General features: G+C 56.6%; 13 protein-coding genes across 22 annotated transcripts in view; 5 read left to right on the forward strand and 8 right to left on the reverse strand.

Moving 5' to 3' along the window:
• Positions 1 to 1,527, reverse strand: part of RAB3D (RAB3D, member RAS oncogene family) — a 7,364-nt gene extending 5,837 nt beyond the window's left edge. Inside the window, exons 1-3 of the mRNA XM_049788561.1 lie at positions 1,300 to 1,527; positions 430 to 548; positions 231 to 355 (exon numbers count right to left, since the gene is read on the reverse strand). Of these exons, the coding sequence (XP_049644518.1) occupies positions 231 to 355; positions 430 to 548; positions 1,300 to 1,527 (472 nt within the window). The remainder of the gene's footprint in view (positions 1 to 230; positions 356 to 429; positions 549 to 1,299) is intronic.
• A 4,048-nt stretch (positions 1,528 to 5,575) lies between these two features.
• TMEM205 (transmembrane protein 205) lies at positions 5,576 to 9,467 on the reverse strand. Its single transcript, XM_049788558.1, has 4 exons — positions 9,403 to 9,467; positions 8,894 to 9,002; positions 8,614 to 8,777; positions 5,576 to 5,997 (listed from the first exon to the last, which is right to left on the reverse strand). Exons 2-4 carry the CDS (start codon positions 8,991 to 8,993, stop codon positions 5,692 to 5,694), a joined length of 570 nt encoding a protein of 189 aa, XP_049644515.1. The 5' UTR covers positions 8,994 to 9,002; positions 9,403 to 9,467; the 3' UTR covers positions 5,576 to 5,691.
• Positions 9,468 to 9,737: 270 nt separating this feature from the next.
• Positions 9,738 to 17,284, forward strand: CCDC159 (coiled-coil domain containing 159). Its single transcript, XM_049788548.1, has 11 exons — positions 9,738 to 9,811; positions 12,673 to 13,105; positions 13,556 to 13,589; positions 14,155 to 14,243; positions 14,329 to 14,410; positions 14,732 to 14,924; positions 15,180 to 15,247; positions 15,710 to 15,786; positions 16,093 to 16,211; positions 16,512 to 16,594; positions 16,988 to 17,284. Exons 1-11 carry the CDS (start codon positions 9,801 to 9,803, stop codon positions 17,176 to 17,178), a joined length of 1,380 nt encoding a protein of 459 aa, XP_049644505.1. The 5' UTR covers positions 9,738 to 9,800; the 3' UTR covers positions 17,179 to 17,284.
• A 971-nt stretch (positions 17,285 to 18,255) lies between these two features.
• Positions 18,256 to 27,700, forward strand: PLPPR2 (phospholipid phosphatase related 2). 3 transcript variants are annotated; one of them, XM_049788549.1, is made up of 10 exons: positions 18,256 to 18,401; positions 19,641 to 19,828; positions 21,143 to 21,276; positions 22,563 to 22,751; positions 22,934 to 23,069; positions 24,183 to 24,454; positions 25,467 to 25,643; positions 26,447 to 26,569; positions 26,815 to 26,866; positions 26,980 to 27,700. In XM_049788549.1, the coding sequence occupies exons 3-10, from the start codon at positions 21,211 to 21,213 to the stop codon at positions 27,321 to 27,323; spliced, it is 1,359 nt and encodes a 452-aa protein (XP_049644506.1). In that variant the 5' UTR covers positions 18,256 to 18,401; positions 19,641 to 19,828; positions 21,143 to 21,210; the 3' UTR covers positions 27,324 to 27,700. The 3 variants fall into 3 exon arrangements, with proteins under 3 accessions (XP_049644506.1, XP_049644507.1, XP_049644508.1); XM_049788550.1 differs by having other exon boundaries at positions 21,156 to 21,276; XM_049788551.1 differs by having other exon boundaries at positions 26,447 to 26,553; positions 26,980 to 27,134.
• Positions 27,701 to 33,209: 5,509 nt separating this feature from the next.
• SWSAP1 (SWIM-type zinc finger 7 associated protein 1) lies at positions 33,210 to 35,083 on the forward strand. Its single transcript, XM_049788556.1, has 2 exons — positions 33,210 to 33,458; positions 34,414 to 35,083. Exons 1-2 carry the CDS (start codon positions 33,210 to 33,212, stop codon positions 34,996 to 34,998), a joined length of 834 nt encoding a protein of 277 aa, XP_049644513.1. The 3' UTR covers positions 34,999 to 35,083.
• Positions 35,084 to 36,402: 1,319 nt separating this feature from the next.
• On the reverse strand, positions 36,403 to 41,226 carry EPOR (erythropoietin receptor). The gene is made up of 8 exons (XM_049788555.1): positions 41,074 to 41,226; positions 40,228 to 40,363; positions 39,632 to 39,810; positions 39,373 to 39,530; positions 37,849 to 38,002; positions 37,680 to 37,767; positions 37,489 to 37,576; positions 36,403 to 37,146 (listed from the first exon to the last, which is right to left on the reverse strand). Exons 1-8 carry the CDS (start codon positions 41,189 to 41,191, stop codon positions 36,538 to 36,540), a joined length of 1,530 nt encoding a protein of 509 aa, XP_049644512.1. The 5' UTR covers positions 41,192 to 41,226; the 3' UTR covers positions 36,403 to 36,537.
• Positions 41,227 to 45,519: 4,293 nt separating this feature from the next.
• On the reverse strand, positions 45,520 to 62,086 carry RGL3 (ral guanine nucleotide dissociation stimulator like 3). Its single transcript, XM_049788544.1, has 19 exons — positions 62,035 to 62,086; positions 61,537 to 61,650; positions 60,829 to 61,052; positions 60,654 to 60,707; positions 60,284 to 60,501; positions 56,437 to 56,591; positions 56,120 to 56,335; positions 54,253 to 54,356; positions 54,065 to 54,149; positions 51,004 to 51,060; positions 50,827 to 50,913; positions 50,636 to 50,668; positions 50,443 to 50,564; positions 49,478 to 49,573; positions 49,326 to 49,394; positions 49,139 to 49,235; positions 47,475 to 47,615; positions 47,268 to 47,382; positions 45,520 to 45,978 (listed from the first exon to the last, which is right to left on the reverse strand). The coding sequence occupies exons 1-19, from the start codon at positions 62,065 to 62,067 to the stop codon at positions 45,875 to 45,877; spliced, it is 2,124 nt and encodes a 707-aa protein (XP_049644501.1). The 5' UTR covers positions 62,068 to 62,086; the 3' UTR covers positions 45,520 to 45,874.
• Positions 62,087 to 62,103: 17 nt separating this feature from the next.
• Positions 62,104 to 71,131, reverse strand: ODAD3 (outer dynein arm docking complex subunit 3). The gene is made up of 15 exons (XM_049788350.1): positions 71,055 to 71,131; positions 70,838 to 70,965; positions 70,486 to 70,749; positions 69,487 to 69,608; positions 69,326 to 69,403; positions 67,315 to 67,485; positions 67,106 to 67,207; positions 66,887 to 67,012; positions 66,627 to 66,749; positions 65,849 to 66,001; positions 64,718 to 64,878; positions 64,471 to 64,627; positions 63,928 to 64,083; positions 63,079 to 63,166; positions 62,104 to 62,940 (listed from the first exon to the last, which is right to left on the reverse strand). Exons 1-15 carry the CDS (start codon positions 71,129 to 71,131, stop codon positions 62,822 to 62,824), a joined length of 2,025 nt encoding a protein of 674 aa, XP_049644307.1. The 3' UTR covers positions 62,104 to 62,821.
• A 226-nt stretch (positions 71,132 to 71,357) lies between these two features.
• PRKCSH (protein kinase C substrate 80K-H) lies at positions 71,358 to 78,379 on the forward strand. Of its 3 annotated transcripts, none has more exons than XM_049788545.1 (18): positions 71,358 to 71,429; positions 71,683 to 71,840; positions 72,002 to 72,118; positions 72,270 to 72,365; positions 72,469 to 72,526; positions 72,961 to 73,078; positions 74,593 to 74,722; positions 75,078 to 75,162; positions 75,593 to 75,671; positions 75,945 to 76,031; positions 76,210 to 76,380; positions 76,549 to 76,639; positions 76,952 to 77,021; positions 77,258 to 77,347; positions 77,512 to 77,586; positions 77,664 to 77,763; positions 77,851 to 78,008; positions 78,104 to 78,379. In XM_049788545.1, the coding sequence occupies exons 2-17, from the start codon at positions 71,765 to 71,767 to the stop codon at positions 77,992 to 77,994; spliced, it is 1,587 nt and encodes a 528-aa protein (XP_049644502.1). In that variant the 5' UTR covers positions 71,358 to 71,429; positions 71,683 to 71,764; the 3' UTR covers positions 77,995 to 78,008; positions 78,104 to 78,379. The 3 variants fall into 3 exon arrangements, with proteins under 3 accessions (XP_049644502.1, XP_049644503.1, XP_049644504.1); XM_049788546.1 differs by having other exon boundaries at positions 71,359 to 71,402; XM_049788547.1 differs by lacking the exon at positions 71,358 to 71,429 and adding an exon at positions 71,459 to 71,524.
• Positions 78,380 to 80,313: 1,934 nt separating this feature from the next.
• On the reverse strand, positions 80,314 to 97,826 carry ELAVL3 (ELAV like RNA binding protein 3). 4 transcript variants are annotated; one of them, XR_007503109.1, is made up of 8 exons: positions 97,683 to 97,826; positions 88,834 to 89,053; positions 88,281 to 88,384; positions 85,666 to 85,819; positions 85,023 to 85,248; positions 83,440 to 83,478; positions 81,845 to 82,351; positions 80,314 to 80,430 (listed from the first exon to the last, which is right to left on the reverse strand). XR_007503109.1 is itself a non-coding variant. In XM_049788554.1 (7 exons), exons 1-7 carry the CDS (start codon positions 97,689 to 97,691, stop codon positions 82,000 to 82,002), a joined length of 1,083 nt encoding a protein of 360 aa, XP_049644511.1. In that variant the 5' UTR covers positions 97,692 to 97,826; the 3' UTR covers positions 81,260 to 81,999. The 4 variants fall into 4 exon arrangements, 3 of the variants coding, with proteins under 3 accessions (XP_049644511.1, XP_049644509.1, XP_049644510.1); XM_049788554.1 differs by lacking the exon at positions 80,314 to 80,430 and having other exon boundaries at positions 81,260 to 82,330; XM_049788552.1 differs by lacking the exon at positions 80,314 to 80,430 and having other exon boundaries at positions 81,260 to 82,351.
• A 3,222-nt stretch (positions 97,827 to 101,048) lies between these two features.
• On the reverse strand, positions 101,049 to 110,058 carry ZNF653 (zinc finger protein 653). 2 transcript variants are annotated; one of them, XM_049788564.1, is made up of 9 exons: positions 109,766 to 110,058; positions 107,666 to 107,709; positions 106,291 to 106,506; positions 103,741 to 104,364; positions 103,493 to 103,652; positions 103,290 to 103,401; positions 102,597 to 102,711; positions 101,697 to 101,796; positions 101,049 to 101,245 (listed from the first exon to the last, which is right to left on the reverse strand). In XM_049788564.1, exons 1-9 carry the CDS (start codon positions 110,056 to 110,058, stop codon positions 101,068 to 101,070), a joined length of 1,842 nt encoding a protein of 613 aa, XP_049644521.1. In that variant the 3' UTR covers positions 101,049 to 101,067. The 2 variants fall into 2 exon arrangements, with proteins under 2 accessions (XP_049644521.1, XP_049644520.1); XM_049788563.1 differs by having other exon boundaries at positions 101,697 to 101,817.
• A 741-nt stretch (positions 110,059 to 110,799) lies between these two features.
• ECSIT (ECSIT signaling integrator) lies at positions 110,800 to 118,636 on the reverse strand. 2 transcript variants are annotated; one of them, XM_049789489.1, is made up of 8 exons: positions 118,573 to 118,636; positions 116,447 to 116,559; positions 114,039 to 114,459; positions 112,972 to 113,195; positions 112,280 to 112,346; positions 112,026 to 112,174; positions 111,828 to 111,933; positions 110,800 to 111,156 (listed from the first exon to the last, which is right to left on the reverse strand). In XM_049789489.1, exons 2-8 carry the CDS (start codon positions 116,540 to 116,542, stop codon positions 110,906 to 110,908), a joined length of 1,314 nt encoding a protein of 437 aa, XP_049645446.1. In that variant the 5' UTR covers positions 116,543 to 116,559; positions 118,573 to 118,636; the 3' UTR covers positions 110,800 to 110,905. The 2 variants fall into 2 exon arrangements, with proteins under 2 accessions (XP_049645446.1, XP_049645447.1); XM_049789490.1 differs by lacking the exon at positions 118,573 to 118,636 and adding an exon at positions 118,442 to 118,475.
• A 6,671-nt stretch (positions 118,637 to 125,307) lies between these two features.
• On the forward strand, positions 125,308 to 132,048 carry CNN1 (calponin 1). Its single transcript, XM_049788351.1, has 7 exons — positions 125,308 to 125,411; positions 127,350 to 127,471; positions 130,309 to 130,375; positions 130,462 to 130,599; positions 130,704 to 130,814; positions 131,549 to 131,695; positions 131,803 to 132,048. Exons 1-7 carry the CDS (start codon positions 125,349 to 125,351, stop codon positions 132,046 to 132,048), a joined length of 894 nt encoding a protein of 297 aa, XP_049644308.1. The 5' UTR covers positions 125,308 to 125,348.
• Positions 132,049 to 132,295: the final 247 nt, after the last annotated feature.

The raw sequence follows: 132,295 nt of genomic DNA on the forward strand, positions 1-132,295 counted from the left end.
CCTCTTGCATTTGCTTGTCTGGTAAGTTACTCCCAGCTCTGTGCTCAGGGATCATTCCTGGCAGTGCTTGGGGAATGCTGGGGTGTTTTATGTGGGACGGAGCCTCCTGTGTGCACAGTCCCCTGGGTTCTGTCTGGACTGCACAAGAGTGTCATCTTTCTCCAGACAGCTCCTCAGTGAGGGTAGCCCTGAGGGTGGGGACAAGGCTCAGGTTGGGCCCTGGCGCTCACCCAAGTCATCCGCAAGCCTCTGTCCATCCTCGGCTGCCACCATGCGCTCGTCCTCCAGGTCACACTTGTTCCCCACCAGGAGCACCTGCGCATTGTCCCACGAGTAGGTCTTGATCTGGGTGGCCCTGGGGAAGTGGAGGGCTGTGAGGTCAAGGGTCAAGGATGAAGGGGAAGAGGTCAGAGATCAGGGGGCACTCACCAGTCCTGCACGGCCGTGAAGGAGTCCTGGTTGGCCACGTCATACATGAGGAGGAAGCCCATGGCGCCCCGGTAGTAGGCCGTGGTGATGGTCCGATAGCGCTCCTGGCCTGCCGTGTCCTGGAGCAGAGCAGCTCAAGGTTAGGCTGGGGGTCACCGCCCCACCCTCACCTGCACCCCACAGAGCACAGCGGCTTTCCAAGGGGGGAGAAAGGCCTGTGTGCAACCCCCAGTCTAAGGGAGGAGAAGACACGGGCTAGCCAGCACAGCCTCCAATCCAATGGGGGAGGCCTGGGTTGTCTGCATGGAGGGTCTGCATGGGCTGCCTGATGGAGATGGCATGAGTTTTCACAGCTCTAGTCTGATAGAGGAGGCATGAGTCTGTCTATCCAACCTCTAGTCTGATGTAGGAGACATGGGCCTGCCTGCACACCCTCTACCTTTAGTCAGATGGCAGAGATTGGATATGTCTCCACAGCCTCCAATCTGATGGCGAAAGGGATAAACCTGTTCTCGCAGCTGCTAGTCAGATGGAGGAGACAATGAACTACTCTCATACTCAGTCTGATGGAGGAGACCCAGCCCTGCCAACACAGCCTCGAGACTGTGGCTTTGAAGACCTGGGATCCCCTCAAAGCTTAGGTCCAGAAGAGAAGTTAAGGACCCCTCCGCTTTAAGGAGATCTTAGGCTCAGGGGCCCTCACTGCCTTATGAGCCACTTTGGTCTTCTGATCTAAATGGACCAGCTGGGACCCCTGGGTACTGAGAACCAGGGTGTGGGCCTGAAATGCTGCAGGTGGGCCCCAGGGATCCCCGGAGAGTCCCCCAAAGCATCTTGATGCCCCCTGGGCCTCGTGCCCACCCCACACACCCAGATCTGCAGCTTGATCCTCTTCTCGTTTCGGTAGATGGTCTTGACCTTGAAGTCGATGCCCACAGTGCTGACGAAGGCGGGCGTGAAGGAGTCGTCGGCGTAGCGGAACAGGAAGGAGGTCTTGCCCACCGAGCTGTTGCCGATGATGAGGATTTTGAACATGTAGTCGAAGTTCTGGTCCGCAGCATCGCGGGGCCCGGAGGGGGGCTCAGCCGCTGACGCCATCAGATGGGGCTCAGGGGGCCGCTCCTGGAGGGGTGAGGAGGGAGATGTGAAATCTTCCACCAGGCAGCTTGCAGGGGACGGGATTTACTCTCCACACCCTCCAATCAGAGCCCGGAGATCAAATCCTAAACTCAGAGACTTGGGTTCAAATTCTAGCTCCCAAGCCGGCCATGACCTCACTCTGCCTGCCTGGGTGGTGTTTTTTTTGGTTTTTTTTTTTTTTTCCTGGAAAATGGGAATTGTGCTCAGAAAATGGGGGTCTGGGTTGCAAGGTGGGAGCCAACTGGACAGGTGGCAGAGGACACAGACTTGGTGACAGGCATAATGCGGGGACTTTGCCCTGAAGCTGGCATGCCCAGGTGTGGGTTGCATTGAGGGGGGCCCGGCCAGCCCCCCTTTCCCTTGTTGCCCTGCTGATGCTGCTGGCAGGTATCTATCTGGGCACTGTTCCCACCCCTGACCCCAAGCCTCTCCTCTCCTTCCTCATCCCACTGTTGGGGAGACTGGGCTGGCTCCAAGAGTTCCAGGCAAGATAGAAAGCCCGTTTCTCGGTGCCACAGGGTTCGGCCACCTTCTGTTTGCCCAAGGGGCCGGGTCATCTCCGTCCACGCAGAGCTGACTCAGCACAGGCCGAACCTCAACTCACAATGGCGGGGATGGTGGGAAGGGTCCCCTGGTCCCTAAAGCACCTGTCAAAGCAGCCCTGGATAAAACCATTCTGGCCTGGACCCCCCCCCCAATCAATCTGTCTCTCTGTCTCTCCATCCATCCAGACTGAGGGGTGCAGCCGGCTCCCGGGTGGGGGGGAGCCCTATGTCTCTCGTTACCACCCTGGCCTCAGTTTCCCCAGCTTTGCAAAGGAGGCCCTGCGTCCGGGAGGGCCTGGGAGAAGCCAGGGCAGGCTGGCAGATGGGATTTCTCAACAGCCTGTGGGGCTTTTTTTTTTTTAATTCATCTTCGGGGAGGCCCCCCTCTTTTTCCTGCCCAGCCAGCCCCAGGGCCCCACCCCGTGTTCCGGGAGAACAAGTTTGAAGAGGGGAAGAGAGGAGGCAGGCTGCACCTCCGACTCATCCAGGGACCTGCCAGCTGCTCCCGGGCTCCCTCGAACCATCTGCCCAGCCCCCTGGGACCCCAGCCCAGCTTTGGGGGGGTTGTGGAGGGCTCAGCCGTGCCCGCCTCCCCTCCCTGGCTTGGGGGCGCCCCAGCTGGCGCTGCGGGGAGAGGAGGCGCGGGGTGCTCAAGGCGCCATATGGTCCCCCCAAGTCCCCAGCTGGACTCCCCGCCCCAGAGGCGCAGCTGGCAGGGTGGGGGGCGAGGGAAGAGGCGTCCCCGCCGCCGCTCTCCCGGGCTGGGATCTGGGTCTCCCCGCGACCCCGCACTGGGGAGCCCCCCAAGTTCAGACCTGCGGGCGGCCAAGAGGCGGGGTGCGGCGCGCTGCTTCCGACGGGGTCCCCCGACGTGGTGGGGGGGCTGCCCGGGGCTGCCGCGACTCCCAACTCGCTGCGGTTCGGGTTCGACCCAGGCTCCGGCCCAGGCGACCCCGACACCGACCCGACCCGACCCCGCAGCCGCCCGCGCACCCGCAGCCACCCGGATCCCGCGCGGCTCCGCCCAGGGCGCGAGGGCGTGGTCGATTTGTGGGCGTGGCCATTGTCGGTGGGCGTGCCACCAAATGGGTGTGGTCTTTCTTGTGGGCGTGGCCTGATAAGGGGCGGGGCTGAGGCTGGCATTCACCAAGCACCATCCCACCCCGGCCACAACTTTATTTTCATTTTTTAAATTATTTTTATTACCTTTATTATTTTTATTTATTTGTTTTTATTATTTTTTTTAAACTTTTTATATTTATATCTTTATTTAAACACCTTGATTACAAATATGATTGTAGGGGCCAGAAAGATAGTACAGTGGTGTTTGCCTTGCAAGCAGCCAACCCAGGACCTAAGGTGGTTGGTTCAAATCCCGGCGTCCCTCTATGGTCCCCCGTGCCTACCAGGAGCTATTTCTGAGCAGATAGTCAGGAGTAATCCCTGAGCACCGCCGGGTGTGGCCCAAAAATACAAAACAGGGGCCGGAGAGATAGCATGGAGGTAAGGCATTTGCCTTTCATGCAGAAGGTCATCGGTTCAAATCCCGGCGTCCCATATGGTCCCCCGTGCCTGCCAGGAGCAATTTCTGAGCATGAAGCCAGGAGTAACCCCTGAGCACTGCCGGGTGTGACCCAAAAACCACAAAAAAAAAAAAAAAATACAAAACAAAAAAAAAAGCCAAAAAGGCCACACACAAAAAATATGATTGTAGTTGGGTTTCAGTCATGTAAAGAACACCTCCCTTCACCAGTGCAACATTCCCATCACCAATGCCCCAAATCTCCCTCCTCTTTACCCCACCCCCGCCTGTACTCTAGACACCTGTACGCAAGACTCCAAATGTTTGGGTCAGGGTAGTACTCCTGGCTCTGCACTCAGAAATTATTTACTCCTGGCGGTGGTCGGGAAACTCTCTGGGGTTTCGGAGATGGAACTCTTGTTGGCCTGGTGCAAAGCAAGCACTATGATCTCTCCAGCTTTTCTTTTTTTTTTTTTTTTTTTTAGATTTTTGGGCCACACCCGGTAATGCTCAGGGGTTACTCCTGGCTATGTGCTCAGAAGTTGCTCCTGGCTTGGGGGACCATATGGGACACCGGGGGATCGAACCGCGGTCCGTCCAAGGCTAGCACAGGCAAGGCAGGCACCTTACCTTTAGCGCCACCGCCCGGCCCCCTCTCCAGCTTTTCTTTCTTTTTTTTTTCTTTTTGGGCTACATCCGGTGATGCTCAGGGGTTACTCCTGGCTATGCGCTCAGAAATCGATCCTGGCTTCGGGGACCATATGGGACACAGGGGGATCGAATCATGATCCATCCTAGGTTAGGGCGTGCAAGGCAAATGCCCTACTGTCACCGCTCTGACCGCTATTCTGGTAATTTTTTATTTTTAATTTATTTTTTTTTTTTTTTGGTTTTTGGGCCACACCCGGTAATGCTCAGGGGTTACTCCTGGCTATGTGCTCAGAAGTTGCTCCTGGCTTGGGGGACCATATGGGACACCGGGGGATCAGACCAAGGCTAGCGCAGGCAAGGCAGGCACCTTACCTTTAGCGCCACCGCCCGGCCCCTATTTTTAATTTTTTATACACGTGGGCACTGCATCTGCAGCTGCATATTCCAGTGGGCAGTTTCAAACCCCATCCCAGCCCTCTCTGATTTGCAACCCAGTTCCCCAGTGCAGCAAGAAACTAATAACAAATCGCCCAACTCATGACTAGGAAAACCTCAATCCGAATTGCTTACAAATTCTTGGCTTACGATGAGCTTTTCCTTCCCCTTAAAGGGAGATGCATCCCTGGCAATGTTCAAAGCTCCTTGGAGACCCAATTTAGGGCTTTACTAGACCCACCTGAGTCACATCTCTGCCCCCTTTCTCCCACCCCCTTTTAGGGATCAGAATATTGAGGTTTGGCAAAAGCCAGAGTTTAAAGTTCTACCAAGGCCCTGCAGGAGCCTACTAGAGTGGAGGATTTGGGGCCAAGAGGTGATTTGGAAGACTGGGAGGGGGCTTGATCGAAAGTACAACAGAGAGGGCACTTGCCTTGTGTTCAGCATACCTGGGTTCAATCCCTGGCACCCCACATGATCCTCCGAGTCTGCCAGGAGTGATCTCTGAGTGCCAGGAATAAACCCTGAGCACTGCCAAATGCACCCCCAGCAAAAAAAAAAAAATATGCTAGGGAGTGAACCCCAAGACGACACAGCAAGGCCACCACCGCCCACCTCCCTCACACTCTGCTCCACACACACACACACACAAAATCCCTTGCTTCTCAGCTGGAGAAAAGCAACACAGTTTCCCAAGTGTGTAGATTTATTACAGTTTTTATTTTGTTTTTGGGCCACATACAGCAGTACTCAGGAGTTATTCCTGGCTCAGTACTCAGGAGTTATTCCTGGCTCTGCACTCAGGAATTACTCCTGGCAGTGCTCAGGGCACTTGTTGGGAGGCTGGAGATCCAACTTGGGTTGGTTGTACTCGTGTAAGGCAAATGCCCTCCCAGCTGTGCTGTCGCTCCAGCTCCAAGTGTGTCGACTTATGGGGAGCTCCAGAGAGGCCTGGAAGGCCATTGGGGGCTACAGGGTCTGGAGGCCCAGGGCGAGGCCAGCTAGACAGAGCCCGTTGGCCAGCAGACAGCCCAGGTTACACAGGGACGACAGGCCGTGGTAGCGGAAGAAGGTCTTTCGCAGGGCGCTGTACTTGGGATCCTGGGCCTGCAGCTGGCGGTAGGGGTCGGGCCCTTGGCGGCTGCCGGGCACCTCCTGGCCCAGACCCCGCTCCTTCTCCACCCTATGCAGCGCCCACATGGCGGCCGAGGTGCGGGGCTCCAGCCATAGGTCGTTGGCAGCAGCCAGCATGAAGCTCAGGAGCAGCAGGAAGAGCTGGAAGGGTTGGGGTACATGGGGTGCGGTGAGCCTCACCTCCTGGGCTGCGCCCCCACTGCCTCTGGGGCCTCCTGCGAGGCTCAGGGCCCAGAGTAGGATGGGAGCAGCATTTTGCTTAGTATCCCTGAGAACCCGGGCGAGGGGTTCCAACAAGCAGCCCTCAAGAAAGGCTCCATCATCCGCATTGGCCCTCCCCCCAAAAAAGTTGAGCTTCGTGTCTTTTGATATTTGAAACACCTGGTTGTGCTAAGACCTGCATCCTGGCATACAGGTCCTTCTCGCTTCTCTCCTCTCTCTTCTCTTCTCTTCTCTCTCCTCTCTCTCTCTCCTCTCTCTCTCCTCTCTCTCTCTCTCTCCTCTCTCTCTCTCCTCTCTCTCCTCTCTCTCTGTCTCTGTCTCTGTCTCTGTCTCTGTCTCTCTCTCTCTCTCTCTCTCTCTCTCTCTCTCCCTCCCTCCCCCCCGCACCAAACTGGGACAGGGCAACAGAACAGCACTCTTATCCTTCTCCCCCCAACTCCCCAAAATGTGTTCTATTGTCCTAGAATAGAAACTGGTCCCACAGGAGGTGAATTAAAATATTGAGGGGCTGGGCTGAAGAAATAGGACAGTGAGGAGGCATTTGCCTTGCACATGGCTGACTTTGGGTTCAATCCCTGGCGTCCCATAGGGTCCCCTGAGCAACACCAGAGTGATCCCTGAGTGCAAAGCCAGGGTTGGCCTCTGAGCACTGCGGTGTAGCCCCCAAAGCCAAATAAATAAATAAATAAATAAATTTTGGGTGCTGGAGATATAGTAAAGGGGTTAATGAATTTGCCTTGCATGCAGCCAATCCTGGTTTGAAACCCCAAACTTCATATAGTCCCTCTAAGAACCCCTGAGCTTTGGGGGAAATATAGTCCCTGAGAATCACTAGGAGTGGACTAAATAATTTTTGGGGGGGGATTGGGTTACACCTGGCATAGCTTGGGGGTTCCTCCTGGCTCTGTGCTCAGAAATCTACCCCAGGCAGGCTCGGGGGACCATATGGGATGCTGGGAATAGAAATCGAGTCCGTTCCAGGTTGGGTGCATACAAGGCAAACTCCCTGCCATTGTGCTATCTCTGCAGCCTTGAGATTAAATAAATTAAATTTAATTAATTAAAAGAAAAGGCTGACCAAAGGTCAGAGAGATAATAAAAGTGGAGGTGTTTTCCTTGCATGTAGCTAACCCGGGTTCTATCCCCAGCACCTCAAATGGTTCTGCCACCACCCTGGCCCCATGGCCCTACCAGAAGTGACCCTGAGCACAGAACCAGGAGTAAGCCCTGAGCACTGCTGGGTATGACCATTAGAAAAACAAAAACAGGGGCCGGGAAGGTGGCGCTAGAGGTAAGGTGTCTGCCTTACAAGTGCTAGCGTAGGACGGACCGCGGTTCGATCCCCCGGTGTCCCATATGGTCTCCCCAAGCCAGGGGCGATTTCTGAGCTCATAGCCAGGAGTAACCCCTGAACGTCAAACGGGTGTGGCCCAAAAACCAAAAAAAAAAAAAAGAAAAACGAAAACAGGGCCCAGAGAGATAACACAGCGGCGTTTGCCTTGCAAGCAGCCGATCCAGGACCAAAGGTGGTTGGTTCAAATCCCGGTGTCCCATATGGTGCCCGTGCCTGCCAGGAGCTATTTCTGAGCAGACAGCCAGGAGTAACCCCTGAGCACCGCCGGGTGTGGCCCAAAAACCAAAAAAAAAAAAAAAAAAAAGAAAAGAAAACAAAAACAAAAAGCCAGAAGGTTCACCAAGGCCAAGGAGCTGTTGGCTGAAAGGACTAAACTTTAAAGAACCAGGTTCCACCACATGGTCCCCCAAGAATTGTGACACACAAACACTGCAAGATCCAGGTGCCTCCACTGTGCATGACCCTGGCCCCAAACACCAAAATAAAGTCTGCTAAATTTCTCAACTATAATCCTGGGGGGGGTCTCTGTGGGATTATGGGAGTCCCTTTGGCTGGGGGGTGAGGCCCACCCCGCTCCTCAGCAGCTGTTCCTAGTGCATCTCCCAATGGTGTATGGGGGACCCAGTAGTAGTGAGGATCCAACCAGAATTTCTGCTTGCAAAACTGGCGCTGGCTACCTCTTCTGGGGGGTAAGGATTATCCTTGCAACACCTCCCTCTCCCCGGCTCACCTCTGAGCAACATAATCGGGATGGGGGCAGGGCAGCACTCAGAGAAATCAGAGATTCGGGGATGGTTTCTGGCCCGGTGGCAGAGGCAGGAGCCCAAATTCCCAGTCAAGCTGGTTTTTAAACAATGAGACAGGGTGAGGGCCCTGGGCCCAGCTGAGTCACTGTAACCTGGCAGCCAGCCCGGCCAGGAGGGGCAGGAGCTGCAGATAGCGGAAGACCCGAAGTGGGGGGCTGGCCAGGGCTGCTGGGAATGGTTGCACAGGCTGTGCACTGCTCAAGCACTGTGGAGGGGAAGGAGAGAGGTTGGTGGGAAGCGCGCTTCGGATCATTCGGGGATCAAAGGGTACCTCATCCTTAGAGCTTTGTTTGAGGCAATTCTCAAGGAAGAGGTGTTCTAGTGGGGAGGGGAGGAAGGCGGCCCTCAGGGGTGGTGGATTTCCAGGCCTCCTACCTGGCTGGTTTCCCAGAAGGTGAGCTGGGCCCAGGAGTACTGGGAAACCAAGATGCAGAGGTTGGCGAAGGCACAGCCCACGGATACATGGAAATAGGCTGGGAAGAGCTTGCTCTGCACCAGGCCGAAAGTATGCCTGGGGAGGCCTCGGAAAAGCAGGAATCCTGTGGGGGTGCAGGCAGGCGACGATCACACATGAGTCGGGACAATCTGCAGCCCCCCACTTTCTTGTCTCCACCCTGGGGCTGCCGTGCTTGCAGTGCAGGCCGATGCTCCCTACCTGAAGCGAAGGTCACCCACATCTGCATGCCCCAGACCCCCGACAAGACCAGCAGGTGGACCACCCTGGCCAGGCCGCCCAGGGCTCCACCTTCCTCCATGCTGCAGGCCTGGGGAGGAGGCGTCGGTCGCTCAGAACTTGGCCCAGCGGCCTTGAGCCTCTGGCCAGGATCAGGGTCCAGCCAAAGGGATCTGGGAGGGATCCAGGGAAACACAGGGCAGAAACAGACTCGGGGAGCCCCTGCGACTCTCTCCACCCCGCTCCTCCAAATGCAAGTTCGCCTCTATTCAGGTCTCTGCACCCCAATCTCCGGGACCCCCAAATGACAGCCCAAGCCGCTCAAGCTTGCATGCAAGGCCAAACGGCCCCCTTCCCCTCTAAAACACAATCTCTGATTTCACTGAGTCCCCGAGTTCGTATCCCACCATGGGGAACCCCGATCTCAACCCTCAGCACCCCGGAAGCACTGGGTCTGAATTTCGGGGGACCCAAGCGGGCAGGTTCTATACCTCAACTCCCGCGTTCCCGCGGGTCGCCCGGGAACCGTTTGAGCCTCCGCCTAGCCTAGGGCTAAGAACTCTTCCCGCCTCCCACTGTGCCCAGAGCCAATCGAATCGTAGGATTGCCCCTCCGAGCCCGCCCTCTAAGAAAGGAACCAATAGTATCGCAGAAACGGGCCTAAAGTCCCGCCTCCCCGTCAGGCTGTGACCCAATCACGCCGCGAATATTGTGAAAGGCGGAAGAGAGGAGACGCCAATAAGGCTTTGGGCTTCGACAGGGGGCGTGGCCTAGATGCAAGTTACACCCCTCTCTGTGACTTTTCCTAGGTTAGGGCTACGGTGTCCCCGCGGGGTCATATTTTAGCGTCACAGCTGGGGGCCGGCTTCGCGGTTCCTCATGGCAAAACATGAACAGGTGGTATGTGAGAGGTGAGTGAGAAAAGGGGTCTGGGATCCCGAGAACCCCAGGATTCAGGGCCAGCCCAGGAGGTGGAGTCCAGGTGGAGAGCCCTGCCCACTTCCCCAATCTTGATAACCAGGAGAAATTGCTGATGTGGAAAAGGGAAGGGGGGGGGGAGCCGGAGAGATAGCACAGCGGTGTTTGCCTTGCAAGCAGCCAGGACCTAAGGTGGTTGGTTCGAATCCCGGTGTCCCATATGGTCCCCCGTGCCTGCCAGGAGCTATTTCTGAGCAGACAGCCGGGTGTGGCCCAAAAACTAAAAAACAAAAAAACAAACAAAAAACAAAAATAGAAGGGCCCGGAGAGATAGCATAGCGGCGTTTGCCTTGCAAGCAGCTGATCCAGGACCAAAGGTGGTTGGTTCGAATCCCGGTGTCCAATATGGTCCCCCGTGCCTGCCAGGAGCTATTTCTGAGCAGACAGCCTGAGCACCGCCGGGTGTGGCCCAAAAAAAAAAAAATAGAAAAGGGAAAGGGGAGGCCACTGGGAGGGGTAGCTCTATGGGGGGGGGGCGGTTCTGTTTGAAGTAGGTGGTAGGACTCTCTCTTCCTAGGCCCCTAGGCCTTCCGAGTCCTAAAATCCAAGGCTTTGCCACTGATTGTGTTTGAAGGGTGCAGAAATTCTGTGACTTTTCCAGCCTCACTGTAAGGAAAAGGCAGAGCTGGGATTTGAACCCGGTTTGCTCGGTTTAATCATCCATGCAAAAGCTCCCTGCAGACACAGGTTCTTACTAGGATAGGGGTGTGAAGCCCCAGGGAATGCTCAGAGGGATGCACTTTCTCCAAATGCTCAAAAAACATGAACTTACAAAAAAAATATTAAGGGATCCGAGTACAGTGGGTAGGACTCTTGCCTTGCATGAGGCTGATCAGGATTCAATCCCTGGCATTGCATACCGACCCCCAGGAGTGATTCTTTTTTTTTTTGTTTGTTTTTTGTTTTTTTTTTTGTTTTGTTTTGTTTTGTTTTTTTGGTTTTTGGGCCACACCTGTTTGATGCTCAGGGGTTACTCCTGGCTATGCGCTCAGAAATCGCCCCTGGCTTGGGGGGACCATATGGGATGCCGGGGGATCGAACCGAGGTCCGTCCTACGCTAGCGCTTGCAAGGCAGACACCTTACCTCTAGCGCCACCTTCCCGGCCCCCAGGAGTGATTCTTGAGCACAGAACCAGGGGTAACCCCTAAGTACCGCCAGGTGTGCCCCTCTGAAAAAAAAAAAAGGATGATGGGCCAGAGAGGTAGTACAATGGGTAGAGCACTTGCTTACAAGCAGACCTGAAGGTTTGATCTCCATCATCCTGTAAGATCCCTCATAAGGTACCTGCCTGGTACTCAATAAGCCCTGTGTACCACCGAGTGTGGCCCCCAGACAAAAACAGACAACCAACAAAAGATTAAGGGGCTGGTGATGTGTCTCAAGTTGTAGACTCTACAGTAGAGCATCTACCTTGCATGGGAAAAGTCCTTGATTCAATCCCAGGCACTGCCACATCCCACAACAAAATAATTTTCTGAAGGCAAAGGGCTGAAGGAATACTCCAGATGTAAGCAAGGCACTTACCATGTATGCAACTGACCTTGTTCTAATTATCTCATATGATATATGGTCCCCTGAGCACTGAGTGAGCCCTGAGCAGAGCCAGGAGTAATCACCATTAAGAAGAAATTCTGGGGGGCTGGAGAGATAGCATGGAGGTAAGGCGTTTGCCTTTCATGCAGGAGGTTTGAACCCCAGCGACCCATATGGTCCCCCGTGCCTGCCAGGAGCAATTTCTGAGCATGGAGCCAGGAGTAACCCCTGAACACTGCCGGGTGTGACCCAAAACCACACACACACACACACACACACACACACACACACACACACACACAGAAGAAGAAGAAGAAGAAATTCTGGTAGGGTTTTTGTGGTTTGATTTTTATTTTGGGGGGCGGTTTACAGCGCTCAGGGGTTTCTCCTGGCTCTAAGCTCAGAAATCACTCCTGGCAAGCTCCGGGGACCATATGGGATGCCGGAATTCGAACCACTGACCTTCTGCATGCAAGGCAAACACCTTATCTTCATGCTATCTCTCTAGCCCCTGATTTTGATTTTGGTTTTGAGCTACACCAGTTTGTACTCAGGGTTTTTTTTTTCTGGCACTGCTCTCAGAAATCATTCCTTGGGGTCTAGAGATAGCATGGAGGTGGGGGCATTTGCCTTGCATGCAGAAGGAAGGTGGTTCAAATCCCAGAATCCCATATGGTCCCCCAAGCCTGCCAGGAGTGACTTCTGAGTCAGGAGTAAGCCCTGAGTGCTGCGGGTGTGATCCCCTCAAAACAACAGCAACAACAGAAATCATTCCTGACAGGCACCAAGTGGCTGAGGGGGACCATATGTGATGCTTAAGGTTGAATCAGGGGGACCTGAGCAGTGGTGCAAGTGGTAAGGCATCTGCCTTGCCTGCACTAGCCCAGACAGTGGTTTGATTTTCTGGCATCCCATGTGGTCCCCAAGCCAAGAGTAATTTCTGAGCACATAGCCAGGAGTAACCCCTGAGTGTCACCAGGTGTGGCCCAAAACTCCCCTCCCAAAAAAAAAATTGAACCAGGGTCAACCGCATGCAAGGTTAGCACCCTCCCCACTCTACCATCACTCCTCTGGATAGGGTTTTGAGGAATGCATATGAGTCTTCCAGATTTCTGACAACACTAGACAGAAGGCTAAGTTGGGGCAGAAGAGAAGGGACTGAAGCTTGAGGATGGGTCAAGAGAGAGAGTCTGGGGGTACAGGGAACCCAGTCCCTGAGTAGCTGGCTCCCTGTCCTCCAACCCCATAGTGACTCTCTGCTGGCTGGCCTGCCCCAGGACCCCGACTTCTGTGTCCCTCCTCTGCTCTCCAGTTCCTCCCGTTCCAACGCAAGTTTCTCAGTCAACGGAAAGTCTCAGCAGAGCTGGGGTAGTTCCCTGAGAGGTCACTCCGGATCTGGGGAGCCTGTCGGGGTGGGAGAGGTCCCAGGGGGCTCACAGGAGGCCCCCACCTCTCTGGACACACCCTTGGACAAGATCTTGGATTCTGTCATTGACTGGTCCAAGAGACTAGAAACTGGGGAGCTTCCCGCGGCTGCTCAGAACACAGTGCTCAGCTTAGACTGGCGGCCATCGTGGGGTTCCAGGCATCAGGCGAGTGGGACTCCCCCTCTCTTCTTGCCGGAAGCCCAGGAAGATCTGAACAAGGCAGACGTTTTAAAGAAGGCTCACAGCATCAATAAGGTTTCCCCCCCATGACGCCCCCCAGGAAATTCCCTTCCCACTACACCCCCATCATGGCTAGGGGCTCAGGGTGTTGGGGATCGGGAGCTTCTTTTGGGGGATAAATGCTCAGACTCCTGATCTGTACATGCCGTGATCATTCTTGTGGGGTGCTCAGGTCACCTTCTGCAGTGCCTGGGAAGGAATTGGGGTGAGCTGCCTTAACTCCTGTGCTGTTTCTTTAGTCCCAAAGGGGGGGTCCCTAAATAATCCTCACACTGCGGGTCCCCACACCCCAATGCTCAGGGGGCCGCACTAAGCAGGCCTTAAACTTCAGGTGTGCCACGAAAGACACACAGGCGACTGGGGTGTCTGAATTTGGGCTGGGAAACCTGCATTCTGACATTGTTGGGGTGAGTGGGGAGGCTTCTCCCAACAAACTGCCAATGCGGACTTGTCCTTCTTGTCTAGAAGCCCACAGATGCTAATTCTTCCAAGGCCAAAGGTGAGAGATTGCCCTCTAACAAAACCATGTGTCAGCATGCCTGTTGAAGGGTGTTTGTGGGGGGGCCTGGGTTCCATCCCCATGGCCAAACACACACCACTGAACACCCTGGAAGCAACCCCTGAGTACAATACCAGGATCAGATCCTAAATACCTCTGGGTGTGGCCTTAACCCCCAAAATAAACATCCCCCAAGGAGCCAAGTAATAGAACAGTGGAGAGAGAATTTGCCTTGCGTGCGGCCAACCTGGGTTCGATCCAAACAATATGGTCCCTCAAGCCTGCCAGGAGTGATTCCTAAGCACAGAGCCAGGAGAAATCCTGAGTGCCGCCAGTGTGGCCCCCAAAACAAACAAGCATTAAAAAAAAAAAAAAGAAACAGCCTTCTCACATCCTTCCCTGCCCCAGCTTCAGCGGATTCACCCTCTATCCTCATCCCTGCCCTTGATCTAAGTTTCCCTCAGCTCAGCCCACACTCCAGGGATCCCCTTTGCAACCCCTAGCCTCAGTGGACCTCTCTGGCCCTGCCCCACCTTCTGCCTCTTACCCTATCCCCTGCTCACAGCTAAGTGCTCCACAAAAATTCCTGACGCCCAGAAGCTCCTACGGTGTGAACTAGAGTCCCTCAAGTGCCAGCTTCAAGCTCAGACCAAGGTGAGCAGACTGGGGTCCCAGCCCTACCCCCGGTGAGGCCCCCCACCTCCACCCCTTCACCCCCAGGCCTTCCCTCTTCTCCCAGGCGTTCGAGTTCCTCAATCACTCGGTCACGCTGCTGGAGAAGGAGAGTTGCCTGCAGCAGATCAAAATCCAGCAACTGGAAGGTGAGGGTCAGGGGACAAGGGTCAAGGGTCAAGAGTCAGAAGTCAATGGTCAGCCCAGGCCCTTGGGTCAGCCAAGCAGAGGTGGCAAGATGGGGCCAGAGCAGTGGCGCAAGTGGTAGGGTGTTTGCCTTGCACGCGCTGACCTAGGACAGACCACGGATCAATCCCCTGATGTCCCATATGGTCCCCCAAGCCAAGAGTGATTTCTGAGAGCATAGCCAGGAGTAACCCCTGAGCATCAATGGTTGTGGCCCAAAAACCAAAAAAAAAAAAAAATGGATGAGTGTGGGGGTGTTGACCCATGCCCATCCATCTCTGCAGAAGTTCTGAGTCCACCGGACCACCCCGAGAAGGACAGCAGCAAGTGGGGGTCTGGGCAGGGCCCCCGGGAGCTGTGTGAGATCCTGGCTCAAGGGCTGCTGGGTCTGGAGAAAGCACTGCAGGCCAGTGAAGAGGGGCAGAGGGAACGCACCGGGCGCTGCCTGCAACTGCTGGCCCAGGAGATTCGGGACAGGTGTGGGGGGATACCCCACTCAGACACCTGAAGAGGGACCTGGGTAGTAAGGTCTGGGGAGCATGGACTGGAAGGCTTGGGAGACCACAGGAGGGGTGGGGAAGGTTTGGGTAAAAGGGAAGGGCGTGGGGATGAGGAGGAAGTGGGTGGAGTGGGTTAAGAAGGAGACAGTGTTATTTTGGGGGGTGCAGAAGGGAGAGGGAAGTCAGGGCCCAGCCTGGGTTCCAGTCACATTGCACACACCCCCCCCCCCAGTAAGAAGTTCCTGTGGGAAGAACTGGAGCTGGTTCGAGAGGAAGTGACCTTCATCTATCACAAACTGCGTGAGCAGAGCCCCTCCCCATAACACAGCTGGGTGATCCGGGTTCGATTCCCCACTGTTCCATAAGGTCTACCTGTCCCCATCTGGGAGTGACTGCTGAGTGCAGAGCTAGGAGTAAGCCCTGAGCACCACTGCGTGTGACCCAATCCCCCCCGCCCCCAAAACCCACCCGCACATTATTAAAGGAGCCGGAGTGACAGCCCAGCGTGGCATAGACCACTTGCCTTGTAAAAGCATCTGATCTGGGTTCGGTCCCTGCTACCCCATAGGGTCCCCCGAGTCCAGAAGGAGGGATCCCTGAGCTCAGTCTGGAGCAAGCTCTGAGCCCCACCAGGTGTGGCCCCAAAAGCAAAATAAAAAAACCATAACAGAAGCTCTGCAAGTACTCAGAGGAGCTTAAGGTCAGGAGAGGGGGGTTGGATTGGATGTATTGAGTGGGGGGCTGAGTCCCCTCCCCGTACAGAGGCCCAGGAGGAAGAGATCGCTGAGAGCATGGTCAACATCCGGAAGATGCAGCAGACCCAGATGAAATGTCGCCAGGTGAGACGAGGGAGGGCTGGAGGGGGGGGGGACGCTGGGCAGGGACTGGGTGTGTGGTGAATGTTGAGAGGCAATGGGGGAGACCTTACCAGACCTGAGTCAGAAGGTTGGGGAGGGGTGTCTCATCAGATCTGATATCCGCGGGCAAACTGCTCCATGCAACCTCAGTGGGCTCATCCATGTAATGAATGAGTACAAGCACACATCCCACCTTCAGGCAGATTGTGAGCACTTTACCCTGACATGATCATGACGAGGGCCAGTCTGATCTCTCCCCCAAACTCCCCCTTATCCCCTGCACCCCAGGTCCTCAGCAGGATGAAGTATCAGGGGTGTGATATGTCCAACTGGCCCGAGGAGTCGAAGGCAGCGGGAGGCACCAGATCCTGGAGGAAGGAGCTCCAGAAGGAGCTGGGTGACATATGGTGATGCCCGGCCCCCTCTGACCTCTAACTTAATCTACCTATGACTTATGACCTCTAACACCTGACCTCTGACCTAGTGCCAAACCCAAGATCAAGCAGTGAGGGTCAGGGATGAAGCCTCTGGTCTTGCACGCAGTTGACTCTGGCTTCTTATTTCCCAGGCACCCACAATCCCACATCAGCCACAACATGCTCTTTGCAGAACTCACTTACTGCCTATCCCCCTCATCTCTGCACTCCACCCCAGCCCTGAGCACCCCAGAGCCTCCCAAGTCCCCCCAGAGTCTCCTCTCTCCACAGGTCCGCAGTGCACCTGCTGCAGAACTCTATTGACCATGCCTCTCTGCCCGTTGGGGGCTGGCCCAGAGCCGTGGGGCTCAGGGGTGAGCAGCCTCAGGGTGTGGGGGGCACTCACAACTTCTACAGAAGTGTTCTGGGGATACCAAGAAGTGGCGTGGAGGGTTGGGAGAAGCCTCAGGGACCTTGCTTCAACATTCATGGGAGGACTAGAATGGGGACTTGGCACCCCCAGAGGTCCAGGGTTCAACCCTTCCATGTACCCCGGGTGGAGAACGTGAGCCCAGAGCCAGGAACACTCCAAGCATCACTCCCAAATCCAGCAAAAAGAGCCATGGGGTGACATGTTAAGGCCACAGGAGTCAACTTTGGTGTCACACTGGCTAAACTTAGGGACATAGGGCTCAAAGCCAGAGGCCTCTCCTGGGTGAGAATCAGGGTTGGCACATGAGGGGGCAACCAGCGTTTCTCCCCTGCAGGAACCAAGGGGAACCTCTGCCAGAGCCCTCCGCCCCACTCCTGGGACTCCGACTCCGACTCGAACCCTTTCCAGCCGCCATTCAGCAACAACTACACTTTCTCACTGGGTGTGGATTCTCCCTTGACCCCCTCGTCCCTCCTGGAGCCCCATGTTGTGGACTGCTCTAGATCCCAGCCACCTGCGCCCTGAAGGCTGGGCCTGGGGTCCCCTGCTTTCAAGATGAGTCCTACCTTCTGAGCAGCTGGAGTGGCCCCCAAGACCTCCTTAGCGAGAAAATAAAGTAAATGAGACCCTTGCTCCTGTGGGTTTCTTTTTTTTTCTTTTTCTTTCTTTTTTTTTTTTTGGGCCACACCCGGCGGTGCTCAGGGGTTACTCCTGGCTGTCTGCTCAGAAATAGCTCCTGGCAGGCACGGGGGACCATATGGGACACCGGGATTCGAACCAACCACCTTTGGTCCTGGATCGGGTGCTTGCAAGGCAAACACTGCTGTGCTATCTCTCCGGGCCCAGCTCCTGTGGGTTCTTGCCCTCCCTCCAACCCCATGCCAGGATTCAGCCCTGATCCCCACAAATGGTTCCTGGGTGATGAGACCCCTGGGCTTGTGAAATTTAATAGTTTAAGGCTAGAGTGATAGGACAGTGGGGGCGGGTGGGCACTTGCCTTGCAAGCAACTAACCGGTTCAATCTGCACCCCAACCGCAGCCAGGAGGGATCCCTGAGCATTGCCAGATGTGTCCCCCCAAAAAATAGAAAGGAAAGAATTTAGAAGTTGATAAGCGTAAGGGCGGGCCTGGAAAGAGCCAGGTAAGATCGGTTCCATACTGGACACCAGCCAGTTTTCTGAGAAGGATTTGACCTGCTTTCTTTCCCTGTCACCCCAAAGGGATAGCTGTTTATTATGTTTGCTTTATTGGGTTTTGGGGGGCCACACCTAGCGGCACTCAGGGATTTCTCTTGACTCAGTGCTCAGAAATCGCTCCTGGCAGGCTCGGGGGGACCATATGGGATGCCGGGAATCGAACCCGGGTCCGTCCCGGTGATCCGCGTGCAAGGCAAACACCCTACTGCTGTCCTCTGAACGCCCGGCTTTCTCCCCCATAAGCATCTCCCAACCTTCCCTTGAGAAGCGATTTGAATACGCCCCGCCCCTGAGCCCTAGGCCCCGCCCCAGAGTGCTGTCATTCGCCACCGCGGGTCCCGCCCTCACGGATCATGCAAATGAACGCTCTTGGCCCCGCCCCTTCTCCCCTCCGCCGAGTCTGCGCGCCACGGCCCGGCCGGGTCCAGCGCGGCTGCTCCATCACCGCCGCGTCCATCCATCCATCCATCCATCCGTCCGTCCGTCCGTCCGTCCCTCCATCCCGCGCGTCAAGGGCGGATCGGGGACTTAGGCAGCGGCTGTCTCCACCCGGTGAGAGAGAGAGAGAGAAAGACTGGGCACCCCGGGGAGCTCCCGGGGAGCTCCCTCCCTCCCACTCCTCTCCTGATTCCCAGGACCCCTTGATCTGTCTGTCGGTCTGTGTCTGTCCGTCTGTCCGTCTGTCCCGCAGGGCATCGGTCCCTGGGAGTCCAAGCAGCCGAGAATGGGGTTGCCGTGGGGGGATGGGAAGCCAGCCCGGTTGGCCCTGGGGAGGGGGGCTAGGGAGGGGGGGGACCCCTGCTTGGAGAAGGTGGTGAGTGTGTGTGATTGTCATTGTGTGTTCCTGTGTGGTTGTGTAACTGTCATTGTGTGGCCGGCCGACTGTCATGGTGACTGGCTGATCGGCTTCAGGGCTGTGCATATATGTATATGTGTGTATGTGTGTGGCTGTCTCCCAGGCCTGTCATTGTGTGGCCGCCTCTCAGGGAGTCTGTGTGTGCATGTTGTGTGTGTGTGTGTGTGTTTGTGTGTGTGTGCTCCATGATGGGGTGGGGGAGAGGTTCGGCTCTGCACTCCCGTGTGGCCTGAGATCCGAACCCATCCACTCTCCCTGCTCTGCAAAACGCTCTTGGGTCTGGCTTGGGTCAGGGTGGCAGGGGACACTGCCTGGATGTGATCGAGCTGTCATCGAGCGCCTTGGGGTTAAGAGGGGGTGTGGGGGCCGGGCGGTGGCGCTGGAGGTAAGGTGCCTGCGCTAGCCTAGGACGGATCACGGTTCGATCCCCCGGCGTCCCATATGGTCCCCCAAGAAGCCAGGAGCAACTTCTGAGCGCATAGCCAGGAGTAACCCCTGAGCATCACAGGGTGTGGCCCAAAAACCAAAAAAAAAAAAAAAAAAAAAAAAAAAAAAAAAAAAAGAGGGGGTGTGACACGCCATGACCTGTCCTGAGGTCTCCCTCCAACCCCCCCAGGGTGCGTGTCGGGACGTGGGGGCCCTTGACAGCGGGTTTGTGCGCGCTGGGGATTGTTTGGTCTGTGTGGGTGGAAAACTGCGCTGCGTGGGGGGGCACCTGTCTGAGCCCGCCTGTCTCTGTCACCCACGAGCTTGGCACCCAGCAGGTCCTGGCAGCTGCCAGGCTGGTGGGATGGACAGTGACTTGGGTGTAGGGGGGTGATGGGTGGGTGGGGGCTCTGATCGTGGGGTGCACTTTGTGGGTGGGGTGTGAGGGCGAAGGAGAGGCGGGCTATGCTCACTGAGCATCAGGGACATAGGGTGACCCTCCCTACCAGGTCACAGCGCAGAGCCATCTGGATGGGGCACCCAGCCCAGAGTGCCTGCCCTCATCTCTGCGGGCCTCAGTTTCCACATCTGTGCCATGGGCGGGACCTCCCCTGCCGTGCTGGTGTGGGCCAGCAGGTGTAACCGTGAGGCTGTGAGTTTGGTGACTGTCCACAGGAGGCCATAGGGCCTGTCCCAGGTGAGGTGGGGGGGGATGAGCCCTGGCTGGCACATGGGCCCCCCAGATTCTGGGGGGGCATATGGCAGAGAGGAGGGGCAACTGGAGGGCCCAGTGGGGGAGGAGGAGGTGGGAGAGGAGAAGAGAGGCAGCTGGGAAGGGGAGGGCCTGGTCTCAGCCTGTGGGCTGAGAAGAGATGGGGAGGGTCTGGCTGGAGCTGGGGCCCCCAAAGAAAACATGGAGTTTTTGCAATTGGTTGGAAGTGAGGAAAGAAAATTGGATTAAAATAAATAATGGGGGTCAGATCAACGTATAGCAGGGAGGTTACTGGTCTTGCATGTGGCCGATTTCGGTTTGATCCCCAGCATCCCTTAGGGTCTCCTATGCTTCTGAATGCAGAGCCAGGGGTAATCCCAGAGCACTGCCGGGTGTGGCCCCAAAACAAACAACTAACTGGGGTGAAGGCCATTCTAAGTGGGGGAAGGGTCTTTCTAATAGCAAAGCAAAGGGGTCTTCTTGGGAAGGGGGAGAGGGCACCCCTAAAAGATGTGGCAACAGGCTCTCCTACACAGTGCTCTAGAATGTAGTTTCATAGTAAAAGGGTGCTTCTTGCATGCAGGTAGCAGGCATTCCACACAACCCTGGGCATAAACCAGCAAAAAGTAAACCCCAAATTGCTCCAAAGCAGTGGTCCTCAAACTATGGCCTGCGGGCCACATATTGTATTTGTATCTGTTTTGTTTCTTCATTGCAAAATAAGATATATGCAGTGTGCGTAAGAATTCGTTCATGGGCCCAGAGAGATAGCACAGCGGCGTTTGCCTTGCAAGCAGCCGATCCAGGACCAAAGGTGGTTGGTTCAAATCCCGGTGTCCCATATGGTCCCCCGTGCCCGCCAGGAGCTATTTCTGAGCAGACAGCCAGGAGAAACCTCTGAGCACCGCCGGGTGTGGCCCAAAAACCAAAAAAAAAAAAAAAAAAAAAAAAAAAAGAATTCGTTCATAAGTTTTGTTTTTACTATAGTCAGACCCTCCAATGGTCTGAGGGACAGTGAACTGGCCCCCTGTTTAAAAAGTTTGAGAACCCCTGCTCCAAAGGCTAAAACACATGCTTTGCAAGCGGGGGGCTCTGGTCTGATGCCCAGGACCTCGTGATCGCCTAGCATCCCACCGTGACCTCCAGAGAAATTAAAAAATGTATGTCTAGGCTAGCTGGAGTGGATCTTAAATTCACAGGCTGGGTTGAGGCAAGGGTGGAACCAGGGGGTCGGTGAGGGGCGGAGCCTTGGTCACGGGGGCGTGGTCATTGCTTGGTGGGCGTGGCCTTTACTGACAGCCCCTTCCTCAAGGACACGCCCTGGCGGAACCCCCTCGCTCCCCATCCCGGCAGGCCTGGCCTTCAGCATGGCAGGAGGGAGACCTCAGCTGAAAAGGAGTTTCTCCATCATCCCTTGCTTCGTCTTCGTGGAGGTGAGGAGTCCCTGCAGCCAATACCCCCATTTCTCGTCCCCAGACCCCTAGCAGGAAGGGGTCCAGGACCTTAGCAGGAAGGGGTCCAGGCCCCCATCCTTCTCCCTGCTGTCTCTTGGTTAAGAGCTTGCACTGGGGAGGGGCCCTGTCTGAAACCACCCCCCCAATCTCCAGGCCTCTCCGTGGACTCTGAGTCTTTCACAGACTTCTTCTGCCTCAGTTGTGCCATCTTACAAACAGAATTACAGCCACTGCCCACCAGTAGAGTTTAGGAAGGGCAAAGGCAGAGGTTTCCTAGGACAGCCACTGTGGGGTCACCGATGTTTGGGGATGTCTCTTGGCAGTGTCCCCGCTGCACTGCACCTTTTCCTGTCCATTTGTCCCCACACCACTGTATTCTTTGAAGCTCCCAGCCTGGCCCTCCTTTCCTTCTTCTTCCTGACCCTGTCTCTCCTTAGACAGTTTTGCTGTCAATCCCCTTCTTGTTCTCTCCCTCTCTCTTTCTCTCTCTCATCTTTTATCTTTTCTCTTTCTGTTCCCATCATCTTTTCTCATTTTTGATCATTTTAATGGGTGCTCCAAAACAGTGCTCCGGAGGCTCCAAGAGCCCCTCTAGGCTAGCCTGAGATTCAGTGCATCTAGCCTGATATTCAGTGCAAAGACCCAGGGCCTGAGCAATAGCACAGCGAATAGGGCATTTGCCTGGCATGTGGATTTGATCCCCAGCAACCCATATGATCCCTTGCGTACCACCAAGACGAATTTCTCAGCGCAGAGCCAGGAGTAACCCCTGAGCACTGCTGGGTGTGGCCCAAACACCAAAAATAAAATAAAATAATAAAATAAAATAAACAAGCAATGCGAGGACCAATGACATCATAAATTCTGGTATGCCCAGGGCCACACCAAGGAAGCTCAGTGGAACACAGGGTAGCAGAGTTTGAACTGGAGCTTCTGTTTCTTTTGTTTGTTTGTTTTTGGGTTTTTTTTGTTTTGTTTTTGTTTTTGGGCCACACCCAGCGGTGCTCAGGGGTTACTCCTGGCTGTCTGCTCAGAAATAGCTCCTGGCAGGCACGGGGCACCATATGGGACACCGGGATTCGAACCAACCACCTTTGGTCCTGGATCGGCTGCTTGCAAGGCAAACGCCGCTGTGCCATCTCTCCGGGCCCTGAACTGGAGCTTCAGGAAGGCTGGAGCTAGAGCCTCTCCACGTCTCTCTGTCCCCTGAGTGCTGACCCCGTCTCTTCTCTCTCCCATCACCCCTTGCCGCTGTGTGGACCCAGTCGGTGCTGCTTGGCGTGGTGGTTCTGCTCGCTTACCGCCTGGAGTTCACAGACACCTTCCCGGTGCATGCCCAAGGCTTCTTCTGCTACGACAGCACCTATGCTAAGCCCTACCCAGGACCCGAAGCTACCAGCCGGGCACCCCCTGCACTCATCTATGCCCTGGTCACCGCGGGACCCACCATCACTGTGAGATTTGTTGGGGGATACCTGAGGGAGGAGAGTGGATATAGCTCTGACTTCAGGAAGGCTGAAGGCCTTCCTGGAGGAAGGGGTGTCATGGGAATGGGGGGAAAAGATGGGGTCCCTGAAGAGAGCAGAGTGTAGGGCCTGAAAAGACCCCAAACCTGAAACCAGGGTGTTGCCCACAGATCCTGCTGGCGGAGCTGGCCCGTGCCTTTTTCCCTGCGCCCCCCTCAGCTGTGCCTGTTGTCAGAGAGAGTACCATTGTGTCAGGGGCCTGCTGTCGCTTCAGCCCCCCACTGCGGAGATTAGTTCGGTTCCTGGGTGAGTCCCCCAGCAACGGGGTCGGTGATGTGAGGACCACTGCCAAGGGTCAACCTGAGTCTGTATTCTGGGGGGCAGCGGGCTAAAAGGTCCCCTAGGGGCCAGAGAGCAAGCACAGGTTAAACTTCACATACGGCCCACTCCAGTTCTGTTCCAGGCACTCCATGGTCCCCTGAGCATGGCTGAGATATACCACCAGGCAGAGAGCCAGGACTAGCCCCAGAACACACCAGGTGGACCCCCCCCAAACACCCCTAGAAGTGTCATAAAGTAGCCAAACGGTCAAAGGAATGTGCCCAGCCTATCTGTTGGGTAAAGCTGTGACATGACTTAAAAAAAAAATTTTTTTTTTTGGCTTTTGGGCCACCCCTGTCAGTGCTCAGGGGGTTATTCCTGGATCTGTGCTCAAAAATTACTCCTGACAGGTTCAAAGAACCCTAAGATATGCTGGGAATCAAACCCAATTAGTTGAGCGCAAGGCAAGCACCCTCCCCGCTGTACTATCGCTCCAGCCCCCTGACTTTACTTCATATTTTTTTTTGTTTGTTTTTTTGGGGGGGAACACCTGTTTGATGCTCAGGGGTTACTCCTGGCTAAGCTCTCAGGAATTGCCCCTGGCTTGGGGGGGCCATATGGGACGACGGGGGATGGAACCGCGGTCCTTCTTTGGCTAGCGCTTGCAAGGCAGACACCTTACCTCTAGTGCCACCTCACCGGCCCCATTACTTCTAATGGGGTTCCAGCCAGGGTCAGCTGGGGGTACTGTAATGAGGGTCTCAGGGCAAGAATGCAGACCAATAGCACAGCAGGGAGGGTATTTAAATGCCTTGCACATGGCCCACCTGAGTTTCATCCCCAGCATCCCACAGGGTTCCTGAGCACCACCAGGAGTAACTCCTGAGAATAGTTGGATTTGCTCCCACAAATAAGTATAGGGTACCCACCAAAGTGGTCCCTGGAAATAGCACCATGGCCCAGTTATAGTGGTACACAGAAGCCAGGGTGTCCCAGGGCAGCCTTGGGGGGCAAAGGGGACTTCGGCAACCCACAGGATCATCACTGGGGTGTCGGATTTGAGGCGACCAAACGAACCCCCCACTTTTTGACTCCCAGGGGTTTACTCCTTCGGCCTCTTCACCACGACCATCTTCGCCAATGCGGGCCAGGTGGTGACGGGCAACCCCACGCCGCACTTCCTGTCCGTGTGTCGCCCCAACTACACGGCCCTCGGCTGCCCGCCGCCCTCGCCCGACCGGCCCGGGCCCGACCGCTTCGTCACCGACCAGGGGGCCTGCGCCGGCAGCCCCAGCCTGGTGGCTGCCGCCCGCCGCGCCTTCCCTTGCAAGGATGCGGCCCTGTGTGCCTATGCGGTCACCTACACGGCGGTGAGCCCCGATCCCCTGGCAGTGGGGTTGGCCCATGGGCAGGCAGGAGAAAGTCCTCCTGGGGAAAGCCACGCCCCTGGCGCAGGGCACGGCCTACGTGGGCGGAGCCTATGTCATGGCCCCACCCCGGGAGGAGCTTAGCCAATGGGCATCGCTTCTGTGGGCGGAGCCTAAGCAGGGACAGTCTACTCAATAGACACTGCCCATGTGGGCGGAACCTATGTAATGACACCGCCCGTGGGCGGAGCTTATTCAATGGCACCGCCTCTGTGGGCTGAGCCTCAAATGAGTAACCCCCTGTGGGCGGAGCCTAACAAATGGCATCATATATGGGTGGAGCTTATTTCATGGGCTCCGCCTCCTAGGAGGAGCCTATTCAATAGGTACCACCCCATGTGGTGGAGCCTTGTGATGATACCGTGTGGGCGGAGCTTTCCAAATGGGCCTGCCTCTGTGGGTGGAGCCTATCAGAGAAGATGTGACCTCTGTGGGCGGAGCCTACTCGCCAGGCACCACCTCTGTGGGCGGAGCTTCCCTCCCTGCGGCCCTGGCCACACCCCCACATCCATGTAGAGCCCCTAGAGCCAGACCACCGGCCTCCCCTTAGTTTCTACCCTGTGCCAACAGGTGGTAGCCATGTCCCCACGATGCTATAGGTCCTGGGTATTAGCTGGGAGGCCGGACTAGTAGGTGCCTTGCCTCAGAATTGGCCCCTTCCCTGGCTAAACTGCTGGGATTTCATTCCTCCCTTTCTCTTAGTCTCAGGGCCTGAGATTTTATTTTATTTTATTTTATTTTTATCCTTTTTCCTGCTCCCCAGACTGACTGCTATCCCTGTTGCTTTGGGTAACCCCCAACTTCTAACATTTCTGGTCCTGGCCCCTGGGCTCCTAACGGTCATGCCCTAACCCTGCCCTGGCATCTCTCGCACCCCGAACACATCTCCAGTCCTGTCCAGTCCCAGGAGTCACACCCAAACCTCCCTAACACGGTCCCGGCTCGGCTCCCGCAGATGTACGTGACCCTGGTGTTCCGCGTGAAGGGCTCCCGCCTGGTCAAACCCTCGCTCTGCCTGGCCCTGCTGTGCCCGGCCTTCCTGGTGGGCGTGATCCGTGTGGCCGAGTACCGCAACCACTGGTCCGACGTGCTGGCGGGTTTCCTGACCGGGGCTGCCATTGCCACTTTTCTGGTGAGTCGGGCAGGCAAAACGCCAACAAGCTAGGAACCAAATTAAACTGGGTATATATGTTTATTTCTTATGGGGGCCACACCCAAGGATGCTTTGGGGGACATAAAAGATGGCTAGTATAGAAGCCAGGGCCCCAGTGCATAACCACTTAAGCCACATCATGGCTCTAATGATATATAAATGTTTGGTTTGTTTTGGGGGCCATACCCAGTGGTGCTCAGGTGTTACTCCTGGCTCTGCACTCAGAAATCACTCCTGGTGAGCCTGCCATACTGCTATGTAAGCTATATTATCTATACTGCTATACTATTATTCTGGACCCAAGGGCCTAGGTTTGGCCCCCATGGGAGGCAAGGCCTCCCAACACACCTAGAACTGGCCAGAGCCTGTGCCATTCATAGCCCTTGAGCACTACCAAAAATAAAAATATAAAAGAAGAGAAAATTTGGGGCCAGAGCAATAGTACACTGGGTGGGGCATTTACCTTGCATGCGGCTGACCTGGGAGAGACCCAGGTTCTCATATGATTCCCTGAGCCTGCCAGGAGCGATTTCTGAGCGCAGATCCAGGAGTGACCCCTGAGCGCCACCGTGTGTGGCCCCAAAACTAACAACTAAAAAGAGAAAAATTTCCTATAATGAACAAGGCCTATCTCTTAGTAATCCAGTGGCCACCATGCTAGGGCTTTCTGAGTTTTGGGAGCAAGGATTCTCTTTGAAAACCTCCATGAAAGATGGGATGAGATTTAAGATGGACCTTGTTGGTGCAAAAACTCCCAAAATCTCTCTTCACCCCCATAATAGGTCACCTGCGTGGTTCACAACTTCCAGAGCCGGCCGCCTTCCGGCCGAAGGCTCTCGCCCTGGGAGGACCTGAGCCCAGCCCCCACCATGGACAGCCCCCTCGAAAAGTTAAGTGTGGCCCAGGTAAGGGGGGCCGGGGGCAATCCCGGCTGGAGCGGGTGGGGGGCGGAGGTAACTCAGGTAATGCCAGGAATGAAGCCATCGGTGTGTCTGCATGTGGGGGTTCTCAGGGCCCTGGGGAGAGGAGATAGTATCTCTATGGACATGGGGGACAGTCATGGCCCCCCTCAGGAATGTCTTCCCCACTGCCTGCCTGCTGGAAGAGCCATGGGGTCCACTAGCCCCTTTTTTCTGCTTCTCTGTCTCAGGAACCCGAGACGTGTAAGCCACCAGCGACGCCCGCACGGATCACCCCATCCAGTAAGTGTCCCAGAAGTGGGGGTGGCCTGTCCCCGCCAGCCTCCTTCCTTCCCAGCTTGCCAAGGCCGAGGCCCTGACCTCACCGCCCTCACCCCCAAATCCACCCCCACCAGAACCGCAGAACTGCGCCCGCCGTGGCCACCTGATCCCCAGCTGCGTGTCCTCGAGGGCTCCGGCCATGTGCTCGTCACCCCGAGTGCCCCGACCCCGGCTGAGGTCCGAGCCCACGCCCCTGCCGCTGCCTATGCCCCTGCCCGCGCCGCCCCCCAGCCAGGGCCCTTCGCCCTCCTCACCAGGGCCTGGGGGGCCCGGCGGGGGCGGCGGGCGGGGACGTAAGCTGCTCCTGCCCACGCCCCTCCTGCGGGACCTCTACAGCCTGAGCGGACTCTACCCCTCTCCCTTCCACCGGGACAACTTCAGCCCTTACCTGTTTGCCAGCCGTGACCACCTGCTGTGAAGCCCAGTCTCACCCCCCAACACCCCCATGCCCTCACCCGCACCCCCATCCACACTGATCCTCCTTTTTCTTCCCCGTCACGCGTGTGTGTGCGTGTGCCGTGTGCGTGCCAAAGTCCCACCCCTGTTCCCCCCAGCTGGCTCGGCCCCGGGCATCCAAAGTTGGCTGAATAAGGAGGGTTAGAGTGATAGTTCAGTGGGTGAGCGTTTGCCTTGTACGCTGTAGACCTGATTTCAATCCCCGGCATCCCACATGGTCCATTGTCCCCACTCCCAGCACCGCCAGGAATGACCCCTGAGTGCAGAGCCAGGAGTAACCCCTGAGCACCACTGAGTGTGACCCCCCAAAAAAAAGAAAAACTAAAACTAAACAAAGAAGTTGGATGGATGGATGCTGAGGGGTAGGCAACCACCTCTTTCTCTCCCCCTAAGAACCTCCGTGGGGCCCTAACTCAGATGTGGGATCTGGCTCTGTGTGTATGAGTGTTTCAAAGGCCAAAGCCTAAGCTCTTTGGCTGTTGGGCAGTCAATAGGACTCCCCGGATTCTCAGAGTTCTCACGCCAACCAACCAATGGCAGCTGTCGGTGCTCAGGATCCTGAGTCAAGAATGTTGAATATAGCCAATGGGAAGTCCAACCCAACAGAGTTGATTCTAACCAATGGGGTCAGCCCTCTCTCATATCATAGTACCCTCCGGCCAATGGGTTACTCCAACCGTGATTCAGGAGCCCAACAACCCTGGAGTCTGGGGCCAAAGAGAGAGTGCAGTGGGTAGGGCATCATCCTTGAACTTGATCGACTTGGGTTCGATCCCCGGCATCCCATATGGTCCCCCAAGCCTACTAAGGTTATTTCTAGGTGCAAAGCCAGAAATAGGTGTGCCCCCCAATAAAAACAACCCTGGAGTTGTTGTTCTTGGAATTTCTAGGTGGGTGGGTATGATTCCAGTCCCTGGGGGACCGCCCGTGACTAAGCATACATAAGGAGGGATATGAGCTCCTCTCTCATCAGTCAGAGTCGGCCCAAAGGACGGGAGCAGGATCCCCCGTGCCAGGGCCCAAGGGGGCATCCCTCCCCTTCCATGACCTTTCACCCAGATCCTTCTAAGTTTCTACTTCTACAGGATTTGCCCCAGTTCAAGGAATTGGGGTCCAGGGTGCTGTGTCTCCCCTATATCTTTGTTATTTATTAGGGCTATAGAAAGGACTTTTTCCTTGGAACCCATGCCCCCCATTTTTCACACTGACCCCCCATGCCTCCACCTCATGCAGACTGCCATCTTGAGGGGGAAATTGAGGAGCAGAGAGGCTCTCCCACCCTGGGCACCCCAAGGCAGAGGGCAGAGGACATGCCACCCCCTTTCCTCACCACCCTCTTATCTTTAATAAACACCTGTTTGTAACAGAATTTGATTTACTACTTTGTTCCCTCTGCTGGCTGAGATGGGGGGAGTCTCTCTCCACTAGTTCAGGTTCATTTCGGGGGTGACTTTGGAGGGGGCAGTGTGGGGCTGTGAGAATGGTGAACTGGGGTTAAATTCCAACCGAACTCTCTTGGCTGTGTGTCTGCAGGAAAGTTACTTAATCACTCTGTGCTCTTGTTTCTTCATCTGTCCGAGGCAAGCGGACCAGCTGCGTTAGGCCCATACACAGTGGGGGCACCTTCTTAGCCCCTTCATGCTATCTGCTTTGTTTCAAACCATAGCAGGGCACAGAGGGGTCCCTGGAGCTCCAGGGAGCAAACAGGAATAATGAGGACCTTTAAAACCCAAGGGGTTTACAAAGGGGCCAGAGAGATAGCGTGGAGGTAAGGATTTTGCCTTGCATGCAGAAGGACGGTGGTTCGAATCTTGGCATCCCATATGGTCTCCTGAGCCTGCCAGGAGCGATTTCTGAGCGTAGAGCCAGGAATGACCCCTGAGCACTGCTGGGTGTGACCCCAAAAAACCCAAAAATCAAAAACAAACAAACAAAAAAAAAAAACCCTGTTATTAGAAGTGGATTTGTTGGTCCAGAGCCCAAGTACAGTGGTTAAAGCCCTTGCCTTGCATGCTGCCAACCTGGGTTTGATCCCCAGCATCCCATGGAGTCCCTTGAGAACCGCCAGGAGTGATTCCTGAGTGCAGAGCCAGGAATCAGTCCTGAGCTTGCTATGACCCAAAACAAACAAAAAGAAGAGAGAAGTTCTTTTTTTTTTTGGTCACATCTGGCAGTGCTCAGGGGTTACTCCTGGCTCTACGCTCAGAAATCACTCCTGGCAGGCTCAGAGGACCATATGGGACGCCGGGGTTCGAACCACTGACCTTCTGCATGAGAGGCAAACACCTTACCTCCATGCTATCTCTCCAGCCCTATGGAAGAGAGTTCTTGTGGTGATATGCCAATCCCAACTTCCTTCCCTCCCTCTCCCTCCCTCCCCTTCCTTCCTTTTTTCCTTTCTTCCCTCCTTCTCTCCCTCCTTCCCTTCCTTCCTTCCTTCCTTCCTTCCTTCCTTCCTTCCTTCCTTCCTTCCTTCCTTCCTTCTTTCTTTTGGTTTTTGAGCTACACTGGCAATGCTCAGGGGCTACCCATGGAAGGCTCAGGGGATCATATGGGATGCTGTAAGTCAAATCCAAATTCGTTCTGGTTTGGTCTCATGCAAGGCAAATGCCCTACTGCTGTGCTATTTCTCTGGACAGGGCAGGAGCTGGAGAGTAACACAGCAGTAAGGTGTTTTCCTTGTACATGGCCAACCCAGGACAGACAGTGGTTTGAATCCCGGGATCCCATATGGTCCTCGTTTCCTGTCACAAGTGATTTCTGAGCAGAGAGCCAGGAGTAACCCCTGAGGGCCACCAGGTGTGACTCCCACAAAAAATGACAGGGCAGGAGGCACTACCCACCAGCATATGCTCTTAATTTTTGTGTCATCCGATGACAGCAGGATGATAGAAAAGTTTTCTACAGGGTGGACCTGGCTGATTGCAGCAAAAGCTCAGAACCAGAGTTGATTCTCATGACATGTGTGAAACCAAACATGACACCAAGGAACGTGTGCTGGTGCCTTGCTCTTATTTCTTTCATTTCGTGTGAATGATCTTGTCTCTGCAGAAAATAAACTGCATTTCTCGCTGTTTTTCTGGCCCCGCAGAGAAATGAAAGGACACACAAGTCCGCACCAGAGTTTTCTGGGGAACACCAGAAACGGTCTGGAAACTTCAGGGCCTGGGCGTTGGGGAGAGAGGAAGAAGCTCAAGTGAAAGTCTGTGCCAGAGGGATGAGAGTGAGAGAGAGAGAGAGAGAGAGAGAGAGAGAGAGAGAGAGAGAGAGAGAGTGGGAGGGAAACATTTTCCCTGTGTGTGTGTAAACCCTCTGCTCCAATTCTAGTTCAAATCCTCAGCACCGCATATGGTCCCATTAGCTTGCCAGGAGTGATCCTTGAGCGCAGAGCCAGGAGTAACCCCTGAGCATCGCCGGGTGTGGTGCTAAAACAAACAAACAAAAATATTGGCCAGAATGATAGCACAGCAGTAGGTCATTTGTCTTGCATGTGGCTGATCTGGGACGGACTGAGTTTGATCCCCAGTATCCCTATGGTCCTCCGAGTCTGCCAGGAGAAATTCCTAAGTGCAAAGCCAGGAATAACTCCTGAGTGCTGCTGAGGATTGCCAATAAAAAACACCAAAAAACATATAGGGTTCTGGGGACCATCTTTGTATGTGATGGCACGACAAGAGAGACTGGAGGCTGGGGTAGGATGGGAGGAAGCAAACCTTGCAAACATCACAGGGTGGGCTGAGAGGAATCCCAGGAAGAGGGAGGTGAGTCAGGAATGTGTCTGCGATGTGAGCTGCAGAAGTTCCCGGATGAATTTTTGCTATTTCCAGCATCCTCACGGTTCATCTCTCCCTTTTGCTGCCTCCAAGCCTGAATGGAAGGCAGCACGATTTCAGCACAACGGACAGCACCCAGGCCCGATGGGTGCTGTCCAGGGTCCTGGCCACTAAAGGGTCAAGAGGAGAATGGCTGGTTCCATCTCCAGGCACGCAGGGCTCCCCAAATACCGCTGGATGCGAACCTGGTGTCCCTCATTGCACTTTGAGAGAGATTCCTTCCCCCAAAGAAAACAACTAAAAGGAAACCGGGTCAGGGCTGGCTCAGAGGCATCGTGGGTCTTGCCAGCACCAGTCTCAGAGCGCACAATCTCAGCCCCACCTGGTCGTGCAGTTCCTAGCCCATTGTGTGCAAAGACTTTGCCCAGGAGTGTGACAAAGGCGATCGGTTTGGGGAATACGGGGCACCAAACTGGTGTGAAATGCCCCTTGCATCGCTGCAGAACCCCTTTTTCCAGGAAGCCCTCCAGGGAGGGTGCATCGACCCCATGCTGACATTGCTGTGTGCTGGACCCCCTTTGTGCACAAATCACCACCCTACACACAGACACAGAGGCAGAGAACAACAGTGTTGGAAGTATTAAATTCTCCAAAGGGAAAAAAAGCTATTAGCTTGGGCAGGAAGAGTGGTGTTATTTGCAAAGGTCAGGGAAGGCCTTGGGGGGGGTGGAGGGCATGAGCCAAGGCCTGCTTATGATGGGCAGGGGGGACCAACCACAGAAAGCAAGTGAGATCTTGGGGGTGATGGTGCTCTGCTCTGGGGCCAGAGAGTCTCAGGTGTGTGTGTGTGTGTGTGTGTGTGTGTGTGTGTGTGTGTGTGTGTAAGGAGCTGAAAGAAAATGTCTATGATGTGTGAGTGAATGCCTAGCGTGGTCGTCTCTTTGGGGACAGGGAGACAGCATGAATGGGGTGCTTTGTGGCAGGAACATGTGGAGAAGGCGGGCAGGACATACAGAGAGCGCGTGGTGATGTGCATATGCATATGTGTGTGTGTGTGTGTCTGTACGCGCGTGTATGTGGAGTAGACGGGGAGGGAGGGAAAGAGCCCGGTGGCTGTGTAAGTGGGTGTATCGGGGGATGTTCTGGAACTGTGTTCTGGTTGCAGAGGGAGAGAGCCAGCCCAGGAAAGCTCAGTTCCGCCCCATTCCACCCCCGGTCTCCTGGCAACCATACCACTTGGAAGTTGCTGGGAGACCGAGTTGCTACGGCAACGGGGGGGCTTGAGTGGCAGCTGCGGGCCAGCCGGGGCCAGGAGCCCTGGTAGGTCCTTTACTAGCTGAATCACCTCCTCTTCTTGCTTGTCTTCTCCTTTCACCCTACGGGTCTCCCTCATTCATTCATTTAAGGAGCTCTTGTGGGGCCCTGGAAAGAGGAAGCAGACAGACAGACAAGAGCTAGGTTATGGGGCCACTGGCTCTTTGTCTCGCCTGATCTTTACCCTCCCCACCCCCTTTTTGCTCCTGGTCCCGCCTCTCCTTTCCTTCCTTTTCCCTAGCACAGGATCCAGGCCTCTGATCTCAGAGATGGATGCCTGATGTTTGGGGGTTCTGGACCCAGAGCCCACCAAGTAGGACACCCCTGCTTCTCATTCCCAGCTGTGGGGATTGAGTGACATCCGTAGAGCCTGCACAGACACGTGGTCATTTCATTGCAAATTTTCCAAGGAGACAACGTGGATCCCATTTCCCAGAGGAGCAAACTGAGACCAGGGCATGAAGTCACATGAAGTTAGGTTTGCTCCTTCCAACCCTGCAAGTCTTCTTGTCTGCATGCCAGAGCTCCCGAGAACTGTTGGAGTTGCTTCCCCCAGGGAAGGAAGGACCTCAGCGCCCAGAAAACTAGGCCACACTCCCCTGCCTGGGTCTTGCTAGCAAAGAACGGGGCAACCTCTGCTGGACAGACAGCTCCACGGACCAATAGGGAAGGGCCTTGCGTTTCAACCAATCAGATTCCTGAAGAGGCGGGACTAAAGCCAAAAGCTGGTCGCTGATTGGACGGCGGCACATTGCGAATGAATGGCGGAGACGCTGAGGCGGGTGCTAAGCGTGGCGAGTTCCGCCAGGCTGGTGGAGGAGAATGTGGCGGAAGCGGGGTCACCTGTGCTCCTGCTCGGCGGTCCGGGCTCTGGAAAGACCACGCTGCTATTCGCGGCGGCTCTGGAGGCGGCAGGGGAAGGTCGAGGCCCCGTCCTTTTCCTCACGCGGAGGCCGCTGCAAAGCCTACCCCGCCGAACCGGCGCCGCGCTCGACCCTCTGAGGCTCCAGGTAAAGGGGCGGGACTAGAGAAATATCAGCCAATGACTGGCGCGTGTGGGATTGAATGGCAGTTGGACAGACCAATGACGGGAAAGATGCGCCGCCGGAGCCGCCAATGATGCGGCGGCTTAGGGCGCAGTGAGCGGGGTCAGAGGTATCATCCAATGACGGGGCGGGATTGCGGAAAGGCGGGGCTAAGCGGTCCGGACTAGAGTGGGAATTAACATTGAGAGCGGGGCCCGGGAGATAGTGCAGTTGGGAGGGCTGCTTGCCTTGCAAGGGTTCGATCTCCGGCAGCCCAGAAGGTCCTCCGAGCACCGCCAGGAGTCATTCCTGAGCGCAGAGCCTGGAGTAACTCCTGAGCAACTGCCGGGTGTGGTCCAAATACTAAAAAAGGAAAAAAAAAGTTGGCCTAATAATTTGTTCCCAAAATATGTTCTTTTTCCAACTCTGATGAGTACTGGATTATTAAAAAATGAATAAATAGGAGGGCCCGGAGAGATATCCAGCGGCGTTTGCCTTGCAAGCAGCCGATCCAGGACCAAAGGTGGTTGGTTCGAATCCCGGTGTCCCATAGGGTCCCCCGTGCCTGCCAGGAGCTATTTCTGAGCAGACAGCCAGGAGTAACCCCTGAGCACCGCCGGGTGTGGCCCAAACACCAAAAAAAAAAAAAGAATAAATTTTTTTTTTTTTTTTTTTTTTTTTGGTTTTTGGGTCACACCCAGCAGTGCTCAGGGATTTCTCCTGGCTCTGCGCTTAGAAATCGCCCCTGGCAGGCACAGGGGACCCTATGGGATGCCGGGATTCAAACCACCGTCCTTCTGCATGCAAGGGAAACGCCTTACCTCCATGCTATCTCTCTGGCCCCAGGACCCCTACTTTTAATATTGACTCCCAGCATTGCCAGGAGTAAGTCCTGTCTAGAATCTAATCGGACTTTTTTTTTTTTTTTTTCTTCTGCTAGAAGATCCGCTTCCAATACCCACCGTCGACCCGGGACCTGCTCGGGCTCCTGTGCTCCGCCCATGAGATTCGGGGCCCAGCCCCCTCCCTGCTGCTGCTCGACGGCCTGGAGGAGTACCTGCTGGAAGACCCGGGCTCTGAGGACGCCGCCTACCTGGCCGCCCTGCTGCTGGACACAGTCGCCCACTTCAGCCGCCGGGTACCCGGGGGCTGCGGGCTCCTCGTGGCCCTGCAGACCCAGGAGGAAGGGGACAATGAGGACGTGCTGCAGCTGTTCATCCTCCGGAGGTATTTCCCTTCCCAGTGTTGGCTGCATTTTGAGGATCAGAACCCGGGACAGCGTCTCCTACGGGTCAGCCTGGAGCCTGGTGGGTTGGCCCCCCAGGAAGAGTGGTCTGTGCTCTTCCACCCAGATGGCGAGATGATAGTCACCCCCAGAACTGCCTTGGCTGGTGAACCGAGTGCAGACTCTGCTTCCTGCGCTGGAGACCAGCCTTGTACTTCGGTGTGTGACCGCCAGTCTCTGCTTCAGTTTCTCTCGGCTGGGAAACTGACCGCAGGGACACACACAGATCCAAAGCCTTGACAACTTAATAGCATTATGTACATAGGATACCTAACCACTATGTTGGGGTTGTTTTTATACTTTATTAAAATAATTTTGTGATAGGAAATAAGAGTCTTTGTTTTTGCATTCAAGAGGATTATTAAGATAGGACCAGAAAGATAGTCCAGTGGGCAGTGTGTTTTAAACAAGGCTGACCTTAACACCCCATTTTGGTCTCCTGATAGGAGCGAGTCCTACCAAGCAGGAGTGACTCCTGATTGCAGAGCCAGAAATACTGCAGGGACAAAACAAAAAGATGACCAACAAAAACAATACTTAACCATGCATTTTTTTTTCTCTTTTTGTTTTTTGGGCCACACCCGGCATTGCTCAGGGGTTACTTCTGGCTGTCTGCTCAGAAATAGCTCCTGGCAGGCACGGGGACCCTAAGGGACACCGGGATTCGAACCAACCACCTTTGATCCTGGATTGGCTGCTTGCAAGGCAAACACTGCTGTTCTATCTCTCCGGGCCCAGCTCTTCTGAATTCTATCCATCTTTTTGTTTATGCTTTTGGCGACATTGGGAATCAAACCCAATACTTAACCAGAGGTTAAAGCAGCAACTTCCATTTAGTGAACACTTCCCAGAACAGCCTTATGTAGAATTAAAAGGCCTTTGAATGTATGTTGATATATCATCATCAGTGGTCAAAAAGACTGGCTAGAGGCTCCTGAAATCTATTTCCCTCTGTGAGTACACCAGTAAACTACACTTCCCAGATGCCCTTGCGGTCACGTGACCATTTCTGACCAATGGAGACCGGAAGAAGAAACGGTCCCATTTCCCCCCCCCCCACACACACACACACTGCTAGGCAAAAGGCCTACATTGGCTTATAGACTCTTCTGCCACTTTCCCTTTTGCTTTTTAACCCACAGGATATGGAGGAACCATCTAAATAGAGATAATAAAGCTATTGACCGGAAATGCCTGGTCTGACTCACCCCCAGCATGGCTGCCCACCAGTATGGTTTGAGATAGGAGACTCCATTGACCATGCAAAGCCACTAGAACTGGGCAGTTTATTGTGGCTGCAGTAGGTACTCATTTTACTCCTATTTCCCAGGGCCAAACTGGATGAAGCACAGGCTTGGCAGCCACCTGACTGTCTGGCCCAGTGCAGCACAAACTAAGGCTTACAAAATGTGAGTAGAAATTGGGATAAAATGATCATTGGAGAGCCAGAGTGATAGATAGCACAGTGGTAGGGCATTTTCCTTGCATGCAGCCAACCCGGAACGGACCCAGGTTTGTTTCCTGACATCCCATATGGTTCCCTGCGCCTTCCAAGAGCAATTTCTGAGCACAGAGCCAGGAGTAACCCTTGAGCACTGCTGGGTGTGCCCCAAAACCAAAAAAAAAAAAAAAAGAGAGAAAAGAAAGAAAAGAAACCTGGGTATGTGCATTTTTAAAGGGCTGCAAAGTTGGCATTTCTGGACAGGGTCGGCTCACGTACCCAGCCTGGATCCTAGTCTGTGGGGAGACCTTCCCACTGTCCCTCCCCCGAAGCATGTCTTAGGAACAAGCCACATAGCTGGGAGGTGAAGTGTCCGTGGCTGGCACCAGGCTATTCTCATAAGAGTTGGGGTAGGAGTCACTGGGGGAGCCACCCTGGTTCCCCTGCGAGGCCCCTGAACTGTAGTCGGTTGAGATGCCAGAGTCAGATACCACGAGGTACAGGTACTTGAGGTGTGGGGGTGTGGGGGGCAGCTCGGCAGGCAGCTGTCTTGGGCACAGGAGCTGGGAGCTGGGGTCCAGGATGGTATACTCAAAGCTGGATGCAGAGACCCCCTCAGGCCCTGGCTTCACAGCCAAGGCCGACGAGCAGGAAGATGCTTCAGAGGCGTCGGCCAGGACTGCGGGGTCCAAACTGCTCCCAGGCCCTGAGAGGTCCTCGCCCGATGGACTCCGGGGCAGCAAACACTTGTCCAGCACCAGGTAAGAGTCCCGGGCATGCTCACTGCCCGTCTCCAGCAGGCGTCCCTGGTCCTCAGTCCCGGGTTCCAGGATGGGTTTCACCACCCAGCAGCGTTCGGAGAGCACTTCCAGGTTGGCAGGGGGATCCTCGGTGAAGGGGGTACAGGGGTTCCACCAAAGGCAGCCGTCGTTCTGATACAACCACAGCTGCAGGGGGAAATAAAAAGACACTTTCAAGCAAGCTCGCTTCATCCAGGGCATGAACTGGGAATTAATTCCTGTACCAACAGCAGACAGCTCCAAGTTGTTTTTCTTGTTGTTTGTTTGTTTTGGAGCCACACCTGGCAGCACTCAGGGGTTCTTCCTGGCTCTGCTCTCAGAAATCACTCCTGGCAGACTAGGGGGACCATATGGGATGCTGTGGGGTTAGAACCTGGGTCCGTCCCGAGTAGGCCGCGTGCAAGGCAAATGCCCTACCGCTGTGCTATCACTCCGGGCTCCCCCTGCTCCAAGTTAGTCAGGGACCCGACGACCACCAGGCCACCTTACCTGGAAATTCCCCTGGTGGGTGGTGAAGAGACCCTCAAACTCACTCTCGGGGCTCGGGATGCCAGGCCAGATCTTCTGCTTCAGGGTCCTAGGGAAGGAAATCAAAAGAAAGCAAAACCCAGGGGTTCTACTGGGCCACCGAGCACTGAGGAGGTGCCCAGGGATTCGGGGTGCTGGTGATCTGTCCTCACCGGCGGTGGGAGAGCAGCGCGAGCACTGCGAGCAGCAGCAGGATGAGCACCAGGATGAGAGAGAGCGTCAGGATGAGCGGGTCCAGGTCTGGGGGGGCGGGAGCAAGTTATGGGGGTACTGGACGGCCCCCCAAGACGCCGCCCCCACCGTCCGGGCCTGCAGCCTCACCACTGGCCGTGAGCAGCGTGGCGGGCTCCGACCAAGCGCTCCAGAAGCCTCCGAAGCTGGGCTCGGCCATGCGCGCGCGCACCGCGAATGTGTACCGCGTGGAGCCGCGCAGGTTACTGAGCGAGCACTCGGTGCGCCCGTCTAGGATCTCCACCTGGGGGCGGGGCGAATGAGGATCTTAGCCAATCAGAGGGCGGGGACTGGCGTTTGGGGGCGGGGCCTAACCTCCCTAACACCAATGAAAACAAGCCAATCCCGGAACGCCTACGACCCCTAATCATTGGAGAGCTGCGAATGGAGGGGCGGGGCCCAGAAATGATCAGCACCAAGCAGAGCTTGGATCTGGTACAAGGGGCGGGGCCAGAGTAGAGAGGGGCGGGGCCTAGGGATGACGAGGTTTGAACCTGGGTCTGCGTGCAAGGCAAATGCTACTGTAGGGGCACAGCGGTATGGCGTTTGCCTTGCAAGCGGCCGACCCAGGACTGACGTTGGTTCGAATCCCGGCATCCCAAATGGTCTCCCCGAGCCTACCAGGAGCGATTTCTGAGCACAGAACCAGGAGTAACCCCTGAATACTGCCGGATGTGACCCTCCAAAAACAAAAACAAAAAACGCTACTTGTGTTATATGTTATAACTCCAGCCTTCTCATCTCCTTATTTTTTGTCATGCCAGGGGCCAAACCCAGGACCTCAGATATGCAAGACCTTAGACATTCAATGGCTCAACTACAACCTCCAGCAGGGCCTGAGGGGTCTCTGGGATGCAGATATATCAGAGAAACTGCAATTGGTGGAAGTTAGGTGGGCTGGGGAAAGGGGACTCAGAAAGATAATATAGAGGCCAGAGAGATAGCACAGTGGTAGGGTGCTTGCATGCGATGGACCTGAGTTGGAGCCTGGGTTTTTCCCCGAGCCTGCCAGGAGCAATTTCTGAGCAGAGTCAGGAGTAACCCCTGAGCGCCACCAGGTGTGCCCCCAAAACAAGCCAAAAAAAGGTAATACAGAGAAAGGGAGCTTGCTAAGGAAGCAGCAGACCCAGGTGCCATCCCTGGCACCCCAGAGAGTCCCCTACTCTGCCCTGGAGCACCACCAGGAGAGCTTCCTGAGTGCAGAATCCCAAGAGTCAGCCATGAGCATCACCAGGGGGGTAGGGGCTCAAAATCCAAAAACAACCATAAGGCGCCCGGAGATATAGCACAGCGGTGTTTGCCTTGAAAGCAGCCGATCCAGGACCAAAGGTGGTTGGTTCGAATCCCAGTGTCCCATATGGTCCCCCGTGCCTGCCAGGAGCTATTTCTGAGCAGACAGCCAGGAGTCACCCCTGAGCAACGCCGGGTGTGACCCAAAAACCAAAACCAAAACCAAAACAAACAAAAAAAACCCAGAAATAACCATTTATATATATATATATATATAGGCAAAAAGGAGCGAATTCGTTGGTGATGGAGCTGTCATGGGATTGGAGGGAAGGCCGTAGGATTTCAGGGGGGTGCTGCCAGGGGACTGTGTGGGACAGGCCTCACCCTATGTGCACTCCCAGCTGCGCTGCCAGTGGAGATGTTCACTTCGTAGCGAATGAGGTTGACCATGGGGGCACTTGGCGGTGGGAGCCAGCGCAGGACCACATGGCTGCCATCCTCTGCCTGCTGGGCCAGCAGCCCAGCAGGAGGGTCCAGAAGCACTGCAGAAAGGGGGTAGATGGGTAGGTAGGTCCGGAGGGCAACGGAGACCGAGCCCCCCCATGTCAGACCCAGCACCCCAACCCGGTGGCAAGTCGCTTACCCACTTCGTTGATGTGAATGACCCTTTGGAAGAGTTGCACACCCGACGGGACGGCCCGGACGCGCAGCTCCAAGGGCACGAAGCTCGACGTGTCGGCCGTGGGCAGGGAGCACCAGAAGCGCACCTGGCCGTGGGCCGTGGGCATCTGGTGCAGGCGACATGCCTTCCACGGCTCCCCCCTGTGCACCCCGGGACCCGGCGAGAGAAAGGCAGCAGGTGGAAAAGTGGAGATGGAGAGAGAGACTCCTCCACCTTGGAGACACCCAAGGACACAGGACACATTCCGGGCATCACCGCCAGGGGGTGTCCCAGTCTCGTGCCTGCAGTGGACCAGCGTGGTCCTATTTGGGGGCTGTTTGTGGGTGTGTTTTGTGTTTGTGGGTGTGTGTATTTGGGGATGAGCCCTGGCCAGTTCCTGCCCCAGCCTGTAGAGGGCGCGCCAACTACAACTACCCCCACCCAGTTTTCCCCACCAGGGCTGCAAACGCCAAAGGTGCAATGGCCTGCCTGCACTTCCCTGTAACATTTGGAGTGTGGGGTGTAGGGGTGCAGGGGGCGCAGGTGCCACCTCTGCCAACTGCCCGGGACTCACTCACTCGAGCTGGTAGGAGAAACTGTAGTTGTTGGGGCCTAGCCCGGGGCTGGCCGCCTCCTCCCAGAAGCACACCAGGTCTTCCAGCCGCTCGGTGAAGCACAAAAGCTCTGGAGGACCGCGGGCCGCCAGCAAGGCCACTGGAGGTGGGGGATCGGGGGACTTGAGGCTTGTCCCGGGCCACCCCACCCCCCTAGCCTGCTGCCTGCACCCACAGATAAGCGCAATGCCCCGCCCCCGGTGCTACCAGAGCTGGGCCCCTCGAGGGGTCCGCGGAGGGGGTGCCTTGGGGTCCCCCAAAAACAGGTTTGCTCGCTTGGATCTGTCCCCACCGCACCCCAACCCCGCGCACCACCAACCACCCCGGAGCGCAGGGTGCTAGCTGAGCCGTGCGCCCCGCCCCTGCGCAGGTCCCCAGCAGGCCCAGGGTAGGGGTGTGTGCGGGAGGGAGGCCCCTATCGGCCCCCGCAGGCTCCGGGATCCCCGATAGCGCCAACCGTGCCCCCCCCACCCCGCCCCATCCCTGTACCAGGCAGGGAGGTGGCCCGCGCGCACGCAAACCAAACCGTGTTTACTGTCTGTCGCCTGGGCTGCACACTGGGCTCCCTGGTCCCCTCTTGGAGGGTCCCTGAGCCCCTCTTTCCCCCTTTCGGGGGACACACCACCGTGCCTAGAGCCAGCAGCAGGGCCTCTGACCCAGTAAAAAACCTTTTGCCCTTCCCACTGCCAAGCATTCTCTCCAGCCCAGATCCAAGTTGGGAATGAGGGTTCCCCTCCCCAGGAATGCCCCACTAGAACCCCCAGTCCATGGACAGGTTCTTCCACACACAGACCTTCCCCTCTTTCTTACCTTTGCTCTCAAACTTGGGGTTCAGGGGGGCTGGTGAGGGAGCCCAGGCGGCCCCAGCGAGCAGCAGACACAGGGAGCTGAGTCCAGGCCAGATGGGCGCACGCCCCCGGGGGTCCATGATGCCGCTCCAGGGCTCCGGGCCCCCGTTTCCCAGGCGCCGGCACAGTCCACAGCTGCGTCAGAGAGGCCACCGCGCCGGACACAGCTGACCAGCCCCTTCCCGGTCCCGGGTGCCTTAAGTAGCAGCTCCCTCGAGGGGGCGGGACCAGGGCGCAGCCTGGGCCAGATAAGGGGAGAGGAGGCGGCTCAGAGCCAGGAGCCAGGCCCGGGCAGGATGGGGGACAGGGGACCCAATGGCAGAGAAGGAACTGTTCCAGCTGTGTGACCCTAGGCCGGGAACTTGCCTTATCTGAGCTTCGTGCTTCTCATCTGTGAACTCCTGACACTCCAGGAGGACATTCCAGAAAGGAACTGGATAGCCAGGGCCCATTGCTAATCCCGTGTCTGCCCAGGCTGGGGAGGAACAATCATCTTAATCCAGGGCTATCGGGAAATCAGAGAGTTTCCTTTGCACGCACTAACCCGGGTTCGATTCCCGGCATCCCATATGGTCCCCTGAGCCTGCCAGGAGTGATTCCTGTGCGCAGAGCCAGGAGGAACTCTTGAGAAAATTGAAAAAAAAAAAAAAAGGGGGGGTGGGATATTACAGGATCAGAGGGAATTGAGCAGGGGAAAGGGGTATCTCACAGTGTCTCTAACTTCCAGCAAACGAGTCTGGGGGCCAAAAAGAAAGTACAGTGGATAGGGCTTTTGCATACAACTTGCACACGACTGACCAGGCTTTGATCCCAGGCATCCCATATGGTGCCCCAAGCCCCCCAGGAGTAATTCCTGAACACAGAGCCAGAAGTAACCCATGAGCACCACCAAGTGGTGTGGCCAAAAATCAAAACACAGCGAAGGGCCAGGAGAGATAGTACAGCTGCATTTGCCTTGCAAGCAGCCGATCCAGAGGACCAAAGGTGGTTGGTTCGAATCCCAGTGTCCCATATGGTCCCCCGTGCCTGCCTGCCAGGAGCTATTTCTGAGCAGACAGCCAGGAGTAACCCCTGAGCACCGCTGGGTGTGGCCCAAAAACCAAAACCAAAACAAAAACAAAAACAAAAACAAACAAAAAAAAAAAACCACAGCAAAAGAGCAAAAACAAAAAACAACAAATGAAGGAACACAGTAAAAGATCAGTTCAAAGCAGCCGATCCAGGACCAAAGGTGGTTGGTTCGAATTCCGGTGTCCCATATGGTCCATTGTGCTGCCAGGAGCTATTTCTGAGCAGACAGCCAGAAGTAACCCCTGAGCACCGCCGGGTGTGGCCCAAAAACAAAACAACAACAACAACAAAAAAAAAACAACAAAGTTCTGGGGCCGGGCGGTGGCGCTGGAGGTAAGGTGCCTGCGCTAGCCTAGGACGGATCACGGTTCGATCCCCCGGCGTCCCATATGGTCCCCCAAGAAGCCAGGAGCAACTTCTGAGCGCATAGCCAGGAGTAACCCCTGAGCATCACAGGGTGTGGCCCAAAAACCAAAAAAAAAAAAAAAAAAAAAAAAAAAAGATCAGTTCAACACTTGGTACCCTGTGTGGCCCTCAGAGCCCACCAGGAGAGATCCCTAAGCACAGAGCCAGGAGTAAGCCCCAAGGAGCACTCAGGGTTTGGCCAAAAATAAAAAAGAGAGGCCAGAGCAATAACATAGCAGATAGGGCATTTATTTGCCTTGCACATAGTTGATCCAGGTTGATCCCGGCATCCCATAGCCTGCCAGGTGTGATTTCTGAGCACAGAGTCAGGAGTAACCCCTGAGTACCACCGGGTGTGGCCCAAAACCCAAAATAAATAAAATAAAGATAGGCATAAGAGCTGAGGATGTGACTTAGAAACAAAGCTTGTCTTGCCAGCATGCAACTAACTGGGTTAGGTCCCTGGCATGACAAAATATAGAGATATAAGTAAAAGGCTGGTATGGACCATAGGCCCAGCCAAACAGTTTATGAGATTCCTAGAGACAAAGGCATTGGTTTCATGGAAGTCATTCATGTGATGCGATGGTCCAATGAGCTTCTGTTCTACGACTTTTGCTGCAGATGGGGTTGCATGGGTAGGTGGAACTAGTGGAGTCTCCTCCTGACAGTGACCCCAGAAGATTTCAGCCTGTTTTGGATAGGAAATGTGTTCATGCAACTTATTCCCCCTTTTTCTTTCTTTGGGTGACACCGTGTGGCCTTCAGGAGATACTCACAATGATTCTCAAGAGACCATATGCAGGGTCAGAGCAATAGATCAGTGGTAGGGCGTTTGTTTTGCACACGGTCAACCTGAATGGGACCGGATTCGATCCCTGGCACCCCATTTGGTCCCCTGAGCCTGCCAGGAGTGATTTCTGAGCACAGAGCCAGGAGTAACCCCTAAGAGCCACCAGGTGTCACCCAAAAACCAAAAAAAAAAAAAAAAAAAAAATGAACCCAGACCTGACCCCCTGCATACAAATAAAGCATGATCTCTCTCTCTCTCTCTCTCTCTCTCTCTCTCTCTCTCTCTCTCTCTCTCTCTCTCTCTCTCTCTCTCTCACACACACACACACACACACACACACACACAGTTTCTGTAGCAGAGATCCAAATAATAAAAGTATAACTACCGACATCTATTTCTGTACTCATGTGGCAGTGATACGAAGAACTGCGGCTGATACACAAACTCCCTGAGCTTGGATCCTGTTCCTTCCTGCTTGTTGCTTGTTGCTCACTCGCTCGATCGCTCGCTCACTCACTCACTCAGAGATCTCGAAGTCTCCGATCCAACCAAGCTTCGCTACTCCACGTCTTCATTCTAGCCATTAGGAGGCAGTGAAAAGGCCACAAGGGGGGGGGAGGTCACACCCCTTCTCTTCAAGGTCAGGCCCTGGAATTTCTCTACATCCTTCCCCTTTACATCCTATTCGCCAAGATCCAGTCCCATGACCACTTTGTGCTGCCAGGGTGACTGAAAGTACACATTTTAACTCTGGGTGGCCAGCAATAGTTCCTCTATGACAGGGGTGTGTGTGTGTGTGTGTGTGTGTGTGTGTGTGTGTGTGTGTGTGTGTGTGTGTGTGTGATCAGATTTGGAGAAGCCATAGAAGAATCTCAATCTTAAGAGTAAAAGCAAGGGGGGCAAGCAGCCAATCCAGGACCAAAGGAGGTTGGTTCGAATCCTGGTGTCCCATAGGGTCCCCCGTGCCTGCCAGGAGCTATTTCTGAGCAGACAGCCAGGAGTAACCCCTGAGCAATGCGAGGTGTGGCCCAAAAACCAAAAAAAAAAAAAAAAAAAAAAAAAGAGTAAAAGCAGGGGCCGGTGTGGTGGCGCTAGAGGTAAGGTGCCTGCCTTCCCAGCGCTAGCCTAGGACGGACCGCAGTTCGATTCCCCGGTCCCGGTGTCACATATGGTCCCCCAAGCCAGGGGCAATGTCTGAGCGCTTAGCCAGGAGTAACCCCCCGAGCGTCACCGGCCCAAAAAAAAAAAAAAAAAAAGAATAAAAGCAGAGCCAGGAGACAAATAGCCATATCCTAATGACATCAAACATAAGCCCCTAGATCCAGCTATGCCTGAAGCTGGCTCCACAGGATTACTCAATCATTTGAGTCGTGTTTTTTTGTTTGTTTGTTTGTTTGTTTGTTTTCTGCACAAGCCCGAAAGAACAGGAGGTTAGAGGTTCGGTCCAAAAGAACCCTGATGACTGCAGTGGTGGTGGGGGACCTAGCTGTTGTCTGGCTCAGAGCAGGTGATGGTGTCAGGCTGTTACTTTATTTTCACATTCTATACCCATTTTTTTTTCCTTTCTTTTGTCGGGTGTGTCTCAGGGGCTAGTCCTAGTTCTGTGCTCTGGAGTGAACCCCAGTGGCACTCAGGCATTGAACTAGGGTCCCACCCCACACAAGGGAAAAATTTTTTTGGGGGGTGGGCACACCTGGTGATGCTCAGGGTTTACTCCTGGCTATGCACTCAGAAATCATTCCTGGCTCAGTGGCCATATGAGAAGCCTGGGGATCGAACTGCGGTCTGTCCTACATTAGCACATGCAAGGCAGACGCCCTACAGCTTGCACCACACCTCTGGCAAATGTCTTAATAAAATCCTATATAACTTTTTCTGGTCCTGACCTTGAATTTTTTTTCTTTTCTCTCAGAGTGTGAATGAATACAGGCAGAAGCAAAAAACGTGAAAAGACAGGCTCCTGGGGCCAAAATAATAGCACAGTGGGGGAGGGCATTTGCTTGCAGGTGGCTGGCCTATGATTGATCCCCATAGAGTCCCCTTGAACCAACCAGGAGTGACCCCTTAACACAAAGCCAGAAGTATGCCCTGAGCATTGCCAGGTGTGGTTAAAAACCAAAAACCAAAAACAACTGACTCTTGTTTGATAGATAAATGTTGGACACAATTTCCATTTATTTCAGTGTCTTTGGAAGATACATGATTTTTCTGGAAAGAAATATGACCCCTACAATATCCCTTTCCTTCTTTTTAGTTTTTCCTTTCCTTCTTTTTAAGGATAGAAATTTTCAGGGGTGACTGGGAAATCTTTGGAATCAGGATCCAGTTCCATAAGGACCAGAGGGAGGGATTTTTCAATGAACTGAAGATGCACGGGTCATAGGTCATAGGACACAGGGTACAAAGAGCTCTCATGGGAAGCAGAAGTTTTTTTGGGGGAAGAGAACAACTTCTTATTGTCTGGGGCCAGAGGGAAGTTGCCTTGGGGAACAGCTCAGGTCGGGGAGATGGCACCCCCTCTTCGCCGCAACACGAAGTCTCCAGGTGCAGCCGGGCTCATAGCGTAGAAGACATTGGCATTGTCGGGGATCAGGAGCACTGGACAAGAGCACAGAGGCTGGTTAGAGGCCTGTCAAACCCCTACCCCACCTCCCTCCCCTCGGTCAGAGTCACTCCTCCATTCCCCAGAGTCAGGGCTGAGTCCACCCCATGTGCTCCCAGGGAACCTGCCCTTCACCCCAAAACCTGCTTCACATCTCCCCCTGCCCCCCACTGGCATGCACAACCTCCTCCTCTTCTGCCCTACTGGAATCCAGACAAGCTGTTCCCCAAGAAGAGACACACTCGAATCATTTCCTTCCACTCCTCAAAGTAACTTCCGGCCTCCACTATTTTTGGGTCCCCCAATTCTCTGTCCAGTGCAGGCTTTTTCATTTTGCTTTGCTTGGGGGCCACACCCAGAAGTACTCAGGGTTGACTCCCGGCTCTCTGCTCAGGGATCACTCCTGGCAGTCCTTGGGGGACCCAAGGATCAAACTCAGGGTCAGCTGTGCACAAGGCAAGCTCCTCCGCTGTACTATTGCTCTAGCCCAAACTTTTTTTTACTTTTTGGGCCGTATCTAGTGATGCTCAGGGCTGACTCCTGGCTCTGTGCTCAGGAACTCAGGAAAGAACTCCTAGCATTGTAGGGGGAACCCTATGCGATGCTGGGGGTCAAACCCTGATTGGTCTCATGCATACAGGCAAGCACCCTCCCCAATGTGCTATTGCTCCAGTCCTGCACACTCTAGGTGTTTTGCTTGTTTTTGCTTAGGCACTTGGAAATACTCAGGGGTTACTCCTGGCTCAGTGCTCAAGGATTTCTCCTGGCAGACGCAGGAGAACATATGGGATGCCGGGGATCGAACTCGGGTCAGCTGTGTGTGAGGCAAACGCCTTCTGCTCTGTTCTCTTGCTCCAGTCCCCAGTACATACTTTCAGGCTTGAATTCTTATCTTGAATATGGTCACTTTCAGACCTCCAGCCTATCTGCACCACCCTGGGATCTCGAATCCAATGGAGCTCAGAGGTTACTCCTGGCTCAGTACTCAGAGGTCATGACTGATGGCGCTTGGGGGACCAGGTAGTGCCAGGGAGTGAGCCCTGATTTCCTGCATGTAAAGCCTGAACCCAGCCCTGTGAGCCTCCCCTCAGGCTCGCAAGTCAGAATTTCAATCGCTCGCATAGCTCACTCCCATGCCAAGATTCAAGAACTTAGAGGTCCAGTGGTGGGTCTGGATAAACTTGAAGCTGGGCCAATTCGAGTTCCAAAGCCCTGCTGAATCCCACAGTACCCAGCTGGGCTGTGGCCCTTTGGGCTTTCTCTGCCACCCCTGGCATCTGCTCACCCTTGTCCCCTGGAAGGACCTGAAACAGCTGGTAGTCTCGGGGCTTCGGCTGGGCAACGTTGTGCTTCTCCAGGGCTCTCTGAACCACGCTGGGCGCCTTATCCTGGCTGGTGAGCTGGGTAGGGAGGCAGGCAGTGAGTGAATCTGGCCAAGCCCCCAATACCCATCAATTCCTGACAGCAGCGCCCCCAGCCCCGAGGGCCTCACCAGGATACTCCGGTACAGGTTCCCGTGGTCATTATCAATGCTGACACGGATGACGCGGGCCTCGGCGCCCGGCTGCCCAGGGAGTGGCAAGGCCTGGCTGCTCAGGGGTCTGGGACCTGTCAGCTCCGAGCTCAGAGGCAGCTGCATTGGCGGAAGCAGAGGCTGAGTGCGGGGGAGAGAGAGAGGCTCCCCCAGTTCAAGGATGGGTCGAGCAGGGTCTCCGGCCCATCCCAAGTTGGGCGCATGCACCCACACAAGTACCCCTTGTTGCAGCAATAGCAGAAGCGGTTCAACATAACACGAGTGGGGACTGGAGAGGTAGCACAGTGGTAGGGCATTTGCCTTGTATGCAGACAAATGAGACAGACCTGGGTTCGATTCCTGGCATCCCATATGATCCCTCAAGGAGTGACTTGTTTGTTTGTTTGTTTGTTTGTTTTTGGGCCACACTCGTTTGATGCTCAGGGGTTACTCCTGGCTAAGCGCTCAGAAATTGCCCCTGGCTTGGGGGGACCATATGGGACGCCAGGGATTGAACCTCGGTCACGATCTTTCCTTGGCTAGTGCTTGCAAGGCAGACACCTACCTCTAGCGCCACCTCGCCCGCCCCAGGAGTGATTTCTGAACACAGAGCCAGGAGGAACCCCTGAGCACTGCCGGGTCTGGTCCCAAAACCAAACCAAAACACATGAGTGCAGGTCACCAGGCAATGCTGTGGGCTTCGGGGGTAGAGAGAGGTTCAAATGCTGCTGGGGGCTGTGGGTAGGGCAGTCTGGGCCCTGAGCACTGTGTGCAATTTGGGCTTTTGCGTTGAATTTGTCACTCCTTCACCGTGGATCCTGGCAAAAGCATTGGAGGCCAGAGGGACAGGACAGATGGGAGGCACTTGTCTTGCACACAGCTGACCTGAGTTTGAGCGCTGGTGCCCCATAGGGTGCTCCTTAACCCCTACCAGGAGTGATCCCTGAATGCAGAGCCAGGTGTCAGCCCTGAGCACTACTGCGTGTGATCCAAAAACCAAATAAAAACTCAAGTAAGTTGAAGACTAGAGTCAAAACACAGCAGGGGGGCCCGGAGAGATAGCACAGCAGCGTTTGCCTTGAAAGCAGCCGATCCAGGACCAAAGGTGGTTGGTTCAAATCCCGGTGTCCCATATGGTCCCCCGTGCCTGCCAGGAGCTATTTCTGAGCAGACAGCCAGGAGTAACCCCTGAGCACCGCCGGGTGTGGCCCAAAAACCAAAAAAAAAAAAAAAAAAAAAAACAGCAGGGAGGGCGTTTGCCATGCAGGCACCCAACCTGGGTTGGATCCCCGACATCCAATAGGGTCCCCCGAGCCTGCCACAAATGATTCCTGAGCACAGAGCCAGGAGTAACCCTAAGCACTGCTGAGTATGACCCCCCCCTCAAATCTCCCAGGGGCTGGAGTGATAGCAATAGCAGTAAGGCATTTGCTTTACATGTGACCGACCCATGACAGACCCAGGTTCAACCCCTGGGTTCCCATATGGTTCCCAGAGCCTACCAGGAGTGATTTCTGAGTACAGAGCCAGGAATAACCCTGAGCACTGCCAAGTATGACCCCGCCAAAAAAACTCCATTATTCCCCCCACCCAAAGCCTCAAGTAAATCATTTAAGGAAACACCACACACTCCATCCTGGTACCTTAAAGCTGGGGAGCTGAGGTCCTGGAGAGGCTGGAGGACTGCCTGGAGGAGGGTCCCTGCTTCTCGGACTGGAAGGAGGGGACCCTGGTGACAGACTGAGAGAAAAGCAGAGTCAAGGTGGGGGGCATGATTCTGATCTCTGACCTCACCATCTCATCACCTGCCCTTGCCCTCATGGGCCTCACCTGGAGGTGGGGGACGGCGGCTCCCCGGGGCTCCCAGCGGGCGGAGAGCCTCGTTCTCTTGACAGCTTCCTGGCCAGAGCAGGGAGATTCGGGCAGACTCAGTGCTCTGAGCAGCATCCACATCCCGCCCCCCCACTCACTCCAAAACTCACGCACTGAGGCGCTTGGTGAGGCTGATGCGCCTCCGCACGCGTGGGGAGCTTGGGCAGGAGGCGGCGGGGGGCTCGATGACCCTCGAGACCCGGTAGCTGAAGACACAGAAGGCGCAGCTCAGAGCCCCAAAACAGGTGGGCATCGGGGGTCATACCAGGTCATGGGGTATTTGGGTATCAGACAGGCGGCAGACTGCCTGGGAATGGTGGGACCAGAACTGACTCATGGTTAGAAGGTCTCTGAGGACCCCCGGGCATGATGTTCAGGGGTTGTAGAAACAGAAATTAGGAGCTGAGGCTATAGCACAGTGGATAGGGAGTTTGCCTTGCACCTGGATGACTGAAGTTAGATTCCCGGCATTGCATATGGTGCCCCCTGAGCCTACCAGGAGTAACCCCTGAGCACTACCGAGTGTGGCCGATAAACCAACCCCCCTCGGGGCCGGAGAGATAGCATGGAGGTAAGGCATTTGCCTTGCATGCAGAAGGACAGTGGTTCAAATCTGGCATCCCATATGGTCCCCCGAGTCTGCCAGGAGCGATTTCTGAGCATAGAGCCAGGAATAACCCCTGAGTGCTGCCGGGTGTGACCCCCCCAAAAAAAAAACCAAAAAAAAACACTCCTACGAAATAAAGAAAATTAGGGGCCGGAGTGATGACACCACAATGGGGAGGGTGTTTGCCTTGCACCCGGCCAACCTGGGTTCTATCCCTGGCATCCCATATAGTCTCCCGAGCAACGCCAGGAATGTAACCCCCGAGCACTGCCAGGTATGACCCAAAAACCAAAAACAAAGGAATAGAAGGTGGATTGGGAGGAGAAACTTCCAGGAAGCAGAGCTTGTTGGTCTGGTAGTTGAGAATACAGGTGCTGGGTTGGATGGGATTCTGTCTGGAGAGAAGGGGAGGTGTGGGGGGCCAGTGGTGAGGGTGTCGGGGTGTCCAAGCTTGGGGGGAGGCCTCACCTCTGCTCTTCGCTCAGCTGCCTCTGGGAGCGCAGGGCGGCCAGCACCTCAGGTTTCGGGGTCAGGCAGTAAAGGCCACAGCGTCTCTGCAGCTGCTGGATGCGGGCCAGCACCTCCCATTCCTGCAGGGGCAGCGCTGAGACCCTACCCAGGACCCCTCAAGTCCCAACCCCCCACCCCTGGGCCCTCTCACCTTTCTCCTCTTCTCGAAGTTGATGAGGTCCCCCTAGGGACAGACAGGACATCTCAAGGGAGTCCCCAAGGTCAAGCGCCAAGGACAGGGAGGGAAAGAAAGTGCTCGATCCGTGGTGCTCTAGGGGGGCTGGAGTGGGGAGGGGTGGAGGGACCAGGCTCGAGTCAGGGGGCAAAGGTCAGGGGTCAGACCTCCAGCATATCCGGCAGGGCTGTATCCAGCATGACCAGGTCGGTGAGGAAGGTGCCAAGGTAGGGCACGGGGCCTGGTGGCAGCGTCTGTGGTCCCCAAAGATCAGGTCACTCACAACTAAGCCAAACCCATCATGTTGACACCCCAGAACCCTCAACCCCAAACCCCACACTCACTGTGGTTGGGTTTCCGGAAGGTGGGTTTTCCTCTTGGGGGCCCTCAGAAGCTTCCTCCTGGGAGATGAGATAGCTGAGGAGTCTTGGGGTGTCTTTTTTTAAGGGAGGCACACCCATTGGCGCTCAGGGATTATTCTTGGCTCTGTGCTCAGAAATATTTCCTGGCAAATTCAGGGGACCTTATGGGATGCTGGGGATCGAACCTGGGTCTGTCCCGGGTTTGGCAGCGTGCAAGGCAAATGCCCTACCGCTGTACTATCTTTCTAGCTTCTTTTTTTTTTTTCTTGGTTTTTGGGCCACACCCGGTAATGCTCAGGGATTACTCCTGGCTATGTGCTCAGAAGTTGCTCCTGGCTTGGGGGACCATATGGGACACCGGGGGATCGAACCGCAGTCCGTCCAAGGCTAGCGCAGGCAAGGCAGGCACCTTACCTTTAGCGCCACCACCCGCCCCATCTTTCTAGCTTCTAATCAAAACTCTTGAATAAGCACATGTGGGTGGGGTAGTTCGGAATTCAGAGCCTGAGTGCAGGCCCCCAGTTTTAGGGGTGGCAGGGAAGGGGCCCTATAAAATTTTGCAGCCCAGTGTTTATTTAAGGAACCTGCACTGGGAATAAGTAAAGCAGTTGCGCTTCAGTTTTAGTGGCTACAGCTGGCTGACTCCTTCCTTGAGGAGAATCGGGGAATCAATCTGGAGATTTGGGGCACCCTATGGGGTGCTGGGTTTAGATGGCTTTGTGTAAGGCAAACGTGCACAGGCCAATGTATTATTGCTCCAGCCCAAGGAAATGAATCTTTTTTGATTTGTTGTTGTTTGTTTGTTTGTTTTGGTATTTGGGTCACACCCGGCAGTGCTCAGTGTTTATTCCTGGCTTTGCTCTCAGAAATTGCTCCTGAAGGAGCCGGAGAGATAGCACAGCGGTAGGGTGTTTGCTTTGCACGTAGCTGAATTCAGGACTGATGGTGGTTCTCGAATCTTGGCATCCCCAAGCCTGCCAGGAACAATTCTCTGGCCCCCTTGGGGTGTCTTTTAGCTGCCCCTTGGGGATTACTCTCAGCGATGTGGGGTGCCAATTTCAGTGGTACATGCAGCCATGAAACACCTCTCTCCAGGATCAAATGTGGGATTTTTTTAATCATGTCTCTGGGTCCAGATTTTGGGGGGGGGGCAGAAGGTGGGGGTTGGCAGAAGGTGGGGGTTGGCATGTACAGAAGATGCTCAGGAACTATTACAAGTTCTGTGTTCAGGAGTACCTCCTTCTGGTATTGGAGAAAGGGACCCCAGGTATTCCTGGGGATCAAAGAAGTCTTCCCGGAGGGACTATCATTCTGGGGTCACCCATTCAAGGAACTGCTTCCGGTCAGGTCAAAAGGCCACAGAACAGAGAACAGAAGGAACCAACTTGACTTCTGTCAGGTAAGAACTTGGCAGAAAAAAAATGGGGGGTGGGTGAGAGGAGCTGGAGCCATAGAACAGTGGTAGGTTTGCCTTGCGCACAGTTGACCCAGGACAGACTTGGGTTTGATCCCAGTGTCTCATATGACCCCCTAAGCCAGGAGCGATTTCTGAGTGCAGAGTCAGGAGTAACCCCGAGTGCCACCGTATGTGACCCAAAAGAGAAAGAGAGAGAGAGAGAGAGAGAGAGAGAGAGAGAGAGAGAGAGAGAATGTGAATGCTGTGTGGGAGGGTCCTCTATCCAAGAGGTCAGCATGAAGAACTTTCTAGAAGGGCCGGAGGATAGTACATCGAGGAAGGTGTTTGCCTTGTACACAGCTTACACAGCTGACCAGGTAAATCCCCAGCATCCGATATTGTCTCTTGAGCACTACCAGCAGTGATTCCTGAGTGCAGAGTCAAGAGTAGGCCCTGAATACCTCGTGTAACCCAAGAACACAACAGCAAGAAAGAACTTTCTAGAAAGAGGGAGAATGTTTAAGGCTAGAGCGATTGTACAGCAGGTAGGGTGTTTGCCTTATACGCATCTGACCTGGGTTCTTCCCATGGCATCCCACAGGGTCCCTGGAGCCTGAGTACAGAGCCAGGAGTAAGCCCTGAGCACCACCAGGTGTAACCCCCAAACAACAAAAACCATGGGGGGACTGGGTCAAAATGATAGTAAAGTGGGAGGGCATTTGCTTTGCATGCTGCTGACCTGGGTTCAGTCCCCACATTCCACAAGGCCCCCCAAGCACTGCCAGGTGTGATTCCTGAGTGCAGAGCCAGAAGCCAGCCCTGTCAGGTATGGTCCAAAAACTTAAAAAAAAAAAAAAAAGAGGGGCCGGGCGGTGGCGCTGGAGGTAAGGTGCCTGCCTTGCCTGCGCTAGCCTAGGACGGACCGCAGTTCGATCCCCCGGCGTCCCATATGGTCCCCCAAGAAGCCAGGAGCAACTTCTGAGCGCATAGCCAGGAGTAACCCCTGAGCGTCACAGGGTGTGACCCAAAAACAAAAACAAAAACAAAAAAAAAAAAAGAAAGAAAAGGGGGGGGGAGGCGCAGGATTTCAGCTCCCCTGCCTTGGGCTGTGCCCCCACATAAACAGCACAGCCTCCTGGCAGAGGGAACCCGGTTCGTCTTCAGAATGTCACTCAGGCCAGCAGCTGCAAATTCTTGGGCCCTGGCTTATCAAAGTCAAGTCCAGTCCTTAGCGCATTTCTTTCCTTTTTCCCTGCCCCCCTTTCATAGGGCTGTGCCCTCAAGGGCCCTTCACCCTGGGACTTCTGGTATTTGTTGAACGAATAAATAAGGCCGTGTTGGGGGAGTGATAGTCAGAGCCTCAGAGGAGGAAGATCCTTGAACTCAAACAAGTCCAAGGTCATTCATTAATAAAACGACAACAACACCCACCAACAACATAGTTTTTCTCCTTGTTTCCCTTCAAACCGGAGATATGGGGGTGGTGTCCATGTGGTTCTAGGAATCCAACCCTGGGTTCCCGCATACACCATGCTCCCTGCCCCCATCCCCATCATGCTTGAAAGGACAGAGGCTGTTATGACTACAAGCAATGTCCCCAGCCTGCCCCCTCTATCTTCAGGGCACCCCCACTTTTCTCAGCCCTACCTGGGAGAGAATTTCCCGGCTGCTAAGGTGATTGTTTTCATCTGAAAAAATCTGGGAGAGTTTCCTGAAGGTGGACAGAGGTTCCCTGTAGGGACAGAAGAGTGGTCAAGGGGGGATTGGTGTGCAGGGTTGAAGTTGGTGGCATCGTCACTGCCCTCTCCCCCTCGTTACGCCATCACCAGGCTCACCGGCTCACAGCCCCCCAGCTGCGCTTAAGCCTGTAGATGGGGTTGGACTGGAGTGCAGAGAGGATGGCCCGCAAGGATGAGAAGTTGCGAAGTTCCCGGCAACGCTGTGGGGGGCATGGAGTGGGGGGCTGTTAGTCAGCTGCTAGTCTGCCTCCTTGCAGGAGCTTTGGTTTGGGGGCCCCACCAGCAGATAGGGGTCATTATCAGAAATGCTTGCAGAGAACAGAGCTCAATTTCTGGGTTCCTACAGACCAACTTGAGCTTGAAGTCCTTTGATCTTGTGCCTGTCAGGATTTGCGTGTTGGCTGGTTTTGACTGACATGAAGCCCTGGACCCAGTAGGATCTGTGTGAGCCCCAGCTCTGTGTGGGTCACCCCAGTGGTGATACTCAGGGGAACCCTATATGCCAGGGATCAAACCAAGGACCTCCTGCATGCAAAGCTGTGCTCAGCTCTTTGACATCTGCCAGGCCAGATCTTGTGTTTTTTTTTTGCGGGGTGGGTGTGGGGTGGGCATTGCTCACTCCTGGTAATTCTCAGTTTCTATGCCTAGTTATGCACTCAGAAATCACTCCTAGCAGTATTCTAATTCTTCATCATCATCATCATCATATGGGGTGCGGAAGATAGAACCCGATTAGGAACATGCAAGGCAAGCTCCCTCCCTGCTAACCTATCGCCTGGACCCCAAGATCCTGCAACTTCTGAGCTCAGGTCAGAACCCAGCACCTTGCCTCATGCAGAACCCCCAGTTCCTGTTGATCTAACGAGCTCCCAGAGCTCACCCTGGAACCTCCAGTCCCACAATACCCAACTTAGATTGTGCCTTGGACCTTGATTTTTTCTCATATTTGTAATTTCTTCCTAAACCCTAATGCCCGAGGCGACCCCCACCTTCTTGAACTCCAATCTCAATCCAGGTAGCAATCTTCAGTCCCCCAAACCCAGGCCATATGACCAAGCCCTTTGGTGGGCTCAGGGAACCAACCATAAGGGGTGTCGGGGATCATGCACTACGCACTGTGGAAGCTGAACTATGGCTGTGGTCCCAAGAACCCCAATTCTTTCTCTCCCTTTCTGCCTTGTGGCTCCTGTCCAGCCCCAGATCATCTTTCTGGAATTTTGACCTCTGCTCTGGGCTTCATCTCTGCTCCAGTCCTGTTCACTCCCCCTCACTCCCTGGGACAGGAGCCACCCCAACTCAATTCACATTCTCAGCTCCCCTTCTTCTCCCCACCCTTGGGTCCCAGAGGGCCCAGCCCTGTATCTAATCCCCTGCTTACACCAAGACCCGCCATTTTCCCCACCTACCGTTCCCGCCCACAATTTAAGACCACGCCCCAAGTACTAAACCACGCCCACAAGTGCTATGCCACACCCACTTTTCCCCTCCCACCGCTCAGCCCACAAGCACTAAGTCCCACCTTTTACTTCCTCTCCTAGTCTCCGCCCACTAGCCCGCAAACCACGCCCCTGCCGTCAGGCCCCGCCCACACAACGCCTCAGTTCTGCCTCAGTCCCCGCCCGTGTCCTCTCAAGCCACGCCCCCGCTCTTCTAATCCCCGCCCACACCACATCCTATTGGTTTGTCCCTGCCTACACACGCCCCTGTTCTTCCAAACCCCGCCCACACCAAGTCCCTTTCTCTTTGATCCCCGCCTGCACCACGCCCCCTTTTCTTCTAGTCCCCGCCCACATCGCATCCTTATTTGTTAGACCCCACCCACACCACGCCCACGCAGTCTAGTCCCCGCCCACAAGCATCCCTATTCTGTAATCCCCGCCCACACCACGCCCCTTTTTACTCCTAACCCCGCCCACACCACTTCCGGGTCCTCCCAGCCCCTACCCCAGGCCTGGGCCCGCACCTGCGCAATGCGGATCCACTTCTCCAGCCTCTGCGCGCGCTGCGGGGCGGCCAGGCCCGGCTCCCCCAGCACGGAGCCCAGCACGCAGCCCGTCACCGTGTTGAACTGGGTCACTGTGGCGCGCACCGTGGGGGCGCTGCCCGCAGCTCCGGGCCTGTCCCGCTGCGACCACACGGAGCCCAGGCATTCCCAGGGCCGCACGCGGGAGAAGAGCTCCTGAGGGTCGGACCCTGGGTTAGAGGAACCGGCGCCCCCAGCCTCGCACCCAGTTCCACGGGGCACGAGCTGCACCTCTCAATCCCCCTCCCCGGCCTCACCGCGTCCAGCAGGGTCAGCTGCTCGGCCACTTCGTCCACACTGAAGTCCAGCAGCTCAGGGCCTTCCTGACCCACTTCATCCTCCTCCTCCTCCTCTTCCCGGCAGTCTTCCTGGGTGTCTGATCTGGGGTTCTGGGCAGCAGCACCCAGAGAGCCTGAGAAAGAGAAGATGCTGGGACTCGAGGCCCCCTGTGTGACTTTGGCAACAACCCCTAGAGTCCCTAAGCCTTTTCCTCCTTATTTTATCTGAAGGGGGAGTCGTTTGGGGCCACACCTGGCAGTGCCCAGGGCAAGATCCATTAAGTTCATTTTTCTTCTCGCACTGTTCAGAAATATTTGTTCCCACAACCGTCAAACGGGGCTCCTAAAGCACTGGGAACCTAAGAACTGAATATTTGTTGTCTTTGTGTTTAGAACCACGTTCAACAGTGCTCAGGGGATACGCCCCATTCCGTGCTCCAAGGTCACTTATGGCAGTGCTGCTGCTGAGGTATGGATATGCAGTGCTGGGGGCTGGACTTTGGGTATTTTTTTTTTTTGGGTGGAAGGATCTGCACTCAGGAGTCACTACTGGGGGGTGCTTGAGGGACCATATGGGATGCTGGGGATTGAACCCGGGTCAGTCTCATGCAAGGCAAGCCCCTTACCCACTATACTGTCTCTCCAGCCTGTTTTTTTTTTTTTTTTAGGTTTGTTTCTGCTTTGGGGGCCACACCCAGCGATGCTCAAAGGCTACTCTGGACTGTGCTCAGAAATTACTCCTGGTAGACTCAAGAGTCCATATAGGATGCCAGAGATAGACCCCTGGTCAACTGCATGCAAGGCAAATGCCCTACCTGCTGTGCTATTGCTCCAGCTCCAAAGGTTTTTGAATTTTTATTTAAATGTTGTTGTTTTTTTATTAAGTACCCAACCCTCTGGACTATTTCTCCCCCATTCCGTTTTTTCTTTTTTTTTCTTTTTTCTTTTTCTTTTTTTTTTTTTTTTTTTTTGGTTTTTGGGCCACACCCAGTAACGCTCAGGGGTTACTCCTGGCTATGCACTCAGAAGTTGCTCCTGGCTTGGGGGACCATATGGGACACCGGGGGATCGAACCGCGGTCCGTCCAAGGCTAGCGCAGGCAAGGCAGGCACCTTACCTTTAGCGCCACCGCCCGGCCCCCATTCCGTTTTTCTAATGGGGAGGGGGTTTGGGTCACACATGGTGGCGTTTAGGGATTACTCCTAACTCTGTGCTCAGAAATCGCTCCTGGCTTGGGGGACCATATGGGACGCCGGAGATCGAACCATCATCCTTCCTGGGTCAGCGGTGTGCAAGGCAAGTGCCCTACTGCTGTGCTATCTCTCCAGTCCCCTGGACCACTTTTTTTTGGGGGGGAGGCCACACCCAGTGACGCTCAGGGGTTACTCCTGGCTATGCGCTCAGAAATTGCTCCTGGCTTGGGGGACCATATGGGACGCTGGGGAATAGAACCATGGTGGTTATTGCATGCAGGGCAAACACCCTATGGCTTGCACCACCACTCTGGTCCTATCTTTTTTCTTTTTAATTTTTTTCTTTCCCTCTTTGCTCAGTAGCTACAGGCTACTCCATATCCATTCCGGGAGGGGAGAATTTGAGGCTGACGTGGGTCCAGGGTCTCCAGTTCTCTCCCCAGGGGCAAGATAAACTCTCTAAACTGTGGACTGAAGACTTGCTTCCAGCTTAGGACTCTCACCTTTCACTGCCAGCTCCCTCTGATCCTTATCTTCAGCATCAGCATCCCTAATTCCTCCTTAATCTGTTTTACAAAGAAGCCACCAAGTTGCAGCTGTTTGATCCTCAGTGCTTTCCCTCCCCTTTCAGTCTTCAAAAGATATAAGACAGCAGGTCTTTACCTGCTTTGTAATCAGCCAACCAGGGGCTCTATCCTTAGCATCCCACATGGTTCCCCAGTTTTCCTGGAGTGATTCCCGAGTGCACAGCCTGGAGTAACAGGTGAGTGCTGCAGGGTGTGGTCTGAAAATTAAAAAAGTAAAAATAAGGGGCCTGGGGGCCGGTGAGGTGGCACTAGAGGTAAAGTGTCTGCCTTGCAAGCACTAGCCAAGGAAGGACTGCAGTTCGATCCCCCGGCATCCCATATGGTCCCCCCAAGCCAGGGGTGATTTCTGAGCACTTAGCCGGGAGTAACCCCTGAGCATCAAATGAGTGTGGCCGAAAATAATAATAATAATAATAACAACAATAATAATAATAATAATAATAATAATAATAATGGGCCTGAGCGATAGCACAGCTGTAGGGTGTTTGTCTTGCACATGGCCAACTCTGGATGGACCCGGGTTCAATCCCCAGCATCCCATATGGTCCCCTGAGCCTGCCAGGAGCAATTTCTTAGTGTAGAGCCAGGAGGAACCCCTAAGCACTGTTGGGTGTGGTCCAAAATCCCAAAATTAATAAATAAAAACAAAAAATTAAAAATTGGAGGCTGAAGCGACAGCACAGCAGGTAGGGAGGTTGCCTTGCACATGGCTGACCTGGGTTTGATCTCTGGCATTCCATAGGTCCCCAAGCCTGCCAGGAGTAACTTCTGAGCACAGTACCAAAAGAACCCCTGAGCGCTGCTGGCTGTAACTAAAAACACACCATTTTAATATTAAAAATAAATAAAAATAAAAAATTTCAGGGGCCAGAGAAGTAGAACAGCAAGTAGGGCCTTTTTCTTGCAGGCAGCCAACTGGGGTCTGATCCCTGGCATCCTCTATGGTCCCCTGATCCAACCAGGAGTGATCCCCAAGTACAGGAATAAGCCCTGAGCATCTCCAGGTGTGGCCCAAATAATGAAGAAAAAATATGTTTGTTTTTGTTTTTGGTTTTTGGGTCACACCCGGTGGTGCTCAGGGGTCACTCCTGGCTGTCTGCTCAGAAATAGCTCCTGGCAGGCACGGGGGACATATGGGACACCGGGATTCAAACCAACCACCTTAGGTTCTGGATCGGCTGCTTGCAAGGCAAGCACCGCTGTGCTATCTCTCTGGGCCTGAAAAAAATGTTTTAACAGGGCAGTGTGAGGGGGCTGAGAAATTGTATGTGAGGGGGTCACAAGGCACAGGCAATGGTGGGTTCACGGGTCCACATACAAATATTTCCTTTCTGCCCAAGTCCTCTATGACAGAAGGTGGCAAACCTTTGGGAGGAGCACAACCAGTGGTGTTCAGAGGTTCCACTTGGCTCTGTGCTCAGGAATCACTCCTGGTGATGTTAGGGGAGGAACCCTATGGGATGCCAGGATCAAACCCAGGACAGCAACATGCAAAGCAAAGCAAATCCTTTCTGCCAAGGATCAGGATCTTGGCCAACACCTGGGTCAATGGCAGACCCCAGTGATGTTTCCCTTTCAGTGAAAGCCCCACATTCTAGTGAGGATCAGCCGTGTCTGTCCGTGTAATGAAAGGCTCAATCCTGGTCACCCAGCGCCAAGCCCTTACTTATTTCCTTGGTTCCTGGCCTTATTCTGGATTCTGGGGGTGCCCAAAGCCCTGCTAGGAGCTAAATATTTGTGGAATGAATGTGGAGTCCAGTGAGATGTTCGCTTACATTTGCATTTCATGATCCTAATCAAGCATCAGAACTGAGGAGCCCCTAAAGACAGGGACCTTGCCTTGCACGCAGCTGACCCCCAGATTCAAAATCTGACACCATCATATGGTTCCCAAAAGTACCACCAGGAGAGATGTAACCCAAACCCATCCCTAAGGAATTAGATCTGGGTCTACAGCCCCTCAAGGAAGAAGGGAGCGGTTGCAGGGTGGCAGAACCCCTGGGAAACTCCTGGTCAGGCCACCATGGGCACTCCCCAAACCCTCACCTCCTCCCCAGGCTTGGTGAAGAGGCTGCTGGTCTTTTTTGAGTTCTTCGGCCTCCAGGAAATCTCTGCGCAACTTCTCCGCCTGCTGGGCCTCGGGACCCCCTGGGGCTGCCCAGCCCAGAAAGGTGCAGATGCTGCTGAGGTCGGGGTAAGCAGGTGGGTCCCAGAAATCCCGAGGATGGTCCTGGAGCCAGGAACCCAGCACGGACACCACCGACCTGGACAGAGGGCGTGGCTTCGATGGGCATGATTTTATGTGGGCGTATCTTCTAGTTGACATGTGGGTGTGGTCTAAAGTTTGGGTTTTCTGCACACCTAAATCCCCCAGGCGTGCATTTTCACCTCCTGGGTGCCCCACTGGCCGACCCACCTGAGGTCCCTGTTGAAAGCCGGATCGCCGCCATCCTCAGGCTTCGCCATGTGCCTGGAAAAGAGCCCCCCGCATCCAGTCAGATGAAGGACCAAGTATGGGGGAGCCCAAGGGGACTTATCGGGGTTCCTGGGCAGAGGACTGGGGGAGAGCTGGGAGCGTCCAGGGCGGGCACCTGAGCGTTGGCCCCGGGGGTGATGGCAGGAGGAGGCCCAGCAGGCGGCTGGTGGGCACGAAGGCGCGGTGGGTGGCCAGGAAGGCGGGCACAAAGCTGGGGTCCTGCTCCCGGTCCCCCAACACCAGCTCACGAACCAGCCGATCCAGCTGTGCTGCCCGGAGCGCGCGCACTTTGCTGGTGCGGTAATGCAGGAAGGCGTCGGCGGGTGCGGGGCTGGAGATCTGGGGGGCAGGGGTAGGTGAGATTTAGAGACGTGCCCCTTAACCCCTCACCTTCGCCCCGCGTCCTCTTTCCCATAGCACTCATCGATCTCGCTACCCGGACCGGGATCCTGTTTCTGATCGTGTCCTCACACCCACTGAGATCCGCGCGCTGTGCTGGGGACACCCCGATCTCCAAGGTGCCGGCCGCCCCCTCTTTGCACACCTGGCAATTCTCTCTGCTCTCCGGGAGGCTGATCTGGGACCCTGCCCTGCGCCCCACCCAGACCACGGCCTGGCAGTAACTCCCAGAGCTCCGCCCCTTCCACCCACCCATCCACGGGTGCCCCCCACTCGCCCAGACCCCTTTCCTGGCCTTCCCCACTTGCGCACTTCGCCTCACCGCAGCTGCCCCTAGCCTCGATGGCCGCTAAGCCTCACCCTGTCCCCGCCTCCCGTTCCGAGGCAGGGCCCGCCCTCACCTGGCGGCCTTGTCCCCGCTCACCTGGCCGCCCCCCGGGCCCTGCTCCGGGCTCCCCCGCTGGCTGCGCTGGCGCCGGAGGGAGACGCTGTACACCGCCCCGTCCTCCGTCTCCTCGCCCCAGTCCTGCAGCGGGGCCTGGGCGCCGAAGCCCGCTCAGGACGCAGCCTGGGGGAGCTGGTCACCCCGGTCCTCGCCATCCGCAGCTCAGCTCTGCGCCCCCTTTCCCTTTCCACCCCTTTTCCCAGCTCCAGATCTTGGACACAGGGTGGGGGGAGAACAGGCAGCGGCGCCAGGTCCTGGGAGAATGGGGTGCAGACGGGGCACCCCCTACTCCTCCCGCAGATGCACTCAGAGGCATCCCCACCCCACCCCACCTCCGACCCAGCCACTCGAAATAGGACTTTGGGGGCCGGTAAGAGGGATCTGAAGTTTGGGAGAGAAGTTTGGAGAGCCCAGGAACTTCGGGACCTAGAGGCCCTCCGAGTTGTGGGGTCCCGGCCCCCTCAACGACCCCCTTACCAGGGCGAGCTCCTTGCTCGCGCTCCGCTCCATGGCCCGCGCCCGACCCGGTCCACGGCGCAGCCCAGCCGGCCGAGCGAGGCGGAAGGACGAGCGGGCGGGCAGCGGTGGGGCGGAACGGGGCGGGACTGGGCAGGGCAGGGCGGGAGCGGCCGGTCCAGGAGCTCAGCGATGCCCCCCACTGCTCCCCCAGATCCAGGCCACGCCCCAGAGGCGGTCTCCTGCACTGTGGCTGAAATGTCACTTCTGTGCCCAGATGCGGTCCCCAGATGTGGAGTGTGCACAGGTGCCGCACCCCACTCACTACTCAGGTGGAGAGATCAGTTTTGGGGGAGTTAGGGTTTAGTTTGCACAGTTATGAGCAGATGAGGGTCGCTTCCCAGGACAGGGGTGCAGTGGGGGCTCTGTCTGGGACAACTGGGCCGAAAGCCGGGTCAAGGAGAGGCCAGTACCCAGGGGGCCGGTCGGGTGACCTTTATTGCGCGATCCAGTGGCCGGCGCTGACCGCCTGGGTTGATTTACTGTGAGAACGAACGTGGAACGTGGAACGTGGCGCGCCCGGGTCTCCACTTCCCTGCTCGGGGGCGTCACCCCCCGTGCGCGCGGGTGCGCGCGCTCTGGATAGCTCGGGCCCGGTCAGACCTTGCTTGGTCTGGCAGCCTTGAAGAGGCCCCTGGGCCCGCCGCTGGGTGCCGAGGGCTGGGGGGGAGGTGGGGAACTCCGCAGGGGTCCGGAGGTGCCTGCCCGTGGGTTGGGAGTGGGGAGCGCGAGCGCGCAAAACTGGGGTTCAGTTTCTCCTGGGGCGGCCGCGCTTCTTGCTGCGGGATTCGATGAGTTTCTGGGAGCGGATCTTGAGCACCGCGCGGCTCACCACGTCGTTGTCTTCGTCCTCACTCTCCTCTTCGTCTGCGGAGGGCGAGGAGCAGCGGGAATGCTGGGCCCCCTTCGGCGCCTTCGGGTCCCCCCTTTCCCAGCCACGGCCGCCCCACCCCCTGCTTGGCTGGCAGCCCGGGTCGACCCGCCCCTTTCCCTGCTGGAACTCACCGAAGAACTTGTCCTTGGCCGTAGTGGCGCGGGGCATGGGGATGCGGGTGTTGTATGAAGGTAGTTTCCCCTCCAGGTTGGTGAAGAACTGGTGGGGTGCGGGACGGGGTGGGGGGTTAGGCAGGCCCCAGACTTTGCACCAATTCCTCAAAGTTTCCAAGCTCCCGGGGCATCACTGCCCGTCTCTTGATTTTGTTCTGTTTTTGTTTTTGTGCCCAGGGTTACTGCTGGCTCTGCGCTCAGGAATCACTCTTGGTGAGTGAGCTCAGGGGGACTGTAGGGGGGCCAGGAATTGAACCTGGTCCAGCGCCCTCCCCGTTGTGCTAAGTCTCCAGCCCTTGCCCATCTCTTCTGTTTATACTTTTTCCAAGTTTCAGCTACAGGCCAGGGTCTCCACAGCTCCCCATACCGTACCCAATCACATCTTGCCCCCAGCAGGCCCCTCGCCTGGACTCCCCTTAGCTTTTAAAGATCAGACTCATGATCCCTGAACCCCAGTCCCTGCCTAGGCCTCCCAGACCCTCCTGCAGCATCCATGGTCCACTCTGTCTCTCTCTCTCTCTCTCTCTCTCTCTCTCTCTCTCTCTCTCTCTCTCTCTCTCTCTCACACACACACACACACACACACTCACACACACACAGAATAGTGCTCAGAAATCACTCCTGGCGGACTCGGATCATATGGGCTGTCCGGGAGTCGAACCTGAGTTGGCTGCATGCAAGGCCAAGACCCTTCCCACAGTGCTTCAGCGGGGGCCCTCACCCACCCATTGACCCTAGAGCCCATTGTGGTCCCTGAGCCTCCTGCACGGTCTCCCTCCCGGCCCCAAACCCACGCTGCAAGGGCACCTCGCGCTCCATGATGCGCTTCAGCGTCTCCTTCAAGTCCGAACTTTCGAGCTGCGCCTGCAACTTCAGCAGCTTTTCCTCCACCAGGCCCAGCAGGTTGAGCAAATAGTCGGGGGCTTTGGGTTCAAGCTCCTTTTTCGAGAAGACGCTGTCCTCCTGTGGGGGCGGAGCCAGCGCAATGAAAGGGCGTAGCTTTCCATCTAGGGGCGTGGTTTCACACATGGGGGCGGGGCCTCACAGGCTGAGTGAGTGGTCAGCCCTGCGAGGGGTGGAGCCTCTGAGTGCCAGGAAGTGGGGGAGCCACATTTCCTTCAGTGGTGGGCCAACGTGGGATTCCATGAAGTTACAGCGGGATTTCCCTGGGACGTGAGGGATTCTCCTGTGGGTGGGTCTTGCAGGGCCTGGATCCTGCAGGTGGACTGAGGGAGGAGACTAAGGAGGAAACCCCATCTACCTCTTTGGTTGGGGGCGTGTCCTGTGATGTGTGGGCGTGGCTTTCTGCTACTCGGGGGCGTGGCCTACAAGGTTAGGGGCGGGGCCTACCACAGTGATGTGGCTCAGCTTGCGGGCCAGATGCTCCAGGCCGTCCCTGGCCGTGTGCTGCATCTGCAGGGCCCGCTCCAGCTTTTTCTGCACCTCGGAGCGCCGCTCCTCCTGCACCTTGATGCGCGCCTGCAACTCGGCCTTCAGCTTTTGCTCGCTGCAGGGAGCGGGAGGCCTTTCCTGCTGGGGGGGCCAACCGCGAGCCCCCCGCCCCCCAACGCCCAGCTCTCCCTTTCCCTCCTCTCACCTTACCAGCGTGGTCTCCCCCGAGTACTTGAGGTTTTCCAGCTCCTGCTTCAGGCGCCTTTTCTCCTCTTTCAGCTTCTGCAGGATCAGCTCGTTCTCTCTCTTGAGCGTCTCCAACTGCGTGAAGGTGTCGCCCTGAGCCAGGAAGCGCCGAACCACTGCCTGCGTGCCGGGACCAGAGGGCCCAGATTAGAACCAGGTTCGGGAGGGTCGAGAGATAGCATGGAGGTAGTGTGTTTGCCTTGCATGCAGAAGGTCGGTGGTTCGAATCTCGGCATCCCATATGGTCCCCCGAGCCTGCCAGGAGCGATTTCTGAGTGTAGAGCCAGGAGGAACCCCCTGAGCACAGCCGGGAGTGACCCAAAAACCAAAAAGAAAAAAAAAAAGAACCAGGTTCGGGGAGGCGGAAGTGCCCTGCTTCCCCTGGGACACCCACATGTGGGAGTTGCGTGGGGATCTAATTTGGTGGCTTCCTAATTTTGTGAACTGAATGGGTCGGAGACCGCCATTTTTGCAGGGCCTCTCCCTATCCCTCAACTGCTTTCCAGAATCTTTTAGCCTCTTCTGGTGGTGAACCTCGGTGAATCCCTTCAAGAAATTAAGCGCATTGCTGAAGCAATCCACCCACAAAGCAGACTTCTGGGAAGACTGACCACAGTGCCCCTGAGGGACACCCTCCTTACCCCTTGCTCTGAATCCCAGAACTCGGCAGGGTGGTGGCCTGAGAGCTGTGGGAAGATTTGAGAACCCAGAAGGGAAGGACCAGACTGGGTTCCTGGAGATCAGGGTTGGCTAGAACTTGTGGGTTGTAGCAAAGTTCTCACGCCAAGCATGGAGCCCGGGACAGGAGTCCACGTCTCCTGCATTGTAGACTGACACTGGGAAGTCCATGGTGGTCCCACATATGCTGACCAAAAGCCCCAGTCCCTGCAGAGCTGCCTCAAGCAGAAGTGAGTGACCCAGTCGGTAAACAAGGATGGTGGAGCTTGCCCAGAGAGGGGAGCTGAGGAATGGGAGCTGGAGGAGGGTGTGGCACGGGTTAGGTTAGGAAGGGACTGGCCCAGCTGGAAGAGGCCAAGGTGTGGGCTGCAGGGGGGCCTCCCAGGGCACATTCATCTGGGCTGGCACTCACGTGTGTCTCGGCTACACCTGTGGCGTCCTTGACCTTGCTGAAGAGCATCTCCATCTGGTACATGCTCCAGCGCTGCTTCAGTTCCACCTCCTTGGCCTGCAGCTGGTCCAGGATCGTGTCTTCCGACTGCAGCAACATGTTCTCGCGTTGTGTCTGTTATGGGTCAAGAGTTGGGTGTGAGCTGGAAGACTAAGAATTAGGCGGGGTGGTGGATGGGTGAGGAGGGGTGTTGGGAGAAGCAGACCAGAATGGGGTGTAGGGAGGTCAGCACAAACACAGAGGGGGCGGAGCCAGAGAGACAACAGAGCAGTAGGGCATTTGCTTTGCATGCGGCTGACCCAGGACGGACCAAGTTGGATTCCTGGCATCCCATGTGGTTCCCCAAGCTTGCCGGGAGTGATTTCTGAGCACAGAGCCACAAGTAACCCCTGAGATCGCCGAGTGTGGCCTCAAAACCAATAAATTAATAATCAAACTGCTTGGAGAAAACACACATGGGGTCAGGTTGAAGGACTTCAGGGGGACAGGAAAGGGGTGGGGGCACTGAGAGTGGGCGTAGTTCTAAATAGGCGTGGTCTCAAGAAGGGGGCATGGACTGTCATGGCTTGCAGGAGGGGTGGTCTCTAGGCAACCTTAGATTAAGGAGTGGTACTAAAATGAGAGGGGGATCAGACATCCAGAGGCTAGGATGGGAAAAGGCCAATTCCAGGATGTGGGATCCTGGATTCGGAGGAAGGGTGGTGGTGGGGTCACAGCCCTCCTGCCCCAGGCTTCCTACCTTGCGCTCCATGCGTTCGTTCTGCATTTTTCTATCCTCCGCTCTCTTCTTGAACTCAGTGACATAGCGCTCGCGCTTCTTGCGCTCTCTGTAGACAGTCTCCTCCAGAAACTGCAGCTGGTTCTGGAGGGAAGGCGGCCAGGTTGGGGGACAGGGCAGCCAACTGAAGCCTGGAGGTAAGGGTGAGCCTCCCCCTGGAGCAGTAACCCTGATTCTGCATGGCTTCCCTGGGAAACAGGCTAGACTCCTCCATCGCCCACCTTGGCGATGTCCCGGGCATTGATGGCCTCTTGGTTCACCACGTGCAGTTCTTCCAGCTCATGCTTTGTGCGCAGCACTTCGGCCTCCATGGAGTCCAGCCGGTTCTCTAAGTTCAAGCTTTCCTCCTGGGACATGCGACAAGGGGGGCATGAAGGGACTCCCCAGGACCAGCTAGCTGTCCCTGCCTGCCCATCCACCGCCTGCCATACTCGGGCTACCTGGAGATAGGCCTTGAGTTGCAGGTAAACACTAGTGATGTGTTCCGCCTCCTCTGCCTTCATCCGCGCCTTCTCCAGGCGGTTCTCCAGGTTCCGCATGGTCTAGAAGGAACGGAGGGGCCCTGAGCTCCCTCCTGTCCATCTTTTCTCCCAGGCCCCGCCCCATCCTGGGAGGTGGGCGGAGCTTCCTCCCGCCCCTGCCCGCCCACCTTGGCCAAATCCGAGTTGTTGTCCTGCTTCTCCGCCATGTCCAGCTCGCACTTCTGGTGCTGCAGCTGCAGCTCCTCCAGGCGCTTCTGCTTCATGCACACCTGGTGCCGCAGCGCGTTCAGCTGCTTCATCTTCTCGCTCAGCCGGTGGTCCAGGTGCTCCAGGGCCTGCTGCACAGAGAGTGTGGCCGCCGAGACTGAGTCCCTGTCCCCTGTCCCCTGCCCCGATGCCTCCTTCCTTTGCTCCTCCTTCTCCAGATTCTCTCCTTTTTGCCTTTCCATGCTCTGGTCTGGCTGCCCCTTTCTCCATCTCCTTTGCTTTTGAGGGTTCTTGTGGTTTTTTTTTTGGGGGGGTAGGGTTGATGGTATTGGGGTCACACTTAATGCTTCCCAGAGCAACTACTGACTCTGTGCCCAGGAGCAATCCCTGGTGGTACAGGGGGACATATACGATATCAGAGATAAAACCAGAATTCATAGGTTAGGAGCCTGGCTAGTGCCTTCCCTCTGTTCTCTCTGCCATCTAGCCTACCCAACCACTTGGTGACTCAAGTCGTCGTCTCCTTCCTTCCTTCCTTCCTTCCTTCCTTCCTTCCTTCCTTCCTTCCTTCCTTCCTTCCTTCCATCCTTTCTTTCTTTCTTTCTTTCTTTCTTTCTTTCTTTCTTTCTTTCTTTCTTTCTTTCTTTCTTTCTTTCTTTCTTTCTTTCTTTCTTTCTTTCTTTCTTTCTTCTTTCCTTCCTTCCTTCCTTCCTTCCTTTTCTTTCATTCCTTTGTTCCTTTCTCTCTCTTTCTTTAATTCTTTCTTTTGTAGTCATTTAGGGCCACAGGTGCTCAGGGCTTATCCCTGCCTCTGTGCTCAGGGATCACTTCTGGCAGGCTCGAGGGCTATGTGGGAAGTTGGGGGTCAAACGTGGGTTGACCACATGCAAGACACCCCACCTGCTATACTATCACTTCACCTCCCCTTCATAATTTAATTTTAATTTTTGTTTTTGAGGCTGCATCCATCTGTATTCAGTGCTTATACCTGGTTCTGCACTCAGGGACCAATCACTCCTGGTGGACTCAGGACATCATACCAGGTGCCAAGGATTGAACCTAAGTTGGCTGTTTGCAAGGCAAGCAAGCACCTTACCTGCTATACTGTTTCTCTTTTGGTTACTAGATTCAGGATTTTAGCAGTATCTTATACACCAAAGACAGCCACATTGGGCTGTTCCCACTGAACTGGAGCGTATGTCTACCTTTCTTCCATCAAAATTATCACCTTAAAACCACCTTATGTGGGGCCAGAGAGATAGCACAATGGTAAGGAGTTTGCCTTAGACACAGAAGGATGGTGGTTCAAATCCCAGCATCCCATAGGGTATCTGAGCCTGCCAGAAGCGATGTCTAAGGGTAGAGCCAGGAGGAACCCCTGAGTGCTGCCGGGTATGACCCAAAAACCAAAAAAAGGAGATGCTGACCCCAAACTCTGCCATCCAGAACTATTGAGTAGTGCAAGCCTTAGGGCGCAGGTCTTATATGCATAAGGCCCCAAGTTTGACCCCTGGTACCTCATGGGCCCAAGCACTGCTGGATGTGGCTCTCTGGTCAGCCCCAGTAACCAAGGGCCTTAGCAAATAATTGATTACTACAATGTCCCCCAACTCCTAGCTACTGCTTGGGAGATTCCCCAAGATCTTCTTTATTCCACAAACATCATATCTATATCTGTGACCTGGACTGGAGAGATAGGCCATAGGGTAGGTGCTGACTTTGCATGTGACCAACCAGGTTAGATCCTGGCACTGTACAATCACTTCTAGGAGTGAGTCCTGAGCATAGAGATGGGAGTAGGCCCAGAACATAACCAGGTGTGACCCCCACACTTTACAAAACAAAAACAACAAAGCGGAATGTTTAATGCTGGGTAGAGAGTGAGGGAGAGAGAGAGATGATAGGGAGCAGTGGGGAGGGAACCAGTGCTGGAAGGGAGGGAGAAGCCTACCCGGGGTGTGTCTGTCAAACCTGGATGTTCCTGTTCTTCAGATACGGAGCCTCTGACCTCCATTCCTGCATCACTGCCTTCACCACCTTCTCTTCTCCCTGAGAGGGGAGCAGGGGCTTTGTCACTGCACAGCCAGGCCTCCTCCCCAGAAAGGGAAGCGAGGCACCCACTGCTCCCTCACCTGCAGGAGGTCGGCGAGCTGCAGCTGGAGCATCCTGGTCTCTTCACGGAGTTGGATGATAATGTCCAGATTCTTCTTCATGCTCCATTGGGAGCTCTCGGAAAAGGCTTTCCGGTCGCCTTCTGGTGACATACACATGCGGTGTCCCAGGGTGTGTGTATGAGCCCCAACTTCAGTGAGCATGTTGTGATGTGTCAGAACCTCTATGAGGTGTTTTGTAAGTAGCTAATACCAGAGTTGGCCCATGGGTACCTGGCCAGACCCATAGCATGCCCATTGTCTATCCAAGAAAACCTGACTTGTTGGCAGGCTCCAGGTCTCCAAGATCCTAACTCCTGAGTCCAATACCTTAGACTACTATGGAAGATGAGCTGCTAATAATAATAATATAACAATCTGGGGCTGGGTAGTACACCTAGGAGTAGGCTGGCCTTGCATATAGATGCTTTGATGCCTAACATCCCAGAGGGGTCCCTGAGCCAGTCAGAAGTGATTCTTGGGTGTAGAGCCCACGGTAACTCTTGAGGCTAGTTCAAAAAATAAGTAAATAAATAGCCCTTTTTCATCAAGACACTGAAAACAACTTTATACATGGCTTTATACATGCCAGGCCCTATCTAAGGATGTACCCCATTTCATCTACCCATGAGGTCATTCTGGGGTGAAGAAATAGCAACTAGTTGGTCTGAGTCCTTGAAGTCAAACAAGTTGGTCAACCCAATGTCAGGGTCAGGAATTGAGTCTCTAAGATCTATTTTTCACCTCCCGGGACCACAGAAGGGTTGAAAATCCACAACAATAGAAAACATGGTGCCATTGGTGCTGAGCCCAGGGAGAAGTTTCAGAAGAGAGAAGAGGAGAAAGCTTTTCAGAAACGAGGTGCCCGTCCAGATCAAACAATGTCCGTGAGCTATCTAGGTGACCCAGGCCTGGTCAGAGGGGGAGGTGGCCACTGAGAATCCTGAGCCCTTCTCTGCCCGCAGGACCCTTCCTTCTTACCGAGCAGCTGTATCTTCCTTTGTAATTCGGCCACTTGCTTCTGCACGACACCTTTGGGGTAACTGGCTTGCTGGTGCTTGGCCTTGAGGTGTGGTGTGGCCCAAACCTGCCCTTTGCCTTTCCCCTTGCCTCCAGCCTGGGTCTTACTACTGCCTTTGCCCTTGGGAATGGTCGGAATAACTTCTGAAGTAGCCTGGACGGTGCCAGAAGCCCAGCACAGCGGGGACATCATGATGGGATCGGGGCCAAGGGCCCCTGGGGGGCCTGCGGGGGGCAGGAAATATCAACCCTGTCCGGGATTCCTTTGTTCAGGTTCCTTGGACTCTGGGAATGCACTTCCCTACCACTCCACCTGGCCGCTCAGCATCTCCCGGTTGCCAGGCAACCGCCTCCCCCGCCTTCCTCCAGGGTTGCTTTGGAAACCGCCCGCGTTCTATCCTCGCGCCCTCATTGGCTGCCGCCGAGCGCGGTGGGCGGTCTCTATGGGGGCGGGGCAGACCGGAAAACCCGAGGGTCGGGGGCGGGACTCGGAGGTCACGTGATTCTCTCTATTTCCTCCACGTTCTCACTCCCGGCTTTTAGTCACTTTCTTTTTCCGGGATCCGGATCCCGCCACACCCAAAATGGCGGCGCCACGCTCCGCCATTAAGCGCGAACCTGCCGCACTCTCAGCTCCTCGGAGGTTTGGCGAGCGATAAGCCAAGATGGCCGCTGGCGTCAACGTCTCTTTCCCCCACCCGCCCCGCCCCTCGTTCGCCACTCCCAACATGGCGTGTGGCCGCTTCCAGCATGCTGTGCGTACCGGAAGTGACGTATAGTATCCACTTCCGCTTTCTTTCTTGTAGCAGGAACCGTTGTTGCCGGGTTCGGGGTGGGGGGGCGCGGTGGGTAGAGTGACCTTTGCCCCGACACTGCGTGTAGGTGATTTCTACCCGCGGGCCGGGGTGGGTGCCTCAGTTTCCCCTGGTGGAGGGTGTGCATCGTGGGAAGAGTGGGGGGAGCCTGCTTACCTGTTCCCGGCCTGTTGGCGGGAATTGAGGTTCACAGGCCCCTCTCATGTGCTCCCCTCCCCTCCCGCCATTGATTTGAACAGTGTGAGACTCCTCTCCCCTGGGCAGCCTTGGGGAGACCCTCCCCAAATTGGGGTTCTTGCATCTGGAGTAGCTCTGACCGGTCTCCCCTTTGTTGCCCCAGCAGCAACAAAGTGGGGACCCAGCGCAGCTCCCCTGCTCAGCTGCTCCCCAAAACCCGGCTTCCGGCCCCCCAAGTCCCCAGCGTGATGTTACTGTTCCTGCTGCTGCTTCCCCTGTGCGGGGCGGTGGAGGTCAAGCGGCCTCGGGGTGTCTCCCTCACCAGTGAGTGGAAGGCTGGGAGAGGGGGGGTGCAGGGCAGATTCCTGGGGCTCATTTGGGCTCTTCTCATGCCTCCGTTTCCTAGTTGGCCTGGGGTTCAGGGATCCTTCCGTGGATCACCTTCCTGCCCCAGTGAGCCCCCTGCTCCCTGCCCCTCCGCACAGACCATCACTTCTACGATGAGTCGAGACCTTTCACATGCCTCGATGGCTCAGCCACGGTCCCTTTCGACCAGGTCAACGATGACTACTGTGACTGCAAGGACGGCTCGGACGAGCCAGGTGAGGTCCCTTGTTGTATGTTCTCTCCTTCCCTACCTGCTGCTGCTGTACAAACCACCTGGGATTCCTGGAGTTCTGGACACAGGGCACCCCACTTTCCAGTGGAGCCTGTAGCACACTGTGCCAACCCTCTGCTCTTCCTCCTTGGCAGGCACCTCGGCCTGTGCCAATGGCAACTTCCACTGCACCAACACTGGCTACAAGCCCCTGTATATCTCCTCTAGTTGGGTCAACGATGGTGTGTGCGGTAAGTAAGAGATCTGGACTGTGGGAAGTGTGTGAATGGAGGGAGGGGGGTGACCAGCCAGGCTCAAGGTGGTACCAATTTTGTCCCCACCCTGCACCCCTAGACTGCTGTGATGGAACAGACGAGTACAACAGTGGGATTATCTGTGAGAACACCTGCAAGTATGAACCCCACATTCCTACCTGTCCTATCCCTCCCCCCGATCCTGCCTGTTAAGGGGCTCTTAGGGGCATCTCTCTCCTGCTCCACACACCAGCATGGAAACATGTCAGGCCAGAATTTGATCAGGACTTGCACCCTAGTGGCTCAGGGGCTCTACTCTGTGCCCCTGTGAGATGCCCACTGGGAGGCGCCTCCACTGAGTGGGAGGCATTATGGAGTATTGGGGACTGTGGCAAAGAGGCAGTCGCTTACCTGGTCAGGACAGGCCCAGCTGCTGGAGGAAACAGTGCATTGCTGAGCCATCCGGGCATCTGTGTCCCAACACCCTGGGGAACCCACTCAACCCCACGACTCCATGGCCTGGCATCCTGGCTGTCACAGGTGGGCATGGGTGTTTGTCTTGGCCTGTGTGACCCTCCCTGCTCCCCACTAGGGAGAAGGGCCGGAAGGAGAGAGAAACCCTGCAGCACCTGGCTGAGGTCACCCGCGAGGGCTTCCGGCTGAAGAAGATCCTGATCGAGGAGTGGAAGAAGAATCGAGAGGAGAAGGAGGTGCATGAGGGTACAGGGTGATGTGAGGACGCCTACGGTGAGGATGAGCTGTTGGGCGCTGCTCCCCAATGGGGCTGTGGAGGGCCTGGTTCTGTGTCGGAGAACAGGCGGCTGAGTTCACTGGGATTCCTGAGTGTGCTCAAGCCACAGTGGAGTGACCTCACAGCCTGGCATCTGCCAGGTAACCTTTGGCCTCTGGGGGAGGTGAGAGACACCAGGCAGCTGGCCCTGAACTCTGGGGAGTTCAGGCCCAGATCTGACAGCTGAGACCTCCTTTCCCAGGCTGAGGTTCAGTTGGTACCTTGGTTCTTTTTTTTTTTCTGGTTTTTGGTTTTTGGGCCACACCCCGTGACGTTCAGGGGTTACTCCTGGCTATGTGCTTAGAAATTGCTCCTGGGGGACCATATAGGACATCTGGGGATTGAATTGGGGTCCCTCCTAGGTTAGAATGTGCAAGGCAATGCCCTACTGCTTGCACCACTGCTCCATCCCATCCTTGGTTCTTTTTTATTTGTGTTTGTTCTTGGGTCATACCTAGCAGTGCTCAGGACTGACTCCTGACTATGCTCATTCTTGGTGGGGCTCTGGGGACTAGCTGGGGTGCCAGAATCAAACCTGTGTTGGCTGTGTGCAAAGCAGTGCCCTCCCCACTGTGCTAAGGTTCCGGTCCCCGCATTCCATTCTGTTCCGAGATTCCCACCGAGACCTGGGCTGGTGATGCTCTGGGCCTCAGGCTAGAAGGACCCAGAGGGACAAAGTGACACCCAGGGCCACTGGGAAAGGACAGTTGGGGTGGGCACTGTAGGCACAGAGCAGACTCCTACCTTGACCCCCCCCCCTACCCCAAGCACTGATCTGGGGACAGAAATCAGGGCAGACTCCCTGAAAGTGGAGGCCTTTAGGGTCATTCCAAGCTAGTCAGTTAAAGCTGAGAGAGCCTGAGCCTGGAGCAGGGGTCTCAAACTCAATTTACCTGGGGGCCGCAGGAGGCAAAGTCGGGGTGAGGCAGGACCGCATAAGGGATTTCACTTACCGAATATTTGCATTATATAAAAATTGCATTAGTAAGAAAAAAAATCGCATTAAACATTTGCATACCCCGAACGGAACTGCTCGGGGTATGCGATTGTTTAATGTGATTTTTTTTCTTACTAATGCAATTTTTATTGCGATTATTCAATAAGCGAATAATCACAAATACTTTGAAGGCCGGCTGCGGGCCACAAAATGTTGTACTGAGGGCCGCAAACGGCCTGAGAGTTTGAGACCCCTGAACTAGAGGCAGAAGTGTGTGTCTGTATTTGGGATTGCTGCATGTTCTCAGTGTTGTTGGAGCGAACTAGAGGGTTCTCGGGCCGGGTCTCCCAGATGTGCGTGGAATTTACTCCAGTGGTTAATGGGGGCGACCCAACCCCAGCAAGCCAGGGGAGACTCGGGGAGGTGTGTGTTCTGGAAAGGTCTCCCGAGGGCCCCTCCAAGCAGCATGAGAGCAGCCTCGTGCCTTTGTCCCTCAGAGTAAACTCGTGGAGCTGCAGGAGCAGAAGAAGCTGCTGGTGGACCAGGTGGACACACTGCGCGCCACCAAGGAGGAGGCGGAGAAGCCAGAGAAGGAAGCCAAGGAGGAACACCGGAAGCTATGGGAAGGTAGAGCTGGGGGGGGGGGGCACCTCCTGCAGGGGTCTCCGATCCCATTGCCCCACTCATTTTCCCTTTCGGGAGAGCTTCAGCATCCGTGAGCACTTCTTTGGCACTCATGGTTTAACCAATCTTGATGCCCACAGTTCTGCCGGCACCCTTCATTCTATCCCTGAGCCCCTGGGGATGTCATCCAACACCCAAGCCCCCCCCCCACTCCCCCCCACACATAGGCCCATCTGTAGTTGCTTTTGCTCCCCCAGCTCAGGGCGCCTTCGAGCATACTTGTGGGGTGAGGGGAGAGGGCTAGTGGGAAGAGGGCTGGGCAGAGGGTGATGGTGTCCCCCTGGCCCCCCATTCCCAGAGCAGCTGGCCCGGGCACAGAGGGAGCAGGAACAGGCCCGGGTGAGCTTGATCTTCCAGGAACTGGATGATAACATGGATGAGTGGTGAGCGCTGCCTCAGGCACCAGATCTAGGGGTGTATGTGCGGGGGGAGGGGGGCGGTTCCCACTGCTCTCCCCAAGCCTCCTCTGAGACCTCTTTGATGTGTGGCTGCACCCTGGGTGCAGGTGGCCGGGCCAGGCGGGGTGGGCGTCCTGATGGAGATGAAGAGAGGCAAGAAGTCGGTAGCCAAGCAGGAACAGCGTTGGGGGGCTTTGGTGGGTGGAGATACCCACTTGCCTGCTCTCCTCACATACATTCCCTTTTCTTTTCTTGCTCTGAGACCTGCCAGAGTGGGAGCTCGAGCTGAGGGTAATCAGAGGCTCTGTCAGCCTAACATGTTCCTCTGACCACACCCCGAGGCTTAGCAGCCAGTATAAGGGTGGGGCTCACCCCTAAGGGATTCCACCTGCCCCCCCCCCCCCGCCACCCCCAGGGTCTCCGTGGCTGAGCTGCAGACCCACCCGGAGCTGGACACAGATGGGGACGGGACTTTGTCTGAGGAAGAAGCTCAGGTACGGGTCCCACTGCTGGGCCATCTCCAGCCAGGCTCCCTGGGGACCGGCGAGCCCATGTCTTTCTCCTGCACCTCCCACCAGGGTGTGCCCAAGACCCCCCTCCCTTGAGTGTTGGGCTCCTGGGGGATTCCCCCCCAACCACACACACACAAGTAGCCTCTGCTGCCCCTTTTGGCCTCTGAGCCAGCCCAGCCCAGCCTTGATCCCAGCAGGGTGCTCCAGTGCCCGGTACCCCGATCCTGAGCCACCCCCGTCCCGTGCTCCACACAGGCCCTCCTCGGCGGAGACTCGAGGGTGGACAACGCTGCCTTCTTGGACCGGGTCTGGGCGACCATCAAGGACAAGTATCAGACGGAGGTCAGTGGGGAGCATCGCAGAGGACCCTCACAGGGCACTTGAGCTGCCAGTGGCTCCCCAAAACCTTACACCCCAGCTGGCCCTTCCTTAGCCAGGACTGGGCGAGGGCAGGAGTGCTGGGTGGGCCGGGCCGTGAGGTCACATGTGGCAGGTTCCAGCCCGTCCCTGTGCCTGCCAGGCCTTGTCCCCCGACTCGCAACCTGCGGAGCCCGAGCAACGAGAACTACCCCCGGTACCCCTGGAGGAGGAAGAGGAGGAGGAAGAAGAGCAGGAGGAGGAGGAGGAAGAGGAACCGGAGGAGGAAGAGGAGCCGGAGGAGGCCCAGATGCCAGGGGAGCAGCCCCCCCAGGTGAGTGGGTGGGGAGAAGGCTGGGGCTGGGTAGATGGGGCAGGGCTCGGTGGATGGGAGGGACTGGGCGTGGCCTAGTGGATGGACGTGGCTGTTTTTGGGTGAGGAATCAGGCTGATTGGGTGGGTGGGGATTGGGCATGGCCTCCCTGACAGACCCCGCCCACAGGAGGCCCCGCCCCCGGCCGCCAGCCCTACCCGGGAGGACCCCGCATCCCAAATGCCGCCATACGATGATTACACCCAGAGCCTAATCGATGGTGAGTGGGGTGGGGGGGTCCCCAAAGGCCAGCGCCTAACAGCCCCCAAGGGCCCTTCCTCTGCCTCCTCGCTGGCGCCAGCAGATTGTTCGAGCACCCCTGGTGGATGGAGAGCTTGCTGCACCCCAGAAGCCTAGTCTGGTTCCCGGGGGAGTCCCAGTGGGAACCTGCGCTGCAAGGAGGGGTCTGCCCCCCACCCAGGGGAGAGGGGATAGACTTGGCGCAGGGGTAGGGTGGGGGAGCTGCCATGTCCCACCCCGCCTCCCTGCCTCTGGGAGCAGGGACCCACTCTGACCTTTTCCCACTCTCCAGCTGCCCAGAAGGCCCGCAGTGAATTCGAGGAGGCTGAGCGGTCGCTGAAGGACATGCAGGAGACCATCAGGTACAGAACCCCCTTTCCCCACCCCCACAGTGCCCCTGCCCTCTCCCTGCCTCCACCTCCCCAGAGATGATGGTAATGGGGAGTCGCTGAGGCAACCGCGGTGAGGCAGAGCCAAGGGCAGGCTGGGGCGGCTTTGGCTGTGCCAGGCTCCCCGAGGGCCCTAGGGAAGGGGAGTCCCACCCCCACCCCAGCGTGGCCCTCAAGAGGCTCCTCTCCCCCCCCCATACCCTCTGCAGGAACCTGGAGCAGGAAATTTCCTTCGACTTCGGGCCCAGCGGCGAGTTCTCTTACCTCTACAGCCAGTGCTATGAACTCGCCACCAATGAGTGGGTGCTACCTGACACCCAGCATCAGGGATCTGGGGGGTTCCGAGCAGTCACAGGGAGGGGTTGTTTGCAGGGCGCTGGGTGCAGTCTTGGAGGCCTGGGGCCCCCTCCATCTGTTGTCAGTCTTTCCCCCCACTCCATATGTCTGTCCTGTCCCACCACAGGTATGTGTACCGGCTGTGCCCCTTCAAACTGGTCTCGCAGAAGCCCAAACACGGGGGCTCCCCCACCAGTCTCGGGTGAGTGGGCACCCCACCCGCTACCCCTGTCCCTGCAGCCAGCCTGCAGCCCTGAGCATCCCCGAATGTTCCCGCAGCACGTGGGGCTCATGGGCCGGGCCTGAGCATGACAGGTACAGCGCCATGAAGTATGAACAGGGCACCGGCTGCTGGCAGGGCCCCAACCGCTCCACCACCGTGAGTACCCCCCTGCGCCGGTCAGGGGTGCCAGGCCCCGGGTCCGTCCCCCCAACCCCCCAGCCCTGAGCCCCGCCATGCTTCCAGGTGCGGCTACTGTGCGGGAAGGAGACGGTGGTGACCAGCACCACGGAGCCCAGCCGTTGCGAGTACCTCATGGAGCTGACGACGCCCGCCGCCTGCCCCGAAGTACCCCCTGAGCTACCTGGGGACGACCACGATGAGCTCTGAGTTGCCTTGTAAAGGTGGGGGAGCCGGGGGGTACGGGGAGCCCCCTAAAAACTCCCTCCCCCCGCGATCTCCATCTTCATTCTTGTCTGTGCTGCTGCTTCTGCCCCAGAACCACAAGGCATGGAACCAGCCAACACCCGGGTGCCAGAAGCTGTGTGGGGGACCCAGGCTCCTCCCTTTGGGGGCCGGACAGGGCAGAGGGCCATTTCCTAGGCCCCCATGGCCTCCAGTGATGCAGTACAGGAGTACACAGCCCTCCCAGGACCCCTCTTCTGCTCACCCACACACACCCAGAGCACTGGCTCTGGATGGGATTGTGGGGACCTGTGACCTCAAAACAACTACTGTGATTGGGACCTCAAAACAATAAATGTGATTGGCTCCAGGTACCTGCACCTTGCTGTTTTACTGCGGGTGTGTGTGTGTGTGTGTGGAGGGGGGGTGGGGGTGGGGAAGGGGAGGAGCTGCCTTGAGGGTTTCCACTTCTCTGGTCACCCTGATCTGAGGCCCTTCATTCTGGGTTACATCTGGGCTAGGCCCAAGGGTGATCATAGCTGGGGTTCCCCCAAGGGCATTCACACCTAGACTCATCCTGAGGATGCTCACACCTGGGGCTGGGGGTTTTCACAGCAGGTGAGTCACCCTGGGAACATCACCCCCTGGTCACACCAGGCCTTGCTGACCAGATTTACCCCCCAGTCCTGGGCATGGACCAGGGACAACCATTGACCTCCCCTCCCCGCTTGGCCACTGCCCAGAGAGCCCATCGAGGCTATAAGATTCTGAACTTTTTATTTTCTGGCATGAAAAGTACAAATAATTAAACAATTCCATGTAAAAGTCTGTTACCGCGGCCAGGCCTGTAATCCCGGTAATAAATAGTCTAAACGCAACGCAAAGTGTTTTTCCTTGGGGTTTGGGGTCGGGATGTTTTTTTTTTTTTGTGGGGAGTTTTTTTGTCTTTTTTTTTTTTTTTTTTTTAACAGTTCTTCATCACATCCACCATGGAGTCTCATGATTGGAACCTTCTGAGTAGATAACAGGATGAAGGGAGGGCGGAGGGGCTAAACCCCCTCCCCATGGGCCTGCCCCCCTTCCCCAGAGTTGCTAGAGGACCCCAGGCCCCTCCTCCGGGGACTGGGCTGAGCCGAGCGAGCTCTGTGTTCTGGGGGGGGAAAAAGTCCCCTCCCAGTCTTGTGGTGGCAGGGGCCGAGGCCTCCATTGTGGGGGGGCCCGGGGGAGAGGGACGCCTCTCCAGGGTCCCCCAGGGTGGGGACAAACCCAGCCCTTATTGCTCACAGACGCCTCCGGCACGGGGGTCCCCGCGCGGAGGACGGGAGAAAGCCCCAGGAGACAGCAGAGGGGGTGGGGGGCCTGCCCTGTTGGAGGGGGTCGGTCAGGGAAATTGGGAGGACTTAAAAACCACAAGAATAAATAGGTTCATGTATCAAGAACAAGCTAGGGTCTTCACCAGCTAAGGACTGAAAAAATTCTCAAGACGAGCAAAAACAAAAATAATAAGGATTTTCGTGGACACCCCTGGCCGGACACACCACTGCCATGTGGGAGGGGGTGGCATCCCAAAGAATGGGACCCCCCATCCCCGGGCCCAGGGGGCCACTCAGCTACCAGTACGGTTATTAATAATTATTATTACTTGAATAATTCCACTTCCCCTTTGATAAATAAATTAGGCATAACCACGTCTCGGCAAAAAACAAAGAAACGGAGAACGCGGCGGTCCCTGGAACAAGCCAACTGGATGAGAGAAACAATATACACAGATAGATGCCTTTCCAAGGCGACAGGAGAATAAATAGTTAACAGAGCAATAAGTTAAAACTACAAGAAGCTAAATTCGGCAAAAAAGTACAAGAAAGTTAACTGGTGCCAGTTTATATCTGGATTTTTTTCTTTCTTTTTTTTTAAATCTCTTCTGTGTGTTTTTATTTTCTTCTCTTTTTTATATTTTTTTTTTGTCATTTTTTTCTCTTGTGATTTTTTTTGTCACTTTTTTTGATTTTTTTTTTTTCTCTTTTTTGTTCCTTGCAGCAGAAACCCCACGAACAACACTGGGAGGGCGGGGGAGAGAGAGCTGAGCCGCGGCGGGCGGGCGAGACCACGCGCTGGGACACCAGAGGGGTTGGCAACTAAAGCTGAAAATCGGGGAGTTGTTCTTCTCATTGGGGTGGGGAGGGGACCCGCTGCGGGGGAGACTGGGGGGCTAGGGGCGGGGGGCTTGTGGGGACAGCTCCCCCCCGTGGGGCTCCGGCCTGGGGCTTCTGTTGGGATCTGTGTGGAAACCACGGGAATCAGCAAAATGATGACAATGACGACAACGACGACGAAACAGAAGCCTGGGTGGGGGGCCGGGGCTCGGGCGGGGGGCTGCGTCCACGGCCCTCACTCGTGTGGCAAGACGGAAAACCCAACAAACTGAAAGAGGAGGGGCACAAGTGGAGGGGAAGGGAGTGTGGGGCCCCTGGGCTGCGGGGGAGTTGGGGGCCAGCCACCCCCTAGGCCTCACGGCAACCGGGGACTCGGGCCCAGGGGAGGGTCAACTCCAGGGGCAGGGGAGCCTTTGGCCTCAAGTGTTGGGGCGCGGGGAGGGCTGCCGCCAACCCACCGTGACGCCAAAGTGGAACGAGGTATCGTGTGTCTGGATGGACGCTGTGTGCTCGCCTCCTGCCCTCACCGGCAGCAGGGGGACTGACCGGACCAGGCGACCTGGGCGCCCCAACCAAGACCCACCCCAGCAGGGGCGGGGGTGACCTCGCTGGAGGAAGCCAGATGGGGCCGTGGTCACCTCTTACCTGGGCCTGAGGGAAGCTATAGGCATGTCGCAGTGTCTCTGGGGTGACCTGGCTGTGTCCCTGGCCCGGGTGGCTGGCTGCCTACCTGCCTGCATTTGGCTGTCCAAACCCCACCTTGGCCTAGTGCAGGTGCACAAAGGCGCATGCCCGGGGCACACAGGTTTGGGCACACCTGCGAGCGCCCCGCCCACTTAAAGGACACGCCCACTAAAGACACACCTACCCAGGACTAACCCCCACAGGACCACGCCCACCACTCTGCAGCCTGTCTGTGCGCCTCTGACTTTGGCACCCCCAAGTCCTAAAAGCGTCCCTCCAGGTGCCTGGGGGTGTCTGAGTGTGTCTGTGTGCGCACGCGCGTGCACCCCGGCCTGGTGCGCTGGTGGACCCCAGCCCAGGGGCCCTGCTCCGTGTTCCTGCCCCAGTTGGTAAACATAGCCTGCCAAAATATTTTCTTTTTTTTGTCTTTTTTTTCAAGTTCAAGAATCCCCAGTAAAAATTCTCCACGAGGTCTTTTTTTTTCCCTTTTTACAAAAATAGAGTTTTTCTGCCCCTCCCACCCCCCTTTTTTTTCCCATTTTGTTTCTGTTTCAGCCCCTCCTAGCTGCACCCCCTCTCCTCTTCCTCCAAGGAAGGGCTCTGGCGGGAGTGGGGTCCCCCACCTTCCCCCCTCACGATTTGCTTTTTTTTTGGGGATTGTTAAACCTGTCTTCCCCCTCCCCTTCAAGATCACCTTTATGGTATGGGGGGAGGCCTGTGCCACAGGGATCCTGAAAGGGTGCCTCCCCGTGCCGCACCCCCCAACCATGCCCGCAGAGGGTGGTCGAGGGTAGGATAGAGGGGAGTGGGGGGGGTCCCTGCTCTTTCTCTTTAGCTGAAAAAAGAAACAAAAACCATCGCCATGAACAAAACCAAGAGGAGAGAGAGTACCACACCTAGGCTGTGGGGGGTGGGGAGAGCAGGAGCCTGGGGTGGGGGGACCCCAGACCCCCTGCCCCATTCCCTGCAGACCCCGGCCCCCCTCCCCCAGTGCTCACCCTAAGGCTTCCGCCAGGCTGTGGGGGGGTGCCCTGGGGCCGTCCGGGGTCCGCCCTGCGCCAAGCCACCGCTGCCTCTCTCTTGCGTGCGCTCTCTCTCTCTCTCTCTGTCTCTCTCTGTGTCTCTCTCTGCTGCCCGGGGAGGGGTGGGCGGCTCAGGCCTTCTGCTGTTTGCTGGTCTTGAACGACACTTGCAGCACGCGCTCACCCAGGCGGTAGCCATTGAGGCTAGCAATGGCCATGGCCGCTTCCTCGTAGTTGGTCATGGTGACGAAGCCGAAGCCCTTGCACTTGTTGGTGGTGAAGTCGCGGATGACCTTGACGTTGGTCACGGCCCCAAAGGGCCCGAACAGCTGCCACAGCACGCTCTCGTCGGCCTCCGGGGACAGGTTGTAGACGAAGATGCACCAGCCGGCGCCCGCTGCGCCCCCCGATAGGCCCACGCCCGCCAGGCCGCTCATGCCGTCGATGGCGATGGGCGAGAACCTGGCAATGAGCGACAGGGGACTACTTTGGGGGTCACCGCGGGCTCTGCCCTGACACCCCTTGCGTGCCCCCCACCTCACCTACAGCCTGCAACCCCCAGGTTCTCGCCGCACACAGGCTGCCCCAGCTCTGCCCAGACTTGGGTGTGGTTTGGTTTGGTTTGGGGTCCACACTGAGGAATGCTCAGGGCTTCCTCCTGGCCAGACTTGGAGGGTGGGGTGGGAAGACACTGCAGTGCTGGGAATCTAACCTGGGTAGAGAGCAGGTACAGCAAGAGACATTATCTCCTGGCTTCATTCTCTGGCCTTGCACCTTGACCTTTGACCCTCCTTGACCTCAACTCCTAAAACTTGAGCCCCCATCCTGGGAACCTGGTTGGTGCTGACTGGGCTAGCGGTTAGGTCCCTGCACCACTCTCAACCAGGGTGCTCATAGCTGACTCCCTAAAGGTCCAGCCGCTTTTCTTTCCCCACTCTGCTCTGCTCCAATTTCAGAGTCCCCCTTGGCTTAGGTCTGAACCTTAAAGGTTCCACCTCCACAACTTTCTCTGGTTTGGGCGGAGAGGGGCCCCACAGCCAGAATGTGAAGTCAGGTGACCCCAAGAGCAATAGGTTGGGGCTCCTCCCAGCACATTGCTGGGCCCCAAAGTCCTGGACCATAGCTGACTTTGGGGAGGCAATATGAAGAGCGAAAGACCACAGAGGAGGAGGGGCCACAGTCACGGTCACAGTGATTATTAGCTCTGCCTCCCTCCCCACTTTCCCTCCCTCCTTCACAGCCCTGATCACTCCTGGATGGCCCTGCTTAAGGACCCAGGAGTGCTGCCTGCAGGAAGCCCTCCTGGTCTGCCTCTGGCTCTCGCCCTTTGAGTCATGGGACCAGCTTCTGCCCTCTTTTGTCCCTTCCTTTCTTGGCGAAAGGAGTCAGACTGGGGCTCATCCATATGAGGCAAATGCTGAGCTAGCACCCCAGCCCTTCACCCTGGCACGCCCCTATCTCTCATGCCGGTTCTGGCCAGGGTCACACAGGTCTCAGCAGGCCAACCTAGGGAGCAAGTGTGTGTATGGGAGGGTCAGAGGCCAGGGACAACAGGGAGGGGGCACTATTACCTCTTGACTCCGTAAGCCATGTTGAGCAAGTTGTCCAGCCTGCAGGGGAGAAAGGGCCAGTCAGTGGGGGCCCCTGGACACACTCCCCATGGCCGCCAAGCAGGCCTGGTCTGCCCTGCCCCCGCCCAGCCGGCCCCAGCGCCAGTCCCAGTCCCACCCCCACCCACCCGCCCGCCTGCCTGGCTGGACACCGCCTGGCACGGAAACTCCGGTCACTCTGCACCCGCCTCCGGCCTTCCACTGCATCCTCATCCCTGCCATCCCCATCCCCTTCTGGAGGGGTCCCCACTCGCCTGTCCCCACACCATGGGGTGGACCCCATCCCCTAGGTCATAGTCCTTTAGCCTGCTTTCCAAGTGGGAAGCAAGATTCCTATGGGATCTGCTTGGTCCTAGAAGGACCAAGAAGGACCCAGATTTTTTTTTTCTTCTTTTTTGTTTTTGGGCCACACCTGGCAGTGTTTAGGCTCTGCGCTCAGAAATCACTCCTGGCAGGCTCGGGGACCTATAATTGAACCCGGGTTCGTCCTGGGTTGGCCACGTGCAAGGCAAACTTGCTGTGTTATTGCTCCACCCAAGGACCCAGATTTCTTTCTTCCTTCCTTCCTTCTTTCTTTCTTTCTTTCTTTCTTTCTTTCTTTCTTTCTTTCTTTCTTTCTTTCTTTCTTTCTTTCTTTCCTTCCTTCCTTCCTTCCTTCCTTCCTTCCTTCCTTCCTTCCTTTCTTTCTTTCTTTCTTTCTTTCTTTCTTTCTTTCTTTCTTTCTTTCTCTCTCTTTCTTCCTTTCCTTCTCTCTCTCTCTCTCTCTCTCTCTCTCTCTCTCTCTCTCTCTCTCTCTCTCTCTCTCTCTCTTTCTGTCACACCCAACGGCACTTAGGGGTTACTCCTGGCTCTATGCTCAGAAATCGCTCCTGGCAGGCTCGGGGGACCATATGGATGCCAAGGATTCAAACCACCGTCCTTTTGCATGCAAGGCAAACGCCTTACCTCCATGCTATCTCTCTGGCCCCGGACCCAGATTTCTAAACTGTGAGGAGAGGGGGACCCATCTATCCTGGCCAGTCAGGGTCCTTTTTATTTCCTGTGTCTTTTTATTTCTAGGTTTGGGGGCTACACCTAGAAGTGATCAGGATATTACAAATGGTGCTGGGAATTCAGACCCTTTGGTCCTTGATCCATCCCAGCCCTGCCTGACTGACGTCAGGACCTGGAATGAATGTCTACATGTCAGGGTCACCACCCTTTTATAGGGCTGCGTACAAGACAAGTGACGGACCCGTGATCTCTCCACACACCTCCCAATTCCTCCCTCCTCCCCGGTCATGCTTATTTTTAAATGAGGACAAGCCAGTTTCCACGTGGATGGGGAGACTGAAGCACAACAGCCACTGGGTCCAAGTCACAAACCCAAAGCTGGATCCGATAGAACCAGAAAATTGGGGCCATCAGTAAAACCACCGGCTGGGGGACCCAGCTCCCCCAGGACACATCCAGCCCCCTCAAAACATCCAGCACCTGCTGCCTCCAAGAGTCGGCCTGACCAGGGGTGATGGGGGATCGTTCGGGGCAGGAGTAAGGGGCCTCACCGGAAGCGTTGCGTCTGGTGGTGTAGGGGCCCTGCAAAACGCCGGGCCGACGACTGGTAGAGGTGGGTGAGCAGGGCCTGGCCCGTCTTCTGGCTGGGGTTGTTGGCGAACTTGACCGTGATGGGCTCGGCCGCGCCCAGCGGCTTCTGCCCGTTCAGTCCCTTGATGGCCTCCTCGGCCTCGATCCTCTTGTCGAAGCGGATGAAACCCACGCCCCGGGAGACACCTGCCAGGGTGGGAGGGAGGAGGTGAGGACCCTGCGCCCCACCCCGAAGCCCCCCAAGTCGCGGCTCACCCTGCTGGCTCCAGATTTGGGTTTATACCTCCCCTTTATTTTGGGGGGAAGCCGGTTTCCCAGGGATGAGAGAAGAACCACACACACCTGCTGGGGCAGTGCTGGGAACCAAACTCACCTTCGGCTCCTCGTTTGACCACGCCCCAAACACACCCAGGCCAGCCCTATGGCCACGCCCCTTCCATGCAAGTGGCCTGAGCATGGCCTCACCTCTTGCAATGGGACCACTTCGCCTGGCCACGCCCTTCCAGCTCACGTGACCCAGTCTGTCCCGCCCTTTCGCTCCTTACATGCTTGGCCCGCCTCTTTGGCCACGCCCCCGGCCCTGCCTCCCTTTGGCTGCCTGACCTGTGACCTGGTCCACCAGGATGCGGGATGTGATGATGCGGCCATACTGGGAGAACAGCTGCTCCATCTCCTTCTGACTCATGGTCTTGGGGAGGCCGCTGACGTAGAGGTTGGCATCCCGGATGGACGCCGAGCTGGGCCTGGCATAGGACACCTGGAGACGGCGGGAGCGCCATTTCTCAGATGTGGAGGTCGAGGCACCCTCCAGCCCCGTCAAGAGGCCTTTTCTGTACCCCCCCCACCATCCTCCACCCGGGGAACTCAGATGGACGCTATGGGTGAGGTCAGGGTGGCTGCTATGGGTCTCTGTGGGTCTCACCTGGTGCCATCACCCCTTTGGGGGACGTAACTTGGCACCTTGCTTGAGCATTTCTAGCCAACGCCAGCTGAACCCAGAAAACTCTGGCCCCACCTCAGCTGCCTCCACGTGGCCACACTGCAGAGCCACACAGCCCGCACTGTGGAGAGGGGTGACTCCCCATCGATGATTTTGAGGGCTCAGACTCCCAGATTTGCAATCACACCAGCTCTTTCATATTCGCACGCGATCCCCCTCCCTCTCAAGCTGCTCCCCACTTCCAGGCCCACCCCCTGCAACTCAGCTCAGCCTTAGGTGACTCTGCCCCCTCCCCCGTGGCCGTTGTTCTCCCCACGACGGCTAGAGGGCGCCCGTGAGGACCGTGCTGGACCACTCAGCATCTCAGCATCCCCAGCCACCCACTTGCTTCCGGCCGGAAGGGCGCCGTGCCTCCAGTTCCCCCAACACAGGGGCTGGCTCCAGTCAGTACCCCAGGTCCCGCTCCTGCTTTCTCCAGCTCTGGGGTGGGTTGAGATCTCCTTGGGAGCTGATGCCTCCTGCACCCCAGCCCCGTGCCCCCCCCCCCTGCATCCTCCCTTTGCTTGTGAATGACACACGTTTCCCGTCCTGTCATCCCCAGGCTCCAGGCCAACAATGGAGTCCGCAGTGGTTTCAAAAAATGCTGGGCGTGTCTAGATTTATTCCCCCAGACAGTGGTGAGTATTGTCAGGGGGAAAGAAAAGTCCATTTACACGGCGGCGGCCGGCCGGGGTTCTTGTGACCACATCTTATTGTGTGTTTATCTCTCAGCCTGATGTGTGGGGACCTGGGGTTGGCCTGCCGGAGGGAGGGATGATCGCCAACTCCACCTCGACCTCTAGTCAGTTGGGGAGCACTTTTTGTAGATATCACTGACACTAACACGTTTAAAAAAGAGATTGAGGGGCTGGCGAGCTAGGACAGCAAATAATTCGATAGCCTTATAACATGGCCAACCAGAATTTGTACCTCCGCATCCCACAGGGTCCCTGGAACCCTGCAGAATTGGTTCCTGAGTGCAGAGCCAGGAATAGTCCTTGAGCACCACAGGTGTGGCACACAAGACAAAACAAAACAAAAATGTTGATTGAGGGGGCAGATAAGGCACTTGCCTTGCATGCAGCTGACCAGATTTGATTCCTGACATTCCAAATGATCCCAAGTCTGCCAGGAGTGGCCGGCCCCTCAGTAGAGAGCCTTAAGTAACTCCTGAACACAGCTGGATGTGTCCTCTCCCTCAAAAAACCCAAATAAATAAAAATCACGGTGAGCGGCTAGTGTTGGCATATGCATGCTTCCGACTATGAGCTGTAACTGGGGGGGGGGGGGAAATCAGGCTGTAACTGTAAATGGGGGGGCAGTCTGGCCTAAGTGGGCAGAAGCACAAACAGGGACTTCTGGATTTTCCTACACCCAGCCCCTTCCCACCCTTCCACATCAGGAAGGGGCCTGGCAGGATAGGATGTGGGCAGAGAAGGGTGTGTGTGGTCAGACCATACCCCAGTCTCCAGCACATGTACACCCGGGAATCCTGAACCTCTGCAGCTGGGGTCCCAGAAGCCAGGGGAACCCCCCTCTCTGTTAGTGTCACACCAGTGCAGCCCTGGTCTGGTCACCGCCACAGCCATTGCCTCAGGCACTCAAGTTCACACACATGATCACAGGAACCCAAGGGCGCCCCGAGGGGCCAGGGAGGTACCCATCCTAGCACCATCTGTGCCCCCCCAAGCTGTCATCCCATCCCCACCTCAGCCAGAAAGAGGAAGCGACCTCAGTTCCCAGGTCGATCTGGGGGCCAGATGGGAAACTCCTTGTCCCCCCACCCCCACCCTCCCTCGGGGTTCCAGGAGCAGATTTGCGGGGCGGAGTCCTGACACCCCCAGGCAAACCTAGTGAGGGACGTTTCCATGGCGATGCCCCCTCTTGGGACAGGCGGTTTTGCTGGGGCCCAGCTGCAGCGGGGGAGGGGCGGCCCTTGGGGGAGAGGCTGGTGGGGTCTCCCCTTCCCCCCTAATTAGGTTCCAGATGGCAGATGGGCCGCCCCTCCCCCAGTTCCCCCGGACAAAGGCGGTGAGGGGGCCATTGTGCACAGGGAGGTGGTGTTCCCGGAGTCCCCCCAATGGTGAGAACTGAGGTTCCCAGAGGCAGGACTAGGCTCCCATCAGTGGGCCACAGCTAGAAGGCTCTGAGGGTGGGCATCCTTGGCCACAACTGGTTTTGGGGGGGAGTGTCATGTTGCTTGTTTTGGGGGGGCCATGGGAGGCCATCCTGCCCTCACCTTGATGGTCTTGGTCTGCAGTTTGAGGCCGTTAAGGGTGTTGATGGCTTTGTCCGCGTCATTGGGATCAGAATAATTAACGAAGCCGTACCCCAGACTCTGACCTGGGGACCGCAGGAAACCAAGAAGAGTCAGGCCTGCCGCCATATCCCCCCAAGCCTCCCCAATTTTTTTTTTTTTTTTTAGGGGGGGGTCACACCCGGCAGTGCTCTGTGCTCAGAAATCGCCCCTGGCAGGCACAGGGGACCATATAGAATGCTGGGATTTTTGAACCACCATCCTTCTGGTTGTAAGGCAAATGCCCTACCTCCATGCTATCTCTCAGGCCCCGCCTCCCTATTTTTTGCCTTCCACGAGCCGCCTACCCCAGGGATGGAGAACTGGGGCCACACATAACCCATCACCCCAAGGGGTGCTCACCACATACCCAAATCTGTCTCCCACTGCTGCACCTCCGCAGGTCCCTCAGGGGCGCCCCCCTTGCTGGCTGCATCTTCCCCCACCCCACCCCTGGGTACCACCCCCCACTGCACCTCACCCCCAGAGCAACCACCTGTGATCTTGTCCCGAACCAATTTGCAGGACTCGATGTCCCCAATGCTGCCGAAAAGACTCTTGAACTCGTCCTGGGTCATGTTCTGGGGCAAGTAGTTGACGATCAGGTTGGTTTTGCTGTCGTCCGTGGCGCCGTTGGTGCCCAGGAGCGGCCCGTTGGGCAGGGCCGGGCCTGCCGGACCCCCCGCAACCTGAGACTCCATGGCCCCGAGTATCTGCTGGAGACACAGGCCACCCCCACTCACAGCCCGGCCCGTGCAGGACGAGGGGCGCTATAGCTCCTTCCATCCAGCACACACCCCCTCCCAGGCCCCAGCACCCCCAATATGGCGCATCGCAGGGGGTATGGGGGGCAAAACACTTTACTGCCCTCAAGGTTTCCCAAAGCGCGCCCGCTGCCCCATAGTCGCACCCCTGTGTGACTGCTCCCAGTTTCTCGATGACTCTTTTTTGGTTTTTGGAATATGCCTGGCAATGCTCAAGGCTTCTTTCAGGCTCTGTGCTCAAGAATTATTCCTGGCAATGCTCCAAGGGACCCTATGATTCCCCTGATCATAGATCCCTGTGATCTGGAGCCAGAGATCGAACCTGGGTTGGTTTTGTGCGAGGCAAATGCCCTCCCTCCCTGCTGTGCTATTCCTTCAGCCCCATTTTATGTTTTTGCCTTTGCTCTCATGCAGGGGTCGAAGGTGGGGTCCCTGCTCTCCTGTCAGGCACTCTCCTGCCACACAAACCCTTTCTTTGCTGGGGCTCCGAGCCTCCTTCCTGATAACTTCCTGGTGGGCCCAGGCTCCTGTCCTGGCATTACCAGGCCAAGCTGTTAAGAGGTGGGATGTGAGGGCTCAAGGATTTGTTGCTGCTGGGGCTCTGTGATATTGGGGACCCTTAGAGGGTCATCTTGGGGCGCTCAAGGGCCATGCAGTACAGGGAATCCGATATATGCATGGCAGAGGGATAGCGCAGCAGTAGGGCATTTGCCTTGCAAGCAGCCGACCCAGGACGAACCTGGGTTTGATTCCCAGCATTCGATATGGTCCCCTGAGCATGTCAGGAGCAATTTCTGAGTGCAGAGCCTGGAGGAACCCTGAGCACTGCCTGGTGTGGCCCAAAAAACCAGATATACTCTTGGTGTGTGCCTTAATCCCCATACTATCTTCCTGACTCGTGTTGAAAATTTTTGGAGGTCACACAGGATTGAGCTCAGGGGCTGTTCCCAGCTTCTGCTTAGGACTCACCTCTGGTTGTACCTAGAGGACCACATGAGGTTCTGAGGATATATTTCTGTTTGTTTTGTTTTATTTTGATTTGTGGGCCACACCGGGAAATACTCAGGGGTTACTCCTGACAGCTCTAGGGAGACTCTATGGGATGTTGGGATCGAACCTGGGTTGGCCATATGCAAGGTGAGTGCCCTCCCCGTTGTACTATCTCTCCCAGTTCATGAGTTTATACTTTTTCCCTTCCTTCATATAGTGCTGAGAACAGGTGTTTTTTTCTTTGGGGGTTGGAAAACCACACCCACCAGTACTCAGAGGTTACTCCTGGCTCTGTGCTCAGAAATCATTCCTGAAGGACTCTGGGGACACTCTGGGATGCTGGGGATCAAACCTGGGTCAGCTGCTTGCAAGGCAAAAGCCCTACCCTCTGTGCTATTGCTTTGGTCCCTCAAAGTCAGATTTTGTGCATGCAAAGAAAGAAACACGCCCAGGGCCAGGATCACCTGGGGATGGACCAGAGTGGAACTAGCTCCAGAGATGGAGAAGCCTGTGGTACCCACAGAACAAGTCATCGGTGCCCCCGGGGAGCGGGCACAAACGAATCTCAAGGCCAAGTTCCAAGTGGACGCTGACCACGCCTCCCTCCTCTGGATCGCCCCCTACAGGGAAGAAGGGGTAGTGCAGCGGGGGAGGGAGGCTTTAGCTTTGATCTTTTTTTTTTTTTTTTTTTTTGGGTTTTTGGGCCACACCCGGTAATGCTCAGGTGTTACTCCTGGCTATGCGCTCAGAAGTTGCTCCTGGCTTGGGGGACCATATGGGACGCCGGGGGAACGAACCACGGTCTGTCCAAGGATAGCGCAGGCAAGGCAGGCACCTTACCTCTAGGCCACCGCCCAGCCCCAGCTTTGATCTTTTTTGTTTTGTTTTGTTTTGTGTCACACTGGGCAGCGCTAAGGGGTTACTCCTGGCTCTGTGCTCAGAACTTGCTCCTGGCAGGCTCGGGGGACCATATGGGATGCCGGGATTCGAAGCACCATCCTTCTGCATGCAAGGCAAAGGCCCTATCTCCATGCTATCTCTCCGGCCCCATAGCTCTGATCTTTTTTGCAGAAATGCAAGGACAGGGGTAACTCGAGTATGGAGCTAGGAGTGAGCCCAGTGCACAAAGCAGGGTGTGAGCTTGCAGCACAGATCAGGAATGAGCCCTGAGCACAAAGCCAGGAGTGAGCCTGCAGCACTGCCAGGAGTGGCCTTCCAAACCCCCAGCATGGAAAACATGCTCCTCAGCTCCTTGCCTTTTTCTTTCTTTTCTTTGTTGTTGTTTTGTGAGTTTGGGGGCCACACCCAGCAGGTGCTCTGGGCTTACTCCTGGCTCTGCGCTCAGGGATCACTCCTGGCAGGGCTCAGGGGACCGAAGGCGGTGCTTGGGATCTAACGCCAGTTCTAGCCTTCCGGTTTCTCTTCTTCCCCAGCCTGTCTCTGGAACAGCTACCACGAAGAGCACTTTCATTTTGTTGGGTGGCGTTTTGTCTTACTTCATTCTTTGGGGACCATACCCAGTAGTGCTCAGGGCTCTCACCAGTCAAAAGCCTTCCCTGTGTTTCTATCTCTCAGGCCGTATCTGGGTTTTCAATTCCCAACACCCCTGTCTGGTTTCCTGAGCACTGTGGGAAGCAACTCCTGGGCACTAAGCTGGCAGTAGCCCCCATCAATATAAAAAAAGAAGCATTCAGGGCAGGAGAGATGGTACAGTGGGGAGGGTGCTTACCTTGCCCAGGTTTGATTTCCGGTTTGATCCCATTAGGTTCCTCCCCCAAGCAATGCTAAAAGTGTGCCCCAAATGCAGAGCCAGGAGTAAGTTCTGAGCACTGCCAGGTATGGCCCTAAAACTAAAACAAACAAAAACTATCTGGGGGTGCTGGATATCTGGTGCATAGTGGGGAGGGTACTTGCCTTGTACACACCTGACCTGGGTTCAATCCCTGGCATTTCATAAGGTCCTTGAGCCCTGCCCAGCGTGATCCCTGAGCACAGAGCCAGGAGGAAGCCCTGAGCACCCTCAGATATGGGACCCAAAACAAGACAAAACAAACACTATTACCTGGGGGAGGTTACAGAGACAGTCCAGGAGTTATGGACTGTTGGCGTCTTATGCCCGTGACCCAGGCCAACTCTCTGGCACCATGTGGTCCCCTGAGCACTGTAAGTTTGGCCCTGGAGACCCCTGAACCCTGCTGGAGTGGTCCCAAGTGGGCTGTGACCTCACCAGGCCTGGCAGTGCCCTAAGGTGGGACCCCAGCCCTGAACGCTGTTCCTGTGGGTCTCAGTGGGCTCAAAATCCTTGGGAGTGGCCCCAGGTCCACCTGAGCCCTGCAAAGAAGGCTCTTGCCCTGAAGCCATGCCAGAGAGCTGGGCTGGGCTGGTGGCTCATGGAAAATTCCTGCCCTGCAAGCCTGAGGCCCTGCGCCCCATCCCTGGGGCTACCAACAAATCCCTGAACCAGAGGGATGTAGAAGAGGTCAGGCACTTACTTGCCTTGCACTGGGCCAGCCCTCAGTTGCACCCTGGAACCAAAGGGGCTGCCCCAGGGCACCCAGAATGATCTCTGAACATCCCCCACTCAACATCCAGTGCTAGAACCCAGTTTTTAAATTCTTACTTCTTTGCTTTTGGGCCACACCCTGAAGTGCTCGGGCTGACTCCTGGCTCTGCACTCAGGGATCACTACTGGTGAGGCTCGATGGGGGGTTGGGGCTCTAGGATGCACAAGGATTAAAACCGGGTTGGCTACGTGCAAGGCAAGCAGCCTCCTCGCTGTACTGTCACATTGGCCCCTGGACTTCATTCTTGTTTCTCTCCTCTCTCTAATCTGTATGTTGAAACTCAAACACTATGGTGATGGGAGTGGAGGTGTGTGTGTGTGTGTGTGTGTGTGTGTGTGTGTGTGTGTGTGTGTGTGTGTGTGTCTGTCTATCTGTCTGTCTGTCTGTCTGTCTTTGAGAGATAATTTGGTCCCGAAACTCTGTCTGTCTGTCTGTCTGTCTGTCTTTGAGAGATAATTTGGTCCCGAAACTCTCGCCCTCCTGCCTGGAGAAGAAGGGGGTAGGGAGTGAGCTTTTTTTTCCTCTCTCCTACAAGGATCCGGATCCAGCAAAAAAGCAAATGACCATGTGTAAAGCAGGCCGCAAGGGCTCCAGAAAGGGACCGAAGCTGCCAGTCCCTTCCCCGTGGATTTCCCACCTGCAGACCTGTGAGAAATAGGGCTATTTCTGCACCTGAGAGAGGACAGCAGGGGGCGGAGGGGGTGCAGAGCCTTGAGTAACCCCTGAGCCTCGCCAGGTGTGGCCCAAAGCACCAAAATTAAATAAATTAATAAAGAACTATGAGACTGTGAGAAATAGACATCTGTGGTTTTGGTGGGTACATTGAGGGCACACCTGGCAGTACTGGGGGGGGGGCTGTTGTAGGTGAGGTGCTCAGGGGACCATGTGGGGCTGGCCTCAGACTTCTGAGCCAGCTCCCTGCCTTGTGTCAGCAGTTTATATATTTTGGGGAGAGCAGCCTGAGCTGACCCTGACACCAAACCAGGACACCTGGGTGGGTGCAGAGATGCCTGAAATATTTTTGTTTGCTGTTTTCTTTTTTTGGCAGGGGGAGGACCCAAATTCAGTGATGCTCAGGGATCACTTCTGGTGATGGTACTCACAAGACCCTAGACGGTGCTGGGGATCAAACCCGGGTTGGCCAGCGCCTAATTCACTGTGCTATCTCTCTCCAGCCTGTTTGTTTGTTTTTGTTTTTAATTGCTATGGGGGCCACATCTGGAGGTGCAGGGACCCAAAGAGGCTTGGAGCCAGCAGGAGTCAGAAATAGCATTTCTCAGGGGACATGCAATGCCTAGAGTCCAACTCAAAACCTACTACTACTAGGCATTCTTTTATGTATTTTTTTGTGGGGGCATACCCGTTTGACGTTCAGGGGTTACTCCTGGCTATGTGCTCAGAAATCGCCCCTGGCTTGGGAGACCATATGGGACACCCGTCCTAGGCTAGCGCTTGCAAGGCAGATGCCTTACCTCTAGTGTCACCTCTCTGGTCTGGCATGCTTTTATTTTTGAGGGGAAATGTCATACCCCTGAGGATCAGGGGTTACTCCTAGATCTGCGCCCAGGAATCACTCCTGATGGTGCTGGGTATTGATATGGGATGCCGGAGAACAAACCTAGGTTGGCTTCGTGCAAGGCAAATGCATTAGCCACCATGCTGTCTTTCCAGATCCCAATGAGGCATTCCTTAACATGTGAGGGATATCTCTGGCCCTTCTCTTAAATTCATTGTTCTGTTTTGTTTTGGGGCCACAACTGGCAATGCTCAGGGCTCACCTGGCTCTGAGCTCAGAAATCACTCCTGGAGGTGCTTGGGGGATGAAGGGGATCGAACTTAGGTCAGCCTGCCTGCAAGGCAAGCGCCCTCCCCACTGTCCTATCACTCCAGTCCCCTCTCCCAAATTCTTGTGCTTATGTATATTCATGTGTTATGTGGAGATGTGTGTGTGTGTGTGTGTGTGTGTGTGTGTGTGTGTGTGTGTGTGTGTGTGTGTGTGTGTAAAGGAGCCCAGTCTGGGGACGCCATTTCTCCAGCCCTCCCTCAAATCTCTCCCTCCCCGATGTCATGGCCCCTTTCAGATTCAAAAGAGAGGAAAGGAAGTTTCTTTCATTTCTCTGGATGTAGGGCTATAAAATGCATCAGGCTAAAGGAGGGAGAGACCTACAGTTCAGGCTGGCTGGAGGGGCCAGGCTGCAGAGCGCCTCGTCTTCACGGAAAGGCCCTAAGCACAAACTCCACAGATCCACACCCTCTCTCCATACACAGTCATGTCCCTCCCCCGGCTCATGCTCCAGTGCTCACAGGGCCTCTGTCCCCGGATCACTAACTGGCCGCCTCCCCAAAAGAAGAAAAGTGAGTTCTGAAGGCCCCTTGGGGAACTGGCTGCTCCTGCCTGCCCAGGCGCCTGAAAGTCAGCATCTCAGCTGCTCCTGCTTTCTGTTTTGGAGGAACAGTCCAGCTCTCCCCCCACATTGGAGCCTCTGGGATGGGTCGGGTCCCCAGGGGTCAAAGAAATATCGCCTCCTTCCCTTTTCTCCCCAGAGATGACCCGGAGTCAGAGTGACTGGGGCGGTGGTGGCAGAGAACTATATTCCAGAACCCTTGGGGGCCCCTGGGGTTACTGACTTCCCTCATCTCCACCCCTCAAGCTGTCCTGGATGAGGAGGAGCCCAGGAGGTGACTGGGGGATCCCAGTGGGGGCCGGAGGACTCGCCTACTAACCGCACCTCCAGCGACTCCCTCCCATCTGTGCCTCGGCTTAGGGGATCAGGGTAGCTTTCCCCGCAGTGCCTGAGCCAGCTCAGCCGCTAATGGGGATGAGATTAGGCAGCAAAGGTGCGGGGAGAAGGAAGGAAGGGGGGACCCTGTCCCCTGCAATGAACTGCCGGCCACTCCCCAGCCAGTCCTGGAGTCGCTGGCTCTCAGCTCTGTCTCTCTGGCCTCTCCCTCCCACCCTCCCCCCTCTCACTCTCGCTGGCTCCCTCTCTTCCTGGCTCTCTGCTTTCTCTCAATCTCTCTCTTCTCTCCATCTTTCTCTCCCTGTTCCCCTCTCCTCTGCATTCCTCTTTCTCCACTCTGCTTGTGCACACACATCTGACCTCTGACTTGAAGATGCAGGAGGTCACTTGCTATGTCTCATCGTGTGCGGGGACCCCTCCCAGCTCCCAGCTGTGCCCCCCTTCAGGTCCCACGGACAGACACTGGGTGACAATAGGGCATTGAATGGCTCTGCTGGGAAAGGCAGGGCCAGCACGTGGTGCCCGCAGAAACCTGCATGTCTGGGCCGCGCATCCACCCGGACGCCCCTCAGCCAGGGCTCTGCCTTCCTTAGGGGGGCTCTGCCTGAGTGTGGAGGAGCTGGGGTGGGGATCAGGTCTGGGAGGGCGTCCAGGCCCGGGGTGGGGGTAGGGGGTGACCTCTGGCCACGCCCTCTCCCCTTTGTGCTCTGTCCGGATTCTGATTCCCTTCTCCCAGGAGGGGCGCAGCCTGGCAGCACCCCACCGCCCTGGGGATGGGGGAGTCCTGCAGGGGGTCCAGAGAGGGTGAGGAGCCGGCCTGAAGTCCACCAGCAGCCTAGAGCCAGGGGTGGCCTTGGGGCCTGGGCTTTGGGCACAGAACCAGATGGGTGGGATCCCGACAGCGACACACAGGCACATAGTCCTGGGGGAGCCGGGGAGCCGGGGAGGCCGGGGCGCCGGGACCAGACAAAGGACGGGAGGCTGCAGCGGCGGAGGGGAGCGGGGTGGGCCTGCGGGGGGCGGGGTGGAGCCGGGCGTGGCCACGGGGCGGCCACGCCCAGACCACGCCCACTCGACCAAGGGCAACGGGCAGACGGGGCGTGTCCTCGAGGGGCGTGGCCAAACAGGGCGGGTATAGAAAGGCGGGTGGGCGTGGTCTGTTGGTTTTGGGGCGTGGCCTGGCCGGGCGTGGCCGGGCGTGGCCTTGCGCTCGGCGCTGACCAGCTCGGGGGCTGCTGAACCCACCAAGCGGGAGGGCGGGCGATGGGGCGATGGGGCGCGGGGCGCGGCGGGCGGGCGTGTTCAAGGTCACCCCGCGGCCCAGATCCCCGACTGGGCCCCGGGGTGGCGGTGTCTCGGAGCGGGATTGTGGAGGGGGGCACCCTGTCCCCGCCCAGACTCTGACCCATCCGTCTCCCGGCGGGGGATGCGCGGCTCCCGGGAGTGGGGGGACCCCGCACCGCACCCCCGAAGGCCGGGACCTTCCCCCTGGCCGCCCCCTTACCTCCTCCTCCTCCTCGGGCTCCGCGATCCCTCCTCTGCCCTCCCCTCCCCCGCCCCAGCCCAGCCGAGCCGAGCCTCGGCGGCGCCCGCTGGAGGCTCTCGCTCGCTCGTCGCTCTCTCTCTCTCTCTCTCCTTCTCCCTCTCCCTCTCCCTCTCCGGCCCGCCCGCGAAGAAACGCCGAGAAACAAAGGGACGCGGCGGCGGCGGCGGGCCCGCGGGGCCTCTGGGCGCGCCCCCTCCTCTCCTCCCTTCTCCTCTCCCCTCCCCGCTTGCCGCAAGGTCGCCGGGCTCGAGGACGGAGACGCCCCGCATCCCGGGCTCCCTTCCCTTCCCTTCCCTTGCCTTCCCCGCCCGTGCCGCCCCCAACACCCTCGGGGGCTCTCTCGGGGTGGGGTCACCGACCCAGCATCAGACCGCGGGGCCCCGGGCCAGGCGGCCCCCGACCGAGGACGGAGGGAGGGAGGAGGAAGAAGCCCGACCCTCCCCCACCGGCCTGCCATCTGGGGGGACCCTCCCTCCCCTTCCTTCCCCTCCCCCCGGGGCCCCCCAGGGCGCCCCCCCGAACCCCGATCGGCGCCCCAAAGGGCTCCCCAGGCGCCCGGGCGCGGCCCCGCCCGCCCCGAGCCCGGTCCTACCCCCCCACCGGCCGGGCCTAGCGAGGCCTGGTCCTACCCCCCCACGCCGCCGCCGCCGCCGCCGCATCCGCATCTCCGCGGAGCCCGGCGCAGAGGCTGGCTGTGCACCCCGGCCTGGCGAGCGGCGGGCGGACGGGGAAATACCTACAGTGACCATTCTCGGGCGGCCGGCGGGGCGCGGTCCGTGCTGCGGCGGGCGAGTCCTCGGGCGGGGCGCGTGCGGGCTCTGCACCCTCTCCCTCACTCCTCACTCCGCGGTGGGCGATCGATGCCCCGGCGGAGGCGAAGGCGAAGGCTTCGGCGACGGCGGCGAGGACTCGGTCCCTCGAGGACGAGCTCCAGGCCCTTCCCCCGGGCGGGCCCCAGCGGGCCTCGGGGCGGCCTGCGGGGCGGCCTAGGATGGAGAGGGGGGATGCGGGCGCGGGCGCAGGCTCGAGCGCGGCCCCGCGGGGCTCCCCCGAAGATGGAGCTGCTTTTCGCCGACAGAGATCTCGGCGCTCCGCCTGCCCGCTGCCGCTGCCGAAGCCGAAGCCGCCGCCCCTCGGGTCCCGGGTGCCGGCGCTCGCTCGGTGCGGCGACCCTCACCCGCCCTCCCTCCCTCCCGCCGGCCCGCGCTGCGCGCTCTGGCCCGCGCCGCCGCCGCCCCCGCCTTTTATAGCCGCGGCGGCCCGCGCCGGCGTCGCCCATTGGCTGCCGCCCAGGCCACGCCCCCTCGCCATGCCCGACGGCGCGGCAGGTGCAAGAGCCGGCGCGCGCCGCGCGGCCCGCGACTCCGCAGCGCCCTGGCGCTCTTCCTTGGGGAGGGCGGTCTTGGGGAAACCCCCAATGGGGCTCTTTTTTCCCCCTTCTCAACTCGTGGGGTGTGCTCTGTGCTTTCCGAGCCTCTTCCCGGCCATATTTCTGGGGCGCTAAGGCCAGCTAAGGGTGCACTTGCGTTCCCTGGCCAAAGAGGAGGAGGAGGGATGGAAGGTGGGTGGGTGGGTAGGTTGGCACCGACACTGAGGCCTTCTCCAGAGGCCGTCCACCAGGGGATTTGGGAAGGAAAAAAGGGGAGACCAGGTGTAGTCCCCAAGGCCAAAAGGAAGACAATGGCAGTGTGGTGACCCTGGTCAGCCCGGAGAGATAGCATGGAGGTAGAGAGTTGCCTTGCACGCAGAAGGACGGTGGTTCGAACCCCGGATCCCATAGGGTCCCCCGAGCCTGCCAGGAGCGACTTCTGAGCGGAGAACCAGGATTACCCCTGAGTGCAGCCGGGTGGGACCCAAAAACCAAAGAATAAATAGATAAACAAATAAATAAGTAACTGTGTGAGCGTGTGTGTGGCCGAAATCCTAGCCAGAGCCTTATATATTCGGGGGTGTGCCATACCCCTGAGCTATATATATGCCCAACCCCACCCTACGAAGAGACCTGGGGGTTGAGTTTCAAATAAACTCCCTGGCGTCTGGGAATGCCCGGATAGTCACTTAGATCTTCTCTGACCCCATAAACTTTCTTTCCTTTTTTGGGGGGGGAATTGGGGCCTTGGGCCAAACCCGGCAATGCTCAGGTCTTACTCCTGGCCTTACACTAAGAATTACACCTGGTAGTGTTTGGGGGACCGACCGAACCTGGATCGGTTGCATGCAAGACAAACTCCCTGCCTGCTATATCTCTCTGGACCCCCGGATCCCATAAACTTGGGGTGAACTATTTTGTGCAGGAATGTTCTGGCTTCCCAGGCTGATGACTTTTTCTCGCTGCTGGCGGTTGAGTGGGGGACCCTTCTACTCATGGGACAGTCACCTTTGAAGTGCTTGGTCTGGGGCAGAGAAGGACCTGGGGGTGATGGTGACGATGATGGGTTCTCTTAAGATTGGGGCACTTGGGGCTGGAGAGATAGCATGGAGGTAAGGCGTTTGCCTTTCAAGCAGAAGGACAGTGGTTTGAATCCGGCACCCCATATGGTCCCCTGTGCCTGTCAGGAGCAATTTCTGAGCACAGAGCCAGGAGTAACCCCTGAGCACTGCCGGGTGGGACCCAAAGACCAAAAAAAAGATTGGGGCACTTTTAAAGAAACTTCAGCACCACAGACAGCGGCCTGACGGCTGGGTGGAGGGCGCTGCGGTCGGGGTAGCTGGGGACCCCTTAAGGAGGAGTCACCGTCCCAACCCCTACCCCTCGTCCCCAGACGCTCTTCGAAGGCGCCAGACATTGCCAGCCCAGCAAACGGGGCCGGATCGGGCCCATCAGGCAGGACCCTGGAGAGAGCCAAGAGGCCAAGGGTAGTGTTTGGCACCAGCAGGGCCTAGGGGTGTGGCCCTGTCTGTTCTGCCCCCACCCTGGGGCGCTCGGGGGGGGGGGGTTGGGGAATGGAAGCCTGCTCCTGCCGGCTCCAGGGCGCGCAGGCCAGCAGCCATTGTGGTGGAAACGGCTGGTGGGGACGGCCTAGGGTGGGGAAGGGGCGTCCGCCGGTGGCTGGCAAGAGGCGGGCGTGGCACCGCGGGGCGCCCCGGCACGTGCCAGGGGTCACGTGAGTGCGGCCAGCCGGTGCCCACGCGGCTCGCGCGCCACCTGGCGGCCCCGGGACTTGGCACCGCTCCCCGCCCCCGTCCGCGGCGGCCTCAGCCTCCTCCTCCGGGAAATGGGGCCAGGGCGGCCGGCCGGAGGCTCCGCTCGGCTCCTGCCAACTCCCCGCCCGCCGTGGCTTCCTGTTCCAGGAACACGCTGAGCCCGAGCCACCTCGGGCCTTTGGCACGCGCTGTGCCTGCGCCCGGGAATCGACTCCCCCGCCTTTCTCCGGGGATGGGGATGGTACCTCTGTCGCCTTCTGGGCTCTCGGCTCCCGCGCCACCTCCTCCTCCTCCTCCTCGAGGCCATCCTGAACCGCCCGTCTGAATTGAACCCCGGGGAGAAAAAAAAAAACAAAAACACAGACAGCCCCGTTTCCTCCCAGGCACCCACCACTGCCACCTGGGTTGGCTTCCTTGGGTTTAAGGACCAGCTCCCCTGCTCCCCTGTAGGCCCAGAGCAAACGGGTGAGTGCCGAGAGCTGCTGGAGAGCTGTGGGTGCAATGAGGGTCCTGAGAGATGTCTCAGAGGATCCTGGGCCCCTAACTTGTCTCTCTACCTCCGGTGAGAGGGAAGCACTGGGGACCCTAGATCAGGTCATAAGATAATGCAATGTCGGGTACCCTACCCCCCAATCATCCAGGCCCAGGGGAAGGGCTCCAGCAGCTCCTTTCTCGCTCTTTAATCTTGGTCTGCTCTCCGACAGTTCCAGCAGGGCAGCCCCAGGCACCAGTTCCAAGGGAAAAGGGATTGGGATGTAGGTATGAGAAGGGGGTAGCCTGCCCCAGGGGCCCAGCCCTGGGATGGGGCAAGAGGGGGTGCCTCCTTCCGGCCTGCGGCTCCAGGCAACCCCCGCAGCTGTCCTCCGGGGCCTCCTCGGCAAGGCCCTGGACGTCCCGGCGGACGAATATGAATAAATAGGGGTGGTTGGGTGGAGGGGGGGGTACAGTCCAGTCCAGTCCAGTCCGGTCCGGTCCAGTGAGTCAGACGGGCTTGTGGTCCGGGTGACTTTTGAGCGTGTGGAACTTGACGCTGTCCAGCTTCTCGAAGCGCTTCCCGCAGTGCTCACACGTGAAGTTGTACTGCACCTCGGCCGTGTGTTTCTTCATGTGCCAGTTGAGCGAGGCCCGCTGCCGGCACTGGTAGCCGCAAATCTCGCACCTGCAGGCGGTGCGGAAAGAGCTGTCACTGTCGTGGGCGGGGACAGGGCGGAAGTGACGAGTGGGCGGGGCCGTTAGGGTGGGCGGGTCTAGAGCGGGTGTTATGTTGACGAGTGGGCGTGGGCGTGTTGCAGGGTGGGTCGTTGTGGTGGCAGGGGCCAGGAACAGGAGTGTGAGTTGACAGGTGGGCGTGGCCACCTCAAAGGGGTGGAGCTTGCTCGAGGGATGGAGTGGGCGTGGCCATCACTATGGGGGCGTGGCCGTCTCAATCAGGAGATACACAGCGTTATGATGGGGCCATCAGTGTAGGGGCATGGTTGTAAGATGGGCAGGATTAGGGGCGGGGTCATAGTGGTGATAGTAGGCAGAAACACACCCCCATACCCACCCACACCCAAACCCATACCCACATACACACACCCTGGGCTCCCCCCATCTCCCTCCTGACTCACTGCAGGGGTGTCTCCCCCGTGTGCGTGCGCCGATGCACCTCCAAGTGATTTTTCCTCTTGAAGGACTTGCCGCAGGTTTCACAGGTAAATTCACGGACCCCTGGGGGAGATTTGGGTGGGGCTGGGGGGTGATGGCCGAGCTGCAGAAGCCCAGTAGGAGGCCCGACTCCCAGCTTCTCAGACGTCCAGACTGCCCAACCCACCATCTGTCTGCAAGATTGGGGTTCCTCGTGTGGGTGAGTCTGGGGGAGGGGACTTGGGAACGATCCCAGTCAGGGCTGGACTCTGAGCTCACACCCCTGAAGGGCAGTGGGTTCAAGCTGTCAAGATGTGTCATGAGGCCACTTCCACCCCAGCAACCTAAGGTTCACTGCCACCCCCCAATAAAAGATGAGGCTGGGCCAGGGCTATGGCTTACTGGTACTGTGACTTGTCTTGCAGGGGTTATGTCCAGGGTTCCAACCCCACCCCCCAAATAAAGTCCGGATGAGCCTGAATTCGGTGCTATTATTTGAACTTGGGTCAACTTCACAACTCTGAAAGCTACACTTGAAAGCTGGGCACCCTTTTTGAGTCTGGGGCTCAGCTTCCCCAGCCACCCATTCTTGGGGGGGGCCTAGCCTCTTAAGGGTGAATGCTGAGAAGCTGAGTGAGTTTGATCCCCAGGGGTCCCCCACCAGTCTGAGAACCCAAGAGTTAGAGGGTGGAGAAAAAAAACTGAAAAACAAACAAAGAAACAAGGTGTTTGGAACCAGCTCTCCCATCCCACTTCTGGGCTGCTCCCTGGCCCACCTCACCCCTGCAAAGGGCTGGAGCTTGAGGTCTTCCCTGGAGAGGGGGGAGCCCCCAGTCTGGGGTGCAGGGGCTGGGGTACCCATCTACGCGGATCGTGGGCCTCACCCGAGTGGATGATCATGTGCCGCCGCAGGTGGTTGGACAGGTAGAACTTTTTGCCGCAGCCAGGGTGCGGGCACACTTTGGTCTTTCCTTTGCGGTGCACCAGGTTGACGTGGTTCTGGGGGCAAGAACAACAAGAGGGGGGCAGTGGGGTTGCTGTGTCCAGCGGGATCAAGCTCAGGATGGGGGCAAACATCTTGGCAGCCTGATCAGAGCCAGTGGCTAGCAGGAGGGCCTGGGCCCAGCAGTGGCCCAAGGAGCAGATGGGGAAACCAAGGCTCTATGCTTGGGCACAGTCAGAGGCCAGAGCTAGGTGCCATGCCAGGCTGTGTTCCTAGGGTGTACCCAGCATGCAGCCGCTAATCACTCATTCCTTGTCAGCTCATTCATTCCTTCATGCCTTCATTCACTACTGCCCAGCAGAGCAAGCTGAACTCTGTGACCCGGGACGCTGCACTGAAAATGGTACTTGGGAGGGAGGCATGAAGCTGTCTCTGCCTGGGGTGGGAGGAACTGTGCAGGATCCCCCAAAACTGAGCAGAAGCAAGGCCAGAGCTCTGCAGGAGAGGTCCCCAGGATGGGGTCTGTGGCACAGGTCTGGCGAGGTGTGTGATGGGAAGAGTCTCGGGGCCACTTCAGAGGAAGAAGGGGTGGGGAAACCGAGGGAGTCAGCTGGGGTGCGGGTGGGGGGCCCACCTGGAAACTGCTGAGGGCCACATAGACCTGGTTGCAGCCCTCGTAGGGGCAGTGGAACATCTCAAGCAGCCCGTCAGCATCGGCCACCCTTGAGCGCTTGCTGCGCCGCCGTCTGCACGGGTGGGGCAGAGGAAACGGAAGTGGTGGGCATCGTTCCCTGGGCCCTCCACAAGCCCCCCCCCCCACCGGCCAGCCACACCTACTTCTCAGGCTCCTTGGGGATCTCATAGATGATGGCGGACACCTCGCTGCCGTCCAGCTCATCTCCGTTGACCTCGGGCACCGCTGCCTTCAGCTCAGCCAGCTCAGGCGCCAGGGCCTCTTCCCGCTCCTCCTTCTTGAGCACATACAGATCCTCCTTCTCTACGGGGGGAAGGCGGCCAGGGTCCTTGAGGGTCCTCCCAGGGAACCCCAACACCCTACCCACTCCTGGAACCCCTGGGGCGCCCACCTTTCTTGGTCTCCATGGCGGCCAGCGTGGTGGGGTCCAGGGTGCCCGGCTGACTGCCCTCGGGCTCCGTCTGGGTGTAGGCGGCCACACCCTCCATCAGGGCACAGGGCACCTCATCCACCAGGCCCCCGCCGCAGCCACCCGGCGCCCCGCTGCCCGCCGCCACGTTCAGGTGCAGGCCTTCGGCTGTGAGGGCGTCGTAGCCGGGGCCGGCGATGATGATGACCTGGGAGCCGGGCACCATGCCGGGCATCGGGCAGCTGGCCACCACCTCGCCCAGCGCCTCCTGGGGCACATTCTCAAAAAGGGCACCGGGGCCCGTGCCCACCTGCACGGGTACGGGCACACACACCACTGTCTCCAGGGCATCGGGCCCACTGGCAGCGGCACCTGGGCACAGCGGGGCACCGGGCTCGGCCAAGCCCTCCACGTGGTGGAGGTCAAAGGGGATGTGCACCCCGTCCTGCGTGATGAGGCCGCTGCTGCCCGCTGGGCTGGCAGGGGTGATGGCCGCCGCCGCCCCCGAGCTGCCCTTGGCGGGGGGACCCTCGGGAGGCTCTTCAGAGTCAGAGCCTGAGCTGGAGCTGGAGGAGTCGGAGGAACCAGCCGCCAGGCCATGGCCTGCTGTGGAATAGAGGAAAGGAGGATAGAGAGGATGGAGGGGTCACAGCTATTCTTGGGGGAGATCTCCACAGGGATTCACTCACTGTCTCTCTGGTTTGCTGGATCTGCCCAACATCCCTCCACCGTCACCCCATCCCCCAATCCCAGGCTCTGGCTCAGGCCAGACCCTTTGGAGCTCCAGGCTGCCAGATCTTATATACTGGACCTCAGGGTCCCCCAATCTCAGCCATGGGGGTTCCCCTGGGCTCAAGGCTCAGGGTTCTGCACAATCTTTAAAAAAAATCTGCTTGGGCTGGAGTGATAAGTCAGCAGGGAGGATATTTTCCCAGCATGCTAACCCTGACACCCTACACAGTTACCCAGCACCACAAGGAGTGATCCCTGAGCACCACCAGGAGAGGTTCCAAAACCAAACAATAACTAACTATCCACTATTTCCAGTTCCTTGGGTCAAAGTTTAGGACCAACACTTTCCTCCAACTTTACCCCTCAGACAATCTGCTGGCCACGCCCATGGGTGCCGCCGCCCCCCCATCCCCGGGGATGCAGTGTACCCCCTTCCTCCCTGCCCCCCATCAGGGGACTCTGGGGGTCTCAGCCACAAGCCTACTCAGCCCTGTCTGTCTCCCAATCTCCAGTCCAGCTCCTGGACCCCAGTTCACTCTTGAAAACCCAGGCCAGGCCCAGCAGCTCCAGGGTCAGTGTTGGGTTGGGGTACAAGGAGGCTTGGAGGTCTGTGGAGGGCCCAGGGGAGGGGATGCAAGGTCAGCTGCCAGAGGGGCCTCACGGGTCAGCCTTGGCTGGGGTGCCCACCCGGGATCCATCCCCCTGGCCAGCTGGGATGCCACCTGCTCCCAGCTGCCTGCCATGCCCGGCTCAGCTCTGATGGCTGGCCCTGCCCTCAGCCCTGGCAGGGCGCCTGGCTGCAGCCCTATGTGCCTGCTGATGGCAAGTGCCCGAGGCGGGCCGGCAGCCCTGCACCCCACGGTGCTGAATCTGCTCACCCTACACCCCTGCACTGGAGCCAACTGGGCCCACGCAAGCCAGCTCCTCGCTGTGCCCATCCCGCAACCTGTGCAGTAATGCTGGAAGGAGGTAAGGAGAGACAAAAGAGGGAAGTGGGGAGATCAGGGAATGCGGGCCTGAAGCAGTCCTTGGAAGCTTTGAGCACCAGTTGACAAGCATGTGGTCGGAGTTCAAGCCCCTGAGCTGGTCCAGGCACCTGAGACCAACTGGCAGCTGTGCTCTCCGCAGCTCCCATCCCTGCAGCCACGCTCAGTTGTGCGACACCCGGTGAACCCCATGGCCTGGATGAACTGCCTATGACACAGCATGAACCAACTTCAGGGCCAGCTGGGGTATAAGCATGGGCTTTGCACATAGCTCAGCTGGGGGGTGGGGCAGCACTCAGTGCAGGATTTGCACACGGCTCCGCTCTTAGGGAGCTGAGTTCTCTTGTTACATGGAAGAGGTCCAGGTTCCTCCGTCCCTCAAGCACCAGCCAGAGCTGATATATAGCCCCAAAGCAAAAATAAATAAATAAAAACACCTCCAAAGGAAAGGGGGAGAGAATTTTTTTTTTTAAGGATGTTAGGGCCAAAGCGATAGGATAGCTGGGAGGCTGTTTGACTTGCACGAGGCTGACCTGGATTGATCCCTGACTTCCCATAGGGTTCCCTGAGCCTGCCAAGAGTGATTCCTGAGTGCAGAGCCAGGAGCAAGCCCTGAGCTTGGCCCAAAAACAAACAAAGATTGGGGGAGGAAGAGATGCAAATGGAGCACCATGGGAGGACAAGGGGGTGAAAGCAGGTGCCCCTAACCCAGGGTGTGTGCCCCTGCCCTGCCAGCCACCCCAAACCTCCCTCCCTCTGTGACCTCCAGGTTGGCTGAGCTCCCATTCCCCTCGAGCGTTTGCCCGCCTCCCACCTCTGTCGCTGTCAGGGTCCGAGTCGCTGAGCGGCTTCAGGGGCGAGTGTAGGTCCTGGAAGTAGCGGTGGCCGGCCTCACACTGCCACACGGCCGTGGTGTAGAGCCCGAAGGTGGGGTCGAGCTCGGCCAGGTGCGGCTCGTAGGGGCAGCGGTGCTTGTGGTCCTCGTACCAGATCACCACGTTCTTCAGGCAGTTCACGTTGCGGCGCCGCCCTGCAGAGAACCGGCCAGGGGGTGAGGGCAAGGCAGGCAAGCAAACCCATCCCCACCTTAAGGTGTCCGGCAGCTGGAGTCCCCCCAAACCTGGAACCCGGGCTTTGTCTACAGAGAAAGGAAGTGGGGCTGAGATTGGGAGAGGTGACGACCTAGAGATGGCTGAGACAGCTCAGAGCACAGTAAGAGGAGCACCACCACGGCTGTGAGCTGCTTGTTAAAATTTCTCCTTGTCCTCCTCGGCCCCTGCTACCCAGCCCCTGAACCCAACCTAACCCTAACTCCCAGGGCTGGGTTCCTTGGCACTCAGGAATTACTCCTGGTAAATCTAAGGATGCCCAAAGAGATGTTGTGGATTGAACCCGCTTTTTCAGGGCCAATACCCTCCCAAGCTGTATTTTTTTTGTTTGTTTGTTCGTTTGGTTTTTGAGTCACAACTGGCGGCGCTCAGGGGTTACTCCTAGCTCTAGGCTCAGAAATCGCTCCTGGCAGACTCAGGGGACAATATGGGTGCCGGGATTCGAACCACCATCCTTCTGCAAGGCAAACACCTTACCTCCATGCTATCTCTCCGGCTCCCCAAGCTGTATTAGGGCCCCGGCCCAAGCTACCTGTCTGGGCTCTGAGCCCCGCCAACCGACAGGGGGCGCGCGGGAGCACGCGGGGCCTCAGCTGGCCCCACCTCGGCCACGCCCGATTAACTAGAGCCACACCCCTCCCCTCCTTAACTCCGGAGCTCTCCTCTCCCCGAGTTTTTTCCAACTTTGCTGTCTCCTAGCAGACCCCTTGCAGGCAAGGGATGTGGCCCCTCTAGCACTGAGCGTTAAAGGTGCCCGCTGTCAGGTGGAAGCGAAGCCACTGCGGGGCTTGAAATGCAGACAGAGGCAGCCCCCCCCCCCCAGCAACAGTCCTGGACCCATGGCTGACAGAGCAGGGCAGGGTGGGGGGATACAAGCAAGGTCCCAGGGCCACTTGCCTCCTTCACTGACTCCAGCCCCTTTGGTATTTGGAGGGGGTGAGTCACAGGCTCAGCCTGGGACAAGCTGAAGAGGGGAGTAGATCATGGCAGGGCTGCAGATCCCAGCCTCTTGTAGCCCGAGCTCCCAGGCTGCCTGCACCCCTTCTTTCTGGGCGCCCCACACCCCTCTTTTCTACTCACTTTTCTTCCGCTTTGGCTTTTTTGGGACTTGCTCCCAAGGCTTCCTGCAAGAGAGAGGCAGGGAGGCGGCTGGTGAGACAGAGACCAGGCACCCAGGATGGGGAGCTAGTCTAGGGGAGAGAGAGTTAGGGGCCCTCTGAGACCCAGCCTGTCCAATTTCTGAATCATAGGACTGTGGTTTGACCATGTTTTGGGCTTTGGGTCCTACCTGGAGTCCTGTGGAGCCTGCACCTCTCCCTGCAGACTGGTCCGAAGTCTCGGAGAGATAGTCACACCAAGATCAGTGGGGTTCCCACTGCTGGGGTCCTGGTACTCAGGGCTGCCCTCACACAGGCCTTTCCACTGCCGGCCCTGGACTGGGCTACACGGGCCTATTAGCATGTCACACCTAGCTGGGGCCTCACACTGACTGAATGACTGAGAAAGCCCAGGTCTCTAGAACCCCAATCAGAGCCAGGGGGACCCACAGCAGGCTGTGTGTGTGTGTGTGTGTGTGTGTGTGTCTGTGTGTGTGTGTGTGTGTCTGTGTGTGTGTGTGTGTGCTTGTCTGAGAAGCACAAGCAACTTTTTACAGGCCGCAGAACTGGCCAGAATCCCCCCCCCCCAGCCTTTCCTCTCCTCTGCTAGTCTCGAGCCAAGCTAGACTAAGGGATCAAGCTGGACTTCTCTGTCCAGAGGACCCTGGACAGAGGATGTTCCTCATTTTCCCTATCTGCAACAGGATTCCCTTTTCCTGTGAAGAGCTGGGTTCAGTCTCCCCTCTGATGATGGAGCAGTATCATTGAATCCAGACTAAAAACAATGGTTGGGGGTGGGGTGGGGACATCCCCTCATCACAGTAGGGTGCTGCTGGTCCAAGTGGGGCAGATAATTTTTAGTTTTCACTCCCTTTTCAGGTCCTGGGGGGTGGTCCCCACCTCTCATCTCCATCCCTTCTGCTGTGTATTCTGCCAAGGTCTTCTCAGCATTCAGAACCCTGTTATTTGCTCTCCTGATGCATTAAAATGGGCTGAGGGGGACTCCATTCTGGCCACTCCCATCCACATTCCCACTTCACCTAAGTCTGTTGACTATTCAGTCTCTTCTTGGCGGGATCTATACCCCATTTTCTCCTACAGAGCAGTCCCGCTATGTAGTTCTCTTTTGCCTTGCACCTCCCACTTTTTTCCCTTCCAGGGGACCTTGACAAAAGGGTTTGCAGTTCGCTGCTTCATGTACTGGGCCAGCCTGTTTGCATCTGATGGTGCTCAGGTCACCCTTGGCTCTGCACTCAGGAATGAGTCCTGGCGGTGTTCAGGAGACCCTATGGGGTCCCTCGAGCAAGACAAGCGTGCAAGACAAGCCTCATGCAAGACAAGCGTGCTCCTTGCTGTACCATTTCTCTGGCCCTCCTCTATATTTACTTTTGTTTTCAGGCTACATTGAGCGATGCTCAGGGATGACTCCTGGTAGTACCAAGAGGACTCTATTGGGTGCAGGTGATGAAAACGGGCGAGTCGGACGCAAGGCAAGTCCCTTCCTATCACTCGGGCCCTCTCCTGCAAGTTAAATCCATTAGCACATCAACCTATCTCCGAGGCAGGAGAGGAAAAACTCCCCTCCACAGTGCTCATTTGCCAGACAGAGATCCATTAATTGCAAAGGCCCTAGCCGTCGGGGGAACATACCCCTTCGGCAGCCAAGCCATCTAGACGACCCTGACAGGCTGCTTTGTGTCATGGGGCGCGTGTGGAGGCCTGGGACCGTTTTACATGGGGTCCCTTCACAAGGGTAGCTAGCTAGGAGGTGCGAGGTGACACGGAGGAGGATCGAGGCCCGAGAGAGACCCCAGCCAAGGAGACGAGACTAGTGGCCCAGGTAGATAGATGGATACCCAGGAGGCGGGGCGAGCGTCCCCATGGGAACGCGGGGAGGCGGGGCCTGCGACGGGATTGGACGGCCGGAAGCCCGGGGCGGGGCCAGGCCGCCTGGAGGCGGGGCCAGTGGGAGAGTGCGCGCTCGGATTGGACGGTCTGGCTCGGGGGCGGGGCGAGGCGGGCCAGCTCCTCCCTCCTTTCCTCCCTCCCTCGGTGCGCCCGTCCGTCCATCGGGGCCCCTCACCCGTGGCGCCCGCTGCGCTGGCCGCGCTCCAGCGAGATGAGGTAGGCGGCGAGCTTGGCGTCGCTCCAGCCGCTGCGGCGCCGCAGGTCCACCCAGGGCCCGTGCGCCTCGCCCAGGTACACGCGCCGCACGTCGTACTTCTTCCGGGACTCCAGCCGCCGCCGGGCCCGGTCGGACTCGGTCAGCCGCGGCCGGCCCCGCGCCTTCGCCCGGCGCCCCGCCGCGCCCTCCTCGGCCGCCGCCTCCCCGCCCGCCTCCGCCTCCGCCCCGGGCTCGGCCGCCCGCGCCGCCATCCCCCCTCCCCGCTGGCCCGCCTCCCCCGTTGTCAGGAACCGGCCGGAAGTGACGCGCGTCTCCCGCGCCGCCGGGACGTTTCTCGCGGACGGGCTCGCTACCCCGCGACGCCAAAAAGGGCCCGGGAGCCGCGGGTGCGCATGCGCGAGCCCGGAGCCCGCCGCCCGTTAGATTACGGGATTCCTTGCAGCTTCCTAACTTAGAGACCTGGGAGGCCGGGCGGGAGGGGAGTGTGCTGCCGGTTCCTAATTCCTAGTTCCCGGGGAAGACAAGCAGCGCCACCCACCGAAGGTGCTGAGCCTGGGGTGGGATTTTCTTCCTAGAAGGTTTATCGGGAAACGCTTTGAAGGCCTTGTCAGGGGGTTTGTCCCTTGAGGGCGGGATCTTTTATTTTATTTTTGTTTCTGGGTCACACCCAGCAGCGCTCAGGGGTTCCTCCAGGCTCTACGGCTCAGAAATCGCTTCTGGCAGGTTCGGGAGACCCTATAGGATGCGGGGGATCGAACCTGGGCCCCTTCCCGGGTAGACAGCGTATAAGGCAAACGCCCTACAGCTGAGCTATCACTCTGGCCCTCACAAGTAGCGGTTTTTTTTTTTTTTTTTTTTTTTTGGTGTTTGGGCCATACCTGGCTTTGCTCTGGGGTTACTCCTGGCAGGCTCGGGGACCCTATGGGATGCCGGGATTCGAACCACCGACCGTCCTTCTGCATGCAAGGCAAACGCCCTACCTCCGTGCCATCTCTCCAGCCCCAGAGGGCAGGATCTTTTTATTTACAGGACACTCAGCTCTGCCCGATTCCCCCAAACCAGTCCACAGCCAGACAGGCCGCTGTTAACCGCTAGGTCTCAGCTCTGACCCAGTTGCTGTCGCTGTCCTCTGTCCTGGTCATCTTCCTCTTGGCTCGGCGGTGGGGATGGGGGCTCTTCCCCCACCTCTGAGGACCCCTGGAGTTCTCCGGCAGCGCCGCTCAGGCGGAAGACCACGGGGATCTGAGCCAGCGCCGGGTTGGTCTCCTGCAGGCCCTGGATCCAACTGGCCAGGGTGGACTGGTCGTGGGCGCCTGCCATGCAGATGGCGAACACGGGGCCCTCTTCCACTGTGAGAGACAAGGGCCCTCAGTTGGTCCAATGGGGGGGAGGGCTGGGGCACTCCACCTGGTCTCCCTTTGGCAGCTCTGGGGGCTTGCTGGTGTGTCTAGCTTGACTCTGGGGCACAGCCTGAGCCTAATTTGGGTAATGCCTCCTTCAAACCAGCACCTTCTCTTCCACAGGCTGGGTTATGTGCTCAAGATCTGAAGTCCCTGAGGACAATGGAGGTTGTGGCCCGGGTACGTGTGGGCACTGGAGAGAACCTCTTGTGGGGTCGGTACATAGTACAGTGGGGAAGGCTTTGCCTTGCATACTACAGACCTAGTTTCAATCCCTAGCTTAGGGACATCTGAACCCCAAATGAAGTGAGCTGTAAGCACCACCAGGTGTAGCCCCAAAACAAAATGAACATAAAGTCTTCCCCAAAGAAGTAGTAAGTTAAATTGAAAAATCACCCTCTGAACTTAGCCCTATAAAAAATTCCTCCACTGGTTGGGGTTTCCTTTCTCTTCCCTTCTACTTTCCAATAAAAACCTGATTTAAACGCATCCCTCCCCTATGGGGTGTTAAGTCTTTTGTACAAGGGGGACTTCCCCAGCAGTGCTCAGGAGCCCCAGGGCCTTTCCTTGTGATACCTGGCCAGCTATGAGGGTTAGGGGTGCTGTGGGGTGGCTCTGACCTTCGTCGATGTCGAAGCAGTAATCGTCCCAGTCGCTGCGACCGTAGTCCAGGTCCAGCTGCATGGGGTAGTACAAGTTCCACTCCTCGGGAATCGCCTCTACTTCCTGCCCGAGGCACGGGGTGCAGCCAGGATCAGGGGCCTCAATCACAGCCCACGGCCCATCTGCCCGCCTCCGGCGCTCCCCAGGGCCCTCACCCTCTCCTCAGGGGGCAGTGGGTCAGCTCTGAGGATGTGGTAATAGACGCATTTGTCCCGGAGCCACAGGGAAAATGGACCCTCCACGAAGACGGGCCGGGCCGGGTCATGGCGGGCCAGGGCGGCCTGCTGATCAGGGCTCTGGATTCCTGGAATGGGGAGACAAATACTCTGGGGCATCTGACCAAGGGGTGCTGCCCCCAGGCTCGAGGAGCTCTGCCCTCCTGCCCAGGCCAGCACATACGCAGACTCACCAACTATGTGTGGTCTCTGAAGCTTTGTGGGGTCCTCAGTTTCTGCGGAGTCCTGGGACAAGGGCATCTGCAAGGCAGAAGAGGGGTGTGTACGGGTTTGGGGTAGCCCCTGCAGGAACCCACAGAAAGGAGAGCTGCAGGGGCATCCAAGGAGGTACCCCCAAGGGCAGATATACCATTTGCCTGGCACATAAACAGCTGGGGTTCCACTGATCTGGTATCCCATATGGTCCACCCAGCACTGATGGGAGTAAGTAATACCTGTGCACAGAGCCAGGAGTAAGCCCTGAGCACCGCTGGGTGTGGCCCCAAAACAAAAACTAAGATCTAAGGGTCCAAAACAGCTGCCTTGCAAGCATGAGACTATGAGTTTGATCCCCGGTGCCACTCACATGCACCAAGCCTATACCCCAAAGTTCTTTTGTCTGGAGAAACATCTCCCTCCCCCAATATCACAACAGGGTGAATCCTCAGAGTCACTGAGTCAATGGTGCATGAGCACAGAAAGTAAAATGTGACAGTGAAGGGAACGGAGAATGCAGAGACTGGGGCGACCATTCCCAGCATGCTTGAGGGCCAGAGAGGAAGGTACCTGTCTCAGGAGTTGGGGTGCCAGGAATCAAAGGTGGGGGGCTTGGCCAGTCACCTGGAGTGAATGAGGTGCGACCCAGGAGGTAACAAGCTGGGGTTACCTGGTAGACAGTGACCCTGGCGCTGAGGTCGGGTTCTATGTGCCGCAGGCCCAGATGGGCCAGGTCCACAGGGTCGCGGGGCAGCTCTGCAGGCACCGGGAAGGGGTTGACGTGCTTGAAGCGGCAGAACCACAGCTTCATGCGCACCAGTTTGAGCATCGGGTAGCTCCGGCGGCCAAAGATCTGCATGAGCAGAAACTCCGTCTCCTTGTTGGGCATCAACCCTGTGCCGGCCAAAAGAGGGAGACAAAAGAAAGGGGGGGGGGGGAGACAGATTAGACCAGAGGTGGGAGGGAGATGGGGGGACACAGACAGGGCAGGAGAGGTGAAAAGTTAGGAGAGAAGGGCTGGAGAGATAGCACAGTGATAGGGAGTTTGCCTTGAATGGCTCAGTTAGATCCCTGGCATCCCATATGGGCCCCCGAGCCTACCAGGAGTGATTTCTGAGCACAGAGCCTGGAGTAAGCCCTGTGCACCGCCGGGTATGGCCCAAAACCCCTCCCACCTCCCAAAAACTGGCCTTGTTGGACCAGAGAGACAGTACAGAGGTAGAGCGTTTGCCTTGCATACTGCTGACCCGGGATGGACCCAGGTTCGATCCCCACATCCCTAATATACCACATGGTCCCCCTAGCCTGCCAGGAGTAACCCAAGATTGCCACAGGGTGTGACCCAAGAACCAAAAAAGAAAGAAAGAGGGGCTGGAGAGATAGCAGGACCTAAGATGATCCAGGACCTAAGGTGGTAGGTTCGAATCCCGGTGTCCCATATGGTCCCCCATGCCTGCCATGAGCTATTTCTGAGCAGATAGCCAGGAGTAACCCCTGAATACCGCCGGGCATGACCCAAAAACAAAAAAAAAAAAGAAAGAAAGAAAAAATGTAGGAGAGAGTCTGAGAGGGGGACAGAGAATCCAGGATCCTAAGGCAAAGGCTTTTGTCCTGTAAGCAGAGAACCTAGTCAGGAGCTCAGGCACCCGTTGGCATTCCCCAGCAGCGCCCCTGCACGTGTCCCTCTAGCCCAGAGCCAGGAACAGACCCCACCCGGAGCACCACCACCAGGCGCACCGTAGTTCTCCATCTGCTCCAGCACGGCCAGGCCGCACTCCTGCTGCCGCGGGAAGTGCAGAAACATGCGCTGGATGATGTTGCGGGGCCGGAAGACCTCCTTGGGGAACACGTCGAGCAGCAGGTTGTACACGGCCAGGTCGCGCTCCACGCCGTAGCGCGGCATCTGTCGCAGTGCCAGGTAGATGAAGTCCACATGGCCGCGCCGGTGCACACTGCGCTCGCTGAAGGCCCGCACGGCGCGCGTGAAGTCGGCCTTGTCCCCGGGGTTCCCAGACCCCGGCGGCCCAAACAGCTCCTCATAGGGTGAGGGAGCCTGAGGAGGACCCTTGGGGGGCTCTGGAGGGCGCGGGACGAGAGAGGAGTCGGAAGTGTGGGCGGTGGAGCTGCCGTGGAGACTCCGCTGCATCTGGGAGGGCACCTGGGGGTGAGAGTGGGGCGTCAGTCAGTGGGCGGTTGGCGCCTCCCGGTGGTCTTGGAAAGCGCTGTCTGCTCCAAGGAACTGGGGAGTTGTGCTAAAGCCAATGCACGCCACGGCAAGCACCCGATCCTGTCCCCCCAATTTACCATCTTGATTCGTAACCGCACAAAACGAGGCAGCAATCCCAACGTTGAGTGTTTTTCGATGTGTGATTTTGGACCATACTTGGTGGTACTCAGGTGTTACTCCTGGCTCTGCATTCAGCAATTAATCCTCACAGGCCAGAGGACCATATGGGATGCCAGAGATTGAACCTGGGTCGACTGCATACAAGACTTCCTATGCTGTCACTCTGGTCCCTAGGCTTTTTTTTTTTTTTTTTTGCTTTGTTTTGCTCTTTGGTTGTTGGGTCCCGTTTACTCCTTTATTGGTTATTTGTGTATCCTCAAAGAGCTCCCAGAATGAGAAATTTATTCCCATCCCCTTATCCCCTTGAGGGGGGAGATCTTGGTAATATTTATCCACAGCAATATCCACACAATCTACACAGACAGGAGGGTAAAGGGGTAAAAAGGTTGGGTGCAGAGAGTCCTTTGTCAGCCTTCTACCAGTTCCAAAAACACCTGGAGCCAGCCAGTAAACTCTGCCAGAAGACCCTGAACACCTCACTCCTCAACTATTTATTCAGCTCTCCACAGCACCCTCACCTGGAATGTCAAGGTGGGACAATAGGCAAAGAATAATCTTTTTTTTTTGTTTTTGTTTTTGTTTTTTTTTGGGGGCCACACCCGGTGGCACTCAGGGGTTACTCCTGACTACCTGCTCAGAAATAGCTCCTGGCAGGCACAGGGGACCATATGGGACGCCGGGATTCGAACTAATAACCTTAGGTCCTGGATTGGATGCTTGCAAAAGGCAAACGCTGCTGTGCTCTCTCTCCGGCCGGCAAAGAATGATCTTATGGAAATGTTTTCATATACAACAGGGGTCACACCCAGCAGTGCTGAGGGGTTACACCTGGCTCTGTACTCAGGAATCATTCCTAGCTGTTGCTCAGAGGATCATATGGGACCCAGGTTGGCCATCTGCAAGCCAAGCATCCCTCTTGCTGTAGTATGGTTCTGGCCCCAGGGCTACTATTTTAATGTGGCTGTGGAGGGGGGTGGGGGGACTCTAAGCAATCTTCTGAGATCAGCTGGGCAGCACAGGCTTGGGGAGCACCAGAGCAAGACCAGGCAGTGCTCAGGAGACTCTGCACTAGCAGGGAAGGAACTGAGATTTCAGGGAGACAGTCTGTGCTTCCTGGATGCACCTGCATACATGAGCAGGGAACCAGGAGCCCCTGTGGAAGTTCTCCTGTGACCCCTTATTCCATGAAAATGGAAAAATTCAAAGTAAGATGTAAGTGACAGGTGCTGGCTGGGTGGTGGCCAGGGCTGAGCATTTTGTAGGCCCGTCCTGGTTTGGCTTTAAAGGGGAAAAGAGTAGGCCAGAGAGATAGTACAGCAGTAGGGTGTTTGCTTTGCAAGAAGCTGATACAGGATGGATGGTGGTTTGATTCCCGACATCCCATACGGTCCCCTGTGCCTGCCAGGAGCGATTTCTAAGCACAGAGCCAGGACTAATCCCTGAGCATTGCCGTGTGTGACCCCAAAACTAATAATAATAATAATAATAATAATAATAATAATAAAGGGGAAAAAGTCAACCAGTGAAGGAAGGGGTGGGCTTGGGGTCAGAGCCATCATACCACGGGGAGGGTACTTGCCTTGCATCTGGCCGACCCGGTTTCAATCCCCAGCATCCCATATGTCCCATGCCCCCAAGCCCACAAATACCTGAACATAGAGTCAGGAATAACCCCTGAATATTGCCAAGTGTGGCCCCTAACCCCAAAACAAGCAATAGGGTGAACATGGAAATGGTAGTCCACTGTTAAGCAATGAGCAATTAAGAGAAGGACGATCCCATTAGTCCCCGAAGTTACCTGAGAAAAAGGGGCTCCTGGGAGAGAGCCCCCACAGACGCTTCCCCAGTACCGGGATACACCCCGGGCCTTCAGGATAGCTCGGATCCAGCTCATGCTTGTTGGGAAATCACCTGATCAGAGAGAGGACAGAGAATGAACCAGGAACCCCCCCAAGCCCCAAGGGAAGAAGCCCACCCCTTCCAGGCCCACTCTTTCCTCACCTACACATGGGATTCCATGAGGTTACCACCAGAGGTGTCTGCTCTGGCCCAAACTGTTTGCTCTCAACTGGAGTTCTCCTCCTTGCTCCCCAACCTTATTTATTTACTTACTTACTTACTTATTTATTTATTTATTTATTTATTTATTTATTTATTTAATTTGACCCTGCAGTACTGGAGTTGAAACAAAGACTCACACACATGCACGATTAGCTAAGTGCTACAGGAACCTGTGAACTACAATCCTGACTCACAGGTTCCCTTTCTTTTAGACAGTTTTTGTTGTTGTTGTTGTTGTTGTTGTTTTGGGGGGGTCACACTTCGCAGCACTCAGGGGTCACTCCTGGCTCTATGGTCAGAAATTGCCTCTGGCAGGTGTGGGGAACCATATGGGATGCGGGGATTCAAAGCACCGTTATCCTTACCTCCATACTATCTCTCTGGCCCAGTTTGTTTTTCTTTCTGCAACACACCCAGTTAGTCCTGACTCTGCATGCTCAGGAATTATGCCTACTGGTGATCAGGGAAACCATATGGGATGTCAGAGATTGAACCTGGGTTATTGGCATGCAAGTCAAACTCCCTGCTGTATCATGTCTCTAATCCCAGCCCTAAGTTCACATTGAATTCATATTTGTGTACTACTTCTCAGGTCTCTCTTGCTTTTAAATTTAAGAGTTGGGGACAGAGAGATAGCACAGCAGTAGGGTTTTGCCTTAGATGCTGAAGGACTGTGGTTCGACCCCGGCATCTCATAGGATCCCCCGAGCCTGCCAGGAGCGATTTTTGAGCATAGAGTTAGGAGGAACCCCTGAGCGCTGCTGGGTGTGACCCCAAAACTAAAATAAATAAATTTAGGGGTGCCAAGGGTAATACTCCAAAACATTCGCAGTGCCATTTGAACTACAGTCCCGCTTTTTGTTTTGTTTTGTTTTGAGACAGGATACATTTACTGTTGTTTCAAGAACCTCTGAACTGGCTTTGCCTTTGATTAGGGAGGCAGGAGGAAATCAAACCTCAGACACCCCAATAGATGTCCTTAGCGTCCTTATTAGCTTCTGAAATCACCTATTCCGTTTCCTGATACCTTTTTCTTTTTTCTTTTTTTTGGTTTTTGGTTTTTGGGCCACACCCGGCGGTGCTCAGGGGTTACTCCTGGCTGTCTGCTCAGAAATAGCTCCTGGCAGGCACGGGGGAGACCATATGGGACACCGGGATTCGAACCAACCACCTTTGGTCCTGGATCGGCTGCTTGCAAGGCAAATGCAGCTGTGCTATCTCTCGGGGCCCTCCTGATACCTTTGTCAATAACCGGCTCCCCAAGCCATGGGGAAAGAGCCTGTTGTTTCTCTTCCTCTTCAATCGCTGCTAGGTGTACCGTTTGGGAGAAAGGGCTAAGTTTTATTTTGTTTTGGGGTCACACCCGGCAGCACTCAGGAATTACTCTTGGCAGGCTCGAGGGACCCTGCGGGATGTCGGGGGTCGAATCCCAGGTCTGCTGCGTGCAAGGCAAACTCCCTCCCAATTTTGCAATCGCTCCGGCCCCCAAAGGGCTAAACTTCCAAAGCGAAGCCCCGGGCTGCTAAGGACCGACAGCAGCTCCAAGACTGGCTGCAGCATTCGGGGTCCCTCGGGAAGAGCCAGGCGGACGCCAGTGTGAATTCCAGCCTAACTGGAAGCTGCAAGGTGTATGCAACTCCAGAGCCTTCAAGCCACCAACCAACCATCACTTGCCCCATCTGCAAAACGGGCGACTTGCAAGGGCCGAATCCAGCACGTCCCTGACCCGCACCCAAAGGTCACGGCACCCTGGCTGCACAGCCTCGTCCCCCTGGCGCCAACTCCGTTGCTGCCGCCCGGAACGAGTCGCCGGGGACCCCGCAGCTCGAGCCCTGGTTCCCAAGCGCGGCCTTATTTACTCACGCGAGCGGCTACGAACTCCCGGCCAGCTCGGTCTTGCCGCTGGGCGCCGCCATGTTCTTAGAAGAGCTTCCGGGTCACGCGTCTCCAGCCAATCAAAATAGCCCGTTTTATTAAGGTTCGCCCACTCTCCGGGGACAACCAATAGGAAAGCGGAACGGGTTGACCCCGCCCGCCTCGAACTGACTCGGGGCCTGCCCCTAAACACAAGAGGCCGCGCCGCTCGCGCTGAGTCTGGATTCTGGCAGCTGCTTGGGGGGTATTGCGTGGCGCCCATTTGTGAAACGGCTGGAGGTGGCTCGATTTTCACACTTGACTGTGGGAAATAATTATTAGAGGAGAGGCCAGAGCGAAAACACAGCATGTATCACGTTTTCCTTGCGCGTGGACGACCCAACCCGGGTTTGATCTCTGGCATCCCATAGGATTCCCCCAGCACTGCCAGGAAAGAGTGATTGATTTCTGAGTGCAGAGCCAGGAATCACCCTTGAGCGCTGCCAGTGTGACCCAAAAACCAAATAGATAAATAGACAGACAGACAGACAGATAGATAGATAGATAGATAGATAGATAGATAGATAGATAGATGATAGATATATCCTTCATAGATAGAAGATAGATGATAGACAGACAGGCTGACAGACAGATAGATAGATCCTCCATAGATAGATAGATGATAGACAGACAGACAGATAGGTCCTTCATATATATCCTTCATCTCATGGTCTCTTACTGGGGCCCTGACAGGATTCCAGGAAGATAATACAGTAGTGACTTCTGGGGCGGAGACAGAGCTATGATTGACGGACCCTTTTGTTTTTGTTTTTGTTTTTGGGCCACACCCGGCGGTGCTCAGGGGTTACTCCTGGCTATCTGCTCAGAAATAACTGCTGGCAGGCACAGGGGACCATATGGGACGCTGGTTTTCAAACCAACCACCTTAGGTCCTGGATCGGCTGCTTGCAAGGCAAGGCCCCGACGGACCCATTCTTGCACCCTTCTTTGCCTTCATAGTCTCCTGAAATGGGCCGACTAATTCTAAATTCATCAGAGCTGGAACTATATTTAGTGTCTACCTCTTGCCTTGCATGCGGCTGACACAGGTTTGATCCTTGGCAATTCATATCGTCCCCAGACCATTCTCTGACCCCACTGCCAAGTGTGACCCCCAAATAAAACCAAAAATAGTTAATAAGGTTTCCGGAGAATGAATTTTTATTTATTATTTATTATTATTTATTTGACTTTGGGGCTACACCCTGTGGTACTCAGGGGTTCCTCCTGGCTTTGCACTCAGAAATCACTCCTGGCAGGCTTGGGGTGCCATATGGGATGCCAGGATCGAACCTGAATAGGTCCTAGGTTGGTTTCGAGCAAGGCAAATGTCCTACACTGTGTTATTGCTCCAGCCCCTGGAAAATAAAGTTTTTTTAAAAATATCTAGGTTGAGGGCTGGAGAGATGGCATGGAGTAGGGCATTTGCCTTGCATTCAGAAGGATGGTGGTTCAAATTCCGGCATCCCATATGGTCCTCCGAGCCTGGTAGGAGCAATTTCTGAGTGTAGAGCCAGGGGTGGCCCCTGAGCGCTGCCAGGTGTGACCCAAAAACAAAACTAAACAAAACAAAAATCTAGGTTGAAGACCCAAATAACAAGGCATGTATTGGGGCCGAAGAGATAGCATGTAGGTAAGGCGCTTACCTTGCATGTAGAGTACAGTGGTTCGAATCCTGGCATCCCATATAGTCCCCCGAGCCTGCCAGGAGCAATTTTTGAGTGTAGAGCCAGGAGTAACCCCTGAGCACTGCCGGGTATGACCAAAACAAAACAAAACAAAACAAAACAAAAACAAAAACAAGGCATGTATCTTTATTTTGGGGAGGGGCACACCCAGCAATATTCCTAGATAACTACTGACTTTACATTCAAGAATCACTATTGGTGGTACTCGGGGACTGTGTGGGGTTCTGGGGATCAACCTTGGGTCAGCTGCATCCAAGGCAAGTGCTTTACCTGCTGTACTATCACTCTAGACTTGCATGCAGCTAACCCTGGTTCAGACCCTAGCACCACATGCATCCCCTCAAACCCCCAGTATTTATGAGTAAAACCCTTGAGGGCGCCAAGCATTGCTGATGTGGTCCAGATATTTTCCAAACACCTGAGCAGCACCACATTCTTTTGCCCTTGGTACAGTTGAGTGAGAATTTGGGGGGGGGCAGCTGACATCTATTTGGGAGCTCCCCCATCCAAAAAAAAATTATATATGGACATACAGTGCTTGAAGCATTTGCCTTGCATACAACCAACCCAGGTTCTTTCCCAGGTACCTGAGCATGGTCAGGGAGTTATTATTGAGTGCAGAGCCTGGAGTAACCCCTGTTTACCTCCTGGGATTTTATGGCCCCTAAAATAAAAAATAACAAACACCCAAAGAATGGAGAGATAGTGCTGTGGTTAGGAAGGGCACTTGCCTTGCATGCGACAGACCCAGGTTAGGTCCCCAGCATCCTATATGGTCCCTTGAGCATCTCCAGGATTAATTTGTGAGCCCAGAAGCCAGAGGTAACTCCTGAGCATAGACGGGTGTGACCCCCCCCCAAACAAACAAAACAAATTAGTGGATCATCCTGTGAAACAAGGATTGGTAAAAGCAGAAAGTCGAGAAGTTGGTTTATTGCCTCTGTGAAGCCACTTCCAGATTTGGGTTCCCTCTGGGAGACAATAGCTGGCACCCCTCCACGCACAAAAAGAAGATGCTGAGATTGCTCTGCACAGCCTCAATATCTCTGTCTTCCCGAGTGCTGTGATTGGCCAAGCTGAGAGGCGCTGCAGTCTCCCCAATCTTGACGGCTGCTGCGTGGGGCTTGAGGCATGGGGTGTGGACTGGGGCCTGGCCTGGGCGCTCCCACTCTTCCCTCTGCAGGCCTGACTCCCTTGGGTGCAGGCACAGTGAGCATTGCTGGGCTGGGGCCAGCCTAGGGCCAGAGTGGGGGGGGGGGTGGTTGTGGCAGTGGGGTCTGATCTGTCTGCCTTCTTCAGAACTCTCCAGATCCTTCCTTCCGATGACCCCACACACATCTCACAGGAATGGTCAAACACTTCTGTGTTTGATTTACAATTTTTTTGTTTGGTTGGGTTTTTTGTTGTTGGTGGTGGTGGTTTGTTTTGGTTTTTGGGCCACACCCGGCGGTGCTCAAGGATTACTCCTGGCTCTACACTCAGAAATCACTTCTGGCAGGCTCAAGGGATCATATGAAATGCCAGGGATCGAACCTGGGTCTGCCCTGGGTCTGTCCTGGGTTAGCAGCTTACAAGGCAAACACCCTACAGCTTTGCTATGGCTCTGGCCCCAGATTTTTTTTTTTTTGGTTCACACCTGACAGTGCTTGGGTTACTCCTGGCTCTATATATGCTCAGAAATTGCTCCTGGCAGGTTCAGGGGACCATGTGGGATGCCAGGGTTTGAACCACCGTCCTTCTGCATGCAAGGCAAATACTCCACCTCCATGCGCTCTCCTGGCCCCTCAGATTTACTTTTTTGTTGTTGTTTGTTTTGGGGCCACATCAAACAGTGCTCAGGGGTAACTCCTGGCTCTGAGCTCAGGAATTACTCTGAGCAGTGTTCAGCGGCTCCAGTGGGATGCCTCGGATCGAACCCTGATGGGCCACATGCAAAGCAAACGTCCTCCAAGCTGTGCTATCGCTCTGGCATCTGACTTCTATCTTTTATGTGTTTATTAGTCGAGCACAGTGGCATGTGGGAAGTGCTAATACAGTGCGCCAGCCACACAGCAGCTTAATGGGCCGAGTACCCCAGATAGCGCCGGTCCCCGGGGAATGAGACATCAGCATCTATGAGTCACCGCAAGGGATTATCAACCCTCTGGTGTCCTTTTTTGCACAGCACAAACTTCCCATCGGATCAACACAAACCAAATTCAGAATCAGTCTAGCAAGAGCCTCATCATCAGAAGAGACAAAGAGGGGGGCTGGAGCGATAATAATACAGCAGGTGCTTTGCAGGGGGTAGATCTGGGTTCGATCCCGACACTCCATAAGGCCTCCAATCATCGCCAGGAGTGATCCCTCAGCACCAAAACAAAAGAAACAAAAACAAACAAACAAACAAAAAAAGTGAATCCAGGCCAGTTAGCAAAGCCCGGGTGGGGGGGGGATCTTTCCTCCTGACCCAAAACATCTCCAATTCAGTCCAGGCACCCCCAGGAATTATTGGAGAGGGGGAAAAAAAGTTATGGATAAATTCAAACTAGGGCTCATAGCTTTATTCAGAGCAGCGTGCCTGGATGAATCGCTTCGTTTTGATCAATGTTATCTATGATTACGTAAGTCGGGCACTAACTGGAGACAAGTTGGGAGCTCACCATCCTCGTTCTGTCTCTTGGCTCTCAGTCTAAAATTATCTCAAAATTAAAAATTAAAAGCATAGGAGCCAGAACCATAGTACTGGGGCTGGGGGGAGGGAGTTGGCCTTGTATGTGGTTGCCCCGGGTTCCCTGAGCACTGTCAGGGGAGAGTCAGGACTAAGCCCTGAGCACCCCTGGGTGGAGTATGTGTGGTGGTGGTGGGGGGGAATCCTTTAAAAAGATAAGGATAAGATAATGCAGTTTCAAGTTTGCACTTTCTGTACAGGCCCAGCCCTTAGGGAGACCCTGGGCAGCCCTGCCGCGGAGCCTGCCAAGACCCCCCCCAACCCTGTCCTCCTCTCCGCCCCCGTCGTGCCTGCGCCGTGACTTCAGAGCCGCCGCGGATTCTATAAATGGCCATACTCGGTGGCCAGCCGGGAGGAGGCGGCGCCGGGCTGACTAAGCGCGCGCGTCACCGCCAGGGCCCGCCCCTGCCCTGCCCTCCGGGGCCGCCAGGGGCGCTGCCGTCCACATCTGCAGCTGCGCCTGCGCGGCTCCGTTAACTCGGACGAGCGTCCTCCTCCCCAGCCCAAGTCAGCGAGTTCGAATCCTGCCTCCGCCACTCCGTGCAGTGGATGTGATCCGGGGTTGCTGGTTCAGACCCCTCTGGCGTGGGGAATGGCTCAGTGATTTCCATTTAGGTCCAGAAATGCTGCCCAGGCAGTCTTCAATTTTGCTCTCATATGCTTAGAGACACTGGGAAAGTCCAGAGCCTCAGTTTCCCCAGCTGTCAAGTGAATAAACAGCTGTTCACCACATGCATAGAATCAGAGATTCTGAGATTGAGTTGAGGCACGCAGGAGGATCTGGAGCAGATAATAATAGGGCCAGAGAGATGGAACTGGGGGGCAGCTGAGTAGCCACACCTTAACCAGGTTCTATCCCTGATGCTGCATCCGGTCTCCTGAGCCTGCCAGGAGGGATCCTGGAGCTCAGAGCCATCAAGAGGGTCCGCCCTGAGCACGGGGTGTGTCCCCAAATCTATAATAATATTGGCCAGAGGAGGACAATGATGATAATGATGATGAAGATGCTATGATGATTGGGGTGGTTTTACAGTGACATATCACCTTCCAGTGCCACCAGAGGCTTCTCACTTGGGGCATGGGGGTTCGCTCCTGGCATCACATGGTCCCCTGAGCACTGCTGGGAGCAGTCTCTGAGACACCCCCAGGCGTGATCTGAAAACCAAACCAAAGCACACCTCTCTCTCTCTCTCTCTCTCTCTCTCTCTCTCTCTCTCTCTCTCTCTCTCTCTCTCTCTCTCTCTCTCTCTCTCTCTCTCTCTCTCTCTCTCTCGGTTTTTGGGCCACACCTGGCAGCGCTCACAGGTTCCTCCTGGCTCTATGCTCAGAAACCGCTCCTGGCAGGCTCAGGGGACCATGTGGGATGCCAGGATTTGAACCACCGTCCTTCTGCATGCCAGGCAAACACCCTACCTCCATGCTATCTCTCCCCAGCCCCATAAAGCACCTCTCTTGATGGGGCCAGAGCAATAGCACAGCGGGGAGGTCATTTGCCTAGCATGACAGACCCAGGCTCCAATCCCTGGCATCCCATAGGGTCCCCTGAGCCTGCCTCGAGTGATTCCTGAGCACAGAAACCAGGAGTCAGCCCTGAGCATCACTGGCCCCCAGACCAAACACCAAACAAACTGTCTCTTTTGCACATGGCAGGAGGTCGACACCACCCAGGCCTCACTGATGTGGTGGCCTTACCATTTGGACAGCCAAAGAAGAAATGGGGAGGGGGTCTGGGACCACTGTCACTGTGGTCAGCCTAGCGCTCAGGTCACCTGCAAGGAGATGAGGAGAAACTCTGTTCCCATTCTCCATGGCACAGAGGGGTGGTACAGGGTCCGAGCCCTGGGCCTGGAGAAAGCTCTCTGGGGGTTGGGGTGGGCAACCAGGCGGTGGAGGGGGGGCAGGCGGGCCTGTGCAGGGTGGATTTGGGGACCTCAGAGACCCCACCAGCTGGCCTGAGGGACAGAGCCCAGAGATCAACAGTGGTTCTGGGTAAAGGGTGAAAAGGGGGGGTTTCTCTGTCTGGCCAACACCTCCTTCCCCCCATAAAAAAGAACCCAGACCCCAGGGCCGCCCCCTAGGTGGAAACAATGACAATTGAACTCCTAATACCAAGAGCCTGACATCACGGGCCGGCTGGGGGGCGGGTGTCGGGGGGCGCCCCGCCTCTTTGGCAGTCCCCGTAGCCAATGAGCCGGACTTAGGAGCTGTCTGGGCCCCGGGGTCCCCAGCTTCAAAATCGGTGCGAACCCAGAAGCGGCCGCAGAAAAGCATCTGCCCAGCCCCACGCCGCCCGCCTGTCACCTCCCTTCACCGCTGTCACCGCCCTCATGTCCTCGGCTCACTTCAACCGGGGTCCAGCCTACGGGCTGTCCGCCGAAGTCAAGAACAAGGTAAGGAAGGGGGACCCCCACCCATGCCTGTCCCCTGCTCTGAGGGGTCCCTGAGAGTCCTTCAGACCTAGCCCAGGGGACTGGAGGAAGCAGAGATTCCAGTGCACCTGAAGGGGGTGGATTCCCAGGCCCTGCTTTGCTGTTGGGGTGCATACATAAGGGACCCCCGTTTTGATTCATGGTGAAGACCCTGGCTTGTTTCCCCGCCCCCTGCAAAGGGCGACTTGACGGGATTGGGGAAGGAGCAGGCCTCCCCAGCCCCAACAAAGATTGGAGAAAATTCTTCGGAGTGCTGGTGTTTGGGGGGTGCCAAGAAAATGTGGGAGATGGGGAGAGGTCTGGGAGACTGCTGGGTGTGTGTGTTTGTGCGTGGTTTGCTCGCAAGCTGGAAAGGTACTAAGATTTAACTAAGATTTCCTCCATCCCATACTGCAGATGGGGGAAACTGAGGCAGGCAGTTGAGGTTGGGCAGAAGTGAGGAGCAGAGAGCAGGGGGCCTTTCCCAGCCCCTATAGACACCCCAGAATGGGGTTTGGAAGCTCCCAGTACTGAAGTCCCAGCGGCATGGGGGCGTGTCAGAGGGGGCAACCCCAAGAAGCAGAAGGGAGCACTGAGAAGCAGTGGGAGTGGGCGGAGCCGGAATGGGGGTGCTGGTGGGGGGCCATCCTCCCTGCCCGGGGAGGGAGGTGGCAGGTAGCGGAGGGTCTCCAAGCCGCATCCCAGCGCCGCCCCTTCCCCCCAGCCCGGCCCCAGCGCCCTGCGGAGCGGCCGAGCCTTATAAGGCGCCCGCGGGATCCCGGGCCAGCTCGCTATATAAGGGCCGGTTTGCTTTTAAAAGCGGGGCGCTCCGGGAGGGGAGGGGGGCGCAGGGCCTGGGCCAGGTGAGGGGGCCACCCCTCCTTCTCCCTGGCAGAAGAAAAGGCCTCCCCTGATCCCCCCCACCCAGAGGCAGCACCCCACCCACGATGGGAAGGGGTACTGGAGAAAATGTAGGGGGAAGCTGGGGGGAGGCAAAGTGGGGGTTGGAAGAGAGACTCTGGGGTCCTGCCTGAGACAGAGGCGAGATAAGGGAGAGATAGGGATGGAGAGGGAGAGAGAGGAGGCACAGGGAAGGTCCTGATACAGGCCCATACAGGAGGGGACCTGGGGCAGGACAGAGGCAGAAGTGGGGATGGGCACCCCACCTCCAGAATCTTCACCTGAGCCCCAATGTGGGAGACCAAAAAGGAGGACAGAGGGGTGGCCCGACCAGGCTGGGAGTTATGTGGAGGGAAGCCAGCTAGAGAAGGGCAGGGATGGGGGAGAGGGAGCAGGCATGGAATGTGGGTACAGAGAAACACACACCCACTTGGCCAAGACAAGCCCTTACTTAGGTCCAGCCTGAACCCCCAGTTAGGACAACAGGGAGAGGTGACCAATCCGAGTTCGATTCATGGCATCCCATAGGGTCCGCCAAGCCTGCCAGGAGTGACTTCTGAACTGAAAATCAGGGGTGAACTCTGAGCACCGTTGGGTGTGGCCCCAAAAGTTAAAACTTCCGCTAACCCTCCTCAGGAGAATCAAGCAGACTCCCCAAGATTTAGAAAGGCTCCATCAGGGACACCACCTGGCACCCTGGCACCCAGCAAGGAGGTGGGGCGATGAGGGAGGAAGGGTGGCAGGGCCAGAGGAAGAGAAGCCCCAAGTTTGGCCTGGAGGGGGACCTGGGAAGCCAGACCCCGCCCCCTGCACCCCATCTGCATTGGCTGATGCCAAACCTCAGAATGTCCGGAATGGCCCCCCCAGGCGGGTACCACGGTGGCCTTTCAGCACCCTGCCCCCCCCCCCGACAATGATGGGGGGACAGAATTGCCTTAGTTGGGAAGGGACTCAGAATGAGCTCACCACCCAGCACCCTCAGCTCTCTCACACCCTCTCTCTGCCCCTTTGCACCCCCAGCTGGCCCAGAAGTACGACCCCCAGCGGGAACAGGAGCTGCGGGAGTGGATCGAGGGGGTGACGGGGCGTCACATCGGCAGCCGTTTCATGGACGGGCTCAAAGACGGCATCATCCTCTGCGAGTGAGCGAATGGGGTACTGGGGGTCCCCCGGTAGTGCCTCACACACACACACACACACACACACACACACACACACACACACACACACACACACACACACACACACACACACACATCCAGACCTCAGCAGACCCATCTAACTCCTTGGCTTCCACCTCAAATGTATAAACCCTCACAGACCCATTGAACAGGCTGGGAACACTGAGTCCTGGCTGCCGCCAATGAACTACTGCAAGTTTCTAGGGGTACCCGCTAACATTCGACTCCACCTTTGTCATTTCTCCCCACCCTGTCCCCAGAATGTATGTGAGACCCCAGGGGATAAACTCAGACCCACACGTTCCTCCCAAGGAAGCGATTGATTCCTAAGTGCCTGGACCAGCTTCTAAGGATCTGAAGAGTTTGCCAGAAGGCTTGCTGGGAACAAGGACTATCTGTCACTTGTCTTGCAGCCCTTTAAGAGGCAAAACCCTCACCCCATTCCCGAATCTGTGCCCCAAGGCCACAGGGGGGCCCCAAGCTTAGTGCCTCTGAAAACCATTTTTCATTTCTATATTTACTGACGTAGTTGGTGCTCAAACATTTCTTTTTTTTTGGGGGGGGAGCCACACCCAGAGGCACTCAGGGGTTCTTCCTGGCTCTGCACTCACAAATCATTCCCAGCAGGCTTGGGGGGCCATATGGAATTCCGGGGATCGAACCCGGGTTCATCCCAGGTTGGCTGCATGCAAAGCAAAAGCCCTACCGCTGTGCTATCACTCTGGCCTCAACATTTCTTTTCTTTAATGCGGAGAGATCACTCCTGTCTCTGAGCTCAGGGATCTCTCCTGATGGTGCTCAAAGGACCTTGTGAGGTACAGGGGATCCAGCCCAGGTCAGCTGCCTCCCAGACTAATACCTTCCCTACAGTTCTGTCCCTCCAACCCTGCCTAGCTTGAAATTGTTTTTGGAAAAGGCTGTTCCAGGGGCTGGAGAGAAACAGGACAGCAGGGAAGGCAATTTTTGGCCTCATACCTAGTCAACCACCTGAGCCCAGAGCCAGGAGTGATCCCTGAGCACCAGTGGGTGTAGATCAAAATTAAAATGGTGGGGCCTGAGTGATAGCACAGCGCTAGGGCATTTGCCTTGCATGTGACCAACCTGGGATGGATCCAGTTTGATCCCTAGCATCCCATATAGGTCCCCTGAGCCTGCCAGTGACCCCTGAGCACCGCTGGGTGTGGCACAAAAACAAACAAAAAATCTAAACAAGGGGCTGGAGAGATAGCATGGAGGTAGAGCATTTGCCGTACATGCAGAAAGACAGTGGTTTGAATCCCGGCATCCCATATGGTCTCCCGAGCCTGCCAGGAGTGATTTCTGAACATAGAGCCAGGAGTAACCCCTGAGCACTGCCGGGTGGAACCCAACCCCCCCCCCAAAAAAAAAAAAAGAAAAAGAAAAGAAAAGTTTATTCCAATGGAAGAGCCAAGGTCTATTGGAAGGCAGAATCCCCACCCCCTCCTGGGGGTCACTGCTAGAAGTGGGGGAGAGAGAGAGACCAGCCCCTCGCCAGGTCTCTGGAACTTGCCAAGGGGGATTTGATTCAGAGAAACCCTGACAGGCACATCAGAGCTTGCTAAGCCCCAGATGAGTGAGGTTATGGGGTCAGGGAGAATTCAGGGAAGTCTTTAGGGGTAGGGGGTGTCTGGAGTGGGAGCTGGGAAGCATGAATAGTACAGGGGTTAAGACATCTGCCTTGCATGTAGCTGACCCTAGTTCAATCCTTGGTGCCACAGAGGGTTCCCTGAGTCCCACATAGGAGTGACCCCTGAGCACAGAGCCAGGAGGAAGCCCCAGGCATCCTTGAATATGACCCAAACAAAACAAAAGGATGGGGATCATAGCCCAGCTGAGCTTGTGGTACAGAGGGAAGAAGTAAAGGCCGTAGAGGGCCAGAGCGATAGGACAGTGGGGAGGACACTGTCCTTACAAAGAGCACACCCAGAGTTACTCCTCAGCCCTCCAGTGGGGTCCCCTGAGCTCTGCCAGAGTGATCCCTGAGTGCAGAGCTGGGAGTAAACCTTGAGCACTGCGGGGTGTGGCCCCAAAACCGAAAAAAGTAAAAAATAAAACAAAGTTGTAAAAATAATAAAAATTAAGAAAAGAGGGGCTGGAAAGATAGCATAGTGGCAGGGTGTTTGCCTTGCACGCAGCCGACCGGAGATGGACTCAGTTTTGATCCCTGGCATCCCATATGGTCCCCTGTGCCTGCCAAGAGCAATTTCTGAGCACAGAGCCAAGAGAAACCCCTGAGCACTGCTGGGTGTGCTCTGTCCCCCTCTCAAAAATAAAAAAGGAAAAGAAAAGAAGGGGTCAGAGCAATAGCACAGCAAGGTGGACATTTGCCATGTATAAAGCTGATCTGGGTTCAATCCCAGGCATCCTACAGGGTCCCCAGAGTCTGTCAGAAGTGATTCCTGAGAGCAGAGCCAGGAGGAAGGCCTGAGTGCCAATGAATGTGAACCAAAAGCAGAAAAAAGGAAAAGAAAAGCAGGGGCCAGAGTGATAGCACGGCGGGTAGGGCATTTGCCTTGCACGTATTCGACTCAGGTTCAATCCCTGGCATCCCATATGGTCCTCAGAGCCTGCCAGGAGCGATTGCTGAGTGCAGAGCCAGGAGTAACAGCTAAGTGCCACCCCAAAAAGACCCAAAATAAAGCAGACTCTTAGGACCCCCCACATAGCCCTGCAGGGGGTTGCCGGTGTCCGGCTGTCAGCAGTGGGGGGCCCTTCCCCTGCACCCCACCATCTCTTGGGGTCACCCCTCTGCCAAGCCGACCTGAGGTCCTTTGCAGATTCATCAACAAACTGCAGCCAGGCTCGGTGAAGAAGATCAACGAGTCGACCCAGAACTGGCACCAGGTGAGCCCCGCGTCCCGTTGTGCCCTCCCCAGCCCTCCCCCCGACCCTATGCGCCCCGACAGGCGCCCTGACACTCCTCCCTGCAGCTGGAGAACATCGGCAATTTTATCAAGGCCGTCACCAAGTACGGAGTGAAGCCCCATGACATCTTCGAGGCCAACGACCTGTTCGAGAACACAAACCACACGCAGGTGCAGTCCACGCTCCTGGCACTGGCCAGCATGGTGAGTGCATGCATGGGGCGCGCAGACGTAGCCTCCCCCAAACCCCAGGCATCCCCCCTTGCAGCCCCCCCCACTCTGTCCTTCCTCCTCTGCCCACCTCCCAGGCCAAGACGAAAGGGAACAAGGTGAACGTGGGCGTGAAATACGCTGAGAAGCAGGAGCGCAAGTTCGAGCCCGAGAAGCTGCGACAGGGGAGAAACATCATCGGGCTGCAGGTGGGGCCCCGTCCGCGCGGGGGCGCTCGAGAGCAGCGGGGTATTTTCCCCGACGCACTTGCGCGCATCGGCCAGCAGGGGTCGCTGTCGCCACACCCGTTAAAGTAGATGGGCGCACTAAGTTTCCGAAGCCGCCTCTATGGGCGGGAGCAGCACGAGGCAGACGCGAGTTCGAGTCCCTGCTACCCCATAGAGTCCTCCTTTTCCCTTTTCCATCACCTGAAGGCCACCAGCAGTGATTCCTGGGTACAGAACCTGAGCACCGCCGGGTGTGGCTCCCCCCAAAATAAAATAAGATTCTGTGGGGCTACTTGCAGCAATAGCACAGCGCGGTAGGCAATTATCTTGGATGCATTCAACCAGGGTTCTCGACCCTAACATCCCAAAGGGTCCCCTGATTCCTGAGCACAGGGCCATAGGTCACCTCTGAGCACTGCCTGAAATGGTCCCTAAACAAACCAACAAACCAAAAATTTCTGTGCTGACTCCCCACATACGGTTTTTTTTGTTTTTTTTTTTTTTTAGGAGGGTTGGGTTTTTGGACCACACCCGGCGGTGCTCAAGGGTTACTCCTGGCTCTGCGCTCAGAAATCACTCCTGGCAGGCTCAGGGGAACCATATGGGATTCTGGGGATGGAACCCAGGCCTGTCCTGGAGGGGCCCATGAAAGGCAAATGCCCTACAGCTGTACTATTACTCCAGCCCCATAAATGGCTCTCCTTTGGACCCCACAGATGGGCACCAACAAGTTTGCCAGCCAGCAGGGCATGACGGCCTATGGCACCCGGCGCCATCTCTACGACCCCAAGCTGGGTACGGACCAGCCGCTGGACCAGGCCACCATCAGCCTGCAGATGGGCACCAACAAAGGCGCCAGCCAGGTGTGTGGGTGGGGTGGGGGGCACCCCTGGCATCACCCTTCCCAATTCCTCCCAGGGGTCCCTGCCACTAAGCCCCTGGTCTATCCTGCTCCTTCCCCTCTCCACAGGCTGGTATGACAGCGCCTGGCACCAAGCGACAAATCTTCGAGCCGTCGCTGGGCATGGAGCATTGCGACACTCTCAATGTGAGTCTACAAATGGGCAGTAACAAAGGAGCGTCGCAGCGGGGCATGACGGTGTACGGGCTCCCTCGCCAGGTTTACGACCCCAAGTACTGCCTGAACCCCGAGCTGGACGAGCTGGAGGAGGCCTCCCACAACCACCACCCACACAACTACTATAACTCCACCTAGGGCACTCCTGGCCCCAAGACCCGCTTCCCCACCTTGGCTGGGGGAGGCTGGCTGCTGCTCTGGGGTTCGTGCCCTACCCACATACATACACACACAAAGGGGGCGGCCCTCCCTTCCCCTTGCATGGTATCCTCCAGCCCCCTCCCCACCCTCTGCCCCGGTTAGCATTTGTGGGGAGCGCAGGAAGGGAGCCGGGGGGGGGGGGTCACTCCTTCCAGCCGGGTGCTCTGGATGGCAGCAGCTCCAG

Source organism: Suncus etruscus, chromosome 15 (genome assembly GCF_024139225.1).
Source record: "Suncus etruscus isolate mSunEtr1 chromosome 15, mSunEtr1.pri.cur, whole genome shotgun sequence".
Taxonomy (NCBI): domain Eukaryota; kingdom Metazoa; phylum Chordata; class Mammalia; order Eulipotyphla; family Soricidae; genus Suncus; species Suncus etruscus.

Bases quoted from the DNA above. Each gene is read 5' to 3' on its own strand.
- TMEM205 (XM_049788558.1), bottom strand. From the start codon at position 8,993: ATGGAGGAAGGTGGAGCCCTGGGCGGCCTGGCCAGGGTGGTCCACCTG. The intron at 8,778-8,893 runs GTAGGGAGCATC...GCACCCCCACAG, and splicing joins GTGGGTGACCTTCGCTTCAG to GATTCCTGCTTTTCCGAGGC. The intron at 5,998-8,613 runs GTAGGAGGCCTG...CAACCCTTCCAG, and splicing joins CCTTCTGGGAAACCAGCCAG to CTCTTCCTGCTGCTCCTGAG.
- CCDC159 (XM_049788548.1), top strand. The intron at 13,590-14,154 runs GTGAGAGATTGC...CCCTGCTCACAG, and splicing joins TAATTCTTCCAAGGCCAAAG to CTAAGTGCTCCACAAAAATT. The intron at 15,787-16,092 runs GTGAGACGAGGG...CCTGCACCCCAG, and splicing joins CCCAGATGAAATGTCGCCAG to GTCCTCAGCAGGATGAAGTA.
- PLPPR2 (XM_049788549.1), top strand. From the start codon at position 21,211: ATGGCAGGAGGGAGACCTCAGCTGAAAAGGAGTTTCTCCATCATCCCT. The intron at 23,070-24,182 runs GTGAGTCCCCCA...TTTGACTCCCAG, and splicing joins GAGATTAGTTCGGTTCCTGG to GGGTTTACTCCTTCGGCCTC. The intron at 26,867-26,979 runs GTAAGTGTCCCA...CACCCCCACCAG, and splicing joins CGCACGGATCACCCCATCCA to AACCGCAGAACTGCGCCCGC.
- SWSAP1 (XM_049788556.1), top strand. From the start codon at position 33,210: ATGGCGGAGACGCTGAGGCGGGTGCTAAGCGTGGCGAGTTCCGCCAGG. The intron at 33,459-34,413 runs GTAAAGGGGCGG...TTCTTCTGCTAG, and splicing joins TCGACCCTCTGAGGCTCCAG to AAGATCCGCTTCCAATACCC.
- EPOR (XM_049788555.1), bottom strand. From the start codon at position 41,191: ATGGACCCCCGGGGGCGTGCGCCCATCTGGCCTGGACTCAGCTCCCTG. The intron at 40,364-41,073 runs GTAAGAAAGAGG...CCCCACCTCCAG, and splicing joins CCCCAAGTTTGAGAGCAAAG to TGGCCTTGCTGGCGGCCCGC. The intron at 39,531-39,631 runs GTAAGCGACTTG...CCCTTTCTGCAG, and splicing joins CATTCACATCAACGAAGTGG to TGCTTCTGGACCCTCCTGCT.
- RGL3 (XM_049788544.1), bottom strand. From the start codon at position 62,067: ATGGAGCGGAGCGCGAGCAAGGAGCTCGCCCTG. The intron at 61,651-62,034 runs GTAAGGGGGTCG...TTCGGCGCCCAG, and splicing joins CGAGCAAGGAGCTCGCCCTG to GCCCCGCTGCAGGACTGGGG. The intron at 54,150-54,252 runs GTGAGCCTGGTG...CTGTCCCTACAG, and splicing joins AGCTGGGGGGCTGTGAGCCG to GGAACCTCTGTCCACCTTCA.
- ODAD3 (XM_049788350.1), bottom strand. From the start codon at position 71,131: ATGGCGGAGCGTGGCGCCGCCATTTTGGGTGTGGCGGGATCCGGATCC. The intron at 67,486-69,325 runs GTTTGACAGACA...CTCTCTGTGCAG, and splicing joins TGAAGAACAGGAACATCCAG to CAGGCCCTGGAGCACCTGGA. The intron at 64,084-64,470 runs GTAGGCCCCGCC...CCGCCCCCACAG, and splicing joins AGCTGAGCCACATCACTGTG to GAGGACAGCGTCTTCTCGAA.
- PRKCSH (XM_049788545.1), top strand. From the start codon at position 71,765: ATGTTACTGTTCCTGCTGCTGCTTCCCCTGTGCGGGGCGGTGGAGGTC. The intron at 72,119-72,269 runs GTGAGGTCCCTT...CCTCCTTGGCAG, and splicing joins GGACGGCTCGGACGAGCCAG to GCACCTCGGCCTGTGCCAAT. The intron at 72,527-72,960 runs GTATGAACCCCA...GCTCCCCACTAG, and splicing joins ATCTGTGAGAACACCTGCAA to GGAGAAGGGCCGGAAGGAGA.
- ELAVL3 (XM_049788552.1), bottom strand. The intron at 85,820-88,280 runs GTGAGGGCAGGA...CGCCGTCTCCAG, and splicing joins TGCAGACCAAGACCATCAAG to GTGTCCTATGCCAGGCCCAG. The intron at 85,249-85,665 runs GTCAGGCAGCCA...CCACCCTGGCAG, and splicing joins CCTGGTGGACCAGGTCACAG to GTGTCTCCCGGGGCGTGGGT.
- ZNF653 (XM_049788563.1), bottom strand. From the start codon at position 110,058: ATGGCGGCGCGGGCGGCCGAGCCCGGGGCGGAGGCGGAGGCGGGCGGG. The intron at 104,365-106,290 runs GTGGGAGGCGGG...TCTATTCCACAG, and splicing joins GGACCCTGACAGCGACAGAG to CAGGCCATGGCCTGGCGGCT. The intron at 102,712-103,289 runs GTGGGCCCCCCA...TCTTGCCCCCAG, and splicing joins TGGCCCTCAGCAGTTTCCAG to AACCACGTCAACCTGGTGCA.
- ECSIT (XM_049789489.1), bottom strand. From the start codon at position 116,542: ATGAGCTGGATCCGAGCTATCCTGAAGGCCCGGGGTGTATCCCGGTAC. The intron at 113,196-114,038 runs GTGCGCCTGGTG...TGGCCGGCACAG, and splicing joins GGAGCAGATGGAGAACTACG to GGTTGATGCCCAACAAGGAG. The intron at 112,347-112,971 runs GTAACCCCAGCT...TCTGCCTTGCAG, and splicing joins CCAGGGTCACTGTCTACCAG to ATGCCCTTGTCCCAGGACTC.
- CNN1 (XM_049788351.1), top strand. From the start codon at position 125,349: ATGTCCTCGGCTCACTTCAACCGGGGTCCAGCCTACGGGCTGTCCGCC. The intron at 127,472-130,308 runs GTGAGCGAATGG...GGTCCTTTGCAG, and splicing joins GACGGCATCATCCTCTGCGA to ATTCATCAACAAACTGCAGC. The intron at 130,376-130,461 runs GTGAGCCCCGCG...TCCTCCCTGCAG, and splicing joins CGACCCAGAACTGGCACCAG to CTGGAGAACATCGGCAATTT.